At 51.6% G+C, this 136,145-nt stretch overlaps 9 protein-coding genes and 2 non-coding genes across 20 annotated transcripts; 7 read left to right on the forward strand and 4 right to left on the reverse strand.

Annotated features, from left to right (window-relative positions):
* The first annotated feature begins 8,960 nt into the window (after positions 1-8,960).
* Positions 8,961-10,061, forward strand: LPAR5 (lysophosphatidic acid receptor 5). Its single transcript, XM_068969781.1, has one exon. It carries the CDS (start codon positions 8,970-8,972, stop codon positions 10,059-10,061), a length of 1,092 nt encoding a protein of 363 aa, XP_068825882.1. The 5' UTR covers positions 8,961-8,969.
* A 12,428-nt stretch (positions 10,062-22,489) lies between these two features.
* On the forward strand, positions 22,490-51,927 carry CHD4 (chromodomain helicase DNA binding protein 4). Of its 5 annotated transcripts, none has more exons than XM_068971334.1 (40): positions 22,490-22,582; positions 23,415-23,592; positions 27,024-27,145; positions 27,342-27,557; positions 27,746-27,864; positions 27,984-28,225; positions 29,419-29,546; positions 29,824-29,959; positions 30,104-30,282; positions 30,440-30,679; positions 32,766-32,969; positions 33,071-33,276; positions 33,611-33,742; positions 33,822-33,918; positions 34,542-34,733; positions 35,213-35,413; positions 35,581-35,718; positions 36,154-36,275; positions 36,405-36,578; positions 36,908-37,049; positions 37,141-37,272; positions 37,357-37,474; positions 38,789-38,913; positions 39,254-39,491; positions 39,655-39,830; positions 42,990-43,170; positions 43,255-43,341; positions 43,431-43,519; positions 43,621-43,754; positions 44,091-44,235; positions 44,348-44,513; positions 44,769-44,866; positions 44,973-45,102; positions 45,341-45,412; positions 45,888-46,025; positions 46,263-46,371; positions 46,486-46,618; positions 50,169-50,367; positions 51,057-51,220; positions 51,404-51,927. In XM_068971334.1, exons 2-40 carry the CDS (start codon positions 23,493-23,495, stop codon positions 51,419-51,421), a joined length of 5,742 nt encoding a protein of 1,913 aa, XP_068827435.1. In that variant the 5' UTR covers positions 22,490-22,582; positions 23,415-23,492; the 3' UTR covers positions 51,422-51,927. The 5 variants fall into 5 exon arrangements, with proteins under 5 accessions (XP_068827435.1, XP_068827436.1, XP_068827437.1 ...); XM_068971335.1 differs by having other exon boundaries at positions 50,169-50,364; XM_068971336.1 differs by having other exon boundaries at positions 42,993-43,170.
* Positions 44,550-44,687, forward strand: LOC138079431 (small Cajal body-specific RNA 11). The gene has a single exon (XR_011144902.1). It is a non-coding gene; the product is annotated as a small Cajal body-specific RNA 11 (non-coding RNA).
* An 893-nt stretch (positions 51,928-52,820) lies between the features above and the next one.
* Positions 52,821-61,519, forward strand: NOP2 (NOP2 nucleolar protein). 2 transcript variants are annotated; one of them, XM_068971339.1, is made up of 16 exons: positions 52,821-52,894; positions 53,158-53,267; positions 54,679-54,724; positions 54,902-54,990; positions 55,169-55,404; positions 56,323-56,378; positions 56,502-56,659; positions 56,774-57,027; positions 57,119-57,208; positions 57,974-58,061; positions 58,138-58,278; positions 58,771-58,910; positions 59,038-59,127; positions 59,244-59,366; positions 59,471-59,699; positions 60,806-61,519. In XM_068971339.1, exons 2-16 carry the CDS (start codon positions 53,162-53,164, stop codon positions 61,474-61,476), a joined length of 2,517 nt encoding a protein of 838 aa, XP_068827440.1. In that variant the 5' UTR covers positions 52,821-52,894; positions 53,158-53,161; the 3' UTR covers positions 61,477-61,519. The 2 variants fall into 2 exon arrangements, with proteins under 2 accessions (XP_068827440.1, XP_068827441.1); XM_068971340.1 differs by having other exon boundaries at positions 56,774-56,973.
* Positions 61,520-62,099: 580 nt separating this feature from the next.
* On the forward strand, positions 62,100-74,582 carry IFFO1 (intermediate filament family orphan 1). Of its 5 annotated transcripts, XM_068971057.1 has the most exons (10): positions 62,100-62,872; positions 66,534-66,594; positions 66,688-66,783; positions 67,652-67,792; positions 68,017-68,022; positions 69,416-69,570; positions 69,665-69,785; positions 70,072-70,164; positions 73,059-73,189; positions 73,637-74,582. In XM_068971057.1, exons 1-10 carry the CDS (start codon positions 62,100-62,102, stop codon positions 73,743-73,745), a joined length of 1,686 nt encoding a protein of 561 aa, XP_068827158.1. In that variant the 3' UTR covers positions 73,746-74,582. The 5 variants fall into 5 exon arrangements, with proteins under 5 accessions (XP_068827158.1, XP_068827154.1, XP_068827155.1 ...); XM_068971053.1 differs by lacking the exon at positions 68,017-68,022 and having other exon boundaries at positions 67,652-67,801; positions 69,392-69,570; positions 70,069-70,164; XM_068971054.1 differs by lacking the exon at positions 68,017-68,022 and having other exon boundaries at positions 67,652-67,801; positions 70,069-70,164.
* A 1,071-nt stretch (positions 74,583-75,653) lies between these two features.
* GAPDH (glyceraldehyde-3-phosphate dehydrogenase) lies at positions 75,654-80,242 on the reverse strand. The gene is made up of 12 exons (XM_068971719.1): positions 80,226-80,242; positions 79,897-79,937; positions 77,685-77,784; positions 77,489-77,595; positions 77,281-77,371; positions 77,054-77,169; positions 76,880-76,961; positions 76,545-76,696; positions 76,381-76,459; positions 76,200-76,283; positions 76,015-76,112; positions 75,654-75,913 (listed from the first exon to the last, which is right to left on the reverse strand). The coding sequence occupies exons 2-12, from the start codon at positions 79,917-79,919 to the stop codon at positions 75,844-75,846; spliced, it is 1,002 nt and encodes a 333-aa protein (XP_068827820.1). The 5' UTR covers positions 79,920-79,937; positions 80,226-80,242; the 3' UTR covers positions 75,654-75,843.
* A 2,658-nt stretch (positions 80,243-82,900) lies between these two features.
* NCAPD2 (non-SMC condensin I complex subunit D2) lies at positions 82,901-106,862 on the reverse strand. The gene is made up of 32 exons (XM_068970602.1): positions 106,737-106,862; positions 105,855-106,004; positions 99,530-99,605; positions 99,207-99,265; positions 98,557-98,738; positions 98,101-98,243; positions 96,293-96,420; positions 96,097-96,220; positions 94,938-95,085; positions 93,768-93,965; positions 93,313-93,447; positions 93,131-93,218; positions 92,854-93,034; positions 92,255-92,379; positions 91,571-91,804; positions 91,105-91,279; positions 90,491-90,575; positions 88,801-88,934; positions 88,344-88,476; positions 88,172-88,256; positions 87,932-88,096; positions 87,156-87,325; positions 86,326-86,437; positions 86,129-86,252; positions 85,891-86,046; positions 85,389-85,566; positions 85,208-85,302; positions 84,647-84,727; positions 84,372-84,555; positions 83,641-83,767; positions 83,392-83,544; positions 82,901-83,170 (listed from the first exon to the last, which is right to left on the reverse strand). The coding sequence occupies exons 2-32, from the start codon at positions 105,979-105,981 to the stop codon at positions 83,085-83,087; spliced, it is 4,191 nt and encodes a 1,396-aa protein (XP_068826703.1). The 5' UTR covers positions 105,982-106,004; positions 106,737-106,862; the 3' UTR covers positions 82,901-83,084.
* Positions 98,814-99,134, reverse strand: LOC138079444 (small nucleolar RNA U85). The gene has a single exon (XR_011144912.1). It is a non-coding gene; the product is annotated as a small nucleolar RNA U85 (small nucleolar RNA).
* A 776-nt stretch (positions 106,863-107,638) lies between the features above and the next one.
* On the forward strand, positions 107,639-109,378 carry MRPL51 (mitochondrial ribosomal protein L51). Its single transcript, XM_068971696.1, has 3 exons — positions 107,639-107,834; positions 107,915-108,025; positions 108,442-109,378. The coding sequence occupies exons 1-3, from the start codon at positions 107,756-107,758 to the stop codon at positions 108,636-108,638; spliced, it is 387 nt and encodes a 128-aa protein (XP_068827797.1). The 5' UTR covers positions 107,639-107,755; the 3' UTR covers positions 108,639-109,378.
* A 10,957-nt stretch (positions 109,379-120,335) lies between these two features.
* On the forward strand, positions 120,336-124,711 carry VAMP1 (vesicle associated membrane protein 1). Its single transcript, XM_068971675.1, has 4 exons — positions 120,336-120,462; positions 123,467-123,593; positions 123,780-123,938; positions 124,646-124,711. Coding segments are annotated over exons 1-4 (354 nt in total). The 5' UTR covers positions 120,336-120,460.
* A 2,521-nt stretch (positions 124,712-127,232) lies between these two features.
* TAPBPL (TAP binding protein like) lies at positions 127,233-134,736 on the reverse strand. Its single transcript, XM_068970891.1, has 7 exons — positions 134,276-134,736; positions 133,431-133,649; positions 133,008-133,280; positions 131,532-131,870; positions 130,056-130,358; positions 128,467-128,556; positions 127,233-128,301 (listed from the first exon to the last, which is right to left on the reverse strand). Exons 1-7 carry the CDS (start codon positions 134,334-134,336, stop codon positions 128,258-128,260), a joined length of 1,329 nt encoding a protein of 442 aa, XP_068826992.1. The 5' UTR covers positions 134,337-134,736; the 3' UTR covers positions 127,233-128,257.
* Positions 134,737-136,145: the final 1,409 nt, after the last annotated feature.

Below are 136,145 nucleotides of genomic sequence, written 5' to 3' on the forward strand. Positions count from 1 at the left end.
GATGGGTGGTGAGAGGGCATTAGTGGGTGAGGGTTCTGGCTGCATTAAGTGACATTTTCTGCTGGGGTTTCTTCTCTGGCCAAACTGTGAAGGCACTGAGGTCACAGCTTCCTCCTCTGTCTCTCTCCCTGCCCGCTGTCTTGGGGTTGGGTGCGGGTGTGTGCAGAGTGCCAAGTGCTGGGATCTGCTGAGATCTGCTGAGGTGGGTGTGTCCCACCGCCGGGAGCAGGCCCTACCAGCCCGGCCTGGCCCAGAGCAGGCAGAAGCCAGCTCAGGAGAGCGGTGAGCCACACCGACGAGCACAGGTAAGGGGACCTCACAGATGGGACTGAATCTCACAGGGGCACAAGGAAAGCACCCCTCCTTCAGAACTGGGGGAGGTGGGTGGGAGTGGAGGTGAGAGGGGGCCCTGGGCCTGGAGAAATCTTTTTGAATAAAGAGCTCAAAGGGACGACCTCAGGCAGGCAGACCGCAAACAGGCGACGTGCCCTAGAGCATGAAGCCAGCCCCTAGGCCTGTCTGTCCTGGAGGCTGGGTCTTCCCTTTCACTTACTCTCATGCTGAACTCTGGGTCCCAGGGCCACTGAGGAAAGAGGGCCCTCTGAGGATGGTTTCCAACCCTCTCCCATTCTCAGATAAGACAATGTCCAACGCCCACTCAAGAGCCAGGCCTCTGCTGGTGACAGTGACCTGACCTGATTAAACTCCAGAGTGGGTTCAAGGCACAGACCTGCCTTCATAGGGACCTTCCCAGCCAAATCCAATATCTTAGAGGCGCCTGAGAGACACTGCCTTCACCCAGGGCATTTTCTTTATGAGACGTTTGGGCCAGACGTCTCCAGTGTCCTGCCAGGTCTGGTAGAATGTGGTCCAGGAGTGTCATGCAGTGGATAAAATTTCAGATACTGGGCACAGGGTCAGGGTGGGGGTGATATTTGAGGGTGTGCAGGGCCTTCTTTTGTTTTTGTTTTAATATGTATTTATTTATATATTTTTGTTTGTGCTGAGCTTTCTTTGCTACACACGGGCTTTTCTCTAGTTCCAGAGAGTGGGGGCTACTTTCTAGTTGTGGCGCATGGGCTTCTCATTGTGGTGGCTTCTCTTGTTTCAGAGCATGGGCTCTAGGTGTGTGGAGCTTCAGTAGTTGCGGCTTAGGGGCTTAGTTGCCATGAGGCACATGGGATCTTCCCAGATCAGGGATCAAAGCGGAATCCCTGACACCTGTGTGTCACATCACTGAGGGCGGCTGTTCCCTGTTTGTGGGGGCCTCCTTGATGGGAAGGGGCCCTCCCATCAGGTTGCATCTCTGGTCCCTTCAGGGTGATCTGAGGTTGTCGCCGAAGGGGACCTGAGGCAAGTGTTGTGTTGAGACAGAAGCAGAAACTTTCAACCCTTGAGCTTCACCTCCTGGCCACCCAGAGACCACAGAGCCCGGCTGTGTCCCTGTCTGGTGCCCTCAGCATGCACCCCAGCAGCTCAGAAGCCTCCCAAGCCCAGGCCCCAGGGGAGGGACCGCAGAGGCTTGACAGCTCCACACCGCACACACTCAGTGCTGCCCAAGGGCAGGGCCAGGTCCATGAATCCAAAGGCTTCCTGAGGTTTCTATGAGTCTGTGGGACCCAGCCAAGTCCCAAAGCAAGGACCACCAAGAGCACAGGGCTGCCGAGAGTTGATCCCCTTTGAGTCCTGAGTGATCGGGACTTTGTTTCCTGTTTTTCCGGCTCTTGACAGCAGGGTGGAGAAATGTATGCAGGTGGGGAGGTGACAGCCACTGACCGGGCAACTAATCTTTGAACTTTTGGCCTTTTCCTAGAAAGGAGAGATGGGGTGAGAATAGAGAAAGGGAAAAGATGCAGGATGATGTTGGAAGAGCTGAAAGAGAGGCCAAGAGGGGAAGGGTGGGGAGAGGCTGGAGCAGGATCTGGGCTACAGAAAGCAGAGCAGGCCTGGACCAGAGAGGAAGGAGGATGGAGGTTAGACAGGACACGTGGAGGGGAAGACCATGACCCCTGGGTCAGGAGGAGGCCATCCACTCAACCAGGTGACCTGGTACTATCTCCACTTTACAGACTGCCCCAATCAGCCTGCAATGCGGGAGACCCAGGTTCGATCCCTGAATCAGGAAGATCCCCTGGAGAAGGGAACAGCTACCCACTCCAGTATTCTTGCCTGTAGACTTCCATGGACGGAGGAGCCTGGCCAGCTACAGTCCCTGGGGTCGCAAAGAGTCAGACAAGACTGAGCGACTATTAGTCACTTTCACAGACTCCCCAGACCCAGGACAAGCTGATGGGCAGGATTCATCTGTGTTCCAGAGCATCCCTGGGACAGAGACTTTCCTAAAGCCTTTAGACTTCATCATCCTTCTGCTGGACGCTCAGTATAGTTTCCATCCGTCTGGGGAATCTGAACATATAGGCCTTCAGAGTCTGCATAATCACACGTGTCTGTGGGTAGAGATTGCATCTTCTCATGGCTACCAGGGTGCGGCAGGAGAGGAAGTGGGTTCAGTTAGCTACCCAGGTCTGGCGGCACAGTGTGTGTGGTGGGGGTGGGGAGACACGCTGATGGGCTTTTGACTGCCCAAATCTAAAAGTAGGCCAGAGCTATTTAGAGCTGGTCCTCTGGGGCAAGAAGGATGAAGAGACTGGAGATTCCCACTTTCCAAATTTCTGAAGGGTGTAGATTCCAAAGGAGAAGAGGTGATGAGAGCAAGGCCTTTGGTGGATATTTGGAGAGGTAGGGATAGCAAGGGGGAAGGGGGACAGGAAGCCATGGGGAGGGTAGCAGACAGGAGGAAGCTGGAGGACTCTGTCTTCCCTCCCTGCCCCCATCAGTGTCCCAAATCACCCACCTCCCTTCTGTTCAGCTCCCCTCTGCATCCCTGGTCAGGCGCCAGAAGGGTGGACGCCACGGGCCAGTTGTGTGGAGGAGAGGAAGGGAAAGATCATGACCTAGCCTTCTGTCCACTTTTATCCTCCATTCTCACTTCCTGCCAGAGCAGAAAATAGCCCTGCCCCGCTGACTTATCTCAGCAAAGCGTGGTGCCCAGCCCAGCTCAGAGGGCAGTGGGGCCGGTCCCAGAGGCCCCAGGGACACAGGGATCTGGGTCCTGGGTGTGCTCATGGCAAGCTGAGACGGAGAAGGTGAGGAGGAGAATGACTGCACATATTCTGGTCTGTGCATGGGGTGGAGGGGGCCAGGATGCCGGAGGGGCAGTCCCCAGGCCTCTCTTTGCCTCTCAGTGTCTTGGGGGCAGGGATCTGCTTGTGGCCATCTGCACGCATGTGCGTGCACCCCTGAAGCTGCCCGTCTGTCTGTCCATCTAAGGATGCTGTCCCAAAGTCTGCCCTCCTCCCCTGGCTTGGCTGTCTGAGGCTCTGTGCACACACACACGTGTTACACACTGATCTGTATGTTACTAGTAATCTTGTGTGCCCATCCCTTGGTGCACTCTTACCTGCCTGTGGCCTTGCACGTGAGTGCAGCTGTGTGCTCACGTGACCTCTGGGCATGCTGAGGTTGCTGAGCCTGTGTGGGCCTCCAGGTTCCCCTTCTCCCTGGTGAAATGATGTCCCGGTGTTTCTGCTCTTCTGGGGCTGCTGGTGTTTCTTTGCCCCCCACCCCCCACCTGACCTCTTGCTGATGGCAGGACAGAGAAGAGGGCCTTGCTGTCCCTTCCCCACACCTAGAGCCCTCCTTCCATTTCCTGTTTGCCTCCTTTTTGGCAGTTTTTCCCATCTCTGCCATCTGGCCTGGCACCGTGCCCATTCAATTCCTCTGACAGGGAGCCCCAGGGAAGCAAGCAGATGGGGTGGGGGACCAGGGCAGGGGCCTGGCAGCTCTCAATGCTCAGCTTAGCCCATTCTGTGTGAGTCTGTTGGAGAGGGGTGGGTTTTTGAGACATCAACCCAAGGGCTTCTCGGCTTTGGAATGGAGGAAGGAGAGAGCATCTCTGAAGAATTCCTAACTCCACCTGTTAGTGCTGCTGCTGCGGCTAAGTCACTTCAGTCGTGTCCAACTCTGTGCCACCCCATAGACAGCAGCCCACCATCTCCCCTGTCCCTGGGATTCTCCAAGCAAGAACACTGAAGTGGGTTGCCATTTCCTTCTCCAGTGCATGAAAGTGAAAGTGAAGTCGCTCAGTTGTGTCCGAATCTTAGCGACCTCATGGACTGCAGCCTACCAGGCTCCTCCGTCCATGGGATTCTCCAGGCAAGAGTATTGGAGTGGGGTGCCATCGCCTTTTCCGACCTTTTAGTGCAGCTAAACATTCTGGTCTCACTAACATGGCAGTGTTGTTGATGAGAGCCTTGTGTGCAGTGTGCTTAGTCACTCAATCCTGCCCAACTCTCTGCCACTCCATGGACTGTAGCCCAACAGGCTCCTCTGTCCATGAGATTCTCCAGGCAAGAATACTGGAGCTGCTATTTACTTCTCCAGGGGATCTTCCTGACCTAGGGATCGAACCCAGGTCTCCAGTGTCTCCTGTGTTTTGCAGGCTGACTCTTTACCACTGAGCCATGAGGGAAGTGCTAAGAGATTTGGGATTCTTGGAAAAGAGTTATCCATTCACTCATTCATTCATCCTAGTTGTAAGGAGCTATTGATTCTCCAAAGAATGGTTAAGAATGATAAAATGTTATTATAATTGTAGCTATGGGCTTCCCAGGTGGCTCAGCGGTAAAGAATCTGCCTGCAATACAGGAGATACTGGAGCTCTGGGTTTGATCCCTGTGTTGGGAAGATTCCCTCCCTAGATGAGGAAATGGCAACCCACTCCAGCATTCTTGCCTGGGAAATCCCATGGACAGAGGAGCCTGGCGGGCTACAGTCCATGGGATCGCAAAGAGCCAGACACGACTTAGGGACTAAACAGCAACAAAAATTGCAGCCATAAACTGTTACAGAAGTTTTATTACAAGCAGTTTCCAAGCAAAGCTCTCCAAAGGGAGATGCTTTTCACTGAGTTGTACATGCGGAAGAGATAGTCAGGAATGTGATAAGAAGAGGCTGGAATGATACATGAAATATTATAACAGGATTACAGGCTGGATGGACATGGGGGGCAGAGGGAAGATTTCCTGCCAGGCAGCCAGTGACTATCACAAGGGCCTGCTGAGTGGAAAGTCTGAAGTGTGAGTGAGCTTGGGAAGAAAGCTGTAAAAGGTTTAATCCCCACCCTAGGACCACGATTCTTGCCTGGAGAATCCCATGGACAGAGAAGCCTGGTGGGCTACAGTCCATGGGGTCGCAAAGAGTCGGACACGACTGAGCGACTAGGACCTTATCATCTGGTTGGGGAAATGGGACGAATACACAGGACATGACCTGAGGAGCTGAAAGCAGAATACCGTTTCAGTAGGTAAGGGGAGATCATCAGGAGGCATATCTGTGTGTGAGATGAGTCTGTGCTGCCAGTGTTTGAAGCGGGAGAAAGAAGGAAGTGGGTTATTAAACAGTACATATTTCTATTGGACAAAGGAGGAAGTAAAAGCATTCACCTATGGGCACAGATTTCATCTAGGCAGCAATAAAAGTTAGGTGCAGCATCCAGCTCATACCCACCCACCCATTCTTATTGGAGGCAGCTTGGACTTTGGAGGTGAGACGTCCTGGGTTTGGGTCCTGATTTCACTGCTCACTGACCACTTTTGAGTAAAAATCAAGAGAAACATTGACCTCCAAGGGCTGCTGGGAGGATTAGAGCTTGCACTTAGAAGGCACCCAAGGAGATGGTGAACGATCAGTGAGGCAGCTATTATTTTTGACTCAACATTTATAGAGGGAGGGGCTGGGGCTACAAAGATGAGTAAGTCACAGTCCACTGGCCCTCCCTCAAGGAGTTCACGGGTGAGTAGGAGGAGCAGACCAAGAGCAGCTCATGACAGCCTGAGTAGGAAGAGCTGACCTGCATCCAAAGTGCTGGGGAGACACCAAAGAGGGGACTATGCCTGTTTGGTGGGAGGGGGGGAGTCAGGAAAGGCATCATGGGGCCCTGAGAAGTGACTGAGTTTACCAGTCAGAGAAGGAGAGAAAGGGCAATCCAGGTTGAAGAGACAGCACGCGAGATGTCAAGTATTTGCAGAGTTATCACTAGTTTGGCATGACTGGAGCAAAGGATCATGGGAGGTGGGCACACTTTAGGAAGAGAACTGGTGTTACTTGCTTTTCCACATGTTTAAGACCCATCCAGCATTATTTTCGTTGATGAAATTGGTATTTCGTAGGGGAAATGTTTCTTTATTCTTGTGCTGTGTTTCTTACAGGTCTTAAACTGCTGGAGTCTACAACCACTGGTTGGAGGGAGAACAAAAAAATGAGCAAAAAACACACTAGAAAACATATGACAATTAGGTTTACAACTTTGTTCCATGTAAGGATTTAAGTGGTTCTTACTGAAAGGAGTAGGTTCAGTATGTTGGGATAATGGCTCAGGGTCTTCAGATAACTTCTTTCCTTAAGATCCCTAAGTCGGCACGTGGCCACACATGTTCATTACCATTACCCACAATATCCAAAAGATGGGAAAACCCAAGTCACCATCAACAAATGAACGGATGAGCAAAATGTGGTGTTTATATGGGAAAATATTTGTTTTTGTTGTTTAGTTGTTTAATTGTGTCCGACTCTTTGAGACCCCATGGACTATAGCCCACCAGGCTCCCCTGTCCATGGGATTTTCCAGGCAAGAATACTGAAGTGGGTTGCCATTTCCTCATCCAGGGAGGGGATCTTCCCGACTCAGGAGTCAAACCTGCATCTCCTGCATTGGCAGGCAGGTTCTGTACCAATGACCCACTTGGGAAGCTCAGGAAAATATTATTCAGCCATAAAAGACTGTAACTCTGATACAGTCTATAACATGGAGGGACCTTGAAAACTTTAAGCTAAGTGAAATAACCCAGACACAAAAGGACGGAAATTCTACGTTTCCATTCAGAGGAGGGGTCTAGAATAGGCAAATTTACACGGACAGAAAGTAGAATAGAGGTTGCCAGGAGAGGGCGGGAAAGGGGATGAGTAGTTATTGCTGAAGTTGTTGTTTGGGATGATAAAAAAGTTTCAGAAATAGTGGCAATGGTTACACAGTGCTGCGATTGTACTTAATGTCACTGAATTGTACTCTTAAAGATGGTCACAATGGTAAATTTTTAAAGTTCTGTATATTTTACAATAGACACAAAATAGCATGTGGGGATCACAATGGAGGGGTCGCTTCTGTGGCCTTCTGGCATTAAGGAAGGACTTGAGACCAAGTCTTGTCTTCTGACTCCGCTACCTCTGGCCACACCCTTCATCTGCCAGCCTTTGCCTGAGGATGGCAGCGGCTGTGGTCTGCCCTTTCGGGCAGTCTTATCAGAGCCCACAGTACTTCCTGGCCTCACTGCCACCTTCTCTGGGCTAAGCGCCCCCTTCAAGCCCTTAGGACCAAACCACCATCTCATCATAGAACCCTTACTAGGAAACATCCGAGTCAGACTCTGCAGGGAAGCACCCAGAGAAGTTCAACCCACAAGGCCTTCCTCCACCTGGCAGCACTGTGCTGAGGTGTGCCATCAGCCTATGGGACCCCCATTCTATTACTGTCCCCATTTTACAAATGAAGAAACTGAGAGTGAGCAAGGCCGAACCATCCAGCTGGACCGGGTCACTCTGACCACAAAGCCAGCCCACACAAGAGCAACAGCAGAGATGAGGCTGGGATTTCATCCTGTACTTGGGAGTTTGAACTTTATTCTTTAGATAGTGGGGAGCAAGCAGAACAGGCTGGTGCCAGGGGAGGGGCTCCACAGTTCTTCTCACCACCTGCCATAAGAGCTATTGGTGTGCGTATGTGTGTGCTAAGTCATTTAGTCATGTCCAACTTTGCGATGCTGTGGACTGTAGTCTGCCAGGCTCCTCTGTCCATGGGATTTCCCCGGCAAGAATACTGGAGTGGGTTGCCATTACCTTCTCCAGGGGATCTTCTGGACCCAGTAATTGAACCATATCTGCTGTGGTTTCTGCATTGCAGGTAGATTCTTTACCCTTGAGCCATCCACCCAAGGAGGCCAATATCTATTTACCAATACTTTATCATCTGTCTCCTTTCAGTGGATTGGAAAATAGGTGGGGGCAAGGCCTTTGTTTTGTTCACTGCTGTGAACATGCCTGAAACCTTCTAAAGTCCCAGGAAGCATTTGTAGAAGAAAGGGAGAGATATTAGCAGATAACAGTAACCAAAGCATTTCATATATATCGACTCGTTGAGTCTAATGACCTTGTGAAGTAGGAACCCTTCTCCTTTCTTTCTTGTTTTCCAGGTAAGGAAAATGAGGGGTAGAGATATTAAGACAGTTTTCTTTCCTTAAAAAAAAAATATTTATTTATTTGGCTGTGCAGGGTCTTAGTTGCGGCATGCAAGCTCTTGGTTGCAGCATGTAGGCTCTAGTTCCCTCACCAGGGATTGAACCCTGCGTTGGGAGCTCTGAGTCTTAGCCACTGGACCACCAGGGAAATAGCTAAGGCACACGAGGACAAAGGCACAGATTTATTTGTAGGCAAGTCTGACTCCAGAGCCTGTGCATTTAACACTGTGCCATGGAGCCGGGTGCAGAAAGCTGTTCTGGACACAGAAGGAAGGTAGGGGAAAGATCTGAGGCTGAAAAAGGTCTCAAGAGGCTAGGGAGTTCAGCTCCATAACATTTGTGTCTTCAAGCCCTTCCTTGCAGTATCTTGACTTCTGGCTTCCCTCCTGTTTCAGGTCTCCACTGCCGATGAGGCTGTGACCAAAGGCATCCCACTGCTCCCCACCTTCCCCCAAGCCGACTGCCTTGCAACCACAACCCACACGCCCATGCTGAACCTCCGTTTGCTCTGGGGCTCTCTGTGCAGCCCCCAGGCCCCGGCCCCGGAGACTGGAGATGCTAGGACGTGGGTGCGCCCCCTGATGCCCCCAGCCTAGCTCCTCGGCGCACAGTAGTACGATGCAAGCCAACTCCTCGGCCAACGAGTGCCCGGACTACCAGCCCACCCATCATTTGCATCTGGTGGTCTACAGCGTGGTGCTGGCGGCCGGGCTCCCCCTCAACGCGCTGGCCCTCTGGGTATTCCTGCGCGCGCTGCGCGTGCACTCGGTGGTGAGCGTATACATGTGCAACCTGGCGGCCAGCGACCTGCTCTTCACCCTCTCGCTGCCCTTGCGCCTGTCCTACTACGCGCGGCACTACTGGCCCTTCCCGGACTTTCTGTGCCAGCTGGCGGGCGCCGTCTTCCAGATGAACATGTACGGCAGCTGCATCTTCCTGACGCTCATCAACGTGGACCGCTACGCCGCCATCGTGCACCCGCTGCGGCTGCGCCACCTGCGGCGGCCCCGCGTGGCGCGGCTGCTCTGCTTGGGCGTCTGGGCGCTCATCCTGGTGTTCGCCGTACCCACCATCCTGGCGCACCAGCCCTCGTCCTGCTCCAGAGACGGCCGCGACGTGTTCCTGTGCTTCGAGAGCTTCAGCGACGAGCTATGGAAGGGCAGCCTACTGCCGCTCTTGCTGCTGGCCGAGGCGTTGGGCTTCCTGCTGCCCCTGGCGGCCGTGGTCTACTCGTCGGGCCGCGTCTTCTGGACCCTGGCGCGGCCCGACGCCACGCGGAGCCAGCGGCGGCGGAAGACGGTGCGCCTCCTGCTGGCGAGCCTGGTCATCTTCCTGCTGTGCTTCGTGCCCTACAACGCCACGCTGGCCGTGTACGGGCTGCTACGCGGTGAGGTGGTGCCCGCCAGCTCCGTAGCGCGCAAGAAGGTGCGCCGGGTGCTGATGGTCATGGTGCTGCTGGCCGGTGCCAACTGCGTGCTCGATCCGCTCGTGTACTACTTCAGCGCCGAGGGCTTCCGCAACACCCTGCGCGGCCTGAGCGCCCCGCTCCGGGGCAGGACCTTGGCCGCCAAAGGGGCTCAGGAGCCGCTCGCCGAACCGCTTACCGAGACTGCCCACGCCTCTGCTCTGACCACAGCCAGCCAGGGGCAGCTCCAGCCCTCCGATCCCCGGTCATCCTTCACCCCGTCCCACGAGGATTCGTCCTTCTGAACCCACAGTCGTTCGTGCCAGAGCACGGTCCCCGCTCTCCCCCCCCTCCCCCCCTCGCCTCTAGCACTCTCAGACACGCTGGGGTGTGCACCGGGGGCCGGAAGGGTGGGCGCTGGGATTTAGGAGTGGCAGCACCCGCTCGCGGATGCAGAAGAGAACTAAGTGTGGCGCCCAGGGGAGCGCAGTAGGAAGAGCGCCGCTGAAAATGTCTTTAACTGGGGGTGATGGTGAGCCGGGGAGGACCCCTTCTCCAGCCCCTAGAAAGTGTTGCTGTGAACCTGCCCATGTAGAGGCAAGAGACTGGATGAAATGCCCTTGGCGGGCAGGAAACGCGGCCCACAGCTGGTAGATGGAGCAGAAGATGGGTGTCCTGCCTTTAGACCGACCACAGCAGACTTAGGGAATCTTAGGAGGCTGCGCCTGCCCAGCACTGAGGCATAATATTAATAATACAAAAGCCTATTGGATGCTCACTGATTTGGTTTCCTTCTTGTCTAGTGACTTGAAACAATTTAGACCTGACACCCAGCATGGATAGTTGGGGGCAGGGCAAAATTGAGTTAGAGGAGTTTTCCCTCCAAGTTCTTGGTCCCTATTCCCCTTTCTAGGTCCTGCTTTCCCCCTTCAAGATCTCTTCCATTCTAAGTCCTCAGTTCTTCCCACTCCACTTGGCTCCCCGTCTGCTGCTTCACCTATAATACAATAAGGAGAACATTCTTGTTCTAAAGTAACAGTTCTCAGACTTGTTGGTCTCAGACCATTTTACATTCTTAAACATGGAGCATTCCAAAGAACTTTTGCTTTTACTGTGTTTTTTTGATACTTAACCATACTAGAAATAAAAATGAATAACTTTAAAAGCAGAAATTCGCAAGCACACATTCCAGTAGCCGTGAGAGCAACAGTGTTACGAAGCCTCTGGGAAATTTTATCTCCTTGTGAGAGAATGAGTGAAAAGGACAAATAACAGCTTAGTAGTATTATTATGAAAATAGTTTAGTTCAGTTCAGTTCAGTCGCTCAGTCGTGTCTGACTCTTTGCAACCCCATGAATTGCACCACGCCAGGCCTCCTTGTCCATCACCATCTCCCGGAGTTCACTCAGACTCACGTCCATCGAATCCGTGATGCCATCCAGCCATCTCATCCTCGGTCGTCCCCTTCTCCTGCCCCCAATCCCTCCCAGCATCAGTCTTTTCCAATGAGTCAACTCTTCGCATGAGATGGCCAAAGTACTGGAGCTTCAGCTTTAGCATCATTCCTTCCAAAGAAATCCCAGGGTTGATCTCCTTCAGAATGGACTGGTTGGATCTCCTTGCAGTCCAAGGGACCCTCAAGAGTCTTCTCCAGCACCACAGACTTTCTCAAAGAATCCATCCCCAGATCATGCTTTAGAACGATACCTGTACTGAAGTATTAGAGTTTGTGTAATTTCTTCACAGGCTATTATATACATTGTTTTTATTAATGCCAGGGAAAGAGCAGTGTTCAAGTCAATTGCCAGTTGTAGTCTGTAAGGCTTGCAGCTCCTGGGGGTGAGGTTGGGGGCAAGGCGAGTAGGTGCTCTACCCCAGTGGAGCACTATCTGGGGATCCTGGAGCTGCAGCGGGAGGTGGGGGCGGAAGTAGCTGCACAAATACTGAGGAGGAGGCGGGGGTGGGATTTTCTCTGGGCAGGGAAAAGGGAACAGAACAAGAGCCAGGCAAGAAGTTTACACGGAAGTAAATCCGATGAATGATGGACAGGAGGGCAGGAACAGGGTGACTGCTCTTAGCAGGCTGGAAGTAAGGAAATAGAAGTCTGATTTACCGGCCACCTACTGTTTGCTTCCTTCTTGAATGGAGTCTGGGCTGGCACTATGTCATCCTAAGTGAAGTCGCTCAGTTGTGTCCAACTCTTTGGGACCCCCGTGGACTGTAGCCCAGCAGGCTCCTCCATCCATGGGATTCTCCAAGCAAGAATACTGGAGTGAGTTGCTATTTCCTTCGCCAGGGGTTCTTCCCGACCCAGGGATCAAACCCAGGTCTGCACTGCAGGCAGACGCTTTAACCTCTGAGCCACCAGGGAAGCCCCGTCATCCTAAGACCCTGACATTATTAGTGAAATTAGCAAGGGAGTTGGTGACATGCTCATGTCCTGCATGCATTTCTGTCTCTCAATGCTGTATGTTTCTGTGTGTGTGTATGTGTGTGTGTGTCTGTGCGTGACTGTCAGTTTCCCAGGCTGTGTCACTGGGTGTTTTAGTTCGTACTAAGCCTTTTGTGTCTTTACCTGAGTCCTCCAGATAGTGATTTACAAGGGTAAAATGACCCCTGGTGGCCAAACCGGAGAACTGACCCAGCATCCTCCCTGAGAGCTGTGAAGCGGAGCTTTCCTTCGTCTGGTCTGAGGTTAGCAGCATTCTGCTGCTCTAGACGAGGCCTGGTGGTTAGCAGGTTAGCACCTGCTCCATCCATTGCTCCGTCCTTAGGGTTCAGCCCTTCCAGCCCTGGGGGCACCAAATGTCATCATCATCCAAAGTCTCAGCATTTTGCCCTATCCAAAATGAAACCAACAGTTAAAAAAAATTATTTGAGTTTGTTTCCTTTGGCCACACTGCATGGCTTACAGGATCTTAGTTCCCCGACCAGGGACTGAACCCATGTCCTCGGTAGCGAAAGCATGGAGAACTAACCACTGCACTGCTAGGGAGTTCTCTATTTGAGTATTTTTATATGCAGATAAGTGGATGAATTCCAAAGCAATTAAAGCTCACATAGCAAGTATCTTCTAACTTACTATACAATTTACTTATTTATTAATTATAACTTTTATAGTTTATTGTCTGTCTCCCCTTCACTGACCCCCCCTCCCCGGCCCAAGTAGAATGTAAGCTCCCCGGGGGGAAGGATCTTTGGTTCTCTGGTGTATCCCCAGCATACAGAACAGTGTCTTGCACCAAAGAAGTTCCTAATAAATATTTGTTGAAATGATGAACAGTTGAATCATTTTCCTTTTTTTAAATTTATTTTTTATTGAAGTATAGTTGAATTACAATGTTGTGTTAATTACTGCTGTAGTGAATAATTGGGCTTCCCCATGGCTCAGTGGTAAAGAATCCCCCTGACCAATACAGAAGATATAAGTTTGATCCCTGGGTCAGGAAGATCCCCTGAAGGAGAAAATGGCAACCCACTCCAGTATTCTTTTTTTTTTTATTCGATCCCATGGACTGTAGCCTGCCAGGCTCCTCTGTCCATGGGATTCTCCAGGCGAGAATACTGGAATGGGTTGCCATTTCCTTCTCCACACTCCAGTATTCTTGCCTGGAGAATCCCATGAACAGAAGAGCCTGACGGGCTACACGGGTCACAAAGAGCTGGACGTGACTTAATGACCCAACAACAAAATGAACAGTAGAACCTTGCTGTGAAGTAGTTTACTATCTAGCACGGACCAAAGAACAAGTCAACGATAGTTATTATTCAAGATGGAAGATGGAAGAATGCAGGGGAAGGCACTGGCCATTAATTTATTGGGCACTAGACAGTCCCTGGAGGTTCTTGAGGGAGGTTCTTGAGGGAGGCTCAGCCCACCCTGACACACTGTGTGGGATAAACTACAGGGAAATGAGGTGAGGAGGAGTCTAAGGAGAAAGACAGGTGAGGGGGTTGATCCAGGAGGTGTGAGTTGCGGAGGCAGATGGAAGTGAGTTTTCTCCAGTGTGGACTCTCCATCGTTTAAGCTCCAGTGGACTGTTTCCCCACACTCGATGTATCCACAGGGTTTCCATGAGAACAGAGAGAGAGGCACCAATAGATTCAGGAGGACTTCCCTGGCGGCCCAGTGGTTAAGATTCCGTGCTTCCATCGCAGGGGGCTCTGGTTTGATCCCTAGTTGGGGAACTAAGATCCCATATGCTGCACAGTGCAGAGGTTAGATTCAGGAGATGTTGCAGGCAGAGGAGGAATGAGCAGAAGCTGATACAAACAGGAAGTTTAAGGAAGTCTGCAGCCACTGCTATTTTCACAGGATCCCCTCATGACTGGGTGGCCAACATAATGGCAGCTACATGTGGGAAATCCAGAGACCACCCTGTGTCCAGAAGTTTATCTTTTGGGGGGTTAGGAAAACCCAAAGGAGGAAAATGAGAAAATCTCAGACACAGGGAGAAGTGCGTGAACACATTGTAAAAATCTTTCTATGCAATTGGGCTTCCCCATGGCTCAGCTGGTAAGAATTCGCCCACAATGCGGGAGACCTACGTTCGATCCCTGGGTCTGGAAGGTCCCCTGGAGAAGGGAAAGTCTACCCACTCCAGTATTCTGGCCTGGAGAATTCCATGGACTCTAGTATAGTCCATGGGGTCACAAAAAGTCAGACACGACTGAGTGACTTTCACTTCACTTCATGCCAAGACCTTAGTTTTGTGCTCAAAATGCATTGTTTTATTTAATTATTACAATAACCCTCTGAATTAGGAATAACGATTACCCCCACTTTACAGATGAAACATCCTGGAGGAGCTGAGGTCCTAAGGTCACACAACCAGGAAGTGGGACGGTGTCTCTGAGACTCCTAAGCTCCTCTACTCTTCACAGAACACCCTACTTTATCTCCCCTTCCTTTACAGCCCACTGTCTCATCCCTGGTTCCCTTCCACCCACCACTCCTTGGCGTCCTTTCCTCTCCTTCCCGCCTCATGTAGGCCTCCACTCTCTCACCTTGAGTCCACTGTGTCATCTGTCCCTCGACTCAGTGGAGTTCCTCCTCTGGGGGCTCCTAACTCACTCACCCTACAACACACCAGCCCCTTCCCTCTCCACGTGCCTCCGCCCCAGTGCAGAATCCACTGTGGCTGAGTGAGCGCTGAGAACAGAGCTCATTCATGGTTCCAATGGTGTTGGGCCCTAAAACATACCACATCGAGGGTTTGGAAGGGCGTGGCTCAAGGACAGCACCCAAAGCTGGACACCTCAGCCTTCATGCACTCCCCTCCCCGACCTGGGATGTGCCCAACATCTCCAAGACAGCACTCCTGATTGTCCACCAACTAAACCAAAGAGGACACCACTCCTTGGTTCTCCTCAAGGTCCATATTCTCTGTAGAATGGTCCGTCCATGTGGTGAGAGAAGCTGGAGGAAGAGGAACAATCACTGGTCTTGAGATAAATTCAGGAGAACAAGGAGAGATGCTTGTTAGCCGTGGAGCATCTTGAAGGAAATCCCTGTAGGGTTGCCACCTGGAGTCCCCTGAAGAAAAGTGGAGGGGGAGGTTAACCTCCCACAGAGCCTTCCTTCTCCCTTCTTTCAGGAGACCCTGGAGCCCAGGGAGGCTGGGGAACTGTCACCATGCTGTCTCTTCCACAGGAGAACTGAAAACACTGAAGCGGGAAGTTTCTCCCAGGGGCTTGGAGAATCCCAAAGGCTCTCAGAACTTTGCCATCAAACAAACCTGGGTACTAATTTTGGCTCTGTCACTTCTTGGCAGTGTGACCTTGGAACTTGTTTAACCTCTCTGAACCTCTGTTTCCCCCATGAAATGGGGATCACAGCATCTACTTATTGGGTTCTAGTGAGGGTTAATGAGGTCACCTTTGAAAGGCACCTGAGAGACATCCATCCCTTAAGGGGGGAGCTCTCTTTCCAACCAGGGTCTGGGGAGAACAGGCCGTTGGTGAAGTCCGCTTGTGATGCCCAAGGGGAGAGTTTCTGGAAGACAGCAAGGGTTCCAGGTGAATCCTCGCCCAGATGGAGCTCTGCCAGCAATCAGAACCAGGGCCAGGGATGGGTGAGCAAGGCAGGCGGGGCCAGCATTCACGGTGCTTGGTCAAGGAGGAGGCAGGGGCAGTGACTGGCCTGTCGCCCTCTGGGGGCACTCTCTCCTCACTGGCCCCTTGTCCATCCCACAGAGAAGTGGGTGGGAAAGTGCCCGAATGGAGAGGAGAGGGGGCATGGGATGAAGAACCAAGCAGAGAAGAAAGGGCAAAAGAGGAGGCTGGAGGGGAAGTGAGGGCCCGGGCAGGCCCGGGTGGGGCCGGGAGAGGGGCCCAGGGCAGGAGGGCGGAAGGGAGACAGCCTGGGAGGGAGAGCGCCGAGGCGGGAGGAGGGAGGGACAGGGAGGGAGACCGGCGGCGCTGACACAGCCTCGATGTGTGCAACGGGCTGGGGTTTGGCCCACAGGTCAGGCGTCTGGCAGTATTATGGGATGGAGAGGCCTTAGGAGACAGGGAGAGTATTATGGGCTGGAGCAGCCTTAGGAGACTGGGGAATATTATGGGCTGGTGAGGCCCGGCTCCAACTGGAGGCGGGAGGAAGGGGTGCGGGGCGGGAAGGGGGGGGTGGTGGTGGAAGGGAATATTATGGGCTGGAGGCCTCCTGCGACCAGAGGCAAGAGTATTATGGGCTGGCAAGGCCTTCGGTGGCCAGAGGGGGGAGCAGCGGGGGATGGCACCGGCTGCATGTGACTGGGGGGGGGGCCAAGTTGGGGGGGGTGGCGAGTGGGGGTGGGGGAGCATATTATGGGATAGCTCTTTGTACCTACTGCGGGGACTGCTTCTCCAGAAGATATTATGGGATGTCGTGTGTGGGAGGGGGAGTGGGGCCGGGGGAATATTATGGGATGGTGGTGCAGAATGGGGAGGGCCTGAGGAGAGCTTCTCCGACCCCCCCACCCTTTACTTTCTTGCCATCCTCACTAAAGTCTGCCTTCCGCACATGGCCCAAGGAGAACACCTGAAGTGCACCCCCCACAGTCTGGCTGTTTGAGCACCTCAACCCATCCTAGGCATCTTCCTTAACTAGCAGCCACCTCCGGGTGCTGAGGGGGAAACGAACCCCCTGAGGATGCGGAGAAGGTCCCAAAGCAGGGTTGTGGTGGCCAGTGGGCCACACCTCCCACCTGTCCATGTCCCCTTGGCTCCCCATCCCCTTGGGTCACTCTCCTTCCCCTTGTCACTCCCTTCCACAAAGTGGGGGCCCTTGATCCTCCTCTCCTTCCCTCTCCCCTCCATTTCCTCTCCAGCTCCCTCCACAGCAGTAACCAGTAAAACAGGCGGCCAGCTATTATGGGATGGCTGCTCCCGGCAGCTCTGCAGGGAGGGGGCGGTCACCGCGGAATGTCTCTTGTGGGTGGCTATTATGGGATGGCCGCCTCTCTTTTTTTGGGGGGGTGGGGGCTAGCAAGAAGGATTATTATGGGATGTGCCCAGCACAGCTGGGTGGGGCTGTCCTGAGTAGGTGAAGCTCTGGGGAGGGGGGGAGGGGGAAGGAAAGGAAGGAAGAGGGAGGGAAGGAGCTGGGGAGGGTGGGGTGAGCCCTGGAGCCAGACCTGAGGCCTGGCAAGAGTGACTGGCTGGAGAGGTTCATCCGTGACAGCTGTTTGAAGAGGCCCCGGGGGCAGACTAGAGCTAGCTGGATCTGAAGCCTGGACACCTGGGTCCCTAAACAGCTTGTGAGCTACAAGGGTGGCTGAGTCCAGGCCTGCGGTGAGGAGGCCTGAGTTCTGGCTGGACTGTAGCTCAGGTGGGGGTCCGATCAGGGGAGCTGTGCCACCTTGCAGCCACACCGGAGGAGCAAGACTGAGTTGGCTCCTTCAGGACACATGTGCGGTGGTGCCCCCCAGCCCTGTACCACCTCCATCCTGCCTAGCCATCGGCCTGCACTGTCCCTGTGGCTTTTCTGTCCCGTGTTGCTTTCCCAAACCCCCTTTTCTGACAGAGCAGGAACACTCTTAAATGTCTAGCGAACAGAGTTTCTGGGACTCACAGAACAGAGATGGAGAGAGAACTACAGAGTATGTGCTGAAAACTCCATGGACAACCCACTCTGTTATTCTAGGTTCTTCTGTACCACAGGGAGGGAAGCAGAACACTAAGGTAACAGGCTAGAGAGGCTGTCCCCTTGGGTGCATTAATCAGGAGATTATCCCACCCTTAGTCTCTGTGGGCCAATCTCGCTAGTGGTTTATTTATAATTTATCTGGGAGGGGAGCCTGGGGCCAGGGTAGGGAGGGGGAGCACAGAGGCGGAAGGACCACAACAGTGTCATGAACATTCTAGCCCCCTGGAAGTCAAGGAGAGAAGACGAGCCTTTGACCTACCCTTGTGGTGGTATCAAGAAGAGGTGGGGAGTAAGAGGAGCCAAGGGGTAAGTGGATACAACCGGCAGGATGGGGTAAAGGGCTGTGGTGGACAAAAGAAACCATGTGTGTCTCCACAGACAAGAAGCTGTGACTATCCAGTTACAAAACTCTTCTCCTGGTTTATGAATCTTTGTGGTAACTTGGTGTATATATGGGAAGAAGAGGGTATGGGGAAGATGTAGACATTACAGAATGAAATTTGAGGCCCAGAGGCAGGCTGGATCCCCTAAAGAAATCGGGGGAGAGGAGGGCATAATAATGCTCTGGCAGCTCTGTAGGTTAGTAAGAACTTCCTGAAAGGAGGTAGATGGTACCTTAATGAAAGAGCTGCCTCCTGTCCCCCAAGTGAGGAGGGCAGGGTTTGCTCTTAGTCCTCAGAATAAGCATGGGGGAGGATTTGCACAAATGAATGGGGCCCAACCTTGAAGACAAGATAATTGAATGGGAAGACTAGGCAGCCTTGCAGAATGGGGGAAATAGCCTGTGTGCCAGAGTGGATGTGCTGAAAGGGTGGTCTAGGGAGTGAAGTCAGGCAGGAGCTTGGGGAGAGAGCTGTCACTGGTGTTCTGCTTGGAAGCCTTTGTTGTTGTTCAGTCGCTTAGTCGTGTCTGACCCTTCATGACCCTGTGGATGGCAGCACCAGGCTTCCTTGTCCTTCACTGTCTCCTGGAGTTGGTGCAAACTCATGTCCATTGAGTCGGTGATGTTATCCAACCATCTCATCCTCTGCTGCCCCCTTCACCTCCTGCCTTCAGTCTTTCCCAGAATCAGAGTCTCTCCCTGTCAGTCAGTTTTTTGCATCAGGTGGCCAAAGTATTGGAGTTTCAGCTTCAGCATCAGTCCTTCCAGTGAGTATTCAGGGTTGATTTCCTTTAGGATTGACTGGTTTGATCTCCTTGCAGTCCAACAGATTTTCAAGAGTCTTCTCCAGCATCACAATTTGAAAGCATCAATTCTTCCTTGCTCAGCTTTCTTTATGTTCCAGCTCTCATATCCATACATGACTACTGGAAAAACCATAGTTTCGACTAGATGGACCTTTGTCCTTTATCGGCAAAGTGATGCTTGGAAGCATAGGGATGCTGATTTCCCTAAGCAAGTGTCTGCCTCTCCTGAATTCATCTCTCCTTGCCAGCTCTCCAGTCCTGAGGTTCCCAGAGGAGGGAGGGTCATCTGGCCAGGCCCTTTCTCTAGGGAAGTGAGATTAGAAGGGCGACACACTCACTTCTGGTCAGGAAGGGCCTCTCCTAGGAGGAAGTTCCGGTTGCTCTTCAACCTGTTGTACCCGCAAGGGCCTTGGACTTGTGTGAAAAAGGCACAGGAGAGTAGAGGAAGGTGTTATCTGACTCTAGGGTCTGGAGTGAGGGCACCAAGGAAGTGGTGCTGAGATACTGGTTCTCACCCAGGTTCTCTGGGGCTCAGGAAGAGGAAAAAGTGATAGGCTATAGGCTCAGGTTCTCTAAGGGCCAAAGGATTTTAAGATTGGGCTCTCTGACTTTCTTAGGTTAGGTCCTCAGGGTAGCTGCAGGGTAGGTACAGGTAAGGAAGGGAATAGTATATTTCTGGAGGCTTCCTTGTGGCATTATAAATGAAAAAGGCATTCTGGGATGTTGACTTGTACACGGGAGGGGAAGATGGTGAATATTATACAGTGATGAGGGTTTTTTTTTGGGGGGGGAAGAATGGGACTTCAACAAGAGGAGGATGGAGGCAGTTGGAAGTGTTATGAGACTTCAGGATACGAATGAGAACATATAAATGAGAAACATGGGTCATTGGTCAGCAGGATTTGGTGTTCAAGCATGCTGTGCTTAGTCTCTCAGCTGTGTCCAACTCTTTAAGACCCCATGGACTGTAGCCCTCCAGGCTCCTCTATCTTTGGGGATTCTCAGGCAAGAATACTGGAGTGGGTTGTCATGCTCTTCTCCAGGGGATCTTCCCAACCCAGGGATTGAACCCAGGTCTCCCGCATTGCCCATGGATTCTTTACTGTCTGAGCCACCAGGGAAGCCCTTAGTGTTCAAATATAAAGATAATAATTCTGGCATGTTGAGGAGTCTCAGGAAGGAAGCACATGATGACATTATAGGGTTTCTATATTAGAAATGCTTTGCTGGATGGATGGACAGTATTTTCCAATCAAAATCCCTTAGTACATACATAGGGAGCAGAGAGGAGATTATCTTAACCATCCATCTACGTTGTAAATCCTCTAGAAGTACCTCCCACCTCTAGAAGGACCACTGAGAATCTCTACTGGGATCTGATGTCTCCTGAGACCAGTTGGGATTTGTTTTATTCCCTGTGACAGGAAATTAGGAACTAACACTGTGTTTCATTGACACCAGACATTCTGTCTAGCCTCATTATTTGATTGTTTAGGCTTCTTGAAGGGAGGCATTATGGTGCCCAGCTCTGTGCCTTTCTAGGTACTCCCTCAACATTTGTTGCATAAACATGAGTACAAGGAGAGCAAATCTTGGGTCTTCGTGAGCAGATAGCAAGATCTTCAGTTCACACCACGGTGGGATGTCCATTCATAGGAATGAGAATGGACTGCTTGACCTGGGGAGGTGGTATGGGATAAGGACTGCTGGAATGTTGAGAAGTAGTCTTTAGGTGGGGGGTTGTCATTGTTATGGGATGCTTTGGGGTGAGCTAAACTTCATGCGAAGAGTTGACGCATTGGAAAAGACTTTGATCCTGGGAGGGGTTGGGGGCAGGAGGAGAAGGGGACGACAGAGGATGAGATGGCTGGATGGCATCACTGACTCAATGGACGTGAGTCTGAGTGAACTCCGGGAGTTGGTGATGGACAGGGAGGCCTGGCGTGGTGCAGTTCATGGGGTCACAAAGAGTCGGACACGACTGAGCGACTGAACTGAAACTTTATGTGAATGGCTCATCTGGTCAGCACACTATTTGGTTGGTCTTACTGAAAACTCACCTGAAGGTAAGTGTCTGGAGAACACCTGGGTTTTGGTGGGACTGGGTGGGGTCCTAGGTTGACTGTCACTTTCAGGGTGTCTGGAAATGATGGATGAGGAAAGCGAGGGTCTGTCTCATACATCAAGACGCTTTGTGCCAGGACACTGCTTTGGCTCATTAAGGGATGAAGGTGTGTACAGGTTGGGGCGGGGACAGGGTAATGTGGGTAGCCCGCTTCACCCTCTCTGGTGTGGGTGTTAGAATAGACTGACAGCCTTGGAGATGGAGGAGGTATGAGTATGAATATTATGGGATGTCTGGCTGAAAAGGTATAGGGGTAGTGTAGTGGAGGTGAAGCATTATGGGATGTGACTCTGGGTTGTGCTGGGAGTATTATGGTATGTCTGGTTGACCACGAGTTCTTTGCAATTATTATGGGCTGTCAGTGTGTGGGTGGGGGAGTGAAATGATGGGATATCTTTCCAGTGTTAGAGGAAAGGAGATTAGTTGTCCATCTGTGGGGTGACGGTATGGCTGTTGATCATTATGGGATATCTCTCTGATGGGGAGGAGTGGTTATTAAGGGCTGTGGAACTAGAATGAATGTGTGAAGTCTGGGGGTCGAGTTGTGAGGATCTAGCCTGCAGGGGCTGAGGGCAGCGCCAGGGGTTGGGTTATTATGGGATGTCAGTACTGAAAGTGGGAGACTGATTATTACGGGATGTGTGTGGGAGGAGGCCGAAGTGTCCGTTGATGGGGGGGGTGAGTTTCTGACTATTATGGGATATCAAACTGGGGGTGGATGAAGAGTGGTTATTATGGGATGTCTGTGGGGGATGGGGATGAGTATTATGGGATGTGAGGCTGAAGGGCTGGGACGGGTGCTTATTATGGGATGGCCATGGGAAGGGAGAGGTGACGAATTATTATGGGATGTTAGCGTTAGGGCCAAGAGTGAAGAAGTTGGCAAAGGATAGCTATTATGGGATGTCGGGGGGTGGGGATAAAGGGTTAGTTGCAAAAGGTCTGCAATATCATAAGATGTCAACAACCCTGGCATGTATGTGTATGGTGTGTGTGTGCGTGGGGTGGTAGTGGTGGTGGTGGGGGGGTGGTGTCCGTGTGTATTATGGGATGGCCAGGAGGTGGGTGGTTGCCCGGGTGACACGCGCGCGCGCTCTCGAAGGGGGCGTGGCCAATGGTTGCCGGAGCGACGAGGGGGCGGGGGTTGCCCGGGAGACCTAAGGAGGAGGGTGGCGGTAGTGGAGGGGGGGTTGGAGTTGGTTGAGGTTATTATGGGCTGTCCGTGGGGGGGCGGGGCCTGTGCGGTGGGATTTCCCGGCCGGTGTTTCGGGCCCTTTAAGAGGCGACGCCGGAGCCGGAGCCATTTTCCCCCCTTCGGCCGCGGCGAGGAGGAGCCGGAGCGGGAGTGACACCGGGCCGGACCCAGCGCGACCTGCGGCGGCTCCGGGGTGAGGAGAGCTCAGGGTTCCTAGAGAGACGCCCCTCTCAGCCCGACCAGCCCCGAGGGTCTTTCCTTCACCCAGTTGCTCCTCGGGTGTCCCCGGACCCGCGGACCGCCCCGTGCCCCGGGAGCCGACCCTGCCTCTCCCTGCCCGGCAGTGCGCCCAGCCCCCGCCCTCGCCCGACCCGAGTCTCGCTCTCAGCGACTCCCATCTCGTACTCGGCCTCCCACAATGCCCGGCGCCCCCCTCGCCCTCAGCTCACTTGCCCCCCGGGACACGTGGCTCGGCCCCCTGCCCGGTGGGAGTGCCGGCCCCCACGCCCCTGCCTCCAGCCCCCCGGAGCGCCGAGCCTCCACGCCCCCTCGTCCCCGCCGCTCCTCTGGAGAGCCCGAGTTGTCCCAGAGGACAGCCTTTGGAGAGCTGCCCTGTCTGGGGACTGGCCCCTCCCCAGGCGCAGGGAGGCGCCCCCCCCACCCCCAAGTGACCTTGTGTCCCCGAGCGCCTCGCCGCCAGCCGCCTCCCCTGGCCCCCCCCCCCCCCAGTTGCGGCCACTCGGACCCCATCCCCCGTCACGCCCGGCTCCGTCCAGCGGCCTCTCCCCTCCCCACGCCAGCACCGGCCTGCCCTCGGGGGCGCCGCTCTCTCTGGGGGGCTCCAGTCGGAGAGCCAGCTTCCGGGCCGCCCCCGGGAGTGTGGAACTAAGTTCAGCCTGAGTGGTTCGGGTGCCCTGCTCGGGTGGCTGAGGGGGGGCCGGGGTGGGCGGAAAGCGCGGCGGGGTGGGGGAGGGGGCCGTGCGCGTCACTGACTGTTCTCTTTCTCTCCCCCCTCCCCCGCACAGTGACTCGGGCCAGTGTCGAGGGCCCCAGGCCGCAGGCAGGAGCAGCTGGGCCAATTCCCTGGCCGGGAGCGGAAGGGGATGGCGTCGGGCCTGGGCTCCCCGTCCCCCTGCTCCGCGGGCAGCGAGGAGGACGACATGGATGCACTTTTGAACAACAGTCTGCCCCCACCCCACCCAGGTAACACCTTCCCCCAGGGCCCCCAGGCAGGAAGGAGCCATCTGGGCCCTCCCTAGTGACTGTGGAGAGGCAGGGTTGAGTTTCTGGGCTCCCACCATGCAGCCTGAGGTAGAGGGCATCCGCAGGGAGTGGTTCCCTTCTGCGGAGCTCCGGCGCGAGGGGGGTGGAAGCCATGTGCCTCCTGGGCTGCGCGGACCGCGGTGCAAGCTTGCTGCACTGTCTTTGGGAACGCTCTGCGGATCCCGGTCGAGGGAGCTCTTGGGGCTGGTAGGCTTTGCCTGGTGTGGGTTCCCGAAGGACTGCAGGTGCCTGGGACTCCTGGAGGCTGGGCGCGGTGGCAGCAGCGGCGGTGGAGGGGGTTGAGGATTGCTCTTGGAGAAGACCGTCAGAGCATCTCTGTTAGCAGGATCTTGTGGTTGCTGCTGTGGAAAAGAAAGAGGGAGTGCGGGTTACTCTCTGATTATTTTTAGCTTCTGATCAGTTACCGGCTTTCTGTGCAGTTTCAACTGTGTGAAGTTTGAATTGCGCTCCTCAGTTGGGATCTAGAGCGCTTTTAGTCAGGCAGATTGCTGGAATGTTAAGAGTGGGGCTGGGGTAGAATGTCATAGCCTGCAGGATACATTGGGAGGGGCAGAAAGAAGGGAGGTGATACCCTGGGCACCCCTCTTTTTCTGGCAAGTCGGTTTAATCCTGGCTTTTTTCCCAGAAGGCTCTGCCCTGCTCAGGTAGCCTAGGGTTTGGGCTGGTGGTGTGAAGTGTTTGTGTAGGTGTGTTGGGGGTTGTGCTGTCTGTGATTTGGGGTGGCTCCTTGGACTGGCCAAACCCGAATTGTTTTAACCACCCTGCCTGGTTGGAATGACTCTTGTCTATTCTCAGATGATGATTGTTGTTATGTTTCTAAAGTGGATCTCTGTCTCCTCTGTCTTTTCTTCAGAGCACCTAGCTAAGTCACCTGTTTGTTTTCTTCATCTTTTTGTTTACCCGCCGTTTCTTCATTTTCTTTGTATATATTAAGTTGGGATCCTGCTGGCTCTGTTTTTGTTTCCCAGCAAACATCTTTCCCTTTTGCCTTCTCTCTCCTTAGCTCCAGCTGCAAGTTGAGGTGGTCTGGGAAAGATGGTTCCACATTTGGTGCTTTCTTAGTTGGAAGTCTCCCCTTCCACCCAGGTACACTTAGGAGAGAGGGTCAGTGTTCTTGTTGAGTTTTCAGCTGCTGGGATCAGAAACTGAGGCTTGAATCCTGTCACCGTGGAGGGCACAGTGGCAGATTTCTGTGCTGTGGCCCAGGATGCGGGGGAGGGTGATAGTGCTGAGAGGATCCTATCCTTTCTGTGGGGGGCATGAGAAGCAGCAGTGTCGTCCCGCCAGTGCTGGCTCCACATCTGGGTTTCCCATTGTCCCCTCGGGCTGGGGCTGCCCCTGTGTTGACTGGGAACTGTGCGGGCTCCCAGGGTGAACTCTGCCCCAAGCTGTAGTGTGACCCAGTTTTTCCACTTGCCACACCCCATTCCTGCCCCTCTCCCAAATCTTCCTCTATATGAGCCAGTTTGCCTCTTGCCAGGTCAGCACATCTGCCTGAGAAGTTGGAGGGTCTTCTGTGGATGGAAGGGGGTCCCTTTTGCCTATGTGAATTGTCCCAGTCTCCACTTCCAGCTTTGATGGTGATTCTTAGAGATGTAGTTGACTGGGGACAGGGACAGTACAGGGATGACTTGGGAGAAGGGCTTAGAAAATGGTTCTTTCTGCTGAGATCCAAACTGGTGTTCCATTCCCAGGGGAATGGGAGGGGCTGTCTTGTGCCTGGCCTGATCCCCGGCTGAGAGGGAAAGGGGGAGGCTGATGCCGCTTTGTCCAGTGTGTCTTGCTCCCCAGTATCTGCCCCTCACAGGAAGGGTGGAGCCAGAGGCGTTTTCGGGCTAGTTCTGGGGGCCAGAAGCTAAGAACCTGTGTTGGAGACTGTTGTCCATTATTCTAGGTACTGCTCCCTTTTTCTCAGCCGGTTGGATAGATGGTGGCCTGTAACCTTGTTAGAGGTGCTTTAGGATCTGTGGCCTGCACTCTGGGTAGAGGTGATGAGGAAGCTGAGTTTCAGAGACTTGCTGTGGGCTTCCATCCCGCAAGGAAGGCCAACCTTTTGGGTGTCAGAAAGAAGGTTGTGTACTCTGACACAGTACCGCCAAACTTTTGTTAAACCTTAGCTCTGATGATTGAAATCCTAACGATTGAGGGAGTAACTCAGGCCCTCATGTGGGGTCACCCTTCAAGGTGTCTTGGGTATCTTTGTCTAGGACATTAGAATGGCGTCTTGCGAACTGTGTCATCCCAGGGTAGTGTTAGGAGAGGTGGCGTTTGGACGTGGGGCCAGGTGATCATTTGGGAAATCTATGAGAGGGTAGTCTTTTCCCCTCCGGCTACCTCTCTCCACCCAACCCCCCTCCCCTGCTACTTCCTGTCTGTCCTCTGTTGGCAGCTGGGTGCCCTGGGCTGGCTTCTGTGGTCAGGAGCCATTTTCCCTCTCTTCAGTGGATGAGGCATTCCCTCCTCCTCCACTCCCTTCTCCACTCCCCCCTCCTTGGGCGGGGGTGGCTTGGGAAGGAGGGAGGAGGGAGCTGGTGCGCTGGTATGAATGTCTGTTACAAAGGAAGCTGCCTCCTGGCCTTCTCCCCCACCCTTGGTGCCCCTTCCCACCTATGCCTGCCCTGGAGCTCTCAGCATTACCCCAGGCTTTGTGTGTGCTCCTAGCCGGCAGGAGGCGGAGCCAGATGGGAGGAGGAAGGAGGGGGAGATGGTGACAGCTGGGCTGATTTGGGCCCCTGGGGAGAAGAGGCTACTGACCCAGGAGAAGCTAGGAAGGAACAGTAGAGCTGGAGATGGGGAAGGGAAGTCCGATTTGGGAGTGGGCACCATACTAGGCTGGCAGCTGAACCTGGGGCTTAGAGTTTCTGGTGGTTTTGAGCAGTGATGAGCCAAAGGGGGTTAGTGAAGGATGTGGTTTCCGGGACCACTGAGCAGGTACTGTTCTGGGAATGTGCTGAGGGTGTTGTCTTTGGTGGTTGTTTTCTGGGTAGGATTTTTCATTCTCATTCATGGTTTCTGGAATACAGGAGGGCTGGACCTGTTTCTTTCCCTTGGTTAACTGTATGCAGCTTGATTCGGCTGTCCTGGTGAACGTATAGAGGACTTCTGCTCAGGGTCTGGGGAGCTGCCTGAGGTGGGCCCACCTTGGCCCTGCAGGCCTGTTTCGAGGATCTCCAGCTCTCTGTCTGTTTCTGTCCCGAGTATCAGCTTCCACCGGTGGCGTGTGTAGCAGCTCTCTCCAGTGGAATCTGGGACAAGAGGTGGGGGAATCAAGACTAAAGCTTCTGGATTAGGCGCTAACCTTTTGCTATTGATCTCTTCCCTGCATACCATTCTTTGCTAAATAAATGTAGAAAACGAAGAGGACCCAGAAGAGGACTTGTCAGAAGCAGAGACTCCAAAGCTCAAGAAGAAGAAAAAGCCTAAGAAACCTCGGGACCCTAAAATCCCTAAGAGCAAGCGCCAAAAAAAGGAGGTGAGTGGGTGACTGATGCCATGGGGAGTAGGAGGAAGGCAGGAGGAGCCCCGAGAAGGGCTGGAGGGCTGCGGCCTTCGCTCGCTGGCCCTGGAGTGGGTTGCCAGGTCCCAGGCATCGCCTCGGCGCTGTCCTGAGGCCGGCATGTGTGTAGCATGTGTGTGTCTGTCTCCCTCTCCCCCCTTCCCTGCTCCAGCGTTTGCTCTTATGCCGGCAGCTGGGGGACAGCTCTGGGGAGGGGCCCGAGTTTGTGGAGGAGGAGGAAGAGGTGGCCCTGCGCTCAGACAGCGAAGGCAGCGACTACACCCCTGGTAAGAAGAAGAAGAAGAAGCTGGGCCCTAAGAAGGAGAAGAAGAGTAAATCCAAGCGGAAAGAGGAGGAGGAGGAGGACGAGGACGACGACGACTCGAAGGTGCCTGCGTTTCCACCTTCTTCTCTGTTCTTTGCTTCCCAGACACTCTGCTGCCCCTGAGATTGAGTTCTCTCCTCCTGTTTCTAATGATTTGCTCGTACCCCCGACTTGCCAGCCTTAGTTGTGGCTCACATCCTCTGGTGAGTGTGGGCACTTGGAGTCAAGCCTTGACCCTGCTCTCTCTATAGGAGCCTAAGTCATCCGCTCAGCTCTTGGAAGACTGGGGCATGGAAGACATTGACCATGTGTTCTCTGAGGAGGATTATCGCACCCTCACCAACTACAAGGCCTTCAGCCAGTTTGTTCGGTAAACAGGAGGGTCTTGGGGATGGCGTGGAGTGCACTTCCATTATCTCTTGTTGCTTCCATCGCCATCTTTTATTTTTAAACTTTTCCTCTTTTCTGTTCCTGCTGTTTCTCCCCCAGACCCCTCATTGCTGCCAAAAACCCCAAGATTGCCGTCTCCAAGATGATGATGGTTTTGGGTGCGAAGTGGCGGGAGTTCAGCACCAACAACCCCTTCAAAGGCAGTTCTGGGGCTTCTGTGGCAGCGGCTGCAGCGGCGGCAGTGGCTGTGGTTGAGAGCATGGTGACGGCCACTGAAGTGGCACCGCCTCCACCCCCTGTGGAGGTGCCTATCCGCAAGGCCAAGACCAAAGAGGGCAAAGGTGCAAATGGGACCCAGTGGAAGTGGGGGCTAGTGTGGTTGGCAGATGTGTGGATGTGCTGTTCTGTCAGCCCAAAGATAGAAGCCAGGAGGGAGGGACGAATCTTGGGTCAGGAGGGAAATTTGGGAAGCTCAGCATAGAAATGTTTTAGGTGGGGCGTATTTTGTTGGCTTGGCCAAAAAGTTCCTTCGATTGTTTTCCATATGATGGCTCTAGTCTTGCTTAGTTGTCCTTTTTTTTTTTCACTTGAAAGTTTTGTTAGGTCGTATTGTGATGGTTGTTATATCAGTGTGCATTTAAAAAAAAAACTACCAAAATTGAATTTTTGTGTAGTCATTTTAGTATTGAAGACAAAAGAAGAAAGGCAACATTTTGGCATATTACGCTTTATTATTTCAAGAAAGGTGAAAAAGCAACTGAAATGCAAAAAAAGATTTGTGCAGTATGTGGAGAAGGTGCTGTGACTGATCGAATGTGTCAAAAGTCATATGCAAAGGTTCGGGCTGGAGGTTTCTCGCTGGACGATGCTCCATGGTTGGGTAGACCAATTGAAGTTGATAGTGATCAAATCAAGACATTAATTGAGAACAGTCAACACAGTAATGTGGAACAGAAGAGATCGTGAGGCAAGTGAAATGAACCACCACCAACTACATCAAAGACTGGTCTCCATCCTAACAAAGGTGATGTTGTGTTTGTGGTGGGATTGGAAAGGAGTCCTTTATTAGCTCCCTCAGGGTAAGGCAAGATTGCATGTTTCTTTGATGACAAGGCAAAAACTGTTACAGCCTGGCTGGGAAGTTCCGATTCATCCACCCTGTTCATCAGACATTGCACCTTCAGATTTCCATTTATTTTTATCTTTATAAAATTCTGTTAATGTAAAAAAGTTCAGTTCCCTGCAAGACTGTAAAAGGCACCTGGAACAGTTCTTTGCTCAAAAAGATAAGTTTTGGGAACACAGGATTATGAAGTTGCCAGAAAAATGGCAGAAGGTAGTGGAACAAAATGATGGATACATTGTGTAATAAAGTTCTCCAATGTGAAAAATGTGTCTTACATTTACTTAAAAAGGCACTTTTTGGCCAACCCAGTGGAAATACTTTGGGTGGTGAATATTTTCTTTTCCCCACGTTCTGCTCTGTTTATGGATGTTTGGACTGCATGATCTCACTTGCTTTCTCCTGATTTAGGTCCCAATGCTCGGAGGAAGCCTAAGGGTAGCCCTCGTGTCCCTGACGCCAAGAAGCCTAAACCCAAGAAAGTAGCTCCCCTGAAAATCAAGCTGGGAGGTTTTGGTTCTAAGCGGAAAAGATCCTCGGTGAGAGCCCAGCCTGTCCTTGTCCCCTGGTGATGGTGCCTTAGCCCGTGGAGAGGATGGTGTCTCAGTTCAGGATTCACCTTTCACGGTGGTTGCTGAAGTATGTGGGGAGTTGGTCATAGAACAGGGCTCTAGGGTCACTGTAAGTCCTTGCCGTGATTGCAGTGCCCCAAGTGAAGAACAATTCCCTTGTCTCCCTTCCCTTGCCTCCCTTCTCCACCACTCTCTTCTTCCCCTTGGCCTGAATCTTGAGTCGTATTTCTTCTCGCCCCATTAGAGTGAGGACGATGACTTAGATGTGGAGTCTGACTTCGACGACGCCAGTATCAATAGCTATTCTGTTTCTGATGGTTCTACTAGCCGCAGTAGCCGCAGTCGCAAGAAACTGCGGACCACAAAAAAGAAAAAGAAAGGTGTGCTGCTTTTCTGTATCAATATGTGACGGGCTGAGGGGAATGACTGGGGAGGCATCTCCCTAAGGAGATGGGGCCTGGGCTTCAGGGGTGGGGGGAGGTGGTCGTTTTCTAATAACTGGGCTTTCCCTCTTCCTTGCCCAGGCGAGGAGGAGGTGACTGCTGTGGATGGTTATGAGACAGACCACCAGGACTATTGTGAGGTGTGCCAGCAAGGCGGAGAGATCATCCTGTGTGACACGTGTCCCCGCGCATACCACATGGTCTGCCTGGACCCGGACATGGAGAAGGCACCTGAGGGCAAGTGGAGCTGCCCACACTGCGTGAGTGCCTGGCTTTGAGGGCAAGGGCTTGGGCGGGGGGAGACACGCTGGTGCTGCTGGCTGTGGGCTTTGGGATGCTCTTGGAGGGATGCTGGGCGTGGTCCAACTGGGTGGGTGGGGGGTGGCTGTAACCTGACTCTGTGGTCCTCAACTTCAGGAGAAGGAAGGCATCCAGTGGGAAGCAAAGGAGGACAATTCGGAGGGCGAGGAGATCCTGGAGGAGGTTGGGGGAGACCCCGAGGAAGAGGATGATCACCACATGGAGTTCTGTCGGGTCTGCAAGGATGGCGGGGAGCTGCTCTGCTGTGACACCTGTCCTTCCTCCTACCACATCCACTGCCTAAACCCCCCCCTCCCAGAGATTCCCAATGGCGAATGGCTGTGTCCCCGCTGCACGGTGAGTGCCTGGCCCCAACTGGGCCAAGGGTTCACCCCTCTTCCATGTGGGCATCTCCAGGCTGAGGTGCAGGAGAGACCGCTGGAGAGCTGGAGGCCTTTGAGCCCCGGAACCGGAGTTTTCCTTCCTTTGTGGTCCTGGGATGCCTTTCTCCTGGGAAACTATAGGACTGACTTCCAACAGAGCTGATGCTTTGCCTGTTGTCCCAAGTGGGATGTCGCCCAGGACATCCTTTCTTGTCTTGACACCAACCTCGAGATCTTGGTAGCTCAGTCATATAACGGCCACTTACTGCTGTTACTTGGTTGGTGCAAAAGTAAATGAGGTTTAGCACTGTTGAACTTTGCCATTTGATAATTGGAATACATTCTTAAATGTGGTTGTGTTATACATCATTTTAACGGATATTTCTTGGTTTATGTCTTTTCTAACAACTAGTTATTTTATGTGTATTTTAAGCTGTGGAAATGATGTTAGACAAAAAGCAAATTCAGTCAATTTTCTTATTTGAGTTCAAAATGGGTCATAAAGCAGTAGAGAAAACTCTCAATATCAACAGCACATTGGGCCCAGGAACTGCTAACGAATGTACAGTTCAATAGTGGTTTAAGAAGTCTGGCAAAGGAGATGAGAACTTTGAAGATGAGCGTAGTGGCCAGTCATGGGACGTTGACAGTGACCAACTGAGAGTAATCATCGAAGCTCATCCTCTTAAAACTACGTAAGAATTTGCTGAAGAACTCAACATCAACCATTCTATGGTTGTTCAGCATTTGAAGCAAATTGGAAAGGTTTTGAAGTGTCGTCATCTCTTATTCTATGCAACAATGACAAACCATTTCTCAATCAGACTGTGATATGCAACGAAAAGTGTATTCTGTGCAATAACTGGCAACAACCAGCTCAGTGGTTGGACTGAAAAAACGCTCCAAAGCATCTGCCAAGCCAAATTTGCACCAAAAAAAGGTCATGGTCACTGGTGGTCTGCTGCCGGTCTGATCCATTACAGCTTTCTGTATCCCAGTGAAACCATTACATTTTGGAAGTGTGCTCTGCAAATCGATGAGATGCACTGAAAGCTGCAGCGCCTGCAGCCAGCATTGGTCAATGAAAGTGTGTTAGTTGCTCAGTAGTATCCGACTCTTTGCAACCCCATGAACTATAGCCCACCAGGCTCGTCTGTCCGTGGGATTTCCCAGGCAAGAATGCTGGAGTGGGTAGCCATTTCCTTTTCCTGGGGATCTTCCCGACCCAGGGATCGAAGGCCAGTCTTCTGCATTGCAGGGAGATTATTGTCTGAGCTACCAGACCTACAGCAGTGAAAGGGTTCGAGTCTTCTCCATGACAGCACCCAACCATACATGATACAATCAACGGTTCAATCAAAAAGTTGATGTCCAGTCAATGTTGAACATCATGTGGTGTTCACACAATGTTCAATGAAAAAGTTCGACAAATTGGGCTACAAAATTTTGCTTCATCTGCCATATTCACCTGACCTCTATGTCTGTTTCTTCCAACTACTGCTACTTCAAGCAGCTTAACTTTTTGCAGGGAGAATGCTTCCACAACCAGCATGATGTGGAAAATGCTTTCCAAGAATTCATTGAATCGTGAAGCCTGGATTTTTACGCCACAGGAATAAACTTATTTCTCATTGGCAAAAATATGTTTATTGTGTTAGTCCCTATTTTGGTTGATAAAACTGTGTTTTAGCCTAGTTATAATGATTAAATTTAAATGTTAAATTTCACAGTCCAAAACTGCAATTATGTTTGCACCAATCTAATAGATTAAATGAGGAAATCTGGGCTGCAGGCCTGTGACTTCTCTGTGCCTACTTGCTCTAGCTGCTAGCTCTGTTAGGCAGATAGGAGTGGTGTCACACCAGTCCTGGATTAAGTCCAGAAACACTGGATTCTGTTCTCTCAAAGGGTTTTGGGATTGAAATTGAGTTTCAATTTTGAATTGATTGAAACTGTAATTGAAATGAGACTTTACAAACTATGAGGTTGAAGCTGCGCTCAGGTATACATCTTCTCGCTATGGTAGTGCTTTGGTATTGACTCATCTCTTTTTCTCTTAGTGTCCAGCTCTTAAGGGCAAAGTTCAGAAGATCCTAATCTGGAAGTGGGGTCAGCCACCATCTCCCACGCCAGTGCCTCGGCCCCCAGATGCTGATCCCAACACTCCGTCCCCCAAGCCCTTGGAGGGGCGGCCAGAGCGGCAGTTCTTCGTCAAGTGGCAAGGGATGTCGTACTGGCACTGCTCGTGGGTGTCTGAGCTGCAGGTGAGCCTGGGAGAGACTGGATGGGGCGGCAGTGAGAGTACAGCCTCTGGAGAGACGGGCGGCTGTCACTCTCGGTGATGTCTTTCTCGTCCTGCTTGCAGTTGGAGCTACACTGTCAAGTGATGTTCCGAAACTATCAGCGGAAGAATGACATGGATGAACCACCCTCTGGGGACTTCGGTGGTGACGAGGAGAAGAGTCGGAAGCGGAAGAACAAGGACCCTAAATTTGCTGAGATGGAGGAGCGCTTCTATCGCTATGGGATAAAGCCCGAGTGGATGATGATCCACCGAATTCTCAACCACAGGTACCGGTGGAGCTGGCCGGGCATCCTGGAGGTGGGTTGCGTATCCTCAGGAGATTCAGAAAATGGACCTCACCAGTAACTCACAGTCGGACAAGACACTCAGTGTGTTATTAACTGACTGAATCCTGGCCTTTGAGCCATAGATTGTAGATTAGAGATCATTTTTGGTGCAAAGACTGGTAGACCAAATGTATTGGTTCTGAATCCATGTGGCAACTGGCCTCCTCAGAGGCCTGGTTTGGAACATCTATTGGCGGTTTCTGAGAGCAAGACTGACTGGGGAGCTGAGCAAGGGGGCCTTCTGGCTCAGCGCTTTCTCCTCTTGACCTTGCAGCGTGGACAAGAAGGGCCACGTCCACTACTTGATCAAGTGGCGGGACCTCCCCTATGACCAGGCATCCTGGGAGAGCGAGGATGTGGAGATTCAGGACTATGACCTGTTCAAGCAGAGCTACTGGAATCACAGGTGAGCGACCTCAGTGATCAGAGCTGCTGCTTGTTGAGAAGGACCCATGGCAGTGCTGTGACGTCTCTGTCCTCTTCAGGGAGTTGATGAGGGGTGAGGAGGGACGACCAGGCAAGAAGCTCAAGAAGGTGAAGCTGAGGAAGTTGGAGAGGCCCCCTGAAACCCCAACGGTTGATGTGAGTTGGCAGAAAAGGTTGGGCAGGATGACGTGTCTTCTGTGCTCCTCTGACAGTGGTGGTCTAAGACATTCAAGTCGGTGTAGCTAAAATGCTTCACACAGATGGCTTCCTGGTATCTCCACATCTCTGGAAACCAGGGGAAAAGTATTGGGAATACTTTTATTTTCTTTTTCCTCATCAGAAAAGCAAAAAAAGGCATTAGTGTATGACTGAGGAAAAGTTAAGTATGGAGGAGTCACACAACCAAGCTTTTATGAAACCTGTTTTGGAACCTGCGTCTTTTTACCCTTAATTCATGGCTCAGTTCCTTGGGGTTTTGTGTAATATATGAGTAAGGTTAAGGTTAAAAATAAATTTATGGAGGACATAGAACTATTCACCTGGTAGATCCTGACTGATAGAATTATTGTGCTGCCAGGGAGACTGTGACATGTCTGTCTTATGATGTCTTGCAGGACCCTAAGTAAAACACAAACTTACAATAACTGTTAAGCACCTTTTCCCCCACCAGTCTTCTGTGGCTTCCTTGAGTAGGCTCTAGTGAGCATGTGTGAGGAGGAGCAGCTAGGGAAGGAAGGGAATTCCTCAGCAGCTCATGACTTCCCCTTTTCCTCCTCCAGCCAACAGTGAAGTATGAGCGCCAGCCAGAGTACCTAGATGCTACGGGTGGAACCCTGCACCCCTATCAGATGGAGGGCCTGAACTGGCTGCGCTTCTCCTGGGCTCAGGGCACTGACACCATCTTGGCTGACGAGATGGGCCTCGGGAAGACGGTGCAGACTGCCGTCTTCCTGTACTCCCTCTACAAGGAGGTGCGAGAGCTGGGGCTACTGGCTTTGTGTCTGGGGGGATGTTCTGTGTTCAGGGTCTTCTCTTACACTCCAGGGAGACAGAGAAAGGAAGAAAAAACTAGTCTCTGACCGGGAGAACAGTGTTGAGCAACAGTAAGAGAGACCTAAGTACCCAGAGACAGATGGGAGGGAATGGAGCCTTGGGGAGGTTAGTAGTGGGCGCCCGGAGCCTCAGTACTGGGAACCGGCTGGGCACTGAGATGAGCAGAACTGTGGATGGAGCCACTGTGGAGAGACCAGTGTGTGAGCTCCCTGGAGGCAGGCCTGGAGCTGTGGGAAGGAGGCAGCTGGGCGTGTTTGTATCCTGGGGAGGGAGGTGGGGCAGCAGCAGTGCACAAGCCAGTCCTCTGCCCGCTGGAGGGGCAGGGTACTGGGCCGTGGACGCTGGGGTTGTGTGTGGGGTCCTGAGTGCTCATTCCCTCTTCCCTTCTTCCTCACAGGGTCATTCCAAAGGCCCCTTCCTAGTGAGCGCCCCTCTTTCCACCATCATCAACTGGGAGCGGGAGTTTGAAATGTGGGCTCCAGATATGTACGTGGTGACCTACGTGGGTGACAAAGACAGCCGTGCTATCATCCGAGAGAATGAGTTCTCCTTTGAGGACAATGCCATTCGTGGTGGCAAGAAGGCTTCCCGCATGAAGGTACCTGAGGGAGGCAGGGGTAGGGTAGAGTTGTTGCTATGGTGTCCTTGAGTCTGGTCCCTGGGGTGAGGTGAGAGGAGGGAATTCCCCCACTCCCAACCCCCCGATCCCCAGCCAGTCCCTTGACTTGGCCTGTACACGAGTGACCAAGTCACCTTCTTGTGCAGAAAGAGGCATCTGTGAAGTTTCATGTGCTGCTGACGTCCTATGAGTTGATCACCATTGACATGGCCATTTTGGGCTCTATTGACTGGGCCTGCCTCATCGTGGATGAAGCCCATCGGCTCAAGAACAATCAGTCTAAGGTGAGGGGCCGGGGAGCTGTGGCCTCCAGTTTTAGGGTTCTGGTACCACCTACCCAGGAAGGGGAGACCTAGGAGCACGGGAAACGGAAAAAGGATCTCTGCCTTCCTTATTCACTCATGATAGATAAGCCTTGGAGGCCAGGCCTTAGAAGAGAGATGGAGGACATTGCTGGTGGTCCAGTGGTTAGGACTCTGCACTTGGGGTGGGGGCATGGGGCACAGGTTCATTAGCTAGTTGGGGAGCTAAGATTGCGAAGTGTGGCTGAAAGAAAAAGTAACTGTGGAAAGAAGATAAAGGATAATAAAAAAATTTTTTTTAAGAGAGATGGAGGCAGGGGCGGGGGCTTAACTGCTGGGCAGTAAAACGGGCCTTTACAAAGAAGTACTGGAGTCCTGTTTTCATTGCATTCTACTTTTCTCCATCTGCTTCACCAGTTTTTCCGGGTTCTAAATGGCTACTCACTCCAGCACAAGCTGTTGCTGACAGGGACTCCACTGCAGAACAATCTAGAAGAGTTGTTCCATCTGCTCAACTTCCTCACCCCTGAGAGGTTCCAGTAAGTGTGTGCTTGTCCACAGTCGGCTCCTCATCCTTCCTGCTCCTTCTGTCTCCTGCGTTTTCTGTTTCCTGCGTCATGTCCCTTCCCTTCCCCTCTCCAACAGCTTCTTTCCTTTTCCTTCTGAAGCAATTTGGAAGGCTTCCTGGAGGAGTTTGCGGACATTGCCAAGGAGGACCAGATTAAAAAGCTGCACGACATGCTGGGCCCTCACATGTTGCGGCGGCTTAAGGCTGATGTGTTCAAGAACATGCCATCCAAGACAGAGCTGATAGTGCGTGTGGAGCTGAGCCCCATGCAGAAGTGAGTGTGGAGGAATGGGGCACTGGCTCCATTTGGCAGACACAGTTAGACACGCCGGCCCGTCTGCGTGGTGTTTGCCAGTTCTCCCCGTACTCTGATGTGAGATGGGTGGTGACCAAGCCAGTGAGGCTCAAAGGAACCTGTGGCCGGGGTGCTGGGTCCAGAGTGCTCAGCGCTTCCTTCCCTTGTTTAAAAGGATGGCAATGGCGCTTAGGTTTCCTCAGCCGCAAAGTGAGAGGTGTTAGAAGGAAGGCCCCAGACCCTGGGACCACATAGTGAGCCAGGTAATGATTCTTGAGGGTGATATTTCTTACCTGTCATCTACACAGGAAATACTACAAGTACATCCTCACTCGGAATTTTGAAGCACTCAATGCTCGAGGGGGCGGCAACCAGGTCTCTCTGCTAAACGTGGTGATGGATCTTAAGAAGTGCTGCAACCACCCATATCTCTTCCCCGTGGCCGCCATGGTACACTCTGCTGCCTCTTGTCTGTCCCTGGGTGGGGACTGCTCCGTGTGGGGCTTCTTTCCTTATTTTTTTCTTTCTTGCTCCTCTCTAGGAAGCCCCTAAGATGCCTAACGGCATGTATGACGGCAGTGCCCTCATCAGAGCATCCGGGAAATTATTGCTGCTTCAGAAGATGCTCAAGAATCTCAAGGAGGGTGGGCACCGTGTCCTCATCTTCTCCCAGGTAACTTCTGGATAGCAATGGACAGCTCAGACGTACGGGAGGACTGTCGTCTAATTAATCCTGTAATTCAACTCTGCTCTTCAGATGACCAAGATGCTGGACCTGCTAGAGGACTTCCTGGAACACGAAGGTTATAAATATGAACGTATCGATGGGGGAATCACTGGGAACATGCGGCAGGAGGCCATTGACCGCTTCAATGGTAAGAGGGGAGGAGTGGCTTTGATCCTGGCGTCCTTAACTCACTCAGAGCTCTTGACCCATCCTTGTTTTCTCGCATCTGTTTTTCTGGGTAGTGGTGTAGGGTCTTCTGTCGACATGGAAGAGTACTTCTGAATTTCTTGATTGGAAGAATGTATCACATTATTCCTGGGAGACAGTTTATTCCCTATGGAGTCTTTGTTCTCTCTGCTGAAAAGAAGGGCACTCATTTAATCATTCTCATTGCATGCTGAGGCCTGGGAGGGACCCAGATTTATCCAGATTCACCAAGCCCAGATAGCAAGCTAGTCACAGGCTACCACCACCACCTTTTTTTTTCTTTTTTAACTTTATAAGCTGAGATAGTTTTGAACACAAAAGCTCAAAAAAATCACATAGCGAGTTCATATATACCTTTCACCTGGCTTTTCTTGATAACTTAGATGACCACAGTCCAACAGTCAAATCCAGGGAGTTAACATTGGTGTCTAGTATACTACTAACCAGGTCATAGACTTGAACGTCACCACTGACCACGTGTCAGGATCCACTCACGGATCCCACATAATTCATAGTTGTTGTCTCTTCCACTTGTTCATTCTTTTTTATTCATGATATTGATATCTTTGATGGTGACTGGTCAGCTTCGTTATAGAATGTTTAGCTTTTCTAATATCAGTCCAGTTGATGTTTTCTCATGATTCGATCGACATTAGACATTTTGGGCAGAAGTCTGCAAGAGTGGTGCTGTGTCCATTTCAGTGCATCATTCCCAGGGACGATGTGACACTGATAATGTTCCCCTGCTGGTGTTGGCCTTGATTACTTGGTTCAGGTGGTGTCTGCTGAATTTCTCCCCTGTAAGGTTTCTTCATTGCGGTTGATAAATTCCTTTAGGAGACACTTGAGACCCTGGTGACATCCTATTTCTTCTTAAACTTTCACACTTATCTCAGTATCTGTTGTTGCTCTTTGCTTACGATGAATACTATTATTGATACTTTTGTGTTTGTCTAAAGAGGTTTTTTTTTTTTTTTTTTAATTCAAGTATAGTTGGTTTACAGTGTTGGGTTAATTTCTGCTGTACAGCAGTGTCAGTTATACATATATACATGTCTTTTTAAAAAATATATCTTTTTCATATTCTTTTTCATTGTAGTGTATCAAAAGATACTGAATACAGTTCTTTGTGCTATACACAGTAGGGCCTGTTGTTTATCCATCCTATATGTAGCATTTTGCATCTGCTAATGAGGTTTTGTATTTCTGATGCTCCTTATACATTTGTTCATTGGAATTGTGGTTCCTCTCTTAGCACCGGGTGCTCAGCAGTTTTGCTTCCTGCTTTCCACTCGAGCTGGGGGCCTTGGAATCAATCTGGCCACTGCTGACACAGTTATTATCTATGACTCTGATTGGAACCCCCATAATGACATCCAGGTGAGCAGAGGCAGCAGCCTTGGCATATACAGTAACTTAGTGGAAATGCACAGTGTTCTCTGCGAGGGCTCCACCGTCTGGAATTAGCTGTTTCAGGAGAAAACAATAGATTCTCTTTAAATGCCTTTTACCTTATTGTAAGCTGGAGAGTTTGGGTTAGCTCTGGTCCTATTTTGGGTAACATGGTAGAGGATGGTGTCTGGGAGCAGGGGTGCAAAAGGAAGTTGTGTGAGGTGAGCTGTAGCTCAAGCCTTATGCTGGGTTTGGCTTACTATGTGAAAGTCAGGGCAAAAAAACATGGTTCCTTCAGTTTTTGTCTTCGTTTTGTACCCCACTCCAGGCCTTTAGCAGAGCTCACCGTATTGGGCAAAATAAGAAGGTGATGATTTATCGGTTTGTGACCCGTGCATCTGTGGAAGAGCGCATCACACAGGTGGCCAAGAAAAAGATGATGCTGACGCATCTAGTTGTTCGGCCTGGGCTGGGCTCCAAGACTGGATCCATGTCCAAACAGGAGCTTGATGATATCCTCAAGTTTGGCACCGAGGAGCTGTTCAAAGATGAGGCCACAGATGGAGGTGAGCTGGTCAGGAACTTGTGTGGTGTAGGGTGTGGCTGCTTTAAAGGGCATCATCTTTGATCCCGAGGATCTTGGGACTCAGACCTCGGGTCTGTGGGACTAGCTTTCTCCACTGCAGCTGCTGATGCTAACTGGGGGTGTGGACCCCTGATTCTGTACAGGAGGAGACAACAAAGAGGGAGAAGACAGCAGTGTCATCCACTATGACGATAAAGCCATTGAACGGCTGCTGGACCGGAACCAGGATGAGACTGAAGACACGGAGCTACAGGGCATGAATGAATATTTGAGCTCATTCAAAGTGGCCCAGTATGTGGTGCGAGAAGAAGAAATGGGGGTGAGTATGAGTCCAACGCGGTGCTTGGTGATTGGTTCAAAAGTTGGAGTTGAGACCATGATGGTGTTTGAGATGAGGAAAATATCTGTAGGCGAATTAGTACAGTGATTATTTTTTCACCTCTTTGAAAAGAAATTCTGTAAGTATGAGCAAATCACATTCACTTCTTGGACAACTGGCCACATTTCACACTCAAAACATTTAACTGCTTTATCAGACTCTCACTTTATTTTCTCTTATGTATTTTATTAGCTCTATAAATAGACTTTGGATTGCTAACCCAGCTCTCTCCAGAGAAAAGGTAGGATATGTGATATGTACTTAGCCTGTCTTCCTATACTTCTGGAAACAATTGTTTTTCCTTTTTCCCTTCTGTTTCCTGGGTCTTTTAAAACAGAAAACAAAGAATACTCAATTATGGCTGTGTGGACTCTAATATTTTTCCCCCAAATATAATAATAGGGTATAGAATTAAAGAAAAAAAATTCTTTCCCTTCTGGTCCTCTGAGCCACCCAGGTCAAGGTTCTTTGAATTGACATCAGTTTCTGATGATCTTTGCCATCTATTCTCATCCTTCCAACTCTGAATCATTCCTCTTGCTGTTTTTCTGATATGTATCTTAACCTCAGTGTTGTGTGCTTGTGGCTGAAAAGTCTGACTGGTCTGCAGCCTGGTAGTCTTCGGTCAAAACTGCCCTCCTGTCAGGGTGGTCCGCATTTGGGAGGGACTCAGGGCAGAAGGTGCTGAGTGGCTGCAAGGGAGGGCTAGTACTCTCCCTCCCACTGTTAATCTTTCCTGACAATGGCCCTCTAGGTGGCTGCATAAAGTTTTATTTTTTTAATATTACAGCCCTCCATATGTGTAGCTCCTACATCTGCAGATTCAATTGTGGACTGTGTGGTACTGTAGTATTTACTGTTGAGAAATATCTTTGTGTACGTGGACTTACGTAGTTCAAACCTGTGTTGTTCAGAGGTCAGCTGTAAGTCTCCTGATTCAAAATTCAGAAGCTATAGAAGTATCTCTTCCCCACCCCAGTCCTTTGGCTACCTAGCACCCTCGCTGGGGATAAGTGATATTTATCTTAGGAACTATTTTATATGCATATAAATCACATATATGTGTGTATGCATGTATATAGACCTGTGTATACATAGAAACACCTTTTTCCCTTTTCCTTTTAAGGAGAGTAGTTTTTTCTAAAGTTGAAGTATTGTTCCGCAGGGAAGTCCCCAGGTCTTCTAAGTGAGGTATAGCAGTAGACAAGGAGACATGGGGTTGGATCCTAGTCAACAGTAAGAAGGGAGTTTCCTGGCGATCCAGTGGTTAGGACTCCATGCTTTCACTACTGAGGGCCCAGGTTCAGTCTTTGATCAGGGAACTGGGATCCTGTAAGCCACATGGCACAGCCAAGAAAAGAAGGGAGTGGTTATTTTTTTCTGCTCCTTGTGGTTAGACAGGGTCCTGAGACAGTTTTGAGCAGCGGGTTGTTGCAGAAGCCTCACTTCATGGCTGAAGCATTTATTTGTTGGTGTAGGACTCTCTAGTGCTGTCTTTCTCCTCTGTCGTGTGAGCACATCCAGAGAGAGGGGTATGAGATCAGAGCAGTCCGGAACGCTGAGGCCCCCATACTGGAGAGAGGTATCTGTTCTGGAGAGTCCCCCAGATCTGTAATGGACATTGTAGGAACAAGAAATAAACTTCTGTTGTATTAAGTCACACCACACACACACACAAAAATGGGAAGAACAGTTGATGTACAATGCTGTGTATATTTCTGCTGGGCAACAAAGTGATTCAGGTATACCTTTACGTCTATGTATATATACACACTTTCTTCATACATATTCCTGTCCGCTATGCTGTAGGGTATTATGTATAGTTCCTTGTGCTATACAGTAGGACCTTGTTGTTCATCTGTTCTACATGTGAAAGCTTCCATCTGCTAATCCCAACCTCCCACTGCAGTCCCTTCCCCTTGGCAACTCCCTGTCTGTTCTCTAGGTCCCTGATTCTGTTTCATAGACAGGTTTGTTTGTGTCATACTTTCAGATTCCATGTATAAGTGATACGGTATTTGTGTCTATGGTCATCTCTAGTTGTATCCATGTTGCTGTGTAAGGAAAGTGGCCTCTTCTCCATGATGTTCTGTACCGTACTTTTGTCTGCCTGATCTTGGAAGATGTATTTCATCCAAATCAGTACAGAAAGAACTTCTGCCTCACCCCTCTTTTTTGCTGCATAATGTCACTGTTTGAAAGTACCATAATTTATTTACTTAAAAAATTGAGATATAAAACACTATTATATTAAAGGTGTATGATGTTTTGATATATTGTATCAAATCATAATGGTTTGTATATATTGCAAAATGTCACCCTAGTAAGTTCAGTTCTGTCACCATATGTATAGTATTAATTTTTTTTTCTTGTGATGAGAGCTTTTAAGAACTGCTCTTTCACTATAATAGCAATGAGTATGAGATATGCAGTATGGTATTAACTAGAGTTTCCATGCTATGTATAAAATCATCATGGCTTAAATTTATACCTTTTGACTCTCTTCATCCATTTCACCCCCCCATAATTTATTCAGGTTCCCTAATGATGGATATGTAGGTTGTTTCTTATATCAATGCTATTAACAGCTTAATTCTAATGTAAAGGATTTGGAACTGGTGGTCCTAAAGTATCTGAAAAAAAAAACAGTGAAGACTTTCAGAGGAGCATAAACATTATGGGGATATAAGAGGATATGTAATTTTTTTTTTACAGTTGGTAAACTTCTGTGAAGTTTATTTAGAACACAAAGGGCTTATGGCCCTTCTACTTTATTGCTTGGAAGAATCTTTTGCAGTATTTCAGAAGCTTCTCCATTCTGCCTTGCTAAGGCTCTAATCTCTTTCCTACATTTTACTGTCTCCCAATTGTTTGTGTGTCAGTAAAAGGGGTTAAAAGGATGCATACTGTCTCTTCATCCTTTTGTCTTGTGATAACAGCTTGTCCTGTCAATTAAATTTCTTTCAAGTCCTTAGGTTCAAGCAGGTACACCATGTATTTCAGAGTCAAGTCATGAACAGCAGCTAACGTGGGAACTGTGAGGACCAGGGGTAGCTGGGGGTGCAGCAGCCCTGAGTCCTGGCCCTCCCTCTGCCCCAGGAGGAAGAGGAGGTGGAACGGGAGATCATAAAACAGGAAGAAAGTGTGGATCCCGACTACTGGGAGAAATTGCTGCGACACCATTATGAGCAGCAGCAAGAAGATCTGGCCCGAAACCTGGGCAAAGGAAAAAGAATTCGTAAACAGGTCAACTACAATGATGGCTCACAGGAGGACCGAGGTGTGTGTGGCCGGCCCCGCCCCCCACCCATGGGCCGTTCCACTAGAGCAGTGGGCCCCGCTCATCTGCCCTCTCTCCCTCCAGATTGGCAGGACGACCAGTCCGACAACCAGTCCGATTATTCGGTGGCCTCAGAGGAAGGTGATGAAGACTTTGATGAACGTTCAGAAGGTGAGGCCCGTGCCTTTCTGTTGGATTTTTACCTGTTGCTTTGTCTAACATCCCAATGGTGTCGCTCACACGTCCTTTTCTTTTTGTAGCTCCCCGTAGGCCCAGTCGTAAGGGCCTGCGGAATGATAAAGATAAGCCATTGCCTCCTCTGTTGGCCCGTGTTGGTGGGAATATTGAAGTGAGTACCGCTCGGTTCCTAGAGCAGGGTGGGTGCGAGCGGCTGTCGGGTCTTGGGGGAGTTGGGTTGCCTCCCTCTCACCTGGCTCCTTCTGCCCCCAGGTTCTTGGTTTTAATGCTCGTCAGCGAAAAGCCTTCCTTAATGCAATTATGCGCTATGGGATGCCCCCTCAGGATGCTTTCACCACCCAGTGGCTCGTGAGGGATCTGCGAGGCAAATCGGAGAAGGAGTTCAAGTAAGTTGAGTGCTTGGGTGAGCACTGTAAAGCAAGGCCTCTGAGTCTGGGTTTTTCTGCACACTGGAGCCTGCTGTGCCAGGAGGCAGTCTGTGTCTCCTGCTGAAGCTGGAAGTGCAGCTGCTAGGAATAGGTCTCTCTGTTCCCTGCTTCCCCAGAAGAGGACCTGGAGCACGGGACAGGGTCTGGAGACCAGCTCTCAGCACCGCGGCGGGCTTTACCTCAGATGGAGCCACAGTCACCTCCAGCATGAGGCCTGACTGCCCTGCGGGTGGGAAGGAGTCTGGTCTGGGAGCTGGCTGCTCTTTAACCTGTTTCTCTGTTTCTTTACCACAGGGCTTATGTCTCACTTTTTATGCGGCATTTATGTGAGCCAGGAGCAGATGGGGCTGAGACCTTTGCTGATGGCGTCCCCCGAGAAGGCCTGTCTCGCCAGCATGTCCTTACTCGGATTGGGGTTATGTCCTTGATTCGCAAGAAGGTGAGCCCTGAGCCTCCCTCTGTGATCCAGGGCTTATAGTGGGAGCTGGAGAGCCAGCAGGGAAGGAGCCTAGTTGGACTTGGGTCTTCAGCCTCTTGTCCCATTGCTGCAGGTTCAGGAGTTTGAACATGTTAACGGGCGCTGGAGCATGCCTGAACTTGCAGAAGTAGAGGAAAATAAGAAGATGTCCCAGCCAGGGTCACCTTCCCCAAAGACTCCTACCCCCTCCACTCCTGGGGACACACAGCCTAATACTCCAGCTCCTGCCCCGCCTGCCGGTGAGTGCTCCTGGGCAGTGGTCCTCTGTCCTCTTCTTGTCCTGGCCTGTGGTTTTTCTGCTCCCCTGTGCTCAGTTCTCAGGGGACTCTGGCAGGACGCACAGCAAGCTCCCTCTCAGTTTAGGAGGGCCGTCCTGAGAATAGGGCTGGCTCTTAAAGGCACGAGAGGACAGTTTAAGATGAGACAGACTGAGAAGGCATGACCTTCTCTGTGATCTGGAACCTTCTTAATTAATGTCTATTGTTGGCCTGCAGAGGATGGGATTAAAGTAGAGGAGAATAACCTCAAAGAAGAAGAGAGTGCAGAGGCAGAGAAGGAGGTGAAGTCTGCACCCCCTGAGGCCGCCGTCGAGGTGAGAGGGTGACAGACGCCACACTGGAGGCCGCGGGATTGGCCCATTCTCCCTCTGGGGGGGCTGGCCCGTCTGCTTCATTCAACCTGTTTTCTCTCTTTTGAAGTGTGCACAGCCCCCTGCCCCTGCCTCAGAGGAGGAGAAAGTCCCAGTGGAGCCTCCTGAGGGAGAGGAGAAAGTGGAAAAGGCAGAGGTCAAAGAGAGAACAGAGGAAGCAATGGAGACAGATCCCAAAGGTATGTCCATCTGCGTGCCCTGCAGACTCTGCGAACCAAAGGACTTCGACTTGTAGCCCGGCTAGAGGCAGTCCAGAGGAACTGACACACGGAAGACGCAACTGTGGGCTTTTTTCTCCCTCAGGACATCTTTTATGACTTTTAATCATTAAGATTTGGTTTACGACTATTTCAGATCTAACAGAGGTGGGGAGCACTCTTCTTTAGATATGTTCTCAATGCCGTCTGTTCCCCCCAGGTAATGCTGATGTGGAGAAGGTGGAGGAGAAGGCAGCAGTTGATCTGACTCCCATCGTGGTGGAGGACAAAGGTGGGTGTTTGGAGAATCCGACTGTACTGTAAAAGGACTCTATTTTTGAAAGGAAGAACTTTGTCTCCCAGACACTCCTCCACCCACAGGTTCCCCATCAATACTGATACAATCATTTTATCCCAAGCTAAAAGACTCCCCCCCTCCCCTCCTGTGACGGTCAGCGGCTGGTGGCACCTTTTTGTGGGTTTAAGAAACAGTTATACGTGGGGACTTCCCTGATGGTCACTGGTGGTTAAGACTGCTCTCCCAACGCACGGGGCCCAGGTTTGATCCCTGGTCAGAGAACTAGAGCTCACATGCTGCAACTAAGACACAGCGCAGCCAAATAAATATTTATATAAATATAAAAACACGTGGAGAAAGGGTGGAGGTAGATGGGTGGTCTCGTAGCACATGGTGCTATATGTACAGGTAAGGGCCATGGTGCTGTCTTCTGTCTAGAGCTGACATTTCTCTTCTGTCTGTTCTGTAGAAGAGAAGAAAGAAGAAGAGGAGAAAAAAGAGGTGATGCTTCAGAATGGAGAGACCCCGAAGGACCTGAATGATGAGAAGCAGAAGAAAAATATTAAACAGCGTTTCATGTTCAACATCGCAGATGGTGGTTTTACTGGTATGAAAAAAGGGCCCACTGGAGATTCAAGGTGAAATTAGGGTTCTTGTCAGAAACCAAGGTACGGAGACTTTAGCTCTCCTAGAGGGAATGCCAGGCCTACAGCACACTCCTTTGGGGTCCCTGTTACAAAGCCAAAGGCACAGTAAGTTGGTATCTGGGGTCAGGAGTGAGCAGCTGAATCCTCAGTGGTGTCTGCCTTTGTGTTTCTACCCCCTTCCCCATACCTCTCTTCAGAGCTGCACTCCCTGTGGCAGAATGAGGAGCGGGCAGCCACCGTCACCAAGAAGACTTACGAGATCTGGCACCGACGCCATGACTACTGGCTACTGGCTGGCATCATAAAGTATCCTTTGCCTGAGTCCGATCCAAGGTTCTGGTGGGATTTCTGCCGGTTTCACAGTTGGACGTTCTTACTTTCCCTTGTTTCATTTTTCCTGAGCGATTAATTTTCCAACAGCCATGGCTACGCCCGTTGGCAGGACATCCAGAATGACCCACGCTATGCCATCCTAAACGAACCTTTCAAGGGGGAAATGAACCGTGGCAATTTCTTAGAGATCAAGAATAAGTTTCTAGCGCGAAGGTTCAAGGTGAGCAGGAATGGGAGGAATACAGGCTTGATGGGATGGCCTTTAGAGTGCAGAAGGGACTGCAGAGGAAGTCTGGTCATTCAGCCATACTGTATATTATGTTGTCCTGGGTACTGAACTGTGTATCCTGTGAATGGCTTTGCTCCCAAGTATCAAGACAGACAGACTTGAAAAGTAAGCAGTTACTTAATGGCTGAAGATGACTGCCTGACAAATGACAGAGACCAGCACCGTGGGTGTGCTAGGGACCTCTGCAGGTTGGAGTATTCAGGAAAGACACAAGTGTGATTGAACTGACTGTAAGGAGGTGGGGCTGTCAGTGGACTGGTCATACTTTTTCCTGAGTCTGTGGAGATGAAGGGTGGGGAGATGCAGAGATGTAGATCTCCATTTTTAGAAATTCTGGGGCTAATATGCCCAGGACTGAAGGGACATCTTTGTCAGGAATGCAGCAAATCGTATTGAGGGGACCTTGTGCAGAGACAAGGCACGTGAATCTCAAGCTAAGTATTATAATTGGGGAATGAGGAGTGCATACCAGTGAGCCTTCCAATGTCGTGTGCCAAGTAGCAAGTGGCACAGGGACAGGCCTGGTGCCTGTTCTCAAGCTTTCAGTTTAAAGTAGCGGCAAATGTGTGGTCAAGTGCGTGTCAGTCTAAGTGTTGTGACGGAGACTGCTAAATCCACAAAGTTCTCCAGAGGGAATGTGGGGAGCGCTCACAGATGCTTCAGGGAGAAGATGGCACTGGAATGGAAGTTTTTTTCCTACCATTTTTTAATGACCATTTTTAAAGTCTTAGTGAATTTGTTACAGTATTGCTTGTTTTATGTTTTGGTCGTTTGGCTAGGAGGCATGTGGGATCTTAGTTCCATAACCAGGGATATAACCTGCACCCCTTGCCTTGGAAAGCAGAGTTGAAACCACTGGACTACCAGAGAAATCCCCTTGGAATGAAGTAACAGAGATTGTTGGATAGATAAGAAACAGGAGGCCTTATGATTGAAAGGGTTAGGTTGGGTATACAGGCTGTAGAGCTTTAGGTAGGGTGTTTGGAAACAGCAAATAGTCCAGGTGGGGTGTAGAAGACACTCATCTTGATGGTGGTAGGAGGTAGGTTGGAGAGGTAAGCCTGGAGGCCTGACTTAACCTTTACAGTTCATGGGTAGCTATTGAGGGTTTGTGAAGGGTTTTGATACAACCAAGGGAAACTGAAATAGAACATTTCATGAGATTATAGAACTACTCTATACTCCTGAGGTAGTAAGGGCTCAGCTCTTATACTGGCTGTGGAAAAGGATGAGATAAAGGAAATTAAACACTAGATGAATTTTTAGGATTTATTGATTAACTGTGGGGTCAGCAGGTTTTTTCTGTTAAGGGGCCAGAGTATTTCAGGTTCCTTTGTAAGACAAACTCTAGTGAAATGCAAGCAGCCATATGTGATAAACCAGTAAGGATGAATGTGTTGCAGTAAAACTTCTATTTATTGATGGGAAAATATGAATTTCATATAACTTATATGAAATGTTATAAACTATTACTTTGATTTTTTTTCAACCATTTAAAAGCCAAAAACCCATTCTCAGTTCTTGGGTCATCCACAAATGGGTAGTGGCCCAGATTCGGCCCACAGGCCATAGTTTGCTGACCCCTGACTGACTTGACTGGATTTGAGATCCAAAGGAGTGAGACTCTTAACTGAGGTTTTGAGTCTGAGTTGCTGAGAAAGTTAAATTATAATCGGCAGATCAGAGAAGTGAGGAGAGCAAGCAGTCTGTAGAAAAGAGTGAGTTCCATTCTGGACAAGTCTTTTGGTGTTTTTGAGAAGTAAATACCCCAGCACCATCAACAAGTGGGGTCAAAGCGATCAGCCATGCACGAGTGGGAACAGAACAGTTGGTGCCTGAGGTACAGGTTTGAGAAGCACCACCCCATTTGCATAGAGGGGCTGGCTGATGCTCGGAGGTGAGAGAGCTCTTGGGAGAATGGTGATTCTGGAGAAAGCTTATAGTTTGGGGCAAGAGGGAGGGAGCTGGTGAAGGAGACAGGGTATGTAAGTTGAAGGTAGGTGTCTGGTCTGTCTGAGCATAAATTAGTAGACCTTGATGTAGACAGGTCTCATGGAAGAAACAACAGTCCATTATTCTCATACTCTCGTTTTTCCTGATCTCTAATGGATTCATTCTTTTTAAGAACCAGAGGATCATTGAGTAAAACAAGCCTCGTAACTCAAGTATCAACATTCTTTCCCTTGGAATGTGTTTCAAAGGACCTTTTACACAGCTTCATCAGGCAACATGTCAAGTGTTTGTTGCAATATGAGTTTTGGTGGTGGGGTCTGGAGGCAGCCAAAGATATTCGACACTGGGTGTGTGGGTAGGTAAAGTGTGGATTAACATCACATCATTTAGCAGCAGGTAGAAGCGACAAAATACATTTCTATAACATAAATGGACCTTTGAAAAAGATATGTAGTGAGGAAAGGAGGAAACAGAATTTTATAGTGTACAGAAAAACATTCTGTAAATTAGAAAACACACATGAAACAATATTATTTTCAAGAAAACCCACAAAAAAGTAAATATATTAAAAGGATTGCCTATTTGAGGAAGAAAAGGAATGGGAGTGAGATACGGAGGTGAAAGAAAAGAAACAGGAATAACTTTTTAAAGAGTAAAACAAGTGAGTGTGTGAGTGTGAAGTCGCTCAGTCGTGTCCGACTCTTTGTGACCCCATGGACTGTAGCCTACCAGGCTCCTCCCTTCATGGGATTCTCCAGGCAAGAGTACTGGAGTGGGCTGCCATTTCTTTCTCCAGGGGATCTTCTCAACCCAGGGATCGAACCCGGCTCTCCCGCACTCCAGGCAGATGCTTTAACCTCTGAGCCACCAGGGAAGTGATAGGGTAGTTACATCCAAAGGATGACTGCCATGCAACCGTTTAAAGTCATATTTTATTTATAAAGAGTTTTACTATGTAATTCTTATCTTCCCTGGTGGCTCAGACGGTAAAGCATCTGCCTGCAATGTGGGAGACCCAGGTTTGATCCCTGGGTCGGGAAGATCCTCTGGAGAAGGAAATGGCAACCCACTCTAGTACCCTTGCTTGGAAAATCCCATGGACAGAGGAGCCTGGTAGGCTACAGTCCATGGGGTTGCAAAGAATCGGACATAACTGAGTGACTTCACTTACTATGTAATTTTGAGTGAAAGTAATATAAATACGTATATAGAATCTAATTTAGTAAAAAACATATGTAATGAAAAGCCTCTAACATTAACAGTATCTTTTGGAGGTGGAATTGTGATTTGAATTCTTTATACATTATATTCTAAATTGAATATCATTTTTGTATAAGGATGAATCAGTAAGAGTGAAGAACTTTTAAAAAACACAGACCTCCAAAGAGGGGTAAAAAAAAGGCAGTATAATGCTGGACTGCCAGAGGAGGGGGAGGGAACATCCACCTGTGAGGTTCTGAGAGGCCCATCAGAAGCAAGCAGAGTGAGCATCAGTCTGATTGCCGTCTCCTCTTTGTCTCTTGTCCAGCTCTTAGAACAAGCCCTGGTGATTGAAGAGCAGCTGCGTCGGGCAGCTTACCTCAACATGTCAGAGGACCCTTCTCACCCTTCCATGGCCCTAAACACCCGCTTTGCTGAGGTGGAGTGTCTGGCAGAGAGTCATCAGCACCTGTCCAAGGAGTCCATGGCAGGAAACAAGCCAGCTAATGCAGTCCTGCACAAAGGTAGCCAGTGGCTCCCCTGCCTCCTGCCGACCTGGCCTCCTTCCTGCTCTGCCCCTCTCCAGTACACGGTTACTCCTCCACCCCCTTTGTCTGGGAGCTTACGATATGCTGGGGATCCTCGCCTTCCTCATCAGGCAGCTGACATCTTAGAGGCAATCAAGGACAGTAGTTCTTTGCCTCTTAACTCGAACATATTCAAATTCTTGGAGGTGGAAACAAAGCAGAATAACATAGTTTCATCTGTGGTAGTTTAGAGGTCATTTCAGGTGATTTAATATCCTGTTGAGTTCTAGACCCCTTTCAACATTCAGTTTCTGATTAAAGTTAAGACACTGTGAGGGGGGTGGAGGGTGAAAGGACAGAAAGAAGGCTGGTATAAAGGAAGAAGGGAGAGCTCCAAAAGAAGATGAGAAAAGGAAATAACTATTCAAGAAGTGGAGGAAATAAGACAGTAGAGATCAAGAGACAGGTGACTTTAAAATCATAGAATCATGGGCAGCTGGAACTGGAACATGAGGAATAAGAATATGTGGTGGAGCCAGGTCAGGTGACTCGGTGACAAATGACAGTATTCCAGCACATCAGTTACTCGGTCACTGAGAAGTACTAGGGGGAAGGGATGGTCCCCATATGGGAGGACGGACCTGGGTCTTGACTACCACGGCTCACCGCCTCTTTTTCTCCCCATGCAGTTCTGAAACAGCTAGAAGAACTGCTGAGTGACATGAAAGCTGATGTGACTCGACTCCCAGCCACTATTGCCCGAATCCCCCCAGTTGCTGTGAGGCTACAGATGTCAGAGCGTAATATTCTCAGTCGCCTGGCAAACCGGGCGCCTGAACCACCTCCACAGCAGGTATAGGACCATTTTCCTCTGGCCAGCTGTTGAACAGAGCCATTCTGGAAGTTGGAAACTTTGCTGTTTGTCCCTAGCTTCACAGGCTGGGCAGCGGGGTGGGCTTAGCAGTGAGTCCTCTTGGGATCTAGTGGGTTGCTGTGGTCTCGGAACTCTGACTCCCTTGGCCTTCTCTTCCTATAGGTAGCCCAGCAGCAGTGAAGACCCAGATGGAAGATACCACCTCCACCGCTGAGCAGTGACCTTCCTCACTTTCCCTTGCCCAGATTCTCCCCTGGGGGCCCGAGAGACCCTCTCCTTCCTTCTGCCCCATCTTCTAAGTTGTAGAGGAACAGCTCCCGGAGCACTAGGGGAGGGGAGGGAGTGAGGGGCAGTGGTGCCCTTCCTGCTGGAGAGACTGCAGCAGTAGCGCCGGCGCCATCTGCAGGGAGCTGGCGGGCTGGCCTTCTGGGCCCTGGCTTCTCCCCACTGTAACACTGTCTGTTACACACGAACTGTTGTGGGTTCCCGCCAGGCTTGAAGAAAATGATCTGAGTTTCTTCCTCCTTCCGTTTTATTTTGTTGGTTGATTTTGTGTTTTCTTTTCTCCTTTTTGGGGGGTATTCACAGTGGGCCGGGCCCCTGGGCGAGACACAGCTACCTCTGTTGGCATCTTTTTAATACCAGGAACCCAGCGGCTCCAGCCCCTGAGTGGCTAGAATGAAATAAAGTGGAAAAAAAAAAAAAAGGAAAAGAACCAAAAGCATAAAAAAAAATTTCTTGATGAAAACTGAAAATAAAAGTTTCCTTGTATTTTAGTGCTCTGGTTCAGTGTGGGTGTAGGTGCAGGTGGGTGAGTGAGTGACGGGAGCCCCGGGACACCTGTAATTGGAGAACAGGGGTTTCCTTGTATCATCAGAGTCCACGTAAGAATCGACTCTCCCATCTGTACACGTGTTCCGGGCAGGACGCCTTCCCCACGCCCCGCCACCCGCGGTTCACAACCTGATCCGTGGCTTCCCGGCTCTGCGAGCGTGCGGAAGCAGGCTTCTCCAAGCTGTAGAAATATCATGCATAAAATGAAAAGATCTTCCTCGCAGTGTTGTGAAGGTGGAACCAGGGCTGGAACAGTATTTTTAACAGCTGAGCGCCACCGTTTACTTGCAGGAAGGCTGAAGCCAGTTTTTCTGTTAGCTTGCGTGGGTGAAATGTGGACACGAGATGCCTTCCGACCTCCAAGACGGGAACCTGGTCAGAGAGGACTCTTACCTGAGAGGCAGCGCGGGTCCTGCGGTCAAGGAAGAGGGTTTCCGCGTCACAGGCGTGGGGGCCGCCGATCTCGGGGCAACGTCAGGCGGAGGGCGCAGCTTTGGCGCCGGTGTTCGAGGGGGAAGGGGCGGCTTCCGGGTACAGTATTTCCAAATGAACTCTACCCCTGGAGTGGAGGGCGGGGAAGTCGAAGACGCCTCGTGGGCACCGCCTTCGCCAGCGGGGAGAGCGGAGCGGTCCGCTCTGGAATCCTGCCCGGCTTCGCGCCGGCCCGGCGAGCAAGTGTTCCGGCTTCCTCATCGGACCGGAAGGCCGGAAGAGGCGGGACTTCGGGGCGCGCAGTGCGCCTGCGCGAGACGTTTCCGTGGGGTGGTGTCTGATCTCCCGGCCGAGCCGCACGTGGAACTCCGTGCCTTCCTCTTTCAGGTGAGCCGAGGCTTCGGGCGGGTCTGAACTAAGTCAGGTGAGGGAGAGTGAGACGCTGACTTGGATTGGGACGTGTGGAGGGGCACCTGGCGCGTGGGACCCAGGGCCTGGGGCTCAGCGTGGAGTGGAGGTTTGGCTAGGCCTCGAGAGGCTAGGGGGCAGCTGAGTCGAGGTTCTGATGGAGTCGTTGCCCTTTCCTGACCGTCTGCGATCTGCCTTTCCCTTTCAGCACGTTTACCATCTCCCGTTTTTGTGTTCCCCAGGACCATGGGGCGCAAATTGGACCCTACGAAGAAGGAGAAGCGCGGGCCGGGCCGAAAGGCCCGGAAACAGAAAGGTGCAGAGACCGAACTCGCCAAATTCTTGCCTGCAGGTAAGAGTCAGGCGTGCTTCCCCTCCTGATACTCCCGCTTTTGCGTTATTCTTCCTTTATATCTTAACTCTTTCGTTTTTTTGGTCTATGTGTTCATTTTCCTTTCGAACAGAACGTTGTAATGATTTACTAGAAGACTAGTATGAATGAAATACTCTGATTAGCATTTAGAACTTAGAGGAGATGCAGCAGGGACACAAGAAGCTATGCAAGGACAGGTGTGATTCAACGTTGAGGGAGTTCCCAGGAGGGGGCAAGCCATAGAGTTAAGATAGCTTAAAAAGATTCTGTAAAGAAGTTGGGTTTTGGGAAAAATGGATGACACTGTAGCAAGGGGAGGTTGGGAAGGGGGCAGTCCACTCACTGTGAACTGCGTTGTGGAGGAGATGGAGACGATAACCACAAATCTGGTTCCTGCATAATACTTGGTTGTCTACTGCATGGAAGACAGGGTGGGAGGGGAGAAGGGGCAGGTAGTTCATGTGCATCTTTGTATAAAAGATGTGATTAATTGAGGTGTTGGCAAGTGCTCAACACTGTGTTGAACCCTTTGGGCTCATATCACCGCAGTGTCCTATGAGAGAGGTGCTGCTTAGAAAGTGGATGCTGAGAGTTTAACTTGCAGACAATTATCAGTTGTCCGTAATTGATAATTATCAAAGAGCTGAGATTTAAATGGTAAGTTATTTAGAGAATATATGAACGGCAGCAGTTGTGGAATCTGTGGTTGGTAACTGATTGTATTGTTTAGTCGCCTCAGTGTGTCTGACTCTCTTGCGATCGCATGGACTGTAGCCCGCCAGGCTCCTTTGTCCATGGGATTTCCCACGGAAGAATACTGGAGTGGGTTGCCATATCCTTCGCTAGGGGACGGAGCCAGGGATTGAACTTGTGTCTGTTGCATTGGCAGGTGGATTCTTTGCCACTGAGCCACCAGGGAAGCCCTGGTAACTGATTAGTTGAGAGTAAAAGAAAGAGCAGAAGAAAGAATTTGTGTTACCAGAATGGTGCTGATGCCATTGAAACCAGTCTGGAGGGAGGCCCAGTTTGGATTTGGTTGGTGAACAACCAGACGGAGCTCGTCTCCTTGGCATCTGTTGGCCGGCTTCTGGGAGAGCACGTGGTGTGTGTGCCCTGTCATCCTCTGTCACCCCATGGATTGTAGCCTGCAAGGCTCCTCTGTCCATGGGATCCTTCAGGCAAGAATACTGGAGTGGGTTGCAGTTGCCTTCCCCATCCCAACTCAGGGATCGAGCCTGAGTCTCCTGCATTGCCGCCGGATTCTTTATGGTCTGAGCCACCAGGGAAGCCCCCAGAGCGCAGTGGAGTGGCTTACTGTTTACTCCCTTTAATTAGTATCCTAGTTGTTTCTCCTGTAATCTCCTATTCTGATTGTTTGTTTTTTGAACAGGTGGTGATGAAAATTCTAAAAGGCTGTCAAGTCGTGCTCGAAAGAGGTGAGTGTGTCCAGACCTAGATTACACGGATTAAATCGGTCCTGCTCGTCTTTCAACATGTGATCCCATGTGATCAAGCTGATGGGAAGGGCTGTTGGGGACTGTCACATTTCCCCACTCTGGGAGGTGGCAGAGCCTGGAGGTGTGTTCCGTTTTCTACTTCTTATGTGTTTTTAGGGCAGCCAAGAGAAGGTTGAGCTCTGCTGAAGCCCCTGAGATGAATAAGTCCCTTGGGGCCAAACCGTTGCCTGGGAAGCTACCAAAAGGTCAGTGAAAATAAGAGCTGGGTGCTTCCTCTGGGTCCTGGGGAAGGAGGGACTTGCTGAGCATTTCTGACCTGAAAGGAACAGCCACAGGATATTCTCGGGCGTAGGGGAGGCAGGTTCTATCAGTGTGTGGCTGCCACCGGTCTAGGATTCTGCAAACCCTTTGGGGTCTCTGCAGGAGCTGTCCAGACACCTGGTAAGAAGGAAGCCTTGTCCTTATTTAATATTGCTCGAGGCAAGAAGCGCCCGGCACCAACTCATAGCAGTGCAGAGGAGGAGGAGGAAGACTCTGAAGGGGACGGTGTGGTGAACCAGGAGGACCTCTGGGGCTCCGAGGACAGTGATGCCGATATGATAGATGATTATGGAGCTGGCTCCAACTCAGAGGACGAAGATGAGGATGACGATGAAGAGGTGGGCTCCATCTCTCTGGATCTCCCAGAAGCGATCCTTGCCTTTTATTAGAGTCTTTCCAGATTGCTTTGACTGTCTCTCAGTGATGAGGGTAAGCCTGAGGAGAGAAAAGGGACTTTGGTGTGCCATCACTGTTTCAGAGCACCGATTACCTCCTCTCAGCACATGTGCAAGTTTAGAAGAGCCATAGGGATAGAGTACTTTGAAACATGAGATTTTCCTTTTGATACAGCAATTCCACCTTAGGAATGTGATCCAGAATGCAGGCAGGTTTACTTGTTAAAGTATAAGGAGTTATTACGTATTATACAGTTCATATATTTGTGTCATTAGAAAAGTTCAAGCAAAATTCAGCGCAAGTGTCCTCTTGCACCCCTCACCCACATCCCCCTCGTCTCTACAGAGCTACCATTTTGAAGTTTCCAGGCACCGTCCATGTGGACCATAATGCCAAAAGTCTGGAAGCTTCCAAAATGTCCGGTTTACTTAAGTGAATTAAAGTTCATTCATATGTGGAATCAACATTTGGCCAATATGTCTGTGAAAATGCTTGTGTTCTTACTGTGAATGAGAGAGGCAAGAAGCAAACTTGAAAATGCATCGTGATTTTAACTGAAAAATGACGTAGAGTAAGTGTGTAGGGAAATACGGCGAAACGGGCACCCTCAGGGCAGTTTTCGTCCCCACCCTGTGTATGGTATGGTGTGGGAAGACCAATATAATGAACGCTTTGAATTCCTCGTTTTATTTCAACAGTGGTAAATATCGTGCCAAGCATACAGTCACTTTTGTAGAATCTGTATTTCTTTCTGGGAGCAAGACTTATGTTTGTATTTAGGAAAGAAACAGGTGGGAGGTGTTCTGTGGGCTGGTGGGTGGGTCGGCTTTGCACCTCCAGCCACTTGTCTCTCTTTTCAGTTGTTGCCCATTGAAAGGGCTGCTCGAAAGCAGAAGGCCCAGGAAGCGGTTGCTGGGTGAGTTGTGGAAACTCTTCTTCGGGTGGAGCGTAGGCGGCAGCTGGGGAGGAGGAAAGCTCAAGGAAGGAGGAGGTGTCGGCTTTGATCTGTGAGCCACCCTGCTCCTGGACCTGTGTGCAGGGACCAGTGGAGCGAGGAGACGACTGACGAAGAGGAGGAAGAGGAGCAGGTGTCTGCAGAGTCAGGCCCCAGAGAGGACGAGGAGTCGGAAGGGGGCCTGCAGATCAATGTGGATGAGGAGGAGCCTTTGCTGCCCCCTGCTGGGGAGGTGGAGCAGGATATCCTTCCAGAGCAGGGTGTGGGGGGATGTGTTTGTGAGAAGGGGTTTCCAGGCCTGCCATCCCCCCTCGCCATTACACACACACCCGGAAACAGTTCCTTAATGGGCCCACATACCCAAGCTCCAGACTTGCAGCGTGTTCACAAACGCATCCAGGATATAGTGGGTGTGCTGCGTGACTTTGGGACTCAGAGGGAGGAGGGTCGGTCTCGCTCAGAATACCTACAGCGGCTTCGCAAGGACCTGGCCACTTACTACTCATACGGCGACTTTCTGCTGGGCAAGCTCATGGACCTCTTCCCTCTGTCCGAGGTACCCACTCGTTCGTCCCTGATGCTGGTCTGCGTTTCCTTCCTGTTCCCCCATGTAAGGAGATAGCTGGCCTCCTGGCCCTCTGCTCTCCTGGTGGAGCCCCTCGGCCAGCCTGACTCCCTCCTCCCACTGTCCTCTGTCCCAGCTGGTGGAGTTCCTGGAAGCCAACGAAGTGCCTCGGCCCATCACCCTCAGGACCAACACCTTGAAGACCCGGCGCCGGGACCTTGCTCAGGTGAGAGGTGGGAGGCGGTAACTTCTGTGCGCCCAGAGACTCCTGCATGCCACCCTTATCATTTACGGCCACAATCCAGGGGGCGAACTTGGACAGGCCTGGTGCCAAGCTGGGTCAACCTGCCGGCTCAGGGCCGAGGATCCGTGTGGAGTGGGAAGTTCGTCCCCTCAGCCTCTGCTCCCTGTGACTGGGCAGTGATGGAAGTGCTGCCTCACAGAGAGACGGGTGGAGTTGTCTGTCTCATCAGTCATGGGGAAGCTGGTGAGACCGTGATTCCTGCCTGCAGGAAAAGACAGGACACGCAGGCCCGAGCAGTATTTGGAGCTCATCATTTCCAAGGGTCCCAGGTTAAACCCTGGGGTCTAGAGGCAGTGGTGTGGCCCTGTGTGTGGCGTGTCTTCGGCGCTAGGTGACCCGACAGCTGTCTTCAAAGTGCCGTCACCAGCACTGTTCAACTGATGGCAAGGGTGCTGAGGCGCTGGGAAAATTGGGTTCTGCTTCCACGAGGTGAAAGAGCAGGAGCTGGCAGTCTGCTCCATGGGAATGGAGTTCAGACCTCGAGTTAGAACCTGAGGCCCAGGAAGAGGAGACATGGGGAGGGAGGGGAGAAACCGCTCATTTCTCCCATCTGTGCCGACTGCATCCTTACTGAGCTCTAGGGCTGTGGTGCCACAGGCCTCTGACATGGCCATATCTTCACATCTCCAGCCTCTCTCAGAGCCTTGACTTCAAGGTTCTAAAACCTTCATCCGTCTTAACCTTTAGGCACTCATCAATCGTGGAGTTAATCTGGACCCCCTGGGCAAGTGGTCCAAGACAGGACTCGTGGTGTATGACTCTTCGGTGCCCATTGGTGAGTGCGCCCCGCCCCAGAGCCCTTCCACCTCTGCCCTCGTTCCAGCGCGTCACCTGCAGGCTCTCCTCCACAGGGGCCACGCCTGAGTACCTGGCCGGGCACTATATGCTGCAGGGGGCCTCCAGCATGTTGCCTGTCATGGCCTTGGCACCCCAGGAACACGAGCGGATCCTGGACATGTGCTGTGCCCCTGGAGGAAAGACCAGCTACATAGGTAAGAGGAGGGGCCGGCAGGGCGAGGACCCATCCTTAGGAAGCAGGGGGTGGGGTCAGTGACTTGAGGGCACTCAAGAAACAGCCCCAGGCGGCCCAGTTCTAGCCCCATGGTGCCTTTTCCTGCCCACGTGACCTTGGGCAAGGTCTTGGTTCTCTGGTCCTCTGTAGAAGGGCGAGGTGATGGTGCACAGGTTGGCCTTTATGTCTTGCTTGGATTGTGAAAGTTACATATGTGTGCACAAGTAACCGTTACATACAGTGACTTGTAACCATTTAATTAAACTTGGAAGAATAACTGAGGCTGCTGAGTAACAATGGAAAAACCACCCTGGCAGGTTTGCTCATCACAGGGCCCAGCACAGACTGGGTCGACAGCGGGGAACATGGCTTCCTGGGGAAGGGCTGAGGCTTTGCCGGCAGGGGGAGGGGAAGCCCAGCAGGTGTGGAGGCAGAAAAGCTGCAGCTGAGCCCCGTGCCCTTCTCCCTTCAGCCCAGCTCATGAAGAACACAGGGGTGATCCTCGCCAACGATGCCAATGCCGAGCGGCTCAAGAGTGTGGTGGGCAACCTGCACCGGCTGGGGGTCACCAATGCCATCATCAGCCACTACGATGGGCGCCAGTTCCCCAAGGTGGGGCTCCCACTGGGCGTCTCTCCTCCCCCACTTCGTGACCTCAGGATGTTGAGACTTGCCCCTGAGAAGCTCACAGTATAGTTCCATTGCCCCAAAATATCCTCTTCACCTCCCCTTTCCCCAGGTGGTGGGCGGCTTTGACCGAGTCCTGCTGGATGCTCCCTGCAGTGGCACTGGGGTCATCTCCAAGGACCCTGCCGTGAAGACGAACAAGGTGCAGGGGGTGGGGGACCAGCTGGGGGAGGGGCGCCCCCGGGCAGCCAGCGGCACTCTCCTCCCAAAGCCCCCTGTTGGGATTCCAATGCCTGGGTCTCTCTGTCTTGGGGGCAGGACGAGAAGGACATCCTACGCTGTGCCCACCTGCAGAAGGAGCTGCTCCTGAGTGCTATTGATTCTGTCAACGCCAGCTCCAAGACAGGGGGCTACCTCGTCTACTGCACCTGCTCCATCATGGTGAGGCGTGTTGGGGCACGGGAGGGAGCTAGCCTGGGGCTGTCATGCCCTCAGCGCCCCTTCAACTCCAGCTCTGCTTTCCTTCCGTCTCCCCTACACATCAGGTGGAGGAGAACGAGTGGGTGGTGGACTACGCCCTGAAAAAGAGAAACGTGCGCCTGGTGCCCACTGGCCTGGACTTCGGCCAGGAGGGCTTCACCCGCTTCCGGGAAAGGCGCTTCCACCCCACACTGCGCTCCACCCGCCGCTTCTACCCTCACACCCACAACATGGATGGCTTCTTTATTGCCAAGTTCAAGAAATTCTCCAATTCTATCCCCCAGTCCCAAACGGGTAAGTGATCTGCTTTTTGCTCTCTTCATCTCCACCTTTGCTCTTTCCCCCTCCAGAGGCCTTGGAGTGTGGCTGCAGGGAAGGGTGGTCCTTGCCCCCCCCTAGCTTACCCTTGAATGCTGGGGTGAGAGATCCTTTTCATTCCAGCTAGAACTGGTCCCAGGGCTGAACCCCAGTTGGGTATGTTAAAGGGTTTGTGTGGATCGAGCCCTTTGCTCAGTTGTGCCAGGTGGCTGCAGTTGTCAGCAGCGAATGCTCTCCAGCAGGGGTGTGGTTTCTTGGCCGGGGGTGGCCTTCCTGGTAACAGATCTCAGCCTCAGCAGTGGGCTGGCGCAGGACTCCTCAGAACATCAGTTCTTTGCAGTCTCACTAATTGCAGATGGTTTTCTTGGCTGTCTTGGGGAGTTTGGACTGGGCCATAAAGGCCAGGGTGGGGTTTTCTGAAACAAACCTGAGGGCTCTGCCTCCTGGGATGTCACCCTAGGCTTAGTTGCACGAGGGAGAGGTGGACTTCTTTGCACACAAACTTGGTGACTTTTCTCTATAAACAATGCCTCTTAACATGAGTCGCATTTGCATGTTAACACATCTCTTCAAGAAGCAGCAAAGTACCCTATATATATATATTTTTTGCTGTAACTTAAAAGATACATATTGACTATGTCAGTCTTCATTCATGAAGACTAGCTTGTTTTTAGTTACTCTGTGTGCCTTATTTGTCTGCATCTCATCAAAAGCTGCATGGAAGAAAACATCTTTTCTGATTAAAGAAGAAGCCCAGTGCTTCAAGTTTGTTCAGGATTCACCTCCTGCTGGCCCCCAAGGGGCACAGCTTCCTCTGAAAACCTTTTGGCCCATGGATGGGTAATGGTATCTTCTCTTTATTACAGATTGCAAATACGACTTGAGTAGAGGCTAGGTGAAACTAAGTAATCTGAATCTAGGTGATCTGCTCCTAGGTACTGCCCCTGTTGTGTGGGACACTTGGCCAGGAGGTGGCACCCAGGAAGTCTCCTTACTTTAATATCTCTGCTTTTTCTGCTCCACTGATGATCATGACCCAGTGATGAGGTCTTATTTCTCAAACTGTTTAATTTTAACCACAGGAAATTCTGCGACATCCACCCCCACAAACCCAGACTTGCCCAACGTGAATGGGCAGGTGACCCCCAAGTCTGAGAGTGGCAGCCCGTCTACCAAGAAGGCTGGTCAGGCAAAGCAACGGCTGCAGAAACAGCAGCATCCCAAGAAGTCTTCCTTCCAGAAGCAGAATGGCATCTCCAAAGGGACGGACACAGAATTGTCCACTGTGTCTGCTGTCACAAAGGCCCAGGCGTCCTCCAGGCTTCAGGACAGTAGTCAGCCGCCCGAAACAGCAGCAGTGGTCAGGGAACCGAAGGAGGCTGGGAAGCTAAAGCAACAGTCACCCAAACTGCAGTCCTCCAGGAAAGCTGCCTTCCGGAAGCAGTGTGCTCCTCCCAAGACCATGGACACAGACTTGCCCGCAGCACCATCCCTCTCCAAGACCCAGGCCACACCCAAGCCTGAGGACCGTGACCAGCCCTTTGGAAACACCACAGGGGCTGAGAAGGTTAAGCATCAGGTGGCAGAGCAACCTTTCAAGAAAGCTGCCTTCCAGAAACGGGATGGCACCCCCAAAGGACTTAAGACTCCCACCGTGTCCTCCCGCAGTTCCAGCCGGCCCCCGCCAGCAAAGAGGAGAAAATCTCAGTCCAGAGGCAGCCTCCAGCCTGCGCTGACTTCAGTGGATGGTTGAATTACACTGCCATTGTTGCAGGGCTGGAACTCTCCTCTGTGAGGATGGCTTCCCAACCATGGATGTGAAATTTAATACATGTTTTACAGTCTCTGGCCACTGTGTGTTTTTTGGGGGTGGGTACTGGCTTTGCTGCTTAAAAGAGCAGAGGAGGGAGGGTGAGATAGGGATCCTCAGAAGAGGGGACAGTGCAGTGCACTGAGAAATCAGGTCAGTTCCGGGGAACCCAGGGAAGGAGATTCATGGAGTCAGAGCTGGGTGTTTGGACTTAGGAGGGAGCAGGGCAATAGGGATGTAGATGGATTTCGTGCTACCAGAACTACGCAGTACTGGAGGACCTGGGTTTCAGTCACTCAGCCGCTGTCTGTATTCCGGGCATCGGCCGGGGTCCGCTGGGCTCAGGGCTCAGCCCCAGACCCGGAAAGTTCTGTCCAGGTGCCAGCCTTCGAACAAGCCTTTCATTGGCTTACCCCCTGCCCTCCCCCGCCCCCATGACCTCTGCCCCTCCCGTCGAGCCGTCTGATTGGCTGTTCCGCGTCCCCCTGGCGTCTCATTGGCTCTCCTCCCTCGCCCAACATCCCTGCTCCCGCACGGGTTTCTGTCTCCCAGCAGAAGGCGCAGCCATGAATCCGTTATTCGGCCCCAACCTCTTCCTCCTCCAGCAGGAGCAGCAGGGCCTGGCCGGGCCGCTGGGGGACCCCTTGGGAGGCGACCACTTGGCCGGCGGCGGGGACGTGCCCCCGGCGCCGCTCGCCCCGACCGGCCCGGCTCCCTACTCGCCGCCGGGGCCGGGCCCGGCGCCCCCCGCCGCCATGGCCCTCCGCAACGACCTGGGCTCCAACATCAACGTGCTCAAGACCCTCAACCTCCGCTTCCGCTGTTTCCTGGCCAAGGTGCACGAGCTGGAGCGCCGCAACCGACTGCTGGAGAAGCAGCTGCAGCAGGCGCTGGAGGAGGGTAAGCAGGGCCGGCGGGGCCTGCCTCGCCGCGACCAGGCCGTGCAGACCGGCTTCGTCAGCCCCGTCCGACCCCTGGGGCTGCCCCTGGGCTCCCGGACGGCCGCCGTCTGCACCCCGTCGGCGCGGGTCCTGGGCTCGCCCGCGCGCTCACCGGCCGGCCCCCTCGCGCCGTCCGCGGCCTGCCAGCCAGCGCCCTCCATCTCCGCCTCCACCGCCTACTCCTCGTCGGCCCGCTTCATGCCCGGCACCATCTGGTCCTTCTCTCACGCCCGCCGGCTCGGGCCGGGACTGGAGCCCACTCTGGTGCAAGGGCCTGGCCTGTCGTGGGTGCACCCCGACGGGGTGGGCGTCCAGATCGACACCATCACGCCCGAGATCCGCGCGCTCTACAACGTGCTGGCCAAAGTGAAGCGCGAGCGGGATGAGTACAAGCGGAGGTAGGGACCTGGAAGGTGGGGACGGGGGCTCAGCTCAGGCTGCACTCAGCCGCGGCTACCTGTCCAGAAACACAGAGCCGCTGGGGCCCAAGAATAAGGGAGGAGTAAGTATGAGTCAAGTTCCTGCTGTTTAAGGAGGAGCTAGGAAGTCCGCATATGAGACTGGAATCCACAGAGAATGCAGAAGTCAGGCTCATGACAGGAAGGAGGAGTCTAGGAGCAGAATCCTGCCGGGAACCCTTGTTTTTCATATAGGCTACAGCGTTTGCACGGCTGTGTTAACTGTGGGGTTTTATGATGTGTAAAAGGGACGTTGTTCTGAGAAGTCGCATCTGGGCTACTACTTATATCCCCCTGCCAGCCTCAGCCCTCAGAGCGATTTTGTTTGATATAAGCTCCGAATACTTATCAAAAGTTAGAGGCAAAAGATGTACCTTTAATTTGGGAGTCTAAGTGCCATGAGAAGCTGGGGGTGGGGGAGGGGGGGTGCGGGTTGGGCTGAACCTTGGAGGAGGTGATCCTGACACTGCCCAGCGTTTCCAAAACAGTGTCCATGGTAGCAGCCCATGCCTGCTCTAGTTCCACCGCTACTGAGAGGCTCTGGGGCCCTCAGGACATTTCTGGAAGTTGATCAAAAAAGGGGGTGTGGGGAAGAGGGAATTCCCTAGGGAAAGGTGAAAGGCCTGTAGTTGACCCAGGGTGAGTGAAAGCTGGGCGGGGGAGGGGGGGAATCTGAAAGTGCAGAAGGAGGTGTGAAGAGGGTAGCAAGGACCTGAGTAGGAGGAAGCTGGAAACGCGGACACACCCATGATGGCTTGCCTCACTCAGCGCAGCTGGGGCAAGCCCGGTTTCCCTGAAAATGAAGCACTGGCTCTCAGCAGGAAACCCTGACAGGGCAGCCCAAGGGGCCCAAGGAAGGGACGCGATGCAGGAGTGCTGGCTGCATCCAGGGGATCCCCTGATAACCAGCCTGTGAGGACAGAAGCTTGAATACAGCCAGCACTTTGTAGACTTAGTGCCCAAGGTGCCATGACTGAAGACCAAGGAGATGAGGGCTCAGGGGGAGGCTCTGCCTTCAGGTTTAACCTCTTAATGAGCTACTCTGACCCCTTGTGGACAACCCTGGGAATTACCCTTCCAGCCTGGTAAAGCGGAGATTTGTGTCTGGTGGGGACTGGCTGAATGTTCTGGGGAATGACTGCTGGGTCTGGCGGCGACCTTCAGGGATCTGTAACCCGCCAGAGTCTGGCAGACCACAGACCAGCAGACTTTCTGAGGTTGAGTTCTGCCCTCATGCTGGCTGGCTTCTTTAGTGGCTGTCTGTGATTTAAGTGTCCTTGGGACTCTCAGCTATCCCCAAACTGTCGTTTAGATCCACCCAGAACCGTTCTGCCCCTGCCCCACCCCCTGCCCCTGCAGGAGTTAATTGACACAGTCAGCAGTGGAACATGGACAGTTCTGGAAAACATCCATAACCACAGGAACAACTGCTGTTGTTGGGGCGTTTTGTTTTTTTCACTGGCGGAGTATCCGTCCTTGGTCCAGCTGTCCAGGGCAGCAAAGAGTTATTCCTCCGGGACTGATGAGCTCATGGCTCTGCAGCACACTGCTGTGCAGAGGGCCCCACGGCCAGGCTTGGCTGGTACGTGACACTGGCAGTCACTCATTCTTCCACCCCAGATCCCCTTGCCCTTGTTCTGTCTCTCTCCAGCGGCTCAGACTCTGGTCTGTAGCCTGGAAGACATGGGCATGGTCTGAGCACTGAACTGAAAAAGAGCTGAGGCCTCCTAGTTCTGTGTTCAGCTCCCCTGCCAAGAGTGACCTTGGGTGGGTCTCTTTTGGCCTCAGTTTTTCCAGCATCACCCTGGGCCAACTACAGCGCTTCCTCATTTCACTCAAGGATGCTATGTATTTGGAAGAAAGGTGTTCACTCAATGTCGAATACATGGAAATTGCTCAAATTCTACCCATGCTTAGAGAACCTTATAAGTGAGCCCAGCTTTGAATAGAGGTCAAAATAAACCCACTCACAGGAAAGTCTGGCTGGTGTATGAATAGACTTCTAGTGAGGTTCCAGATGGTTTATTTTCAGATTTTTTTTTAAAATCCTGTAAGATTTTATTAATCTTCATCCTTACCTAACTTCCTTGAGTTTCTCCCTGAAACAGTTGAGTTCACAGTCCCACCCTTCCTGGTGCATGTTCTCCAGGGTTACTGTCCCTTGGTCAGTGTTGCTTGCTTCCTCCAGGGACACAAGGACCCCAGGGTCCTCAGGGTACCACATCCCATGCCCTCACGTTGTAGATGGAGAAGCCAAGGCCCAGAAAAGCTGCAGGTCTTATCTAAGAAAACACATAACCTGATGCTGCTGGGGCCCTTCTCTGGCCCTAGCTGTCTGAATGGGAATGCCAGAGCGCAGGGGCAGGAGGACTGGGGGCCGCCAGGGAGGGCTGGGCCCAGAGCCAGGAAGGCGGGAGCGGGCCTGCTGTGAGCTGGCGGGTTGAGCCAGGCTGCCTGCCTCCTCCCCACCCAGCTACTCAGGAGGGGCAGCCGCGGTGATGTCGAGGAGTTATTATTAGGAATACTGCAGTGCGGATGTGAGTGAGGAACAGGAGAGCAAGGAGAGATGGGCCTGGAGGAGGAGCCTGGGGAAGAGAGATGGAGGCGGGGAGGAGAGGACCAGACCCCAGGCCTGAGTGTGTGTTCTCTGTGTGTGTTAGGCTGCTTCCTAATCACCTTTCTGGCATTAAAGCTGCTCTTCCGGTTCAGTTCCCCTTCCTTTCTCAGTCTGGAAGAAGTCTTTCCAGGATGGGGAAGAAGTGCTGGGCTGTTATGTCAATGGGGTCTGAGGAGTCTGCTGGTCCAGCCAACATCAACCCTAAGCCGGGGTGTTGCCCCGATACTGCCCTTCTGCCTCCATGATGCAGAGGGGGACATGCTGGCTTGCTCCTGGCCCTGGGCAAGGCCCCTGCCTCGGTCAGGAGTGTTTTTTAGCCTACTCCTCCTTAGGCTCTGCCTTCTGCAGCTCCGGAGGTGCCACCTGTGGTTCTCATCTACCACTCTTAGTAGGGGACTTTTCTATGCTCCAGTTTCCCTCTCCCCCTGGGTATGGACGCCTAGTGATCCCAGCTTGTGCCCGGGCACCTCTGTGCAGCCCACCGAGGGCCTCCGGGTGGGCAGTTTCCAGAGCTCGTGGGGGTGGACTTCGAGCGCCTCCTACCAGGCTCTTGACCAACGGCATTGATGCCCTGTGTGTCCTGCAGCTGCTTTTACAGGGTTAATGGTCCCACGAGAGGCAGGGCAGCTCTGTTCTGGTGCAGGCAGGAGAGCGGGAGCCCGGATCTGTGGACCGAAGGTGGGAGACCGGGCTGGGTGGTGCGGGCAGGAGGAGGGGTCAAGGCTGGCAGGACAGCCGGTCGGGCTGGGGCCTGAACGGGATGGGCCCTGCGAGGGCACAGTGCAGCCACAGTTGGGTGCGAGGCCAGAGGTTCTGGGAAGGCAGCTGTGAGCTGGGCGCTGAGCGCTGGCCAGCAGCCTGGAGCCACACGTTCCTCCTGTTGAGGAAGCCGACCCAGGGCCCGGCCTGAGCCAGATAGGTGGGGGGTGGGGGGCGGAGGGGAGAGGGCCCCGTACCCAGGTGCTCGCCCTTCACTGTCTGCAGGTGGGAAGAGGAGTACACGGTGCGGTTACAGCTGCAGGAGCGCGTGAATGAGCTCCAGGAGGTGAGGGCCGCCCCACCCGCCGTCCCCACCGTCCTTTGCCCGCTGCTTACTGCCCACCTGCCGCTCACCTCGGTTGGTTTCTTCTGACCATAGGAAGCCCAGGAGGCTGATGCCTGCCAGGAGGAGCTGGCCATGAAGGTGGAACAGCTGAAGGCCGAGCTGGTGGTCTTCAAGGGGCTCATGAGCAACGTGAGTGTGGCCGGGTCATCCCTGGCCTCTCGTGCCACGCCACACCAGCCTGGGCTCAGCCCCAGGGCTGCCTGAGGCCCGGGAGCAGGCCTTTCTAGTTTGACCCGTTCACCACCCGGCGTCCCACTTTATGTGCTTCCCTTTTTCTCCCCCTTGCCTGCCCCCTAACTCAAGAGGAATGAAAGTCCCCTTGGCCTCCATGGGGCCCGGGCTTGTTTGCTCGCAGTGTGGCCCTGGGTGACATCCTGACCTGCTCTGCCTTGTCTCTGGGTCTGTGGAATGGGATAGGATTGAAAGCAAGTGCTTGCAGGATGGTTCCAAGGTCACGATGTTTGTAGAGTCAGGACAGCAGCGGCTGAGTGTCAGCTAACACTGTTCTTATGATTCTTTCTCCAATGCTCAGAGCTCTAGCTGTGTGCTTAGTCGCTCAGTTGTGTCTGACTCTTAATGACCCCATGGACTGTAGACTGCCAGGCTCCTCTGTCCATGGGGATTCTCCAGGCAAGAATACTGGAGTGGGTAGCCATTTCCTTCTCCAGGGTATCTTCCCAACCCAGGGATCGAACCCAGGTCTCAGGCATTGCAGGCGGATTCTTTACCATTTGAGCCACGGAGGACTAGTCTCTCTCTTTCTCTCTCTGGGAGTCTGAGTTCCAGGAGGAGCCCCCTGTCTATGCACCAGGCGCTGACCCATATCCCCTAGGGGAGTCATCTGGCCAAGGAGCCGGTCATCCTGGGCAGACCGCTGGGAGGTGCCCAGGTCAAGGGGTGCCTTCTGCCAGCAGGAGCCATGTGACTGGGCTGATGAGGGGATATTGCTTGTGATGAGGTGGGACCCCCCTCACCGCTCCCTGCGCTCCCCACACAGAACCTGACCGAGCTGGACACGAAGATCCAGGAGAAGGCCATGAAGGTGGACATGGACATCTGCCGCCGCATCGACATCACCGCCAAGCTCTGCGACTTGGCTCAGCAGCGCAACTGCGAGGACATGATCAAGATGTTCCAGGTGAGGGCTGTGGGCGCCTCGCCCCGGCCCCCGGCGGCCCCGCCTCGCTGGCGCCCGAGCCCCACGCGGGAGGCCGGAGCCGGGCCCCGGGGTCGAGGCTGGGGGGCGAGGGACAGCCTCTGGCGGGGTCTGGAGCTGTCTCTAACGCCGTCTCCCCCTCCCCTCTCTCCTGTCTGCCTCCTCTCCTCTCTGCCTTTCATCTTCTCTTGCTTCCTCCACAGAAGAAGCTGGTTAGTTTTGCTCTCACACAAGCTTCTCAGCTCCCTGGGCCTCCTGACCCCCCGGGCTCTCAGTGCAGCGCCCCCTCCATCCTCCTGCTCTCCCCACTTCTCTCTCCCTCTCTCCCCCTCCTCTCGCCTGCCCCCTCCCTCCCCTTCTTCTCCCCCTTCTCCCCTCCCTCTCCCCTTCTCCCCTCCCTCCTCCCTGTCCCCCACCTCATTCTCCAGCTCCATCTCTCTTCCCTGTCCCTCCCCCCACTTCTCACATTCTCTGGTTCCATGTCCCCCCTCCCCCCTCCCCCCTCCCCCTCCCCCTTCTCCTCTTCCTTCCCCTCTCCCCTTCCCCTCTCCCCTTCCCTCCTTCTCTCATTCTCTGGCTCCATCTCTCCCCCCCCCCCATACCCCTACCTCTCCCCTCCTCCCCCTCCCCTCTCCCTTCCCTCTCCCCTCCCTCTCTCCCCCTTTCTCACTCTCTGGCTCCATCTTTCTCCCCCCTCCCCTACCCCCTCCCTATTCCCCTACCCCTCCCCTCCTCCCCCTCCCCTCTCTCTCCCCTCCCTCTCTCCCCCTTTCTCACTCTCTGGCTCCATCTTTCTCCCCCCTCCCCTACCCCTCCCTATTCCCCTACCCCTCCCCTCCTCCCCCTCCCCTCTCTCTCCCCTCCCTCTCTTCCCCTTTCTCTCACTGTCTGGCTCCATCTTTCTCCCCCCATCCCCCCCTTCTCACATTCTCTGGCTCTCCCTCTCCCCCTCCTCTCCCCTTCCCTCCGCTTCCTCTCCCCCTCCCTCCCCTTCCTCTCCCCTCTCCCTCCCCCTCCCCCACTTCTCTCATTCTCTGGCTCCATCTCTCCCCCTTTCCCCCCAACTTCTCTCATTCTCTGGCCCCATGTCTCCTCCTCCCCTCCCTGCTCCCTCCCCTTTCCCCCCCCCCCCCCCACCTTTCACTCTCTGGCTCCATCTCTCTCCCTCCCTTCCCCCTCTGGCTTCCAGATCTGGATGTGACTCAGGTTCTGCTTTATCAACTTCATGCCCCTTTCCTCCTTGCGGCCTGAAACTTCCCTCTCAGTTCAGTCATTTCACTAGAAGACTTTTTTTAGAAAAGAACTCCTCTGGGCCATTGCGCACATCTCACTCTGGTCCCGGCCAGCCGTTTCCCCCAATCTTACTGCTCCGTTTTCTCTGTCTCTGGTCTGTCTCCTCCTCGTCTGCAGCCCTGGCCCCACCTGCGTCTGTCTGCCTGTCTCGGTGATGCTGGTGTTTCTGTTCCGTCTTGTAACTGTGTCTTCTCTCTGTCCGCCCGCCCTCCCCGCTGGTCCCCGCTTCCCTCCCTCCCGGCCGGCGCCCCCGCCCTTCTCCTCACGCACCCGGCCTCGTCTCTGTAGTCTCTGCACTTGTCTCCCATTAAGGTCCCGTCCATGGGGGGGCGGAAGCGGGAGCGCAAGGCCGTGGAGGAGGACACCTCCCTGGCGGAGAGTGACGGGCCGCGCCGCCCCGACGGGGATGAGGAGGAGAGCACGGCCCTCAGCATCAACGAGGAGATGCAGCGCATGCTGAACCAGCTGTGAGTCCGCCCGGCCGACCCGCACCTGCCCGCGGCCGGAGCCCGCAGCCCCCGCCCTGCCGGCCGCCCTGACGCCCGGGCTCCCTGTCTCTAGGAGGGAGTATGATTTTGAGGACGACTGTGACAGCCTGACTTGGGAGGAGACGGAGGAGACCCTGCTGCTCTGGGAGGATTTCTCGGGCTATGCCTTGGCCGCCGCAGAGGCCCCGGGAGAGGTAACCAACCTCCCGGCCTTGGGCCCCAGCTCCTCCTCCCCGGGCGCCAGGCCCATCTTCCCACCCGCCGGCCCCTCCGAGCTCTGTCTTCCCTCTGTGGCCGCCATCCGTCACCTGCTTCCCCCTCGTCCTCAGTCCTCGTCCCCAGTCCTCGTCCTCAGTCTCTCCAGCTTCCTTTAACCTCATTCTGTCTCTCTCTCTCCCTCCCTGGCCTTGCCCTTTGGCTCGCCCTGTCCCATCCATCCCTCCTCTCTGCTTCCCCCACCTTCCCTTTCCACTCCAGCAGCCAGAAGATAGTTTGGAAAAGGTGATTAAAGATACTGAGTCCCTCTTCAAAACCCGGGAGAAAGAATATCAGGAAACCATTGACCAGATTGAGGTAAGGCTGTGAGCTGAAGCCGAGGGGCCCTGGTCCCCGGGGGGTCGTGAATGGTACTGCAGGACACCAGGGCCTCCCCATTGCCTCCTGGCAGGAGAAGGGGGATCTCCCCACTGGGTCCCGAAGACCTCAGGCTGGGGAGGGGAGCGAGGCAGACAGATGTAGGTTCCAATCTAAGCTCTGTGACTTCCTGCCACTCTGACTTTTATCAGGCCTCTTCTCTCTGAGCCTGCTTTTTTTTTTAATCTTTATTTCTTCGGCCGTGTCAGGCCTTGGTTGCAGCACATGGGACCTTTCATTGCGACCTGCGGACCCTCTAGCTGTGCTGTGTGGGCTTAGTTGCTCTGCAGCACGTGGGACCTGAGTTTCCGGACCAGGGATCAAACCCGAGTCCCCTGCATTGCAAGGCAGGTTCTTCACCACTGGACCAGCAGGAAAGTCCTGAGCCTGCTTCTTTGTTTGTAAAGTGGGGTCTTAGCAGTACTTCCTTCAGGGTCGATTGAAGGTCAGGTGAGCTACAGTGCAGGTGGAGTGTGGGGCATCTGTCTGGCAATGAGCACCGTCGCAGCCTCTGTGATCACGGTTGTTCTACAGTCAGTGCTGCATCAGGGTCCACGCCGCTGAACTTGACCTTCGCCGCAGCCTCAGCTCAGCCTTCGAGCGGTGGAGGCGTCTCCATGCTCATTCCCTCACCTGGAGGAACTTTCCCGAGCTGGCGAGTGGAGCTGGTGCTTTAACGTAAACTCTAGGCTGGAGGGGCTGACAGGAAGGGTGTGTGACACCTGGGACGAGGGTGCTGTAGGCAAGGCGCCATGTGATTCCGGTGACCCCGAGACCGGAGCCTGAGGGGGTCCTTTCCATGCACTCTGGAGATGAGGCTGGGGGCTGCTAGAACGCTCTGTCTCTCTCCAGGCCCACTGCCCTCTCCGAGGCGGTGGCCGCTGAGGAATTATCTTCTGTATCCTGATTCTCCCAGCACACAGCAGCTGCCCTGCTCCTTTAAGCAAAACCTGCTCCCATTGTTTACTCCCAGACTGACATTCAGTTTCCAAGGCACAGCTGGGGGCCCTCTCTGGTGGTCACGTGGTTAAGACTCCATGCCTCCTCTGCAGGGGCATGGGTTCGATCCCTGGTCAGGGAACTAAGATCTCACGTGCTGCACAGCCAAGAAAAAGGAAAAGAAAGAAAAGGTACAGCTGGATATGTGCCGCCAGCTGAAGAGCTGGGAGGGGGCCCCCACCCCTCTGTTGACACGCATCCTGCTCTCCCCCGCCTCACTGCACCTAGGAGGTCCTGAGGGGTCGGGAGGCTGTTGCTGCTGGTGTTTTTTTTTTATGGTGTTGCTCCTGGCTGTCCACCCGGGGCTCCGGAGGTCCTTTATCTCAGTGACTTGGGTCTGCAGGGACCCTGGGATGGAGGCAGAGACTATTTCCATTACTGGATGGTGAGAGAGACCCAGGCCCAGGTCTCTGCTCTCAATCTGCTCCCAGCCTCACCCCTCCGCCCTGCCCCACCGCACGTGCGCAGGCTTTTCAGTGTGGCCTTTGGGGTCATCTCCTTCCCGCAACTCTGTGTAAACGTAGAGGCTGGTGGCCATCCTAGCCTCATGTTCTGCTGGGACATGTTGGGTTCATTTCTTCCTGCTGCCCCACTGAGTGCTGGGCTCCCGAGTGCAGGCCCCAGCGCTCACCTCTAACCTCTAACACCAGCTCTCCTGATGGGCCGGGGTTGGGGTGAAGGAGGGAGCCAGTCTGGGCAAGCACTGGCAGCACCCTGCTTCTTTCCTGGACTGAACGAACGGTCAGTGCCTCCTGCCCTTGGACGTGCTGCTGCCAGGGGCGCTGCCTGAGACCCCAGCTCTGGAAGCAGGGCTGCGGTCCAAGTTGTGCTCACTGGGGCTCCTGACCCACCCAGGGCACCATCTCGCCCCATGTCACTGTCCTGACCATCTCTTTGTCTGGCCCTGTGATTGTTTCCTTTTCTGTCTGAGTTCCCATCCTTGTGGCCCAGTTCAGATCATTCACGGGTGGTTTCTTACCCTTTCTCTTTGCTCTCGGGCAGTCAAGCACATCACCCCAGGCAGTTTTGTTCTGTCCCCACCCGCTTCTGGCCCCTGTTCTTTGTTGCCAGAACAAAGGGAGGCAGCAAGAATGTCTGCGTCCCAGATTTTTCACGGCCTCCGTGCCTGCCTCTCAGCTCTACCACGGAGCCTGCGGGCAGAGTCAGGCTCTGGGAAGGAGACTGTGTTTCCTTGACTCTGAGCCCCGTCTTTTCACACCTAACAGTCCTTGACTCGGGCCACAGCTCGTAGCCTGTTAGATACTCAGCAAGGCAGGCAGGCAGTCCTTCCAATCGTCTCTGAAAAGAGCTTACATGTGAGCGAAGTAATGAGAGGAAATCGGTGGTGAGAGCAGAGCCCCTTTCCACAGAGCCCAGCTGGCACGTGTGCCGACAGTCTTGTAGACACTTCTTGAAGTTGAGTAATGGCTCAACTTGAGGGTGCACGCAGGGATGGGTAGGCCCCAGCTTGGAGCGGGGCCTGTCTGTGGGGGACAGTGCTGTATGGGCCAGAGAGGCCCCTGTGGGGAACCCCAGGAGGAGGCCAAGCGCATCAGGAACATCCCGCCTCTCTAGGGCCTCCGCTCCCTCCTCACTGCTCTTGCTGTGAGTCTCTTCAGAGAACTCGGGCCTCTTGCACCAGACTCCTTAGCAAAAGCCGTTGTGGGCGAGCTTCCCCAGGGAACGTGGAAGGAACGATGGTGTATCGAGTGCCTTCTGCCTTGAGCTGGTTTAGTTTTGAACCTGAGCCCTTCACCTCCTTCACGGCCTGGCGGGCTAGCCCCCTGCGAGCGCGGGCAGGGGCGGTTGCTGACCTGACGGCCCGCCCCCCGCAGCTGGAGCTGGCCACGGCCAAGAACGACATGAACCGCCACCTGCACGAGTACATGGAGATGTGCAGCATGAAGCGGGGCCTGGACGTGCAGATGGAGACCTGCCGCCGGCTCATCACCCAGTCCGGGGACCGGTGAGGGCACCGGGCGCAGGTGGGGAGGGGCGGTGCCTGGCGCCCCTCGAGGGCGAGCCCTGAGACCCACCCTCAGCAGACGCAGGATGCAGGAGTCCATCGTGGTTGCCTGGCTGAAACCTCCCCATGCCCTACCTCTGGCGGTTCCCCTGCTTAGAAAGGCAGCTGAAAACCCGACTGTCACAAAGCTGCTCCATAGACGAGAGACTGGGGTTGCAGAGCGTCTCGGGGTCCCCAGGTTGAGGTGGGGACTGTCCCCCCCCTCAGGGTGGACTGGGGGACGCGGTGTCCTCCCCTCCCCACTCCCTCTCCCCGTGGTCCTCCTCTGCCTGAGACGTTACTTTCCTGCCCGCCTGACCACCATCAGGCTGGGATGGGCAGGGGTGCCAGCCCTTTCAGGACTCCCGCCTGCCCTGCCTCGAGGTTACAACCGGTGTTTTTTTCTAGAAAGTCTCCTGCTTTCTCTGCGGTCCCGCTTAGCGACCCGCCGCCACCGCCGCCAAGCGAGGCTGAGGACTCCGATCGCGATGTCTCCTCCGACGGCGCCATGAGATAGGGGCTTCCTTGTGCTCGGCCTGCCCACCGGGACCCGCCGCAGCAGAGGGCCGGGGGCTCACAGAAGGGAAGCCCGTGTCCTGCGGCACCAGCCTGGCCCCGGGGACTGGGCGCTGCTCCCCGGCTGCCCACCTCGGTCCTCGGCCCCTGCAGGGCTCCAGGGCATCTGGAGCAAGGCTTGGCTGCCCTTCCCAGGCCACTCCCTGCACAGCCGGCCCTCCTGCCTCCACGTGGCTGTCTGCTGCTTTCCCGCCTCTAATGCCGGAGCGCTCATGGCCCCTTGCCCTCTCCACCGAGTAAGCAGTGTGATTGTCCTTCCTTCCCTGTGGCGTGGGGGCCAGCTGGCCGTCTTGATTCCATACTGGTGCTAACTGGCCCAGGCACCGGTATGAAGGGGAGGAGGCCAGACCTTCCGTGGCTTGTGCAGCAAAGAGGCCCTCCGTATTGCAGGCAGACTGAGTGGGTCTGGGCAGGGTTCGCCTTCCTCCCTGTTCAAGTGCTCACGGCCAGCTGCCCGTCGACAGCAGTGACGTGGCTCTGCCCTTTCCCTCGTGGGAAGTGCCACACGTTATAAGGACCTTAGTGCGTCTGGGCAAGGCAGCTTTTGGGCTGACTGGGTGCAGTGCTGTGGAGAGAAAGAGACAGAAGCTCGTTTGTGTCCGTCACCACCAGGTGGCAGAAAAGTTGAAACTGCGTGTGTGGGAGTGGGTGGGCATGCATGGATGTGTGCGTGCACACGTGTGCTCAGGGTCTCGGTTTCTTCAAGCATCAGCTGCGGGTGTCCTCTGTGTCTCACACACGGAGACCCAACAGGCTGAGTAAGAAGACGTCCCAGACTCAGAGAAGCTTGGAGAACTGGGGCAGCGACACCGAGGGTCCCTCCGCGCCACTGCCTGAGGCAGACTGGGCGGAGCTGATGTTTGAGTGGAATCTAATGAAACTGGCGAGTATTTATGGAACATGTCTGTCTCACTGTTTCCAGCACTTTCTGGTGGCGGCTACACAGTCCTCTCTCTGCAGTGTGTGCTAGTTCCCATCATTTCCCAGCACGCAGGTGTAAGGCAGATGCGGAGATTGGAACTCCAAAATAATGGTGCCTCAGTCCAGGAGAAGGCAATGGCACCCCACTCCAGTACTCTTGCCTGGAAAATCCCACGGATGGAGGAGCCTGTGGGCTGCAGTCCATGGGGTCGCTTTGAGTTGGACACGACTCAGTGACTTCATTTTCACGCATTGGAGAAGGAAATGGCAACCCACTCCAGTGTTCTTGCCTGGAGAATCCCAGGGATGGGGGAGCCTGGTGGGCTGCTGTCTACGGGGTCGCACAGAGTCAGACATGACTGAAGCGACGTAGCAGCAGCAGTAGCAGCAGCAGCCCAGGTTATCAGCACCAAGTCTGTGTTGCTTCCCAGTAAAACTACATGCATCTACCGGTGACAGATGACCCGGAAGTAAAGCCATCAGCCCTCCCCTTCTGCAGACCCTAGGAGCTGGGCACCTGCACGGTCATACTGCAGGTGGTCACTAGGGCAGAGACACTGAGGCGGAACCGGGACCCAGTTCTCCCAGGCTGGCCATGCTCCACACTGTTGCAGAGGTCAGCTAACTGGCTGGAAGCCAGGTGGACTCTGTCCAACCTGACGTCCTGTGCCAGTGCCACCCTCAGGGGGAGGGCTGCAGACAGAATGGCTTCTGGATACACACCTCCAGGCTGTTCCTGGGTTCAGCCATGGCAGTCTGGCACACACTGGGGCCCAGAGAACCCAAAGGCCTCAGGGAGGAACCCAGGACATGAGGCATGTCTGCTAGACCAGGGCAGGGTTTCTGGCAGCTTGGGTGCTCACCTAGTTCAACTTAGCCCCAGCCCAGCCTCCCTTTCCTCAAGAAATGAAACAGCAGGCTGGGTATAGGGTACTTTTATTGATGGTACGTGACAAGGCAGGGCTCCCTAAGCCCCTCCCTTTCCTCAGGGCCTTGGGGATGGAAATGTGTGGAGGTCGGGAGATTCTCAGTGTGGTGGAGGTGGGGCAGGACTCCCCAGCAGCTGAGGAACTCTCTCTTCCTCTCGTGCTCCTGCTGGGGCTGGGGGTCCAGGGACCTTACTCCTTGGAGGCCATGTGGACCATGAGGTCCACCACCCTGTTGCTGTAGCCGAATTCATTGTCATACCTGGAAGGAGAGCATGAAGGGCTGTTTACGGAGCCAGCCACCAAGGGGCACCAGACTCAGCTCACATGCTGAAGCATCATCCTGCCCCCACCCCCACATACCAGGAAATGAGCTTGACAAAGTGGTCGTTGAGGGCAATGCCAGCCCCAGCATCGAAGGTAGAAGAGTGAGTGTCGCTGTTGAAGTCGCAGGAGACAACCTGGGGGAGGAGAGGGCCGCATATGGAACCCTGCCTGGCTCCCGGGGGCCATACAGACACACCAGTCCCCTGACCCACTGACTGTACCTGGTCCTCAGTGTAGCCTAGAATGCCCTTGAGAGGGCCCTCTGACGCCTGCTTCACCACCTTCTTGATCTCATCATACTTGGCCTGACAAGGTAAAAAACAGATGGTCACAGAGTTCTAGTCTTGCAGCTCACCCCCACTGGCCCTGCAGGCCACCGAAGCTGCTCCAACCCGAACTTACAGGTTTCTCCAGGCGGCAGGTCAGATCCACAACGGACACGTTGGGGGTGGGGACGCGGAAGGCCATGCCAGTGAGCTTCCTGTGGACACAGGAAGCAAGGTCTGTCTCCACTGCTCCTCCCGGCTCCCTGGGTCCACATGGCAGAAAACAGCCAAGGGTCTTACCCGTTGAGCTCAGGGATGACCTTGCCCACGGCCTTGGCAGCGCCAGTAGAAGCAGGGATGATGTTCTGGGCAGCCCCTCGGCCATCACGCCACAGCTTCCCGGAAGGGCCATCCACAGTCTTCTGGGTGGCAGTGATGGCGTGGACAGTGGTCTGCAGAAGAAGGAGGGGAGTGAAGGCTCCACCTGGTGCTCTCCAGGCCACGCCCCTCCTTCACCCCGCCCCTCCCCTGGGGAAGAATTAAGGGACACATCCCTCTAAAGGGCCCTGCTTTGTGGCAGGCAGAAGGGTCCCATACTGGCTGAGAACTGTGTTCAAGTTTCCCACCACGCCTACCATAAGTCCCTCCACGATGCCAAAGTGGTCGTGGATGACCTTGGCCAGGGGGGCCAAGCAGTTGGTGGTGCAGGAGGCATTGCTGGAAAAGAGGGAGGCAAGTCAGGGGTACGTCCACTGGGCACCAGGGGGCACTATCGGCCTGCTTCCCCACCTCCTCTCAGGTGGGCTCACCTGACAATCTTGAGGGTGTTGTTATACTTCTCGTGGTTCACGCCCATCACAAACATGGGGGCGTCGGCAGAAGGTGCAGAGATGATGACCCTCTTGGCGCCACCCTTCAAGTGAGCCTGCAGCCAAGGAGCAAGTAATTGCACCCGGGCTCTCACTTTCCTAAGTCCGCTCCCCTCCCCTCCCCCATCCTCCTGTTACACCCTCCTCTCCAGCCCCTCACTGCTCACCCCAGCCTTCTCCATGGTAGTGAAGACCCCAGTGGACTCCACCACGTACTCAGCACCAGCGTCACCCCACTTGATGTTGGCAGGATCTCGCCTATGAGAAAGACAGGACAAAGCTCAGGGACACAGGGTACCACAGACTACAGGTGATCACCCCGTCCCAGTGCCTCCTCCAAGGCCAAGTTCTTCCTGTTCCGTCTCCCACACTTACTCCTGGAAGATGGTGATGGCCTTTCCATTGATGACTAGCTTCCCGTTCTCTGCCTTGACTGTGCCGTGGAACTTGCCATGGGTGGAATCATACTGGAACATGTAGACCTGGGGTGGGGGGGGCACAAAGGAGGGGGGCATCAAGGGGCTGCACCTCAGCCAGGCTCTGACCCCATCCACTAAGGGGCAGCACTCACCATGTAGTGAAGGTCAATGAAGGGGTCATTGATGGCAACGATGTCCACTTTGCCAGTATTAAAAGCAGCCCTGGTGACCAGGCGCCCGATGCGGCCGAATCTGAGGGGGACAAGAGACAAGAAGGGGTGAGGGGGAGGGGATTCCTCCTGGGCACGGAAGCAGCCCCCCGCCCATTCACCCTCTTTCAGAGAAGAGGCCACTCTGTTACCCCTGCAAAGTCTCGCGAGAACTCACTTTATTTTTCTTGAGCAACCCTGTCAGCCCACACAGTGAAAAGGCTCACAGGTAATCAGGCACAAAGGCTCACCCACCCCCCTGCTAAGTCACTTCAGTCGTGTCCAACTCTGTGCAACCCCATAGACGGCAGCTCACCAGGCTCCCCCGTCCCCAGGATTCTCCAGGCAAGAACACTGGAGTGGGGTGCCATTTCCTTCTCCAGTGAATGAAAGTGAGAAGTGAAAGTGAAGTCGCTCAGTCTTGTCCGACTCTTAGCGACCCCATGGACTGCAGCCTACCAGACTCCTCCATCCATGGGATTTTCCAGGCAAGAGTACTGGAGTGGGGTGCCATTGCCTTCTCCGCACCCACCCCCTAGTCACTGGCAATCTGTTGAGTTGATGGAGTGGTGCGCAGTTAGCTGCTGCCACCTACAGGCCAGGCATGTGCTCGCCCACCCCCTAGTCATTGGCAATCTGTTGAGTTGATGGAGTGGTGCGCAGCTGCTGCCACCTACAGGCCGGGCACGTGGCATTCATCACACCTACTCTCTGCAAACGCTTGCTCCTGTCTGGCCCCACTTCGGGCTACACCCTCTGAACCACAAACACTAGTCCACTCAGCATCACCAAGCTCAAAGGGCAAGAGCAAAGGTCAGCATGAACTGGACGGGGAAACCTACCCTCTCTCCCCTACAAAAGAGGAGAGGGAAAACTGGTTTCTCAACCCCCTCATCCTGGGGTTCTGACTTGCTCAGCACCTATCCTTCCAAGCTCTTTTCCAAAAATCAGGATTGGGAGCCAACAGTTATTAGGGAGTAGGGGGGTGGTGGCGGAGAGCAAAAGCCCAGGCCCCCAGCTGCAGAAAGGTCAGGCAGCTATATTTAACCCCAGCTTAGGTGGAGCGGGGATCTGGTTTCTGGAGGATGGGATGGGGAGAAGGGCAGGATTCCCGGGGCTCACAGACACTTAATCCTCCTGGTGACCTTTATAGCCTGGCCTTTAGGGTGGGGTCAGCTCCAGGCAAAGATGGGGGAAAGGAGCCTCGAGGAGAGCCGGCAAGACCACAGGGGCTGCAGCTCTGGGAGCCATTTTGTGGTGGAAAATTTCTAAGTATCCATGACTCAGCTCCCCCAAGCATGGCGCCTAGCCACGGCCACCACACCTCTCCGGAAAAGGAAAGGAGAAACACCCCCAAACTGCAAGACCACTCCCACAAGCCCACGTTTTGAATTCGTCAGAGAACCATCTAGGAAAAGCATCCTGTCATTCTTGGGAGTGGAGGAGGGGGGGGCCGCGGAATTTGGCCGGCAGTTTAAGTGATGGTTTGGGGTTACTAGGATCAGAGTTGAGGTCTAGCTGCAAGAACGGGAAAGCCTGGCCTCACCTGGCCTATGGGCTAAACATGACTCCATCCCACGAGGCAGGGGTAGGAGCGTTAGTCATGGGCAAGGAAGGCGAAAAGACGACAGGGCTAAGGAAGGTTTCCTAACGGGGAGTTCATTCATTTCCTTCCTAGCCAGTTGCAACATGGCGGCTGGGTTACCGCAGATGACCCCTCCCAGCTGGTTCTGTGCGCAGCTGTGCCTCCTGGCACCCCCGGGGCTGCGCCTGCTGGAGGCACGGGCTGGGGTGGGGGTGGGGGACGGGCTCCTCCCCGGCACGTGACCCCGCAGAGCGCGAAAGGAAAGAAAAGAGCCCCAGGTGCGGGATTAGGGGATGCGGCCCAAGCAAGAATTGGAATTTCCTGTGTATCTGCTGCAAAGTGGTGGAAGGTTCCTCAGGGGCGCAGTATAGCCGGAGATGGGGGGCACACGAGGCCTTCGAGGGCCTCCTCCAGGTCTGAGCGCTGACCTTGAATTCTCCTTGCGGGGGGCGGTGGGTACGACCACCCTATCCAGGTTCTCCTCGCGCTTGCAGAGACCCGCTAGCGCAATGCGGTGAGGACCACAAGACTGCCCTGCCCCACCCCACTCCACCCCTGCCCGTAACTCACCCGTTCACTCCGACCTTCACCATCTTGTCTCAGGGATGCGGCTACGGGCAGAGGAAGGTGAGCATTAGAGCGCGGGGATAAGAGGACGAAATCCAGCGCTGACCACCTCTCCCCACCAGCTCCTCCCCTCCCCTCCCCCCAAGCCTCCATCCAGGACCTGCGCTTTCGCACGTCCTTCCTCCCGCCCCTGCAATGCGGGGGGCCCGGCTGGGCGCGATCAGTCAACCCCAGCCCCAGCAGCCGCACAACCGGCGCCCGAACCCCCCCTCGTCCCTTTTGGGTGGGCCTATCCCCCAGCCCTTTGTGCCTCCTCTCGGCCAGGGTTTTACCTGGCACAGCACAGAAGTTACGGCTATCTGTCGAACGGGCAGGAGCAGAGAGCGCAGGAGGAGGCTGCAGCCCGAATTTATAAGGGATGGGGGGCGGGGAGGGGGTGTGGCGACGCGGGCCCGCCTCGCCCAGTCCCAGCCCCTGGGGTGCGGAGGCCTGAGCTACGTGCGCCCGTAAACTTGCGAGTAGTCGGCCTACCGCTTTTTTTTTGGGTCCGCCAGGTTCTTGAAATGGGCACGCACCGCGCGTGTGGGCTGAGGACGACGTGGGGGAGGGGACTGAGACTGGCCCGAAGGAGGAGGGGGACCGGCGATGGTAACTGGTGGGGAAGGGGGAGCACTGCGGGAGAGAGTAAACTCGGGGCCGGAGGCCCTGGAGAAAAATGTGGGCACCTGGGAGCCATGGAGGTTAAAGCTGCCGCAAGGATATAACGGGAGGACCTGGGGAGTCGGCTGCATGGGGAATTGGAGCAGGAACAGCTCGCGGCTGCAGGCTCCCCCGTTCCCGCCCCCGCTTCCCCTACTTTCAAAGGCTGAGAAGCCGGAAGGCTGAGGAACGTCTCGAGGCTCTTCGGTAGTGACACCCGCGTTGCAAAGGAAAAGAACGGGAGGGGCCTCCAGCCGGCTACCTCCCCGCTCCTCCACTTTCCCCCACTCCCCCATAACTTGGCTTCGGGCCTCTCTGGGCCGGGGGCCGATTTGGGCTCTAGGCTGTGGGGGCCTGGAGCTGAAGAAGGTTCCGGAGGACGCATGAGGCGGGGAGGTTTCAGCACTGAAGGTCACAATGTCCTGCAGTGCAGTCAGCAGACCTGAGAAACCGGGCCCTGGGTGCACCAGCGGCTCTCCCCCAGCCTCGGGCGGGGGCCCCAGGCGCGGGATAGCATCTCTGTTGGGGGCTGGGCGGGTAGAGGCCTGAGGCCTCCCACAAAGGCGCTCCTGGCAAACCTGAGGGTGTGCTGCCCGGGCTGGGAGACAATGCCCCTTTCACCCTGTCCAGCTTGGTACCCGCCCGGGGCTGAGAGCTGGACGTGAGGGCGGAAGTCCCTCCCCATCCTGGGACGTGCAGGCCAGCCCTGGAGTCAGGGCCTCCCCTTCCCGTGGCTGCGTCCAGGAGATGTTGGGGGCTGCGTGAGGAGTCCAGAATAGGGGAAAAAAAATCAGGAGTCTTGGGCACTTGGTGGGACCAGGCCCCCGGCTTCTCTCCATAGGTTATGTGGAGGAAGGAATCCATTCCTCTTCAAGCCCAGTCAGTCAGAAGCCAGGGACTGTGCCGGGGCTGTGAACTGAGGATGTTGGAAGGGCTGGATCTGAGGACTCAAGGGTTGAGGGTTTGTAGGGGAGGAGGGTGGGGTGGGGTAGAATAGACATTGCCCATCAGCAGGTGCTGGGGGACAGAATTGGGGCCTCTTTGCTGGCCCAGCGTAACATGAGACCAGCCCCCTTCTCCAGCTGAAAAGCCTGTGGCTAAGTTTAGCCCAGCTGGTGATAACCTTTGCTTAAAAGGCAGAGAGCACGTGGTCCTGCACCCCGACTCCAGCGGTTCCTTCCTTTTCTGGGACTGTCTTCCTCCAATGTTTGCTGTGGCGGGTAGCCATCTGCATGGTCCACGCCCCAGGCTTTGCAAGAGCAGGGCCAGTGGGCATCTAATGGCGAGGGGTGGCGCCACACTGAGGAGCCTGCTGGGAAGTGGATGGGGCTTCCTCTTCAGCGCCAAGGACACAGTACTTTGCCTGAAGAGGGCCTTAGCAGGACCTCCCACCCCTGCCCTCCCACACTGCCCATAGCATGCCCTTTGCCACACGCCTGTCATTTCTCATTACTGCCCTTTGCTGAAAGGAGGGAGTTCAGTGCCCAGGGACCATGGACTGACGCAGTCTGCTGTTGTCATGACAGCAGAGACCAGTGTAGTCATGGCAGCAGCCACACTGCCTGCGGTTCAGGTGACTCAGCAGAGAGGACCTGGGGAGTAAAAGGGGGTGGACACGGCCTGCATCTAGGGGCTGACTTCCTGCAGACCCTGTAACATTGCGAGGAAACCCTGGGGGACCGTCTCCAGAGACAATGTCTAGAGCTGGAGGGGACTCATGACCTGGTCTCCCATCAGCCCGGCCAGCTCAGTCACCTGTCTTTAGAGGGGCACGAGTGGGGGTGGGGGCAGGACAAAGCGAGCTGTTGGTCAGAGGGTTTCCCAACCCCAGCCCTCACTGGCTGACGCATCCTATTTTTGTGGTGGGAACTGTCCTGTGCATTGTCAGATATTTAGCAACATCCCTGGCCTCTCTCTACCCACTGGCTGCTGGTAGCACCCCTCTCTGCTAGGTTGTGATGAAGAAATAGTCTCTAGAAGTTGCCAAATGTCTCCCAGAGGGTAAAATGGCCCCCAGATTGAGAAGTGTGGCTCTGGAGTCTAGGCGCTACCTAATTTTACACAGCAGAGCATCCTGCCACGTGCAGGGGGGAGGCTGGGGAGAGATGAGGCACTGAGGGGCTGGACACACATCAGACCCCTGGACTCAGCGCCTCCCTCCGGACCAGCAACCCTCTGCTGCTGCCTGCCTCTGGGCTAGCGAGAAAGATGAGTCAAAGACAAGCTTAGGAAAAACCTCTAAAACTATATAAAAATATTTATTCATTAGAAAACAAGAAAACTGACAAACACACATATATATACATTCCAAGGAAAGCAGCTCAACTCAGTTCAGTTGGCCTAGTTTAAGAGCAAAGCCTTACGTTATAATGACCACTTAGGCATTAAAAAACCAAGGAGACAGGCAAACAAGTATTTTACAAAGGGAATGGATTCAGGGTCATTCTTTATAAGACACTTGCACAGCAGAGTTGGGATAGGCAAGGCTGCCCCTAGGACCTGTGCCTGTGAGCAGATGCCCGGCGGATGGGGGTGGTTTTCTTGGGTGTCTCATCTTCTGTCATCTCTGCTAACAGTTCTGTACAAAGAATTGGGGGAATAAGAAAAAGCTGAGTCACAAAGATGGTGCGAAATAGGTCTCAGAGAACAAATGGGACAGTCCTAGACCACACTGCACAGGAAGATGACCTGGGGGTGGGGCCCACACAGCAGGACCTCGTCAAAAGCCCCCCACCCCTGGCACCCCCACTGGCCCCCACCCCACTCCTGCTGGGCTGGGTCTGGAAGGGAGCACCACACCTTCGTCGCTGGATTCATCACTCGAGAAGACAATCCTGAGTTTCTTTCTTGAAGCTCGCTGCTGGGTGTTTGGATGCTGGTAGGTGGTACGGCGGGGCTTCGGTGTGACAAAGTTGTCTGAGGCTGTAGAAGCCACAGGCCGGTGCCGAGTGGCTACCAGAGGCAGAGGTGTGAGTCCAGAAGAAAAAAGGAACCTCTATCTGAGAGGAGGGCCCCGCCCAGACTCTCCCAAAGGGCGGCCCCACATACCAGCTGGCTGTTTTCTGGCTGACGGGGCTCTTTGGCTACTGCCTTGGCCAACCTCAAGTTCCTCTACTGCATCCAAACCTCTGGTGTGACAGGCCCGAAGCTTCTGCTCAAATTCATCTATTACAGCCTGGAGGGAAGAACAGATTAGAAACAGGCCTGGAATCTGTTATTTCTGTGACTAAAAAGAAACAAGTCCATGAATAGAGATGGAGGAATCTTAAATGTGGATCACTAAAGCGAAGAACCCAAATGAGAAGAGCACACGCTCTGTGGTTCCGACAACATGACATCCTATGCAAGGCGAAGCTGCCATGACAGTAAAAGGGTCAGTGGTGGCAGGGCTGGCGGGGCGGGGTGAGCAGGGAGCAGAGGACGCTCAGGGCGGGGCGTCGGCTGTGAAGCACACACATCACCAGGAGTGAACCCTCCTGGAAATCACGCTCTCTGGGCAACGGGGATGTGTCAAGGCAGGTTCACAGATGCCCTGTGCGCCTGTGGCAGGGGACGTGGGTAACTGGGGGTGCGAGGAATACTATAATTTTGCTTTGAACCTGAAATGGCCCTTAAGAAAGTCTCCTGAAGCAAAGAAAAAAAGAAACAATTGGAGACAGAAAGACCTGGTCTCAGGTCACCCGGTTACTTGGCTGCAGTCAGCTGGGGACTAAGTCAGAAACCTGGAGCCTCAGAACACCTGTGGGAGCTGCGGCCTGAAAGCTGCAGGCCCCGCGCACCTTGCCCTCAGGCTTGGCCCCACGCCGCAACTTGCCCACGATGGACAAAAAGGCGCTGAAGATGGACTCGTCAGACAGCTTATCGCCAAAGCAGTCGAAATTGTCAAGCATCTTTCGGAGACCCCGCTCTGTGAGGGGCAGCTGAGACACGCAGTAGGCCAGGTCCCGGTACTGCCGCTCAGTCCTGCGGGCAGGGAAGGTGTGGTGAGGCTCAGCGGGACCCCCAAGGGAAGGGTCTCCTCCAGCCCCACGAACCCTCCAGGAAGGCAGCATACTGGGCTGTGCGGAAGCGCTGACATAGCTTCTCCACCAGGCTCTCAGTCTGCTTGTCCTTCGTGATGTAGGAGAGTAATTGCCTGCAGACAGAGACAGGATACGGATGGACCACCTTGGGGGCAGGCCCGAGCCCACCACTGACACCCGCCCAGGCCCTCCCCGGCACCTGCCTTCTGTCGCCCTCCTGCCTCAGGGGCAGACTCTCCTCTGCCCTGGCCTGTCCCTCCTGCCCGCTCCCTCACCTCAGGGAAGGGTCCACCCCACCCTCCTGAGGAATTTACAGTGTGACTGAAAACTTAGAACAAAAGCAGCTGCCATCCAATGAGTCCTATTTACATGCTTAGCATGTAAGCATGTGTTAGGACTTTTACTAAATCTTCTCAAGAACTGAGGAACAAGTATTTGGGGGCCTCATTTTACACAGGAGGAATACTACAGAGGCGGGTTGGTGCTGAAGTCCACACGGCTCAGAGCACCAGACTGGATATCACAAACAGGTCTGTGTGATTCCTGAGCCTGCTCTACGACAGAACAAATGCCCCAAGGCCCCAGGACTCTACTTCATGATGGCGTGGAAAGGCTCTTCCTCCACGCCTCCCTCGGGGGCTGACAGGCGGCTGATGATATCTGGAAGGAGGTTATAGATGGCATTCGCCTGTAAGAGACAGAGTCAGGTCACAGAGACCAGCACATGACTGCCCGGTCCCTCGGCAGCAAGTCCTAAGCCATCCTACTTCTCACCTTGTTGGAGAGCTCGTTGAAGAAGTTCTTGGCCAGAGCAGCGATCTGAGGGGCAGGGTCAATGAGCAGCACAGCCATCTCGCTCACCTGCCCCTTCACCTTCACCATGTCCTTCAGGATCAGGTGGGTCATCACCAGCGCGGCTGTTTTCCGCACGTGCTGAGAGGGGTCCCGGAGGCTAGGGATGAAATCTCACGGCATTAGGACCGGGACTGTGGGCGCACCTGATGGTGGCAGGGGGCCCTCAGTAGGGAGCCGCGGCCTCTTCTGACTGTACCAGTAGAGGCTGTCTAGAGCCGAGTTTGGAGAAAGAGGCCAAGCCTGGTGCCAAGGCTTTAGACGAGAGGCATCAATCCCTTTGGGTCACACCCAGCCAGGGCATGCCCAGATGTGGGAGGGAGCCCTAAAGACTGAGGGGACACAGTTCTGGGGATTCCCACACTGACTTCCCCACGGCCTCCAGGGCCAGTGGGGACAGAGACAGCGCTGGGAGGGGTCTCACCGAGCATACAGATGGGGTGTCCAGGGGTCCACCAGGTTGGGGAAACGGATGGCCAGATCCCCAGTAGCAATCATGAGGTTAGAGCGAACGATGGGGAGCGAGGACTTTTCTAACATGGTGAACAGAAGACGGAGCTGGGAGTCACAGAAAGTGGCACTAGAGGCAAAGAGAGGATCGTCAGGGAAACCGCACCAGCCCCGACCCTCCTTGGGAAGGCAGTCTCCACCCTGGGGCCCACCTGATCATGCAGAACTTGCCCAGGGCGAGTGAAGCAGCTGTGGAGAGCTCTGGGTTGCTATAGAGACCAGGGTTGTTGCAGACTTTAAGCAGAAGTGGAACAAAGGCAGCCAGTGTCTGTTTGCCTGGTGAAGGAACAAGTCAAGGTGTGGGACAGGCTACCCAGCTGGGGAAGGCTCACCCAGCAGCCCTTCTCACCTTCCAGCAGCTCCAGCTCACAGATGCCGCGGATGAGTTCTGCCTCGGTGTCATCAGCTGTGGCCCCGCCCAGCCCCATCTCCTCCTCCAAGGTGGACTCAGACTTTGAATTCTGATGGGAAAGCAGCCAGGGATCATGGGTGAGCAGACAGTTTTGATTCCAGCCTACCCTTCATTTCACATGAATGGATCTGGGGAAGGGCAAATTCTGCAAAGCTGTTCACAGGCTTGTCACATGTATCTGAAGAGGAAGGACTCGTGAATTAAATAGGAAAAGTACTAGATCCCCTCCATTCATGTCTAAAGTGGCCAGAGCATCCCACATCTCTTCCGATTCATTCTCACAGCAGCATATAACTTCCTGGACAAAATAAACTGATGGAATCTGCCAGACAATGGCTCAAGGTCACAGAGAAGGTCAGACTTTACCCCACTGCTGCAGAGCTGTATCTCATTTGTCTGCCGGACATTACTGCCTCTAGTGGAGAGAACACAAGGTCCCATCAGGGGCCAGGCCCAGTCTCCAAGGCTGCCAGCAAGGCGGTGGGAGTGTGCAGGTTCTAGCAAACACTGCCTCGGGCACAGCCTGGATTTTATGCTGAGGCCCTACCTCAATGCTCTGGATTTACCTAAAACACTTCCTGGGTGATCCATTTATGTTCTCACTAATCGTTTCCAGGGTATCAGGAGCAAGGAGGCAGAGCCTCCATGAGCTCAATGAACAGGAGAGAAGCAGAGCTCCCCAGAAGGAAACATAAAGGACCAAGGGCCAGAAGCAAGTCTGGGCGACACTTGGGGCAGGAACCCCAAAGCGCAGGCGCGCCACTCACCTTTTCCTTGGGCTCCTTCCGCTTGTGCTCCTGCTCCTCCCGCAGGACCCGGCGCCGACAGAGCTCTCCGCTCACGGCCTGCTCCAGGTGCACCAGCTGCTGCAGAGCCACGTCCCCGGCCAGGGACAGCAGGTTCATCAACAGGAAGGTGGGGAGCACGGGCGTCTCCTCTACAGGACAGGGGCAGGAAAGCAGGGAGAGAAAGGCCATCAAGTCTCATAGGCCCCCGCACTGTTTTCACTGATGGTCCCCTGGCTCACATGCTCTATACCCAGGCAAGGAGCAGGAGGGCTTCCCTGGTGGAGAACGGTAAACAATCCACCTGCCAATGCAGCAGACGCGGGTTTCCATCCCTGGTCCCGGAAGATCCCACATGCCTTGAAACAACTGGGCCCAGGTCCCACAGCTACTGAGCCTGTGCTCTAGAGCCTGGCAGCCACAGCCACTGAAGGCCTTGTGCCCTAGAGCCCACGCTCCACACTAAGAGACGCCACTACCAGGAGAAGCACATGCGCCACAACTACAGAGTCATCCTCACTCACTGCAACTAGAGAAAAGCCCGCGCAGTTAAGACTGGGCACAGCCAAAAAGAAATAAAATTATTTTAAAAAAGAAAAAAAAGAAGCAAGACATGAGGGTGGAGGGCATGGTAGCAGTGACTGTGCAGCCTGAGTGACAGAAAGAGACAGGGAGGGCTGAGGGGGTCAGCGTGGCTGCAGGAGGTGGTGGTGTCAGGGGCTGCTGCCATGGGCCCACCACCCCTCTTGCCCACTTACGCAGGGCCTCCTGGTGGTCACTCTTCTCCAACTTCTCTAGGGCCTGCTTTGCACAGTCCTGCAGTATCCGGGCGCAGATCACCTCGGGGCCCTCAGCCAGCTGGTAGATGAGGCCCACGGCTGCCTCCTTGAACGGGACCCAGAGCGGGTCTGGGTGGACGCTGCCTGCGCAGGAAGAGGGGGAAGCTGCCACCACAGACAGAGAGTCCCTTCTGCCCCAGGCTCTGCACGGCAGCTCACCTTTCGTGACCATCTCCCGCAGTCGCTCAAACAGGCGGTGCTCCTGGGGCAGCCGGAAGGGAGGGTGACGTTCGCCCACAGAAGGCTGCTGAGGGCAACAACGCAGGTGAGCGTCGAGGGTGGACAAGGGGACACCCACTCTCCCTAGTTTGGACGTTACCGCCCCACGTGCCTTCCTCCTATCCGAGATGTTGGCGATGGCGTGGCACACTTGCTGGGCCAACCTGTAGTCCGGTGGGAGCTTCTCGTCCAGACCTATATTCACCAGGGTGTCCAAGTTGCTTCCCACAATCTCTGGCCTTCCTCTAGAAGAAGAAGCCATAGAGTTAAAGCCACTCAGACACCTCTGTGTGGGGACCACCACCAAGGAGCATAGGAGCCAGCTCCCTACTCAGGGCTTCGTGAGCCCTGGAGTGCTGCATGTGGGGCTGGCCCTCAGCATCCCTCACGCGCCGCTGACCCCTCTGCTGGGCGGGTTGGAACCGCACTGTCACTTGTTCTCCATTTAGGCGGCAACGCACATGCAGAGCTCAGCCAGGCCCGAGTGCTCTCACTGGAGCAGTAATAACGGTCCTCAGGGAACCTTTCTCTTCTCGCTCACCCCTTGGGCTGTCTGATGTGAGCCTCACCGTGCCATCATCCCAAGAAGCATGACGGAGGAGCAGCGCTCCAGAGGGGAGCAGGGCGCCTTCTCCGTTGCCTGCTCCCATAGCACCTGGGTCACTGCTGGGCTCAATTCATCCTTCTGCACAAACTCACAGATCTGGAGAGAAAAGAAAAAGGGCTCAGGCCCCAAAGTAACAATTCCCCTGACACCTGGTCTACCTCCTCTGAAGAGAACACTGAGAACCCGAAGTGGAGAGGAAGGAGGCAGCTGAAGATGTAAAGCTGGGGTCTGGGAGATACCCCCACCTCTGCTACTTTCTATTCTCCTGCCTGCCAACGTTTCTTTAGATGACGTGCTGCAACTGACCTTGCTGAGTTTGTGCACATCTATAGCCTGGACAACACTTTGTGGAGATTTCTAGTAGGTTTTCTCACTGCTACTGTCAACTCAATGTGTCCCAAATGGATGCCATCATCTTTGCCTTTTCATTTTGCCAGTGACACCACCACCAACAGTCTTCAAACCTCTGTCACCTAATTTTTAATGTGTCAGTCACTCATTCCACCTTTTCTCCCCTTTAAAATTTGTCTTCCATGAAATGCCACCCTATAGATGTTCCTCTCACCCCCAAAGTCCAGATCCCTGTCACTGCACACCCGCATCAGCCTCCAGGAACATTCCCGGCTTAGGCTCCCATCAGCCTGTGTGCTGTGCTCTCCCAGACGTCTGCTTCATCAGGCCACAGCATTGCTCACCAAGTACTGATAGAAGCAGCTCTCTGCGGCCTGCGGTATGGGCTCCTGGCCAGTTGCTGCCCTGCGCGATCTCAGGCCAGGCGCCTCCAGCAGGCTTTTCTTTTCCTCAGTGAGGAGAAAATGTGGCTGGTGGTGCTGCTCCTCCCAATGGAGGCTCGTGGTCAGCACAATCTCTGCCTTGAGCCCCACCACCCAAACCCTTCAAAGTAGCTCTGTGGCACTGAAATGCTGGGGCCCCTGGCCAATAAGGTTCAAGTCCTAGATCCCACGGATCTTCCCAGTTCAGCTCCAACCCGTTTCCAGCTTCACTATCTTTTCTAGGTAACAATCTTGAGCCAGAATGCAATGGTCTTCCTTCTACAACACAGGCAGTGCTCTTGCTCGGCTCTGTCGCAAATGTTTCCCCTCCTTTCTCGAATTCTCTAAATCTGATGCATCAAGATCCAAATCAAGTCCTGCCACCTTCAGGAAGCTCTGCCCTCGACTCGGAAGCTCTGCCCTCGACTCTTCGACCTGACACTGCTCTCTTCTCTACTCGTCAACATAACGTACCAGGCAGGAGTATGTTTTCTGGAACTCTGACGCCTGAGATTGAATCTTAAACTTTGTCACTAACTGGCTGAAGTTAGCCCAGTTCTTCAAGCTCTCTCTACCTCAAGTTTCTTATTGGGAAATGTAGATAATAATACTGCCTCCTAGAGCAATTGTGAGGATGAAACATGTTAATATGAGCAGAGTGATTAAATTAGTGCCTGGCATAATGTGTTATATTACTGTTGCTACAATAACTGTTACCTATACCACTTAACTATCTGCTGCATTGCTCTAAAATATTTTATGTTTTTTGGCTCCCAACTAGAGTTGAAAGCAAGTAATCCTATATTTCTTTGAGGGGCTGAGTACACCATAATCTCACTAATATTTGCGGAATGAATAAGTGGAAGTGAGCATACTTACGATTTCCTCAAGACACTGAATGGTTCCAACTGAGGCGTCCACTAGCAGCAGAGAGAGATTGTGAATCAAAGTCTGGGCCTTGGCTCTGTGGGAACAGCAGAGATCAGGGGTCATTAAAAGACGGAGAAGCTGAACCTGGCAAATAGGTTATTAGGCAATCCCGCCAGCGTCAAACAATAAACAACTGTTTCAGATACACAAAGAGAACAAACTAGTAGTCACTAGTAGGGAGAGGGGTGGGGGAGTGGCAATATACGGGGTAGGGGACTAAGAGGACAAACTGTCCTGGATAAAATAAGCTACAAGGATGCACTGTGCAACATGGGGAATAGTTTATAACTAAAACAATATAACCTTTAAGGACTGTGAATCACTACAATGTATACTTGTAACTCATATAATGTTGTATTATATGTCAATAAAAATAAACAAAAATAAACCAAATAACTGCTTAGGTTGGGTCTCACTCCCCCAGTCCATCACAGACCTACTGCCTCTGGGTCTAGAAGTCCCCTAGGAGGAGCCCACTCCCTGGCCTCCCCTCAGGAGACTAGACACCTCCTGGGACAGGCTGACTTCAGGGTAGTTCGCAAAGGCCAATGCAGCCCATGTACCTGGCGGAGTCCCCCTTGGGTTTGAGATAAAGTTGGCGGTAGGCATTAAGCACAGCGTCCCGGACGCCAGGCTCCTTCGACCAGATGAGAGGCAGCATGCGGCGCACCCCAAACAGGGCCTGGGGTACCCCAAATTGGAACACCATCACAAAGAATTCAATCACCTCCTGCACCACTGAGAGGACAGACACAAATGTCACCTATCAGCGCGGCGAAACGCCCCAACACTTAAAAACAGAACCTCTCTTAATGTAGCAACATGAGAGGGGACACCCTCCCCATTTCTCCTGAGGACCCCACCTCCCTCCAGTGCCCTGTCAAATGCTATATGCACACTCCACAGGGCTACAGAAGGCAAATGGAAGTAGAGAATCTGGGCCCTTCAAAAGAGCAGACGGACATCCATCAAATACGGACGAGACGGGTCCTTCTAGCCCTGGCCTCTGTGGCGGGGATGCCGGCACACCTGTAGTTGTGTGTTCGTACATCATCTTGCTGATGATGCCAATGGCCTTGGTGATCTGCAGGGAGAAGCTGTGGGCATCCTGCAGGTACTGCACCAGCAACTCCTGCTTCACCAGCTCATCGCTGCGTTCCTCAGGCTCTGACCCACTGGGCTTGTCCTTACAGCCAGTCTCTCCTGGGCCCAAGTTCCCTGCAGCTGCCTGGGGATTCTCTTCCTGGGTGGGAGCTGCTGGGCCTAGAATTAGGGAATTACAGGATAGTTTTTGTTCAAGGGTATATGGGGAAACCCAACAGTTTTAAACATCCACGAGTATGTGTTTCTACCATAGGAAAGTTTTGTTTTGTTGTGCTATGTGGCTTGCAGGATCTTAGTTCCCTAACCAGGGATCAAACCCATGCCCCCTGCAATGGAAATGTGGAGTCCTGACCACTGGATTGCCAGGGAACTCCCAATAGGAAAGTATAAATTTAGAATTCAGTCTAAAATATCTTGGTTCATTTCCCGGAAGAGATTTCTTGAGGCCTGGGGGTTGCTTCCAATCCCAAGCAGACACACTGCAGACCCCTCTTTGGCCTCTTTCAGTGCCAGGCTGTGAGTCACGTCCATGTATGAAATAAAGTCAATGGGCCATGAATACTAGCTGAAGTGTCTTGTTTGCTGACTGAAGAAGGAAAAGGAATTTACCTTTGAAGATGGCTCCTAAGAGGCTGAGGAACCTGGTCTCCTCTGAGTCTTCCGGGTCCACATGACAGAAGGGTTCAGACTCCCGAAAGTGGCCTATGGCTTCTTGAGTGAGGATGATGGCCTGCCTGACAGAACACGGCCTATCACCCATCCTGCCCCCTTGAGAGTGGCACCGCGGTCTGTGTCAGAGGCCTAGCTCATGAATGCACCAAGAACCCAGACCTTCCAGTGGAGAACTCTGCCACTTATGTGAAAAGGGGTCCGGGCGGGGGTGGGGGTGGGGGTGGGGGGCGGTGGTGATGAAGGTAAGTTTGACTGTGTGACTAAATATTATCTCTAGAAGGAGGCGCTCAACCACTACTGTTGCTGCTCCCATGGGAAGGGAACTACGTGGCTAGAGAGCAGGCTCGGAAGAGATTTTTCATTAAAAAAAAAAATGTATCATTAAAGAATGTATACATGTGTTCCTCTGCTGTACAGCAGAAATTAGTGCAACGTTGTCAATCAACTATATTTCAATTAAAAACATATATATAGTTTCCCAAAGGTGAACTCTAAACCTAATGGGTCACGAGAGAATACTGCATTCTTTCCCATACTTGTAACTAGCTTTGGCTAGCAACTGACGGATGCGTCCTTCCACCTCCTCGGGAGTCTCTGTCTCAGCAACGCCCTCAGACATCCCCTCTCCTTCCTGGGGAAGCGTCAGCAGCTGCTGCAGGGTAGCTTTCAACTCTGGCAGCATGGCCTCCCACTCCTCAGTGGGGTCTAGCTCTGCGGCTGAATGAGAAGGTTTCACTTAGACTCTTGCCTTGAGCTCCCCGCTGCGGGGAGAAGGGTGTCAAGGTTGAAAGCTCCCCCACAAACCCTACTCACAAGGCGCTGTGGCTCGCCTCTGGGCCCTCATCTCTTGTAATTTCTGGGTCTCCTTCTGCAATGGTCCAGCAAGGTCAGTGTCACTAAGCTACCAAGAAACAATGAATATCAGGGCCATTGACTCATGGAATTTCACCTGTTTCCATTTAATCCCTCTTCTGGGTGGACCAAGGGCTACGTACCTTGCAGGAAAAGGGATTATTGGCAAGAAAGCTGGCAAGCAGTTGGATGGCGCTTTTACAGACCAGCACCGACTTGTCTGCCAGACGCCCCACAGCTAAGGCCACCACTGCCTGGAAACGCGTCAGGGGCAGAGCCTGTCAGGGGCAGGAGGAGAGGATCAGATCCCAGCCCACACTGGCCATAATGTCAAGATGATGGTGAAGTGCACTCTACGTGTGCGAGCCATTCATCTGCGGAAACTTTTCTACGGGATGTGAACAGTTCGGGAATACTGTATTAAGACAGTGTAGTTCTTTGAATGCAGCCAGAATCCTTGTCCCTGACAGAGGAGGACCTTTACTACTGGCAGTGAAATCCTGAATTCTAGACTCTTCTTTGACACAGCTACTTTCCTTTTTGCTTTGGCCTGCATAGAGGGGTTCTGTGGATCTCTATCATGTCAACGGCCACTCACCTTCTGCTGGACAATTCGGGTGAAGAGCTGCAAAACGCGGCTGCGCACAAAGGAGTTGACGTCGTGGCAATGGGCCTGCAAGGTGTCCAGGAACTGGTCCCGGGTGTCCCGGGACGCCACCTCCAGCTGATCCCCGCTCAGGACCTGCAGCACCATCTCCGCCATGGCCGCCAGCACAGCATTGCGCATCACGTAATTCTGAGGGAGAGTGAGGCTGGTGGGGGCTCTGCACCCAACACCGACTGTCCTTGCCCTAAACTCCTATGCTGCTCAGCATCGGGACCTCAGTTCCCTGACCAGGGATAGAACCCGCACCCCCCTGCATTGGAAGCTCGGCATTCATCCTGAGGTCACTGGAAAAAGCTGAATGCCAAAAGGGCCTTGACTGCTCAGAAGAGAATTTAGGGACGAAACAAATAAGAGCCCAGAGCAGTACCCCTCCCTATCCCCTCCATGCAAGGAGATAGCCATGGTGGCAGCTGAATGTGAAATCACATCCACCCACCAATACGTGTTTCAGAAGCATTAATTACCACCTTGCTTCTGAGGCCTCAAAGCCTTTGATCCTTACTAATAACACTGTCTTCCCTCACAATCCCCTTCCCACAATTCCCTGACAGAGAAACAGCAATCAGCCCTAGGCGTGACCATGTGCACTGCAGAATCTGATGGGAGAACAGTTTAGGGTTTTTGCAACGCCAAGAGCCAGAGAATGGGATCTTGCAATCTAAAGTCATGGTATCAATACATTAGGTGAATGAGCAGATTATCGTGGTCCTTAACATTCACTGAGGAGAGCTAATACCAGGTTTGGGAAGGAGCCAGGTTAACACTGAGGACAAGGGAACTGAGAGAGGTGATATGGGAGCATCTGAGAGCCAGGTGGCAGGAAGGGGCTTCATCCTGCAGAATGGGTGGACCCAGAAACACAGCTGACTCTCTCACTGACTTAAGCTATGGAACTGTCATCTCTCTACCAGTTTGGGATGAAACCAGTGTGATACTGACATGGCCCTTTAATTCAATAAACTTCATCTGCTTCTCTACAGGAAGGAATTGCCACAGTGATAAGCCGAGACAATTTGACTTCATGTGAAAGTTACTACCTTCATGTTAAGAAAGAGCCTTTCAACAATGGACTCACAACCCACTGACCAAGGGACCACCTACCTCTCCATCCAAATGGTCTAGCAGAATGCACATGCTGGACATCAGGATGGCTGGGATGCACTCTGCTAGTTCTGTCAGGAAGGCCGCAAAACCCTTTGCCCCGGTAGGGTCCCGACTCAGCTCCTGGGGACACTTCTGTCCAATCTCTCTACACAGGGGAATAAACACAGCCAGAGCAGCGTAACCTAATCACTTAGGTCCTGGCAAGAATTAAGCTGGCATCTAACATCTGAAGGGGGCTTCCCTGGTGGGTCAGATGTAAAGAATTGAGAGGGTAACAGAGGAAGGCCAGAGGTCCCCAAGCAGCAGGAGGAAATAAACTGCCAGTGGCAGACTTTTTTTCCCTTCTCTACGACAAAATTAAAAGAGGCTTCTAACAACACCTGGTTCTGCCTTGAGCTAACCAATTTTTCTTATGGAAATATTTTTCTTAAGCTATGTTAATGAAATGATGTATTTGCTTTGGAATCTGCCTTTCTTCAAAATAGTTCTGCCTAAGACTAACCTTTTTTTCTCTTCTCAAACCTTGGGCTGATAATGGCTCAACAAACCAGTATTCATGTCAATTGTTTTATGGCTGGGGATGACACACTTTGTGCCTCCCTATCTCAAAAATGCATATTGTGGGAGAGGGGCCTGGTGAAACTACCTCAGCCTTGAAGAGTCTCTCTCATCTGATTAGCAGCTTGCTAACAGACACAAAATGCCTTGCTAAAAACCAGCAACAGGGCACTATTTCTGTCCTCTTCTGATGTCTATGTCAGAAGTTTTCTCTTTCTTTATTATACTTTAATAAAACTTTGCTACACAAAAAGCTCCAAGTAGTCAAGCCTCCAGATGTCACGAATTCTGGTCTAACATACAGCTTGCAGCAGCAACCTTTCAGAATCTGCCTGCCAATGCAGAAGTTCAATTCCTGGGCTGGGAAGAACCCCTAGAGGAGGAAATGGCAACCCACTCCAGTATTCTTGCCAGGGAAATCCTATGGACAGATGAGCCTGGCTGGCTACAATCCATAGGGTCGCAAGGAGCTTGACATGACTTAACAACTAAACAACAACATCTGAAGGAATGCAGTGTTACACAGAGAATTTATCTCCAATATTCCTCTTCTCCCTGAGGAAAATGAGAATTAGAAACGTAGAGAAGGCAGGGTCACCTTACGATCTCTCCTACAATGCTCTTCATTCCGTAATCAGTTGCCCAAAGACTCACAGCCGCCACCAGGATGGATGCCAGGTGCTCAAAGTGCTGTAGCATCTGTATAATCTTCACAGTGGCACCTGTGGAGTCCTGCACATGAGCCATGGCCCTGGGCCTCAGGAAGGGGTGGGGAAAAGGAAGGGCCGACTCACTCAGCATGTGGTTGTAACGCGTCAAAGCTACACCCAGCAGGTGCGTTATGGCTTCTCGGGTAGGGCGGTTCTTCTGGTGACTAATGGTGGGGTTCTCCAGGAGGCGGTAGCAGCAGCCAGTAACCAAGCTGAGAAAAGAAGATTGAGATGATGACATCAGCCTGGACTCAATTCTACTGCCCTTGCTCATTCATTCTATCTCTGCTGCTGCAGTCAGGGTCTTCTAGTTCCCTATACGCTATCGCCTTCTGCATCTGGTTGCTTTGCTGACTGCCACGTAGGTACTCCTACATGTAGGTACATGTAGGTCAACAGTTATGATGATGTCTGCACAGAAGCTGAATATATGATAAAGTCAGACAAAATCACTGATGACTTCTCAATGTTGAATGGCCAAGTCAGTCCTCATCTTGGCTGAACTTTTGGCTGCATCTGACACAGCTGGTCACTCCCTTTCCCTTGAAACATGCCTCATCTGGCAGCAGGAGCCCAGGCTCCTCTCTGTTTCTTAGCTGGTTCCTCCTCAAATCACTCTCCTGATGCTGGAGTACCCCGAGGTAGTCCTCAGATTTCTGCTCTCTTCTAGCTATGCTTACTGATTTACTGATCTCATTCAGTCTCATGGCTACAAACACCATTTATATAAACACATTACATTCCCAAATGTGCGCTCGAGCTCAGCTCTCTCTCCCTTACTTCACTTTGTACATTTCACACCTGAAAGTGACATTACTTGGACGTCTTAACAGGCACCTCCAACTTTCTACACCCAAAGCAGAACTTGCTACTTTCCCCCCAAACACACCCCCACAGGCTTTGTTATCTCAGTTACCGGCAGCTCCATTTTTTCAAATGCTCAACCCAGAACCCGAGGTGAGTCATCCTCAACCACACCCTCTCTCCAACCTCTAATCTGCCAGCTCATCCTATAGACTCTCCTTAAGGAACAAATACAGACTGCACCCACGGCTCCCCATCTCCACTCCCTCTTGGGTCTAAGCTATGGCCATCTCCTGCCCAAGTCACTGCCACAGCCTCCTAGCTGCTCTCCCGTTTTCCTCCTTTCCCGTCAGTCTGTTTTGACACAACAGCCAGAGTGACCTTGATAGGGCAGCCAGACCACCTCACTGCCCTGCTCGGAACCCCGAGGGGCCCCACCTCACTCTGATGGCGAAGTCACTGTGATGGCCTACGGGGACCTGCAGTTGGCTCCCCTGCTCCGACCTCAGCTCAACCCTCACCTTGTCTCAGCTGTCGCTCTGGCCCCAGTGCTGTTATCTGGGCCTGCTCAGCACATTCCCTCCTTGGTACCTATTTCCCACCCTTGCTCTGCCTCCAGTTCTCCTCGTGGCTCTCATTACCTCCTTGAAGGCTTTGCTCAAATGTCACCACCTCAAAAAGTCTTGCTAGAGCCACTGATACAAATTACAGCCATTTCCCATTACACTTGCCACCCCTTCTGTTTTTCTCCACGGTAATAAACCTGAAAGCATACTATATATTTTGCTTATATAAAAAATTGTCTTCTGCTCTAAAATACAAACTCTTAAGAGAGCAGAAATGCTGGTTTTCAATACATTTAATGATACCAGCCACGTACCTAGGAGATTCTCTATAAATACCACTAAGTGATTGAATAAAGCTATTTCTAACCTTTGTTGTCTACTTCTGAACAATTCAACATAACTGGCACATGTCTATGTATTACAGACAGAACTGCAGCATGAAATGAAGCATTTCAAAAGCATCTCTAACACCAGAGCCCTCATTCCTCACGGCCAGCATCCCCTGGCGCATTCGCCACCCACCTGACAAACTCCTCTTCGATTATTGAGTGGTTCCACAAGTGACGGATGTCCAACTGGAGCAGCTGTGTTAAAAGCTGAAGAATCGGTTGCCTCTCTTCCTCCCAGTCAAAGCCATGAGTTGCCTTGGCCCGGGATTTCCTACCCTAAAAAAGGATGTATTGGGGGGAAAAAAGAGGGAGAAAAGAGGATCACAACCTGTTAGTCTGAGTGCCCAAGCTATCCAGTATCAAGACAAGGTAGAAGGTAAGACAGAAAGATTATAAGTTTCAAAATATAAAAGAGCTGCTTCTCAGCAAAACATACACTGTGATACTTCTGAGTACCTTCTAATAAACTTTAAACAAGGACCAAGGGCAGAAAGGGAAAGGATTCTCAGAATCACTGACTTCCATCTTTCCCACCAACTCCTCCATCTCCCCAGACCCCTTATTAAGTGAGCCAGGAACACCAAATTACCTTCCCGCCTAGCTCCAGGTTCATGAGACCCGTCTGGCTGCTTATGGTCTCAAAGGACTCCAAGAGGCGTATCAGAGCATAGCAGTTCATTTTGAGGGCGTTCAGGTGGGCGCTTCTGTCTGACACATTCAGAGCTGCATCATCCAAGACGGCAGGGAGCTCCTGGGAGTGGCGGGACACCACTGCAAAGGGCAGGATCTGGGGTCAGTTCCACTCGCTCTCCTCACACCACCCAACTTCAAAGCCCCAGCCCTTGCAGCCATCAGATTACCAAAGATCTGTGTCTCATCTCTCAGTGGCCACAGCACAGGCCAAGTCCTCTGGACCCCTGCCCCTGATGTCCCAAGCACGCCCTATCCCTACTCTCTCACTCGTTACCCCACGTTCTCTCTGGCAACGGGAACAACAGCCTCCATTGACGAGAGGCAGCCGCAAGTAGGAAGAATGTTGTCGGTCTGCCCTTACAGTGAACACACATTGCTCTGTATCGCCCACCAAGATTACAGACCTAGTAGGTCAGGGGTCCCGGGCTTAGCCAAACCAACTGATTCACCACAGCCTTGATATCATCACATGGCTGATAAAACGCAAGAAACAGCAAATAAACAGCAACATACACCTTCCATCCCCTACCCCCTTCCCATAAACACCTTTTATGAGGAATTCCAGTGTGTCTTCCTTGAGGCCAGGGTCTATACTTCGAAAGTGACTATGAGGGAAAGAAAGTGCCGGGGGTGAGCCAGGAACCTGCAGAGCCCATTCTAACAGTTCAGATCAAACCTGAGGAGCCTAATGCTTATAAAAACATGTGAAATCACAGTGGCGAGCTGGGGTAAATGCTCATGAGCAGAAATATCAGCACCCAGAACCAAGTATCAGTGAACTATAATATGGAATTTCTGGACTAACATGCAAAGTTAGGGCAAATAGCCACCAGTTCTTTTTAAAGTACCAGAGGCACTACGTTACTTACTGCAGAATGCTGTAGATGGTATCAAAGTGCTCCAGCACAGCCAGGGGCCCCTGAGCTCGAAAGGCAGTCTGAAAAGCTGTAAAGGTGAAAGAAACTTATCAGTACAGAGGGGAGAGGCATTTCTGGTTAATTCTGTTCAAGACAGAAGAAAAAATGGAGTTAACTGATTTTCTTGGTAGAATCACTAAAGGACACAGTTCATTTCAATGTAACCTATTATAATAACACCTGACATTTTGTCCTGTTTTATCAAAACAATTGAGTTTTATTATTCCATCTCTGAGCGAGATGAAGCAAATAGTACTGTGTCTATTTTGTGGCAGAAGAAATGAAATGTCAGAGTAGTTTTGTGACTTGTCCAACTTACTAATGAATACAAACTCAGAATCTTCTTAGATTCTGAAAAGTAGAAAAAACAGTAGAGTTCCTGTATTCTTCACCCAGACAATGGTAACATCTTGTTTTACTATAAGGAACTATTCTAAACCAAAAAATGAACATTAACTAAACGCTAATGACTAACCTACAGAGCTTGAGTTTTGCCAGCTGTTCTAATTCTATCCTTTTCCCAGGCCAGGAGTCAACCTAGAACACCACAGTGCATTTAGCCATCATACCTCCTTACTTTCCCGATCTTTGTCTTTGACGCTTGAAGTGTTGTTTGCCAGTTATTCTATAGAATGTTCCTCACTCTGGGTTTGTCTGCTAGTTTGTCATGATTAGGTTGAGGTCATGTGCTTTTGGCTAGATCACTGAGAAAGGGAGGTTGTGTCCTTCAACCATTATACCAGAAGGACATGATGCCTTATTACTGGCAATGTTAACTGATCAGTCGGTAGGGTTCGCCAGGTGTCTCCACTGCAGTTACTGTTTTCCCTTTTGCAACTAATAAGTATCTTGTGTAGGGAGATACTTTGCAACTATGCAAACATTCTGTTTCTCACTACATTCTGCCCTCTAATTTAAGCAACAATGGATGACTCTTACCTGCCACAAAGATTACTTTTATTAAGTGGTGATTTGTCTATTTCTATCATTCCTTTTATATTTACTAATGGGAATGCCACTGTAAGTATGAGCTTTTCTATCCCTTCAATACATAATTTATGTATTCAATTATTTATGTCAGAATGGGCTCTTGAATGTTTTGTTCATTCTGTGTTTTCATCCATTCCTATTACTTTTCTTTTGTTGTTCAGACTGTCCCGTACTTGACCACTAGGAGTTCCTTCCACTCAGACTGCGAAATGCAGGACATACATGTGTGTAGGTATAAATGGACATACCTCTGTATCTATTTTCACCTCTGCTACTCTGCTAAGTCGCTTCAGTCATGTCCGACTGTGCGACCCCATAGACGGCAGCCCACAAGGCTCCCCCGTCCCTGGGATTCTCCAGGCAAGAACACTGGAGTGGGCTGCGATTTCCTTCTCCAATGCATGAAAGTGAAAAGTGAAAGGGAAGTCGCTCAGTCGTGTCCGACTCTTCACGACCCCATGGACTGCAGCCCACCAGGCTCCTCCACCCATGGGATTTTCCAGGCAAGAGTACTCTACTGTATATTAAAAACATAAGTTCATTTATGTATTTGCTTAATCCTAGTATACACATGTAACAGTTTCAGAACTGCTAACGCACACCCCTTTAAAAAATAAATTTACTAACTACCTGACGCTAATTGTGTAAAGCTTTCGTATATAGCTCACAGTCAAAATGCTGGCTTTCCTAGTTACTTAGTTCTCTAGTCCTTTAGTGCGTTATGTCAAACATTTGCAATACACTTAGGTTCATTTGCTACCATAGACCCGCTTTGATTTACCATGGGGCTACATTTGGAAAATCTGCTATAAATTGAAAACATTGTTAAATCAAAAATCTAATAGTACCTAACCTACTGAATACCACAGCTTAGCTTAGTCTACCTTAAACATGCTCAGAACACTTACAACAGCCTACAGCTGGGGGCAAAAACCACATAGTACAAAGCCTGTTTACCGGAGTCTCCTGCACTAGCAGAAGGATTCTTCACTGCTGAGCCACCGGGGAAACCTGGTAGCCTTGTATGGAGCCCTGTATGGAGTTAATTTTTGAAACAAGTTGTAGATCTAGCTCTTTCTGTGGCTGGGGAGGGAAAAAATTCTGTCAAAATCTTTTCTGCGGCACCAAGTTGGTTTGCCTGGAAAGTAAAGCTTGAACCTGTACTCTATTATCACTGCTGGCTCGCTGACCTGATTCATCACATTAGTGTTATGTTGTCCAACTATGACCTGGTCCTTTGCAATGTTTAACAAACTATTTTATTTCCCCAACTCCTACTGACTCCTTACACTATACTCATAGCATATCCTTCCCTTTATATGTTTTCTGACCCTTTGCCTCTCTTCCTTTAGTAGATGACTGTTTTCTACTTTACCCAAAAGAATGAGACCCAAAGTAATCCTGCCTCTCAGTCAACAAATCATTCCGCCAACACCTTCCCACTTTGCTTCAGTCTCCAGTGGAAAGATTTTGTTCCAATGCTAAGCTGTTCTCACTGCCTTGCCAAAGTCTTATCTCCTTTCTCTCACCTCTGATTTCATCCTTTCCAGGGAACACTCTCTTTCTGACAACATGCTCAGGCCCCCACTTCTTTAAAACAAACAATACAAAAAGAATCAATGCCTTTGAGTTTGCTCTCATGTCCCATTAAAATCTATATAATCTTTCTCAATTCCCTGAAACCTAGTTTCTGAGATTGATGAATCTAACAGCTATTCTTTCAAAGATTACCTGTTACCTACTTTTTATTACATTCAATGATTCTCTCCATTCACACCCCCCTTTTCTTCTCCGAAGCACCACCCACTGATCTAGTCTAGTTACACTGCTTACACTTATACTCGGCTTGACCATTTACTAGACTAAGTTACTTAGGTTACCAAGTCTCAGTTTGTTCTTTTGTAAATTGGGAATATTAACAGATCATATCTCATAGGGCTTTTCAGAATTTTTTGGTAAACATTAAGCAAGATAATCCATGTGAAGCAGTCAGGGTAATACTTGGCACACAATGTAACTCAGTACTTGTAAGCCATCTCCCATTCTTACAAACCTTCTGTAATCTAGAAAATACAGTAAAGTGAAAATGAGAAAGAAACAAACACTGTTAACATCTGGCTAATTTTTCAGTTTATCTTCTATGCATACTATTTTGACTGTCAAGGTCATATCACATATTCATTTCTGTTCTGCTTTTGAAAACTTATAAACGTGGCTTGAAAAAACATACAACCATGCCAACTATTCTCATCTCAGGACTTCAAGTAGGCCCTTAGTAAGCCTTCTCCAAGTTCCCAGGCCTATCTGCTTTCTTCTAGGCATTATTCCGCACCTTTTCTCCACCCATAATAGAACAGAATCAGATAGAAGAGAGCCTCCAGCTGCGCCACACTTTGTCTTTACCGACAGGCACTATCCTCATCTGGGTCCATACGCTCTACTTTCTGCTGCACTGCCGTGGATAAACCGTCCTTGCTCTAATAAAACCATTTCCTCCCCCCACCCCCATCACAGACTCTCTGACCCCCTAAAGGATACTTCTCCAACAATCCTTCCTCCCTTTCCCTCCTGCATCATCAACTTTCCCCTTCCAGATTATTCCCATTCGGAAGGCAGGCACGCACGCGTGCTCAGTCACTTCAGTCATGTTCGACTTTCTGCAACCCCATGAACTGTACCCTGCTGGGCTCCTCTGTCCATGCGATTTCCCAGGCAAGAATATTGGAGTGGGTTGTCATTTCCTCCTCCAGGGGATCTTCCTTGGCCCAGGGATGGAAGCCAAGTCTCTTATAACTCCTGTGTAGGCAGGTGGGTTCTTTACCACTAGGACCACCTAGGAAGCTCCACATTCAGCATAAACATATGTTAACATTGCTCATCTTGAGAAAAAAAAACAAAACTAAATCCTCCCTTGACCCTGTTCGCCCCTCTAGCTACACCCTATTTCCCTGCTACTCCTTAAAGAAAAAAAAAAAAAACCCACAAACAAACAAACAGAAAGGCTTATCTAAACCTACCATCTCTAATTACCTCTCTCATCCCACTTTCTCACAAATGTATTCCAATCAGGCTTTTGACCCTACCATTCTGAAATAGTGTTCATCAAGGTTACCAGCAAGTGCCACGTTGCTAAGTCCAGGATTAAATGTGCAGCTGATCTTTCCTTTCCCTTTTCAAACGTCTCTTAATTTAGCTTCCACTTAGCATCTTTGCTCACTTTCTGCCTCAGTGACTGGCCCTTAATTTCTTTTATTGGTTCTTTCTTATCTTTCCAGCCTTCAAATGTTGGACTGTCTTAGGTCTTATGTCTGAAACTGCTTTTCTTCTTCAACTCAATCTCATGGCTTTAAACACCCTCTATATGTTGAATATTAAATCCCAAATATGTATCAATAGTTGGCACCTCTCCCCTGAACTCCATAAGCATATAACCAACAGTCTAAACCCTCTCCTTTCCTACACTGCCCCATCTCAGTAGATGACAACTCCATTCTTCTAGGTGCTCAAGTCAAACAGCCTTATAATCATCCTCAATTCTGCTTTTTCTAACCCTGTAAATCTAATCCACTCCATCAACAATCCTGTTGACTCTACTTTCAAAATTTACTCAGAATCTAACCTTTTATGATAACCTCTGTGCTATCACCTCAAGCAAGCTCCCTGGTATTATTTCATTAGCCTCTGAATTAGCCCCCGCTTCTTCCCTTGCCCCTTACAGTCTCTGCTCAACACAGTAGACACTCTTTGTGATGCTATGGACTGCAGTCCACCATGCTCCTCTGTCCATGGAATTCTCCAGGCAAGAATATTGGCATGGGTAGCCATTCTTTTCTCCAGGGCAATCTTCTTGACCCAGGGATCGAACTTGGGTCTCCTGCATTGCAGGCAGATTCTTTATGTCTGAGCCACCAAATGTCCATCTGAGGATCTTCTTAAGAAATGGATTTTCTGATTCAGCAGTTTGGGGATGGGTTTTTATCTTGCATTTCTAATAAGCTCGTAAGTCATGATAAGCTCCTAACTAATACTAATGCTCCTGAAGACCACATTTTGAAGTTCAAGACTCTAGAATAATCTGTATTACTTCCCACCTGACTTCTTTTTTCCTAGCATACTCCCCTCCAACCACACTGTCATTTTCCCACCTCAGGGGCTCAGACTGGCTTTTCCTGACTGCCCTTCCTTTGGAATCTGCATAGTTAATGTCCTCACTTGTAAGGTCTCTGCTTAAATGTCACCTATCAGCAAGTCTTTTCTGATCATCCAACATAAAATGCCAATCTATAATGCACACTATATTCTTTTTCTATCTTAAAAAATTTTTCTCCTTGGTATTTACAATTTATTTATTACTTGTTGAAAGCCGTGAGAGAAACAATTTTGACATCTTGTCTATTTACTACTGTATCCCCAGTTGAAGAGAACACTTCCTGGCAAACAGCATTATCACCAGTAAATACTTGAATAAATTAAATGATCTGATCATGAGTTATTTACAGAACTTATATTTAGGGTTCTAAATGCCAAAAGCAATGCAATTGTTATAAAAGATAGAAAAATCCCTTTCTCTATCTCTGCTCATCAGAGCAAGGAGCTGTCATCTGGTAACACTAACGGAAAGGCCAAGAAGAGACAAGCTGCAGTTATATCATCGAGCTGCTTGATAATGAATGAACCCTACTTGCTGTGGGCAATAACAGACTTAATCTCTACTCTCTATAACTCTCCAAAGCAATCTAACTGATACAAGACACTTCCAAGCAGTACAGTGACATTATGCATGGGGTCTTGTTGATAATTGCAGGAATTGTCTGCGGTCATCTATAGGTTTCAGTGTGTAACTGAACTATACATATATTGTACAGTATTGCTACTGCGCACATATGCTTTTTTCCATCATTGCACATTCCTGGAACTGCGATCTACTCTAAAAAACTATTACCTGAAACAGGTCAGGTCAAGTCTCAGACATTCTAGGAGACATCTTCTCCTATAATTCTTAAAACCACCACGACTATTCTGGCATATGGTAAGAGGTAAACATCAAAAATTAAATTCACCCCAAAGGCTAATCATATACACCAGAACTGTTTATTGTGTACCTTAGAGAAAGTGGTTAATGAATATATCCTTCATGTAACACAACACTACACAGAAAACAGAAAGTAACAGAAAAGACATGTCTCTCACCCCCATGGACCTTAGTGGTGTAGTGGAACAGACAATAGAATCAGATGCCGGTGATTGTTTTGAAGTGCTAGTCACAGTGGCAGCTATGGAGTCTTACCTTTAAGGTGCGATGGAAGATGTCTGATGGACAGTACCTCTTGCACGACATACTGATTCACCCCTCCACTTTTCAACAACTCCTCTGGGGATAAGGGCAGATGGAATTCCCATACTTGGGGAGACATCTTTCTCCCAATGGCTCACAGGGCTGGAGGCCAAACAGCAAATAAGTCAGGGTCTACATCTAAAGGCTATCTTTTTAATCTGCTTCTTTTACTCTCCTCCTCGAATATACATGCTTTTTAGTTTTGCATCAAGCTAATAACATGATCTTAAAGGATGTGATTAACCCTGGACTAGAAATGAACTCTTAATTGTGACTCTGACACTTGGTTACTTAACCCCCTGGGCCTCATCTGTAAAACAGGATTACTGATCTCTGACTACAAAGTTGCTCTCAGGATTAAAGGAATCAAGGGATATTAAAATATTTAAATAACTGTAAAATGGCATATCAATGCGTTAAGTTAGCACTGTTATTTCTGTTTTTATGAGAAAACTTCTTAAGTATATAGAGAGGTCTCATCTAAGACCAGTGTGAGCTGATGGGTTTCCTGTCTCCAGAATGACAGAATATTAATATTTACGATTTGTTTACTCTATGCCAGGTTCTATTAGGCTACACGAACGTCATACCTGATCTAAGTCTCCAAAATGCCCATTTCATGGAGTCCATAGTAATTTGGTCCCATTTACAGATGAGGAAATTGAAACTAAGGAACGTTAAGCGATTTGCCCAAATTCCACTGAGGATCTATGGCTGTTTGCACCACGTTGTACCACAAGGACACATCTACTAACCCTACAGTCTAATACCGCATCTCACTGCCGGATGCCAGATTTTCCCGGCCTCTCTTCCCCGCTCCCCAGAACACCACACCTTACAAGAGAGCTTCACCCGCCGTTCCTCCAACTCGCGTCGTGGGGCTGGAATTAAAAAAAAAAAAAACAAAAACCAAAAAAACTCCACGGAGGGCACAATATGCACCAATCTGAGAGGCAGCACCCCCGCGGGGAGAGAAACCGGCCAATACACGCCAGGCACAGGAAAACACCCGCCACCTAGCCCCGCGCGGCGCGGGCAAAGCCACAAAAGTGGAGTTCAAATCTCAACGGTCGCAAGGGACCCAATCGCGACGCTCGCTGCAGAGACTGGCCAATCAGAGCGCAGGAGCCGGAATGCCAGAGGAGGGCGGGACTTAGATTCCAGCTCCCTTCCCCACTCCCGCCGCACTCGCGGCCGCCTTCTTCCCTACGAAGTCCTCTTTTTTTCCGCGGTGCCTGCTGGAGGAGTCGAGTTCCAAGCTGAGCAGTGGCCGTGCCCCTGGGACAGTGACCCATTCAGTCACCCCCAAGACAGGAGCCGACAGTTAGAAGGCTTAGGCTCTAGTCCATCTTCCGCCATCTCGTCTGCTTTGTGACGTCCAGCAGTTCACTTCACTCCCTCAGCCTCAGATTTCCTCCCCGGTCGAATCGGGGGAATAAAAACAGCTATAGCGCAAAACTGCTGTGGGGCACGGAGAAAGGAAGCTCTGGGCTCCGGGTTCTGGACCTTCATCTCCCTCAGTTGAGGGAAGCCCAAGAAAATAAGAATGGGTGAATTTTCTTGCTTGAAGTTCATTTTGGGGACTCCCTAAACAAGTAGACGGCACCCTCCGCTCTTCTAGCGCATTAAAACCTTCCGGCGGGTAGAACGGAAGCGGCAGGGCGGGGCTTGTGGCTGGGAAAGGCGGGGCTGGGACGGGCCTTGAGCCCAGAGCTACCTGGGTAAAATCCAAGATGGCTGCATGCAGTTAGTACTCGTGTGACCCCAGCAGAGAAGGTTGTGTATCTCCTGGAAGGCCACGTCTAGCCCTCCTTATAGTGCTCGTGCAGTATTGCAGGGGAGAGACGAGAGCAATGGCAGGGAGCCTCTCTTGGGTGGCAGGCAGGGGCTTATGGGGCCTGGTGCCGCTGGCCTGCAGAAGTTTCTTTCTGGGTAAGTGGCTGATGCAGGACACCCTGAGAGCTGCTTCTCGTAAGCGGCTCAGATTCATTCTCTTTCTTTCCCATCCATAGGTGTTCCCAGATTGTTCCATGTAAGGGTCACCCTCCCACCCCCTAAAGTGATAGATCGTTGGAACGAGAAGAGGGCGATGTTCGGGGTATATGACAATATCGGGATCCTGGGTAAGACTTGACTCCATGGTGCAGAATTTCAGAATGGCAGTTATGCCGTAACGACTGTTTTTTCACCTGTGTGAAAATGGTACCTTGGTGAATAGTAAGAACACTTATCTGGCAGTTTACCACTCTTCTGTGTCCCCTGCATGCATTTAACACATTTAATCCTCATAACCTTTCTCCTTTGCAGGTGAGGAACTTCAGGCACAGGGAGGTTAGGTAGTTTTTACAAAGCTAATACGTGGCAGTGCCAGAATTTGTACCCCAAGCAGTCTTGCTCCAGAATCTGTGCTCTTTATACTGTAGCCTGACTGTCGTGTCTGTAGGTGCTGCTGAGGGTAATGCAGCTGTTGGTGAGGGCTTAGCTGGTGGAGGTTGGGTTCTCTCAGATTGGAACTAATGTCTTCTGTCACATTACACAGGAAATTTTGAAAAGCACCCCAAAGAATTGATCAAGGGCCCCGTGTGGCTTCGAGGCTGGAAGGGGAATGAACTGCAGCGTTGTATTCGAAAGAAGAGAATGGTAGGAAATCGGATGTTCGTTGATGACCTGCACAACCTGAACAAACGCATCAGCTTTCTCTACAAACGCTTTAATCGACATGGGAAGCACCGGTAGAAGAAAAGGCTGGGAACTGTGGAAGAGGCATGTCTATCACCAGAGAGAAGGGAAAAGTACTTTGCCTTATGAGGAAGGGGATTTGAATGCTCTCAGTGATAATGCAGGACTCATTTGTAATCCATTATCCACAACTTTAGTTTCCTCTAGATGCTAGTTTTACTCATTTATGCAAGGAGGAAGTGGAATTCATCCCTAAGTCTTACAGTTTTACCTTTGGACTTTACCATTTGCCCTTGCAGTCTAGCCATACCTGTGGTGTTCAAAAAAATAAAAAAATCATTGTTGGCACTTTTGATATTTGGCCCTTCATATATTGAAAGTGGTCATTTTAAATTGTCCCATAATGTCGTGTTGAATGTATTTTTAAAAACCTTTCTGCACTGGAATGAAATTTCATAGAAAAATAGTTATACTTTTACACCATCCTTGTCCAAAAATATTTATCGAGTACCTCTTCTGAGATGAGAACTATAGGAAAAACAGTATAAAATATTCTCCCTCCATGCTTTTCTAGTTATGGGTATAAAGTTATAGTCTCATATGTACACTTTAATATATGAGGCCTTAAGTACCATATGAGTGGTTTCTAAGCCTTATTGATCATCAGAATTTCTACATAGTTTAACAGTTTAAAAAGTCTAGTCCCTGCCCCCAAAGATTGTGATCTGTAGAACTGAGCTGAGTATTAAGAGTCTTTTTGGGTTTTGTGGGGTTTTTTTAATAATTAAAATGTATCCATCTATATAGGCAGATAGTTCAAAATTGTAAAATTATAGAAGAGTAAAATGAAGAGTTTTCTCACAGCTGGGTTTTTTTTGTGTGTGCTCCATTTCAAGGCAATCATGCATGACATTCTTTTTAATCCTTCTGGATATTAATATATACTGTGCATGTACAAGATTGTTTTATCTATCTACCTACCTATCTTCTTTCTGAAAAACTGGATTCCATGCACATAAAGTTACATTTTCACTTAATGTAACTTAGTTTTTTGTCCTCACATTATATGCCATACGATTTACCAAATCCATTTTAAATAGACGTTTAGATTGTTTCTTAGGTGGTGCAGTGATAAAGAATCTGCCTGCCAATGTAGGAGACGCAAAAGATGGGAGTTTAGTCCCTGGGTTGGGAAGATACCTGGAATAGGAAATGGCAACCCACTCCAGCATTCTTGCCTAAAAAATCCCACAGATAAAGGAGCCCGGCGGGCTATAGTCCACGGGGTCTCAAAGAGTTGGATGTGACTGAGCGTGTATGCACAATAGTTTCTAGGCCTTTGCTTTGTCAAAGTATGTCTCTGCTGATTTTAGGGCATTCTCATTTTAACAGCCAGTTTATTTTAATGAGCTGTGTTTGGAAACCACTGATGTGGGTGATAAATAATCTAGATAAGAGAATGCTTTTGGCCTAATCAGGAGTGGCCCCATACAGAAAGTGAAAGTGAAGTCGCTCAGTTGTGTCTGACTCTTTGCGACCCCACAGACTGTAGCCTATCAGGCTCCTCTGTCCATGAGATTCTCCAGGCAAGAATACTGGAGTGGGTTGCCATTTCCTTCTCCAGGGGATCTTCCCGACCCAGGGATCGAACCCAGGTCTCCTGCATTGGAGTCAGACGCTTTAACCTCTGAGCCACCAGGGAAGCCCCATACAAGAGGTTGGATTTTAGTAAGCAGAGAAAAAAGTAGAACATTGCCAGTGAGGAAGAGAAGAGTAGTCGGTGGTACATGGTGAGGGAACACAATTTTTTGGGAGATGGATGGGTAGGTCTAGCTATAATGAACCTTAGTATGACACTAGCTGCTTTTTTGTGTTCAGTTCAGTCCCTCAGTCGTGTCCGACTCTTTGCAACCCCATGAATCACAGCATGCCAGGCCTCCGTGTCCATCACCAACTCCCAGAGTTCACTCAGATTCACAGCTATCTCATCCTCTGTCGTCCCCTTCTCCTGCCCCCAATCCCTCCCAGTATCAGTCTTTTCCAGTGAGTCAACTCTTCGCATGAGGTGGCCAAAGTACTGGAATTTCAGCTTTAGCATCATTCCTTCCAAAAAAATCCCAGGGTTGATCTCCTTCAGAATGGACTGGTTGGATCTCTTTGCAGTCCAAGGGACTCTCGAGTCTTCTCCAACACCAAGGGGGTCGGTCCCTTGCACTCTAGGGCCCTACCTAACCTACCTGCCTGGCCTGGGATTCAAACTCCTGACCTACAGACCCTAGCCTGCCTGCCTAACCGCTACGCTACCAAGGCTTGCTTTTAGATAACTTGCTCGGCTATAAATCAACTTAAATGTTTGACATTACTCAATTGAGAGGAGAAAAATATGCTAGTTTCTAGAATTGTGTGTTGATTAGGGTTAAATTGAGTGTCATCTCTGCCTAGTGTACGTGAAGTGAAAGAAATTGTGAAAGTGTTAAGTCACTCAGTCGTGTTCAACTCTTTCTGACCACATGGACCATAGCCCACCAGGTTCTTCTGTCCATGGGATTCTCCAGGCAAGAAAACTGGAGTGGGTAACCATTACCTTCTCCAGGGGAATCTTCCCCTCCCAGGGATCAAACCTGGGTCTCCTGTAGTGGAGGCAGATTCTTTACTGTCTGAGCCACCAGGGAAGCCCAGTGTGTGAGGCTCTCAGTAAATATTTGCAAAATGAAATAAGAAAAGTATTTGGTGTATTGTTTTTAAAGAAATATTTTATGTGTTATAAGTGCTATTTGTGTTTCTTGGAAGGATGTTTTAGGTTGATATGAGTAGTATAGTATAGTTTGGGGAGGGGCATATATTGATTAAGAACATGGCCTTTGGGGTTGGACAGATCTGGGCTTAAGCTGTAACACTCTGTGGCCCTGGGCAAAGGAATTAACTTTTATGAGACTTAGTTTTTTTAGTCTGTCCATTAGGAGCAGTGCAATACTTTTCTCTTAGGGTTGTGTGAGGAATAAATTATTAATTATGCACATAAAATATTTAACACAATTTGGCAAGTGTAAATGGTATGACAGTCCTCTGGAGTGTGTGTAGGGCTTTGGAAAAATGGAAGAAGACAAAGGAAGACTTTTTAAGGTCCCTTTTACTTTGAGTTGTCCGAGCCCCTGAACTCATATGTTTGCTTTTTGATCTTGCTTGGTTCTATATGTCTCTGTGTCCATCTTTCCCATTGACTAGGGCTCATCCCCATTCAGGGCAGGGACTGTCTTGGACACATTTGTTCACTGTACTAGTCTCATATCTGGTCTCTCTGTATACTGGCTCTTAGTAGACCCTTGGTAAATGTCTAGAAGTCACACATTCAACAGCCATTCATTGAAGGCCACCAGTAGGTTCAAGGGATACAAAGGGAAAAAAACCAACAACTGCATTTAAAGAATTCCTCCTAGTGCAGAAGGTAGACAAGCATAGTTACAGGGGGAGACGGGGAGGGAAAGGGATGACTGGAAGTTTGGGGATGGTGGATGCTAACTATTACACTTCAGCACATTTAGGATGGATAAACAACAAGGTCCTATTGTATAGCACACGGAACTATGTCTAACCTGGGATAAATCATAATGAAAAAGAATAGATAAAAGAATGTGTATAACTGAATCACTTTGATGTACAGCAACTATAGACTTCAATAAAACAGGGCGGAAAAGCATAATTGTAAAATCTGTTACGGCACTTAAAGCATGTTAATTACCTACTGTATAGGTACAGAGAAGAGGGCCCCTTACCTCATCCTAGGGCAGCAGGAATGAAGGCAGGGAACACTTTCTGGAGGAGGCAGTTAACAGATATGGTATGGAGGTTAGCCTGCTTTCCAGGCAGATGAAACTGAAACAAAGGTCAGAGGTGAGAAACAGCCTGGCACGTACGGGAAAGCTATGAACGGCATTTGTTGGCAGAGCTAATGAGAAATCGGGCAGGAGATGGAGGCCAGAGTCAGATTATGATGAAGACTATAAGAACTATTAAGGGGACTTCCCTGGTGGTCCACTGGCTAAGACTCCATGGTCCCAATGCAGGGGTCTGGGGTTCAATCCCTGGTCAGGAAACTAGATCCCATGGTGCTTCCACTAAGACCTGGCACAGACAAATGAACAAGAATACTTTTTTAAAATAAAGAACCATTAAGGCTTAACCTTTAGTAAAATGGTGCAACCATTTAGGAAAACTGGCACTTCCACAGAAAGGTATATAGAGAGTTACCATATGACACAGCAATTCCTCCCCTAGGTATACGCCCAAGAGAACTGATAACTTAGTCACACAAAAACTTGACAAATGTTCATAGCAGCATTATTCAGAATAGCCGGAAAGGAGACAGCCCAAATCTCCATCAACTGACGAATGGATAAACAAAGAGTGGTCTATGTATACAATGAAATATTACTCAGCTATAAAAATGAATGAGGGGACTTCCCTCACTAGTAAAGAATCCACCTGCCAATGCAGGGGACATGGGTTTGATCCCTGGGCCAAGAAGATGCCACTTGGTGCAGAGCAACTAAGCCTGGGTACCACAGCTCCTGTGCCCGTGCTCTTGCACGCCCTGGAACTCGTGCTCTGCAATGAGAAGCCTGTGTACGGCAACTAGAGTGCAGCCCCTGATCACTGCAACTAGAGAAAAGCCTAAGCAGCGGTGAAGACCCAGCTCAGCTGAAAATAAATACAATTATTAAAAAAAAAAAATGAGGTACTGCTGTAACATGGAGGAACCTTGAAAGATGAAAGAAGCCAGTCATAAAGGCTACATATTATATGGTTCCATTTATATGAAGTGTTCAGAATAGGCAGATCACAAGAGAGAAAGGGTAGATGAGTTGTTGCCAGGGGATGAGGTAAGGAGTGAGGGATGGGAGATGACTACCAACAGGTACACGGGTTCTTTTTGGTTTGATGTAAGTGTTCTGGAATTAGTAGTGATAACTGCATGACTTTATGAATATACTAAAAATCGTGTGATTGTATACTAAATGTGTAGGTTCATATGGTACATGAATCGTATCTCACTTTATGGCTAAATTAAGCTTTCTTTAAAAAAAATCAGAGTAATACATGCATACATAGTTAATAAAAAAAAAAAAAGGAAAGTTATATGACAAAAACAGCAATCTCCTGCCTTACCCATCTTCCAAACTAGCTTCCCAGAATGAAAGGCTTTTACTTTTTTGAACTTTTCTGGTATTTGTCATCATAATTTGAAATAAAATGCCCTCCTGCTGTTCATGATTTAGCAGCTTTAGACGTCTATTAGCTTCCTGTTTTGAAAGATGAAGGTATAGTTCTCTGTGATCTTAGTCAATATAGAAAAGGGAAGTTAAGTAATTCAGCTTCTATTTATAATTTTAAAAACCCTAAGAACAGAAGGATGGACATTTCCTTAATTTGGTAAAGGTGACATCCTGGAGATCCATGCCAGATATTGAGTGGATATATATTCCCTTAAGAGTGGGCTTCCCAGGTAGCTCAGTGGTAAAGAACCCATCTGCAATGCAGGAGACAAGGGTTCCCTCCCTGGATTGAGAAGACCCCCTGGAGAAGGAAATGGCAATCCACTCCAGTGTTCTTGCCTGGAGAATCCCATGGACAGAGGAGCCTGGCAGGCTACAGTCAATGGAGTTGCACATGACTTAGTGACTAAACAATTCCCTTATGATCAGCAGCAAGACTAGAATGCCCTCTATTGCTGCTGTATTTTAACTTAGTACTGAAGGTCCTAGTTAGTGTTATACAAAAAAAAAAAAAAAAAAAAAGGAAGGGAAGAAAGAACAGAGGAGGGAGGAAAGAACAGAGGAGGGAAGGAATTAAATGGATGTGAGAATTGGAACGAAAGAGCAAACTGCTCATTTACAAATTGTACAATTTTCCTCTTTAAAACTTCCAGCTGAGTGGAAAAACACAATGAGATTTAAAACATGATATCATTTATGTAGATTAAAAATATATACATGGAAGACAGTACCCATTTTGCAAAAACACAAAATTATAAATATCAGACAATTTATAATGCTTTCTATGGCTGGGAAGGGGAATAAGGAAAAAGAGAACAAAAAATGAAACAAAATCTCTATGCATAAGTAGAGATCATGTGTCATGAACTGAAGAGTAGGATTAACTCTGCCTTCTGTACCTAAAGGTCCCCCAGAAAAAACAATGTTCTGTTTTTGTCTCCAGGGTGATTCATGGTCTAAGAAACACTTGGATTTGTTTACTCCTGTTGGTTTCCTAAACTTATCAGTATTCATAACAAATCAGTTCCTTCTGGTATTTTTATCACATGTATGTGATATAGTACAAAATTTGTTGATTGTTTTGGGAATCCAACACATGTACTAGTTCATACAGGTGTATGAGTGTTCTGGGATTGCTGTATACAAAGTACCATGAGTTGGGTGCTTAAACAACAGAAATGTATCCACTTGCAGTTCCTAAGGCTAGAAGTCTTGAGACTAGGCATCACCAGGGTTGTGTGGGTTTATCTATTCCCTGCCTCTTTCCTGGCCTCTAGTGGTTTGTTGGCTGTTTCTGGTGTTCCTTGGCTTACAGACGTATCAGGCAGATATCTACCTGAATGTGAACAAGGCATTCTCCCCGTGCATGTCTCTCCAAGCTTCCCCACTCTATGACAGCAGTCATGGTGGAGTAGGGGCCCATTTTACACCAATATGACCTCATCTCAGTTAATTATCTCTGCAACAACCTGGGCATATTCTAAGATCTGAGTGTTAGGAATTCTACATAAAAATTTTGGGGAGGATGCAATTCAACACACAACTCTAGCCTTGAGTCTCCCCAAGGCATTCTTATGCTTTTCTTTTACAAATAATTTTTATTATTTGCGTATTTTTGGCTGTGCTGGGTCTCTGTTGCTGGGCAGGCTTCTCTCTAGTTTCGGTGCTCCAGCTTCTCACTGCAGTGGCATCTCTTGTTCTAGAGCACAGGCTCCAGAGCTCAGGCTCAGTAGTGGTAACACACCAGCTTAGCTGCTCTGAGGGATGAGGAATCAAACTTGAATCTCCTGCATTGGCAGGTGGATTCTTATGCACTGGACCACCAGGGAAGTCCCTCTCCCTCTCTCTGTCTTCTTGAAATCTTTTAGGATCTTCTCTTTTCCCCAAATATTCTGAGATTTCACAAAGATGTGTCTTGACCTGATTTATTCTCCTTTCACTATGCTAGGCACATGGTGTACTATTTAATCCAGAAAGACTTGTTCAATTCAGATTTTTTTCCCTTGTATTTCTTTTGTAATATTTCTCCCTCATATCCTGTTTCCTTTTTTGCAGAAGGCCTATTAATCAGATGTTGAACTATTTGGCTCGATTTTCTACTTTTCTTACTTCCTATCTCCATCTTTGTTGGCCCTTGCTCCTGGTTCTTTGTTCCTTATTTGTTTCCAATTTTGACCACGATTTATTTTTCCTGGAACTGTATCTGTGGAAATTCCCCAAGGCCTAGATCGAAAATAAGCTCATCCAGAGAGAGGACTTGCATTGCTACAGCCGGTGCTTGGTGGCACTGTCAACCTGGAAATATTTTAAGTTCTTGCTATTTTGTTCTTAGGACCAATAAGGAATTCAGACAGAAAACCCACAGCATTGATTACAAAGTGTCTGCATATATTTATAACAATGTTTTTTATAATTTTATGTATCATGTATTTATTTTGGGCTGTGCTGGGTCTTTGTTGCTGCACGGGCTTTTTCTCTAGTTATGGGAAGCGGGGGCTACTCTCTAGTTGCGGTGTCTTGGCTTCTCACTGCGCTGGCTTCTCTTGTTGCAGAGCATGGGCTCTAGGGTGCTTGGGCTTTAGCAGCTGCGGCATGTGGCCTCAGTAGTTGCGGTTCCCGGGCTCTACAGCACAGGCTCAGTAGTTGTGGCACACAAGCTTAGTTGCTCTGTGGCGTGTGGGATCTTCCCAGATTAGGGATGGAACCCATGTCTCCTGCATTGGCAGATATATTCTTTACTGGTGAGCCACCGGGGAAGCCCTGTCTGAATATATTTAAAAGAAAAAAGAATAGTTCTCTAGTAGCTACCTAGGTTTCAGATGAGCGGATTTTCTATGTAGTCCCATAGGGGCAGTTCAGATATTAGCACATTTTAAATTCACTCTTAGGTGAGGATATAGTCCTCTGGGGTTCTGACTTTATGGTAGGGCCTTCTATTAGATCTCCAACTCTACGGAGGCCCTGGGTTCTGTCTCCTATGCCACAATGGCACCCTGTGAGGCCACCGTGCCTAAATTAAACATTTAAGCAAATGCCCTCAAGGCAAAACAGGCTTCAGTGCCCAGTTATCTCTCCAGGCACCAGTGTTCACTTAGTCTTTTGGTCCTTAAATAATCTACTTTCTTGCCAGCTTACATAAATGCCTTTTAAAAATGATCTTTTAGGCAAAGGATCTAGAATAGCTAAACCAACTTTGGAGAAGCACAATAAAATAGGAGAAATAATTCTACTTGATGTTAAGGCTTACTGTTGCTACAATAATTAAGACAGTGTGCCATTGGCAGAAGGACACACACATAGATCAATGGAACCGGATAGAAAATCCAGAAACAGACCTGCACAAATACACCCAGCTGGTTTTCCTTTGTCTTTTTTTTTTGTTTTTTTTTGGTGGCTCTGCATGGCTTGTGGGTTCTTCCCCAGCCAGGGATTGAGTCTGAGCTTGCAGCAGTGAAAGTGCTGAATCCTAACCACAGGACAGCCAGGGAATTCCCAGCCCAACTGATTTTGACAAAGATGCAAAAGCAGTTTAATGGAGGAAGGGTTTCTTTTTCAACAAACAGTCCTGGAGAAATTGGACATCCATTGGGAAAAAAAAGGAACCCCAACCTAAATGTCACACCTCATACCGCAATTAACTCAAAATGGATTATGAAACAAAATTATCTAACTCTTGGAAAATAAAATAGGAGAAAAGTACGAGACTCTAGAGCTAGGCAAAGTGTGACACAGAAAGTGATGCATTAAAGGACAAGTTCATAGACTGGATCTTAACAAAATTGAAAATGTTTACTCTGAAAGTTCCAGTTAAGGGGATGAAAAGACAAAAGAGAGACTGGGAGAAACTATTTAGCTGACAAAGTACTTTATCTACAATATTTAAATAATTCTTAAAACTCAAAGGCAAAAACAACCCAATTAAAAAATGGGCAAAATACATGAATAGATCTTTCAAAAAAGAGGATATATATATGGCAAATGAACACATTAAAATATATTCAACATCATTAGCCTTTAGGGAAACAAAAAACCACAACAATATATCACTATATACTTATTAGAATGGCTAATTTTTTAAAGTGACAACACCAAATGCTGCTGCTGCTACTGCTGCTGCTGCTAAGTCACTTCAGTCGTGTCCAACTCTGTGTGACCCGTAGACGGCAGGCCACCAGGCTTGTCCATCCCTGAGATTCTCCAGGCAAGAACCCTGGAGTGGGTTGCCATTTCCTTCTCCAATGCATGAAAGTGAGAAGTGAAAGTGAAGTTGCTCAGCTGTGTCCGACTCTTCGTGACCCCATGGACTGTAGCCTACCAGGCTCCTCCGTCCATGGGATTTCCCAAGCAAGAGTACTGGAGTGGGGTGCCTTCTCCAATACTTCTCCGAAATGCTGATGAGGATGTGGAAAAACTGGATTCTTCATATGTTGCTGGTGGGATTCTAAAATGGTACAGTCATTCTGAAAAACAGTTTGGCAGTTTCTTACAAAACTAAACATGTATTTACTTTACCGCCCAGCAATTGCACTCTTGGGCATTTATCTCAGAGCAATGAAAATTTATGTTCATGCACACCTGCACATGGGCTTCCCTGGCAGCACTAGTGGTAAAGAACCTGCCTACCAATGCAGGAGACATTTGAAACTCGGGTTTGATCCCTGGGTTGGGAAGATCCCCTGGAGGAGGGCATGGCAACCCACTCCAGTATTCTTGCTTGGAGAATCCCATGGACAGAGGAGCCTGTCGGGCTACAGTCCATAGGGTCACAGAGTTGGATACAACTGACGTGACTTGGCACGATGCATGGCACAAATCTGCACATGAATGTTCATGGCAGCTTTATCTGTAATAAGCCTAAACTGGAACCTCTCTGTATTTTTTTTTTTTTTTGCAACCTGATATGAATCTGGTGGGCATATTTAGCCATTCATGCTGTCAGGACCAATTCCTTCCATTCTATTTGTCTTTAAGGGTTTATAATTTGTTTTCAATATTTACAAATTCTCATTTTGACATAGTTTCAGAAGGGGGATGGGATAAACACATATGATCAATGCATTATGGTTCTAATTGTTTAAAGTTTTCAAGTAGGGTTGTGACATTTGGATAGATCACCCTGGTGGTTTCTTACAGGATAGTTATAACTGAGGGGCAAGATGAAACAGGAAGATATTATATTTCATTAATTTTAAGAGGCCATTTGGCACTTTTTTTTTTATTTGAACATATAAATTGGGATGTTTGACTATAACTATTAGCCAGAACAGTCATACTGTATTTGTCATACTGGCTCATAAGAATCAAAATTTGCCAAATAGGTGTCTGAGGCTTGGAAGAAAATTCCAGAGACAGAAAAGGAACATTCCTTTAAGAAATGCTGCATCACCAAAGCCCTTGATGGCATGCATAGAGGACTACATTGTATGGAAACCATGCACATCTGAGTCAAAAAAATGAATCATAAAATTTGCTGTCTGTGAGATTTCAGGAACACTGTTACCGTGTTACTCTTTTCTGTTTTCCTTTTTATGTTTTTCCATGGTATTGAAGTATGATAAAAACCTATACCTATAGAAACCTACACTTTCAATAAATACAAAATCAAAAAATCCAAGTGATAAGACGGTATTATGTCACAGTGTATTTGTTACCTTTTTACTCATCGGGCCATAAAGTAATAGTTTTACAACTGATGGCATCCAGGTAAGAGATAATAATCTGAAGTGGGACAGGGAGACGAGGGAAGAGAATACTTGAAATACTAAGAAGGAGAACTTGGTGAATTGTTAGAGGGCAGGTGAAAATGAACGGGAAGGAAATCTAAGATAGTTTCCAGGTTTCTGGTTTGGGTAACTGAGTCGAGAGGGAAGGAGGAGTCAAATTTACGTTGCGTGAGGGGCTTGGTTGTGCAGATCGGATGAGAGGAGCTCTGATATTTACTTTGGCCCCGGGAGCCTGCGGCTCTGCCTTGATGGATTCAGCCTCCTCAGAGCTGTTTGTCAAAGGCAGGGAGATGAGGTGGAGATGGGCAGGGTGCAGGTACCTGGGCCCTGCCTAGATCGCCGAACACCCGCAGCTCCCGGGGCTCGGGAGTCCGGGTCCCGGAGAGCCGAAGGCCCGCCCATCGCTGTCGGGGGAAGCTGCGTGATTGGCTGGAGACGGGCCGTGGGCGGGCCCGGACGCGAGGAACTGCTCCGCGATTGGCTGGGAGGCACCAAAAAAGGTCCAATTCAAATTACTGGAGCCGCCTTTCCCAGAGGGTTGGCGCCGAGTTCCACCGAGTTAGAATGAGAAGAGAGCTGTGATTGGCCAATTTTCAGGGGCGGGCACTCTAGGCCTTGTTCGGCCTTCGCCTCGGGGACTAGCGCCCGTCCTGGGCATGGATTGGGCTGCAGGGTTGTCAGCTTGATCTGGGGGCGTGGCCAGCACTGATAAAGACTGCGGCCGGCGCGGCAACTGCAGTAAGTTCCACCGCAGTTAGACCTCCGGTGGGCAGCTAGAGGCGGAGCTCGGAGGTGCGGGCGGCTTCACCGCAGCGTTTCCCGATCGGGTGTCTAGCCGCAGACTCCGGAGAGGAAACGGTCCTCTCATTCTTCTCTCGGTGACATGTGAGTTGACTCTGATGTGGGGGGCGCGACACCTCGTTGCCAACTCTCACCCCAGCGCCGGACTCTGCGGGACCGAAAATGGCGCATTGCAGCAGCTGCGGCGGCGCGGGGAACCACCGCTGCGCGCCGCCCCCGGGCCGGGCCACCCCCTCGGGAAGGGAGGCAGCACCCCATTCCTGCACCAGCCGCAGCCGGCACCGCACGGGCGCGGCCGGGGCGCGGGGGTCCCACCTTCACTGCCTCCTCTCCTCTCGCCTGCGGGACTCCTCAGTCGGGTCTCCGGCGAAGGTGGGGCATGGAGACACCCGAGAGGGGCTCCAGGCTCTTTCTTGTCACTGATCAAGGCGGTACTTAGGGCTTCTGGAAGGACAGTCATGGGTGCACCTGCCAGTTAGCTGCTTGGGTTGCTCTGCAGCGTCTGCATTTGTGTACATCTCTCAACCCGATCGCGATGAGCAGCCCCCTCTTGGTAGTGAGCAAAGCTTCAGAAACTTGTCTGCCAGTTCTCTGGTGAGCAGCTCACAAGGATTCCAGGGGCAGTGGCATGCAATTCCGAGCAGCCATTCATCCCAAGGCCACCCATAGAGGAGGTGTTTTCCTGTTAGTGAGACTTAGCCAAGTATTTGGAAGAGAAATAGAGCTGAGGACCACTCCCGCACCTCCACCTTCCCTTAACACATTAGGTTTAGTCTCTAATAATCAATTTAGTCATCCGGTCCTGGTCATCCCTGTCTCAAGATCCTAAGGGAGAACTATAGCTAGACAAGTGGAAGAACTTCCCGTTCTTGCCCAGAGTCCTGGCCTGGTCCAAGACGTATTCATGTTGCTTCTCTTGGTGACAAAAAAAAGGGAAAGATGTACTTATGTTACATAAGGCTTATAACTAGCCTTGGATATATTACTCCTGCATGTTCCCAACTCCCAACAAGTAGTAAGTGAAATGGTCCCTTCCAAAGCTTTGTAACTATTTGTATTTGATTTCTACAGTTTTAACTGTATATGGTAGTTTACGTGTTTTGGCCAAGCCCTAGGATGCTCTGTGTTTTCATTTTGGGCAGGGGGAGGCTTATCCGCTGACTGGTTCCCAATAGCATCCATGTGGGATGAAGGAAGGAGGTGAGGAAAGCATGGTGTCACGAGGTCTCTGACCTTAATCTTGTCATTGGTGCCACCAGCCTGGACCACTTCCAAGACCAAACACCGGCTACTTCCTACTCATTGAATTTTCCACTTTCATCAGAGAACTAGATTGCTTAGCTCAGTAGTAGCAGAGGAGTCTCGTGGCTTCCAGAGCTCCGTATCTTTCCTTTGCCTCTTTTGTGCCTTAAAGGGAAATGGGAAAACAATTCTTTTAACTGGGATGAGTCAGGTGTCATCTGCTAGAGGAGCCTTTCTGAGGGGTTATTCTCTGTCTCTTTAGACTGAAATTTACTTAGAGAGGAGGAACTTCTGGGTATTAGTTCTATTGTGAATAGTCAAGGCTTTTCCTTTTTGGTGACTTTGTGATGGTTCATCCGTAGTACGTTTACTCTTGGACTGCTCTGATGAGGTGTGCTTTGTGAGATTCTGCTTCTGTTTGAGGAGTTCTTATAATTTCTCTTCTCCATCAAATTTGAGCAATTTATCTCCTACCTATGAGTTCTTCCTTGGCAGAGAACAGCTCACGCCTTAGGTTAGACTTCTGAAAGTTCTTTAGAACATGAATTTAGCTTCTATGTGTTGGGAGACATGGAGGGGGATTTATTTGGAGGACTCCATGCTTGATGGGGCTTCCTTGGTGGCTCAGATGGTAAAGAATCTGCCTGCAATGCAGGAGACCTGGGTTCTATCCCTGATTTGGGAAGATCCCCTGGAGAAAGGAATGGCAACCCACTCCAGTATTCTTGCCTGGGAAATCCCATGGAGAGACAAGCCTGGAGGGCTACAATCCATGGGGTTGCAAAGAGTTGGACACAAATGAGTGACTAACACTTTTCATGCTAGATTATTCCCCCACCCTAAGGCTAAGGGAGAAAGAGAATGGTCTCTGTGTTTATTCAGTGTAAACCAAGATTTCTCTTTGGGACATAAAGAACTAGGAGAGTCTCCTAGACTTGATGCCAAATCTAGAAAAAGAAGGGACAGAATGTCCCTGATGCCTATACATTGAGGACTGTGTCCAGTATTTTTGTTTCCTGCCTAGGCTCTTGGAACAGTCTCACAATTAACACAATTGGTTTGGGCCCCGGTTCTATCTAAGTGAACCCCCAACCTTCTCTGCCAAAAAATGAAGCAAGCAAACAGTTCTGACTCACTCCAACTACAGAGGCCTTTGGTGATTCTCCAAGTCGTCCTACAGTGGCCACGACACACTATAGTCACTTCGTGAAACATACCAATAACTGACTCCCCTTCAGCAGAGTCTGTCCGCTTGGCCTTTATTTTTATATTCAGCCTTTGCAAAAAAAAAAAAAGAGCTGTTAGTCTGTACGCTTGTCCTGAGTGCTTGCTCAGTCGCTCAGTCGTGTCTGACTCTTTGCGACCCCATGGACTGTAGCCCACCAGGCTCTTCTATCCATGGAATTTTCCAGGCAAGGCTACTGGAGTGGGTTGCCATTTCCTTCTCCAAAACTTGTCCTGAAGGTTTAGTTTTTTTGCATATAATTCTCCTAACCTGGATTTGAGTTTTCCAGGTTGACTTCTGGGAGGCAGAGAAATGACAGTTAAGGTACAGCTGGCCCATTTGTCCCTGTAGCCATCGTGCCAGAGTATGCGTTTGAGTTTGGGTCAGAGGACAGCCCAGATGAGAGCTCTTGACGCCACCCTCCAGACAGGGTGTCGCTGGGCCCCATCAGTTGCAAGATCTTTTGTTTTTTGCCTTGCGTCTCTGTATCTCCCCACTTCGCATTGCCAAGGAGCTAGACCCCTGCTGTTTGCGTATAACCTTATTGTTGCCACCACCTTGGTGCTGCGGGGCGAGAATGCACGGGATTCCTTTCTTGTCTCTGTACCCTTCTCTCCAAAGGTCTGCTCCAGCTCAGCCACCCACTGAAGGGGCAGAAGGGGCTGCCCCAGGTGGGGGTCCCCCTGGCCCTCCTCCTAATATGACCAGTAACAGACGACTACAGCAGACCCAGGCACAAGTGGAGGAGGTAGGTGGATAGCTTTTTCTCCAAGAGTTTCCAAATCATGGGAGTCTGGAAACTTCTCTTTATGTAGAGGGGCAGCTAATGGCTCTGGGAGGCAGGGTACCCTGTAGAATTAGGCAGGGCAGCCTTGGGGTGCTGGCCCCAGCTCTGGGGGGCCTTAGCCGCTCTGTGTTCCCATGCCCTGCTCAGGTTGTGGACATCATGCGTGTAAATGTGGACAAGGTCCTAGAGAGGGACCAGAAGCTGTCAGAGCTGGATGACCGAGCCGACGCCCTGCAGGCGGGTGCATCTCAATTTGAGAGCAGCGCTGCCAAGTTAAAGAGGAAGTACTGGTGGAAAAACTGCAAGGTGAGTTCTCCCGTCCCTTCCCTGTTATTTTCCTGGGTCTCAACGCACAGGAGGCAGGAAAACTCTTAGGTTCCACATTCTCTGTGGAATGTGGAATGGTTCCGCATCCTCTCTGCTGGCTCCTCTCTTGGGAGGGAATCTGGAGAGCTGCCCTCCTAAGCTGCATTACCCGAGCTAGCCACCAGGGTACGCTAGAGCACTCAGAACCACTCACTGGAGGCCCTGGAGACCTTGAGGAGTTTGGAGGGGTTAGTTAAGCTGCTTTTTCCCAGAGGACCCCTATAAAAATTCTTACCTGTCCCTTCCGAAGACACACCAATGTCGACACAATGGCTGGGGTAGATACATATTTAAACACCTGCAGCTCTTGGGGAATGAGCTGAACACTTTATGATGAACAATGAACCAGATGACCAAAGGTTCATAGTTTGCATCTCCTCTGGTGTTCCTTTGAAAGCCTCCAGGCTACAGGAGGAGGGGAAAAGGAGAAGCTCCAGCTGTGGTGGAGGGGTTACTGTCTGATGGGGGAGTGGGGTGGTACACAGCGGGGGGCCGGGGATTGCAAGGCTTCCAGCTATTCCGGGGGCCGTGTGGCTTCTTCCACTGTTCCCCAGGACTGAGGCGGTGCTGCTCTCGCACCCCCAGCCCGGGGCTCCTTCCCTCCTTCTCCGAACCCAAGGGCTCACTCTTTGTCCGTGTTCCCCCAGATGATGATCATGCTGGGAGCCATCTGCGCCATCATCGTGGTAGTTATCGTAAGTAAGTATCGCTGAGGTTGCTGGTGGGGTGAAGAGGTGGGAAGGTCCCGGAGTCTCCTCCCAGCCCTGCCTGCCTGCCTGCCTGGGGAGTGGGGCTGCTCTGACTGAGGTACGGAGATCAGATCGCTGCCAGGGTGGCGGGGAGGGTCATCATTGGGTGCGGGAGAGCAGAAGGGGCTTCCTGGATGGACCAGCCTTCCCTCTGCAGGACTGTGGGGGACGGTGGTCCCTCCTGTTCTGAGGAGGGGGGCTGTGCTCTTGTGTCACCGGCATGGGTGGAGGGGTACCCGTGGGGATGGGACACCTGCGGCCACCCCTGGTGTCTAGTAACCTGATGTCATGTGCCCTCTTGTTGTCTCTTGTCTCTCTCTTTGCCATCTGGGACCTCCCGATTCCTGTGTCCAGTCTACTTTTTTGCTTGAGAACGTGCCACCCCGTCCCTGTTCCCCCCGGCCGTCTGGACTCATGTCCCTCTCTCCCTCTGTCTCTCCCCGGCACTCCCCCGTCCGCCTTCCTCCGTCCCAGCCCCGCTTCGCCGTCACCCACTCCTCCTCCTTTGTTGCTTTCATTTGCACTCGGTCCCGCGACACCGGAAATGCTGCTCGTGGTGCAGTCTTGAGGTAACTGCCTGGTAAACAACAGCGGGCATCTCCTTCCTCCCCTCTCACGCTCTCTCAAATTCCCCCAAAGGGTTGGAGGTGGAGGGCCTAGGAAGGGGCGGAGCTGAGGTGACCTGCCCAAGAAGGGGCCAGGACTAGAGGGAGGAGAAGAGGCTTGTGCTCCTGGTGTTGCCAGGAAAAGCCAGGTCAGGCCGCTGGCAGGAGGAGGCTGGGGACAGCTGGGAGAATGTCCCTCACCTGGAGTTCTTCTCCTGGGCCAGGCCTTGCGGGGGAGCCTGGACCGGGTCTGCAGTCCAGCCTGGGCCTGGTGCAGGATGCCTTAAGAAAGTCAAGCCTGTTTTTCAGAGGGACGTCCCATCTGTTAGTCTTAAGATTTTCTGTCTTCAGGGATCTTACCACCTTTTACTTTGTCCTCCAGCGACCTGGAGGACACATAGTCATAGCGAAAAAATGCCAGGACTCCCGTTCCCGTCCTAGAAGCAGTCCCGCCAGCTCATATCTGGATGGGGCGCTCGTCCGTGTTCTCTACACCATTCTGTGTTGCTCATGAGGGCGTCAAATAATTTCATATTTAGCCAGAGTTTGAGACTCTGACTGAATTTTACTGGCGTAGATAAAGAGAGGATGCCTGTGGGTTATAGAGACACAGCGTGTCCAGGGCCTAACCTGAAAATAACAAGCCTGGAGGAAGTCACTTCTCCCCCTCTCGTTCTGAGGTTCCTGTTGCTCCTTCCTGTTGATGGAGGAGGATGAGGGGCTGGAGGTGAGGAGCCCTGGACCCTTGGGGAGTCCTTACCCCCCAATACTCCCCCAGTGAACTTGCTAAAGACAAGAGGGGCCTGGCTGTGCTCTGAGTGCTGAGGGAGCCCAGTGCCCGCAGCGACCCAGCCCCGGAGTTGAGGTGGATGTCAACAGGCAGGCCTGCTTGTGGGTCCTGTGCCGCCTTGGGGCCTCCTCACCCAGAGTGGCCTCTGTCCTTGTCGCGGTTCGTTCCCATCCCAGAGCACCCCGTCCACCTGGACTCCACGCTGCCTCCTCCGCTCCCCACTTCTCTGTGTGGTTTGTGGCACAGACAGTGGGACCCAAGGACGGGGTTGCTCGGCCTGTCTCAGGGGCTGAGGCTAGGTGTCAGGAAAGGGCACCGAGTGGGCCAGACCGGGCCCTCCGCCCCACCTGGTCCCTTCATGCCTCCCATCCAGCCATCCGCCAGCGGGAGGCGGCAGGGGGCCAGGCTGGGCTGGCTGGCCCTCCATGCAGTAGCATTTCACGATGTACAACCCCCCTGCCTCTCCCTCCGCCCCGACCCTCCCTTCCCCTCATCCTGCCCCAGGGTGGGACGGAAGAGCTGGACGAAGGCAGTCAGTGTGCCCTCCTCACGGCCCCCCTCGAAGGCCTCCACTCTCCCCTGGGCTCCCCTTGCCTAACGCAGGGGGTCACCGCCAGAGAAGAACCACCACTGGCCTCGATGTGTCCCAAGCCTGGAGCAAACCCGCCCTCCTGGGCCGCCCCATCACAGGAGATCACTTCTGGGTTCTGCCCCATCTGTCCCAGAGGGAGTCCGCTCTGTGCTTCTGGGGATGCAGCTCTTCCACTCTCTTTCTCACCCCACCTGTCCCCTCTTCTGTCTTCGCTGTCCCCACCCCCGCACCCCACACCCACGTGCATAAGCACATATGCACCTGAGCCCGGGGCTCGGCGGCCACATGGAGCCGAGGCCCCACAGCCCCTCCTCGTTTGCTGTGAGACGGTGCGGGGTCTCCACTGTGTGTCTGTCATCACCTCTCTCTTTTTTCCTAACCCCACTCTCCTCCATGTACAGAATAATAACAGATGTCCTTCCACCAAAGGCATGTATTCACCAATTTACTGTATTCTGAACAAAGGCCAAAAAATACAGCTTCCTACCACTAAAGCGACTCAGCTGTTGTTTGGGCTGGAGTGACCTCGGCGGGGCGGAGGGTGGTGTTTCTCTTTGGTTCCCTTCCCACGGTGCTTTGGGCCGGAAGGGTGGCTGACATGTGCCATCGCCCTTGAGATGAAAGGTCTGGGTGTTTGCAGGGGAAGTGGTCTCCGCTCTCAGCCTTCATGCCTGATGCCACCCGGCGGCTCTTCCAGGTGTGAGTGACAGGAACCCGTGGCAGGAAGCTGAGTGGCATCTCACTGACAGAACCCGTAGGTCTTCTCAGACAGCTGCCACCACCTCCCCTGGGTCCTGGGCCAGGCGCTCTGCTCCCCACGGCCCTGAGGCACAGCCGTCTGCTGTCTATTCCAGTGTACTGACCAGACCCGTTCTAGAAATGACTAAAAGGAGCAATCTCTCCCCTGCAGCTGAGGGGGTGAGGGGCATGTAGAGTCCTATAATGTCCAGCAGCCATCCAAAGGGGCAGGAGCTTAACCACAGCTCAGGGTTACACAGAGCAGCTGGGACGGGGCCCTGGGGGCCACCTCTGAGGGTCTCTGTTTCACATCTCGGACACTTGGCAGGTAGAGTAGCAAGGCTGGGAGGCGGGGCCCCAACTGGGGAAAGACAGGGAAGTGGAGAAGCTTTGCTTCCGAGGACACGTGGCGCTTTTATCTGACAGAGTTCAGTGACTGTGTGCGTTCGTCCAATTCCCACCCTGTCCCGCTGTCCTTCCCCTGCTCCTTTCTGAATTTTTTTTTCTGGCATCTTTTCCAGCCCCACACCTCCGCCTCCAAGCTGGCTCAGGTCTCAAGCTCCACCCAGACCTCTGCCTTCCTGCCACCCTGCCACCTCTCCACGCTCTCTCCCTTGGTATATTGGCCCAGGGCGTGCGATGATGGAGGGCAGGGGCCTGCAGAAATCCAGAGTCAGTGATCTGTGCCTTCTTTTTAGCTTTCTTGAGGCCTTTTGGAGTCTGGGACTCAGCTCAGAGTCCTTCTGGGAAAATGTGAATCTCTTACATTTAAGGCAGGAGAGCGGCTACCCAGAGTGCCTCGAGGTTTTGGGAGACATTGGTGAGGTAGCTAGGAGGAAACAGGAGGGAACGAGGTTGCTGTCAGTGGGGTAACCCCAAGAGCTGGGCCTGGGCTGGCTTTTTTCCTGGTCTAGGCGTGCCGGTGTTCAGAGCATCTGATCTCTAAGTGAGGGCGGTCAGGGATAGAACCCACGGTGTCCAGGCGCTTTCTTACCTTGGCGTCTCTGCAGCCCCAGGAACAGCAAGGTCAGGACAAAGAGGATGCTGGCCAGAAGGACTCCCAGGGCTGACTTCTGCTCTGCAACTGACAGAGCCGTGGAGGGAAATCAGTGCAAGAATCATTCTGCACCCTCGCCCACAGCGTGTGCATGCAGGAAGGACAGAGTGCGCTCTGTGCGTGTGTGTGTCCCTGGCCGAGGAGCTCCAATCAGCTGCTCCTCTGCCCTCACTCAGGGACCAGGCACATGGGGTGCTGGGACCTGCTGGGGGTGGTTGTCCGCCTGTTACTCCACACACAATCCTCTACCTCTTCCCACTTCGTGACAACAGTTTTCCAAACTGTCTTACAAGAGAAATTTAGTTTAGATTAGCAGTTGACCCTGATGCTGGGAAAGATTGAGGGCAGGAGGAGAAGGGGGCAACTGAGGATGAGATGGTTGGATGGCATCACCGACTCAATGGACATTGAGTTTGAGGAAGCTCTGGGAGTTGGTGATGGACAGGGAAGCCTGGTGTGTTGTACTCCATGGGGTTGCAAAAGAGTCGGACAGGACAGAGCAACTGAACAAAGTTGTTGACAGTTAACCTGCAATTTTGTAAATAACTGGAGAGTGATGTAAGCTGAGGCAAAATCCCATAAACTTCAGGGGAGCTTATGGCCTTGCAAGCCACCAAGTAATGCATTTCAAGATGCAAACTCTTCATGCCATAAGACCTTTTCATGGAACATTGTAAAGCAGTTTTCCTCCAGTTAAAAAATAAAAGTATCAATGTTCAAAAAATAAACTTTTCAATATCCCCCAAACATTAAAAACAAAAAAGACCTTTCGATGACATTCTGTGGCCTCAGGATAAAGTTCAGCTGGAGGCCTGTTGTTATTTGCCCACCAATAGCAGCAGGGGGGTTAAAGCTGTAGAGAAATCAGGCGACCTATTGTTCACGTTTTCGGTTTTACCATTTTCTAGGCAGACAGCCTCGACTGGACATCTGTAAGTGCCCGTTGCGTCTGTGTGCTATGTCGCTTCAGTTGTGTCCGACTCTTTGCAACCCTCTGGACTGTAGTCTCCTACTCATCTCTAAAATGGGAGGTGTGAGAATGTGTGCTGGCCCACGTCTGAGTGCTCAGAGCAGTGCTGGCTCAGTCCTGAATAAATACAAGCACCGCTCCCCCTTCCCCCCACACCCTTGCCCCTAGCTGTGCAGCTCCCCCGGTTCTTTTAGGCTGTTTTATAATGAGGCTGTCACACGTGCGTTCCTTCTGTCCTGGTGTTCCTGGCCCTCTGAGCCTCCCAGGCCTCCCCCTGCCCCCCTGGGGGGGGTCACCTGCCCTGATGGCCTAGTCTGTGTCTCCAGCTCCTCGAGGGCAGGATGAGGGACTGCTCAGCCCTGGTCTCCAGCTCCCAGCAGTGCCTGGCACCCCAGGACCCAGGGGATAATAAAAGATTCAGGGAACCTGTGGTCGGACCTCTGAAGGCCCCCACCTTGGGAAAGCAGCAGCTGAGACCCTGGGAAGCAGAACTAGGCCAGAGGGCAGGAGCCCTGAGCCCAGGTGTAGAGGTGGGGAAAGGAGGGCACTCCCATACCTGGTGGGGCAACCCAGGCGTGGGCCCCCAGTGGTTCCTCCAGGGAGACGTGGGTGACCTGACAGGTGTAAGTGGCTCCCGCAGAGCTAGGCTCCACCGTCAGGGAGGAGGAGATGCTGTAGGTGCCAGCTGGGCTGCGCCGGAGGTTGGAGAGGGAGGCACCAGAGACAGGGGCTGGGGAGCCACCCTGCTCCTCCCGGGTCCAGGTCACAGACACATCCAGGGGGTAGTAGCCAGCAACATTGCAGATGAGGGTGGCTGGCGGGGCTGTGTTCAGCAAGCTCAGTCGTACTTTGGGGGAAGCTGGAAGAAAGGAGGAGCGATCAAATCCCACAGGGATCACCGGGACAGCAGAGGAGCCTGGAGCCTTCTCCTCCTGCTGAGCATGACAGCAGGATGTGGGGGTGGAAGGTTTCTACTCAGTGAGGTGTGGGGTACATCCTGGAGGCAGGACATAACAGGGCATGATTCCCACACGTCACTGAAAAAGAACAGCAAAACCAGCTAGAGGTTGGCTTGCTTCTTAGCATCACTATCAGCCAGTGATTTTAAACACTCATGTAAGGTGATGTAAGAAAGTCGCTCAGTCGTGTCCGACTTTACCACTCCTTGGAATTCTCCAGGCCAGGATGTTGGAGTGAGTAGCCTATCCCTTCTCTAGCAGATCTTCCCGACCCAGGAATCGAGCTGGGGCCTCCTGTGTTGAAGGTGGATTCCTTACCAGCTGAGCTACAAGGGAAGCTTTGAAGCAGTCCTCCCGGGGGAGGGGCCCCTCTCTGGTGGGTCAGTGGTAAAGAATCCACCTGCCAATGCAGGAGACACGAGTTCAATCCCTAGTCTGGAAAGATCCCCCGTGCCATAAAGCAACTAAGCCCATGAGCCACAATTAGTGAGGTTGTGCTCCAGAGCCTGGGAACCACAACTACTGAGCCCACAAGCTGCAACTACTGGAGCTCGCATGCCCTGGAGCTTGTGCTCTGCAACAAGAGAAGCCACCATAAAGAGAGACCTGTGGAGGGCAACTAGAGGGAAGTCCGGGGACCCAGCACAGCCATCGATAATAAATAAAAGATACAAACTTTAAAAAAAATAATAAATGAAAAAGAAACAGTCCTTCCCGTCAGGACCGCTCCCACAGCCCCTCCTTGGTTTGGTGCTACTCCTCCTTAGAACGTGGTCCAGAAGGACTGGGGTGACGGGAGATAGCCAGCTGGGGCAGGGCAGCAGGGTCTTGGCCGGGACACTTCTCAGTGGAATTATCCTAGGGCCTGATGGGAAACTGAATGGAATTCTCTGAGAGCCTGATGGGAAACTCAATCTGATGCCATCCGTGCTTCTAGGATAGAGAAGGCACTCGGGCTGTGGGACTGAAGTCCACCTCTCGGCAAAGTGCCCTTGTGTTTGATCCCATTCCGGAAAACACTCTCATAGGCATATTCCTTTCCCTCTCTGCAGGGTCACTGACCCTGGGCTCACCTTGGATGTCCAGCTGGATGACCTGTTGAGCTCGGAACAGGGAGGTGGTGATCTGGCAGATGTAGGCCCCCTCATCCTGTAGAGTGAGGCTGGGGAGCGTGAGGGAGGCATCTCCAGCTGTGAGCAGCTGCCCAGGCTCCAGGATGGCACCCTCCCGCTTGGCCTGCCCCTGCCCCGTGGTCCAGTGGTATACCAGCTGGCCACTGCCCTTATGCTGCAGCCGCCACTCCACGCTGGTAACATCCAAGCCAGGGGCCACGGAGTAGCCACAGTGTAGGGAGGCTGTGGACCCCAGCAGGAAATTCAGGGATGGCGTCTGTGTGGTCACCTGGAACTCCACTGTGGGAGAAAGTGAAACGTGTTAGCCACTCAGTCGTGTCTGACTCTTTGCAACCCCATGGACTATAAGCCTGTCAGACTCCTCTGTCCATGGGATTCTCCAGGCAAGAATACTGGAGTAGGCTGCCATTCCCTTCTCTGGGGGATCTTCCTGACCCAGGGATCAAACCCTGGTCTCCTGCATTGCAGGTGGATTCTTTACCATCTGAGCCACCAGGGAGAAAGAGGGGTGATTGTGGACTGCTTCCTCCTTGAGGCCACCTGACTCCTGAGCTGTGGCACGCCTGGGGCGTGTTGAGAGACAGCGTGCACACGTGGTACTCTTCACCATTTTGGAGTCACTTACCCCCTGCACAATCTGATGAAAGTTATGGACCATACAAATTACACATGCAAAAGCATGGGTTACCGTGGACCCTCAGGTAGGAAGGAACTCCTGGGGCAGCCGGCAAAGCTCGTGGAAGCCTGGTTCTTCCACTTACTGGCTCTGTGACCTAGGGCATGCCACTCAGTGTTGCCGTGTTCCTGTGCTTGGAGTCAGAGTTTAGAAAAGCACACGGTGGTGAAATCTGAGCCAAACATGCTGAACTTCAGTCTAATGAAGAAAAAGACAAATCCAAGTGGTGGGACATCTATAAGACAGCAGCTGGGATTCAGAAACATCCAGGGGAACTTCCCTGGTGGTCCAGGGGGTAAGACTCCACACTCCCAATGCAGGGGGCCTGGGTTTGATCCCTGGTTGGGGAACTAGACCCTACATGGTGCAGCTAAGACCTGGCACAGCCAAATAAATAAAAGAGAGAGATAATGAACAAATTCTGTGGGGCTGTGTTCCACTCTCATCTTGAATCACTAGATCAGGCTAGCTGCTCCCTGGGAGATGCTGGTACTCAGTTCACTAAGGCAGCTGTGGATAGCACATGTGAATAGAGCATCATATCTTATGTCCTCAGGTCACCCGACCAGGTGAAAATCATCCCCCTCTGGGGTCTTTGGGAAGAACAGACTGAGGCCTAGGGGACCCCCTGAGATGACCAGTGTGCATGGAGGCGGTCTTGTCCCCTCCCTTCTACTGTTCCCCCATCTCTGGCCCCTTTAAAAAAAATCAAAACTTTCCGCTGCTCTTCATTTTCTCACCTGCAGTCCGCACAGTCCCCTGGGGGCTCAGGGGCAGTTTCAGCGTGGGATGCAAGACAGCCTCATTTTCAGCATCCTCAAGAGTCTTCATCACCATGGAGACACCTGGTCCCCCTCCAGATACCTGCACATTGGTGATGAACCAGGCTGCCGTCTCCACGGTGGCCTCTGGCCTGGGCTGGAGGAAATAGCGGGAGATCTCACAGGTTACCTCCTTCCCGCTGCAGTCGGCGTGGAGCAGGGCCTCGGCCTGGGGAATCTGTACCAGGTTCACTGTGGCGAGAAGAGGGCAGCACAGATATGGAGTTGGGTAGAGAATACCTGGGCTGATGGGAAGCCAGTGTGGGTGGGTCTACTTGGGAACCAGGCTCAGGAACTGGAGGGAGCACAGAAGGACTGGGGCACAGGGTGGATGGCTCGTACCTGAGGCCTCGAAAGTAATGAGTGGGTTGTCCTTGGTCAGTGTATCCACTTGGAAATCTGTGAGGCCTTCCAGGGAGCCATCGTCTGGCACTGGTACCTGCCTCAGCACCAGCACGGCCTTCACCATGTTCTCACTGCTGGCGAACCCTCCATGGTGTCCACCTTCTTCCATCAGAAAGCAGTCCAGGACCACATCCACCGCCTGCCATTGCCTTTCTGCTGCAGGGAACAGGCTGGTGTGAGCACCTTCTTGCCCAGAAAGTTACTCCTGTATTTACTCCCTGCCTGAAACTGCCAAGTCATCAAGGGTTAATCTTCCTGATCCCTAGTTCTTCTGTTTTACTCTGAACCAGATTTCTGAGCAGTACCTGCCTCTCCAGGTACACACTTCTTGGTGTGAATTATTTCAAGTCCTGGATTTCCCTTGCTTCAGAGGGATTTATAAAACTCTTATTTCCAACAATCCATGAAAAGCTCTCTCTCCCGTCAAAGGAATTCTCAGCCAAAGGAAATGAATGAGCAAAGCTGCATTGGGAGAGGAGACGAGCCTGTTTGTTGGACGTTAGCAGCCTCTCAACTTAGTCCCCAGGGTCTGTTGCTTTTGCGGTATTACCGAGAAGGCCCCTAGTTCCTTGGTTTGGCCCTTTCCACGGAGTTCTCAGCCTCCCTCCCGAGCAAAATTGGTTTTCACCGTTACCAGCCGCGGAACCTTCCACCTGTTGGGCTTAGAGGGCGCTTGGAAGCCATTCCCGGCCCCTTACTCTCTCTGGGACCTCGGGGAGGGTGGACTACCTGATGCTTCTTGAACTCAACGCGCACCCTACCAGCCTGTCCACCCGACTCACCGACGTTTGCTGCCCCGGAGAAAGCCAAGCAGAACAGTAGGCACCACCCCTCGGCGCCCATGGGGGCTGCTCTCGGGCCCTCCTCCCCCGCCTCCCTTCTTCAGTCCCCTCGCTGGCCAGGGGTCTGCTGGAGAAGGGGCTTCAAACACCCCTGCTTGGTCGGCCGCCTGGCGCCGTCAGTTCTCTCCGCCTACTTGGCTTTCGCTTTCGCTTTGAGAAAGTGTCATCGCGGCTGCCTTAGCCGCTGGCTGAAGCCATTGGTGCTGGAGTCAGAGTCTGGCCACTGTTCCTCCTTTCACCTTCTCGCCCGCAGAAGAAATCCCCTGGTGATTTCAGGACCTAACTCTGCTGCGTGCGCCCCTTTGCCCTTTTGTTTCCGATCAGCCCCAAGAAAGTGGAGAGAGAGTACGGGAACGGAGGCAGGTTGGAGGAATGAAGGGACTGATGACAGATGAAGGCTCCCCAGCAGCCGAGACCTTCTCTCACTTCCCTTCACCTACCAGCCCCGCCACCACCCTCTGGGGCCCCAGCGCGTCTGCGCTGAAGAAAGCTCCGCCCTCAGATCGCGGGGTGGGCGTGGCCTGTGGGCAGGGTGGGCGGGTCTGCGCGGGAAGTGGGCGTGGCCTGTGTTGGGAGACTGAGTTCAGAGCAGGAGAGTTATGCACGCTGTGTTTTGTAGCTTTATTTCGCCAGGTTTCTGGACAGCACGTGGGCCTTACGAAGGCGGGATGCTTTCTGCCTGGAGCCCCAGCCCTCTTGCAGCTCAGGGCTGCAGCTGACCTACCCTGTCTGGAAAAGGCACATAGGATAGGTTCCCACGACTCGTCCCTCTTGAATGCAGAGTTCCAGAGAATAGCAAGGAGAGATAAGAAAGCCTTAAGTGAACAATGCGAAGAAATAGAGGAAAACTATAGAATGGGAAAGACTAGAGATCTGTTCAAGAAAATTGGAGATAACAAGGGAAATTTCATGCAAATATGGGCACAATAAAGGACAGAAATGGCAAGGACCTAACAAACAGAAGCAGAAGAGATTAAGAAGAGGTGGGAAGAATACACAAAAGAAGTGTACAGAAAAGGTCGTAAGGACCTGGATAACCACAATGATGTGGTCCCTCACCTAGAGCCAAGTGGGCCTTAGTAAGCATTAGTATGAGCAAAAACTAGGGGGGAGGTGATGGAACTCCAGCTGAGCTGTTTAAAAGCCTAAAAAGATGATGGTGTTAAAGTGCTGCACTCAACATGCCAGAAGATTTGAAAAACTTAACAATGGCCACAGGACTAGAAAATGTCAGTTTAACTCCAGTCTCAAAGAAAGGCAATGCCAAAGATTGTTCACACTACTGTACAATCATACTCATTTCACATGCTAGCAAGGTAGTGCTCAAAATCCTTCAAGCAAGGTTTCAGCAGTACGTGAACCAAGAACTTCCAGATATATAAGCTGGATTTAGAAAAGGCAGAGGAACCAGAGAACAAATTACCAACATCTGTTGGATCATAGAAAAAAGCAAGGGAATTCCAGAAAAGCATCTACTTCTGCTTCATTGACTACACTAAAGCCTTTGACTGTGTGGATTACAACAAACTGTGGAAAATTCTTAAAGAGATGGAATGCCTTACCTGTCTCCTGAGAAATATGTATGCAGGTCAGGAAGTTAGATAACAGTAGCAGTTAGAACCAAACATAGAACAATGGGCTGGTTCAAAGTTGAGAAAGGAGTATGTCAAGGCTGTATATTGTCACCCTGCTTATTTAACTTCTATGCAGAGTACATCATGTGAAGTGCCAGGCTGGATGAATCACAAGCTGGAATCAAGATTGCCAGGAGAAATATCAACAACCTCAGATATGCACGTGATAACACCCT

The sequence above is a fragment of the Capricornis sumatraensis genome, chromosome 4 (genome assembly GCF_032405125.1).
Source record: "Capricornis sumatraensis isolate serow.1 chromosome 4, serow.2, whole genome shotgun sequence".
Lineage (NCBI taxonomy): Eukaryota > Metazoa > Chordata > Mammalia > Artiodactyla > Bovidae > Capricornis > Capricornis sumatraensis.

Coding starts and splice junctions, on each gene's coding strand:
- LPAR5 (XM_068969781.1), top strand. CDS start 8,970: ATGCAAGCCAACTCCTCGGCCAACGAGTGCCCGGACTACCAGCCCACC.
- CHD4 (XM_068971334.1), top strand. CDS start 23,493: ATGGCGTCGGGCCTGGGCTCCCCGTCCCCCTGCTCCGCGGGCAGCGAG. Junction 44,514..44,768: donor AGCTCCTGCCCCGCCTGCCG/GTGAGTGCTCCT, acceptor GTTGGCCTGCAG/AGGATGGGATTAAAGTAGAG. Junction 46,026..46,262: donor CGCAGATGGTGGTTTTACTG/GTATGAAAAAAG, acceptor ACCTCTCTTCAG/AGCTGCACTCCCTGTGGCAG.
- NOP2 (XM_068971339.1), top strand. CDS start 53,162: ATGGGGCGCAAATTGGACCCTACGAAGAAGGAGAAGCGCGGGCCGGGC. Junction 56,660..56,773: donor TGCTGGGGAGGTGGAGCAGG/ATATCCTTCCAG, acceptor TAATGGGCCCAC/ATACCCAAGCTCCAGACTTG. Junction 59,700..60,805: donor TATCCCCCAGTCCCAAACGG/GTAAGTGATCTG, acceptor TTTTAACCACAG/GAAATTCTGCGACATCCACC.
- IFFO1 (XM_068971053.1), top strand. CDS start 62,100: ATGAATCCGTTATTCGGCCCCAACCTCTTCCTCCTCCAGCAGGAGCAG. Junction 66,595..66,687: donor GCGTGAATGAGCTCCAGGAG/GTGAGGGCCGCC, acceptor TTCTGACCATAG/GAAGCCCAGGAGGCTGATGC. Junction 73,190..73,636: donor ATCACCCAGTCCGGGGACCG/GTGAGGGCACCG, acceptor GTTTTTTTCTAG/AAAGTCTCCTGCTTTCTCTG.
- GAPDH (XM_068971719.1), bottom strand. CDS start 79,919: ATGGTGAAGGTCGGAGTGAACGG. Junction 76,460..76,544: donor GTCATCCCTGAGCTCAACGG/GTAAGACCCTTG, acceptor CTGTGTCCACAG/GAAGCTCACTGGCATGGCCT. Junction 76,284..76,380: donor CCTGCCGCCTGGAGAAACCT/GTAAGTTCGGGT, acceptor TTACCTTGTCAG/GCCAAGTATGATGAGATCAA.
- NCAPD2 (XM_068970602.1), bottom strand. CDS start 105,981: ATGTCTCCCCAAGTATGGGAATTCCATCTGCCCTTATCCCCAGAGGAG. Junction 90,576..91,104: donor CCCAAGGGGGACTCCGCCAG/GTACATGGGCTG, acceptor CTGTTCCCACAG/AGCCAAGGCCCAGACTTTGA. Junction 86,253..86,325: donor TGAGCTGGAGCTGCTGGAAG/GTGAGAAGGGCT, acceptor TTCCTTCACCAG/GCAAACAGACACTGGCTGCC.
- MRPL51 (XM_068971696.1), top strand. CDS start 107,756: ATGGCAGGGAGCCTCTCTTGGGTGGCAGGCAGGGGCTTATGGGGCCTG. Junction 107,835..107,914: donor CTGCAGAAGTTTCTTTCTGG/GTAAGTGGCTGA, acceptor TCCCATCCATAG/GTGTTCCCAGATTGTTCCAT. Junction 108,026..108,441: donor TGACAATATCGGGATCCTGG/GTAAGACTTGAC, acceptor CACATTACACAG/GAAATTTTGAAAAGCACCCC.
- VAMP1 (XM_068971675.1), top strand. Junction 123,594..123,779: donor CCCAGGCACAAGTGGAGGAG/GTAGGTGGATAG, acceptor TGCCCTGCTCAG/GTTGTGGACATCATGCGTGT. Junction 123,939..124,645: donor ACTGGTGGAAAAACTGCAAG/GTGAGTTCTCCC, acceptor GTGTTCCCCCAG/ATGATGATCATGCTGGGAGC.
- TAPBPL (XM_068970891.1), bottom strand. CDS start 134,336: ATGGGCGCCGAGGGGTGGTGCCTACTGTTCTGCTTGGCTTTCTCCGGG. Junction 128,557..130,055: donor CGCCTGGGTTGCCCCACCAG/GTATGGGAGTGC, acceptor CGGCTCTGTCAG/TTGCAGAGCAGAAGTCAGCC. Junction 128,302..128,466: donor GGGGCTGCAGAGACGCCAAG/GTAAGAAAGCGC, acceptor GTTTCCTCCTAG/CTACCTCACCAATGTCTCCC.